Genomic DNA, 113315 nt, shown 5'->3' on the forward strand with positions numbered 1-113315 from the left:
CACCCCAAAAAAGTCAAATGTCCCAAAGACTAGTGTGGGAACTCGGCTTCCAGCTAACCGAGGGTTTGTGGATGACAACGCAAACCCATATACAAATTTTAAGCTAGATGGGTCCTGATCCTGAAGGCACTAGACGATACAGCAAATTGGGCCAGGATGACATTCAAACCAAGAAATTCAAGGTGCTTGGTTGTGAAGAAAGGGAAGGTTACAGACAGATTCAAACTGTGTATCCAAGGAGAAGAGATCCCGTTTCTAATAATTAAACCCCATAAAATGTATAGTGAAATGGTTTGACTCGTCGCTAAAGGACACAGCATGTTAGGACAGTTTGAAGCAGCAACTATGAGGGTCTACGGAGAATAGACAAATCAGGACTGCCTGGAAAGTTCAAGGTCTGGATATACCAACGCGGGTTACTTCCAAGACTGGTTTGGCCATTAATGCACCTGTATGAGATACCAGTCAGTCTGGTGGAGAAGCTAGAACAGGCAGTGATCAGGCATATGAAAGTGTGGTTAGGACTGCCACCATCCTTCACTATGATTGGACTGTATAGCAAGTCGACTCAGCTCCAGATGCCAGTCACCTCGCTTGTTGAAGAGTACAAGGTATCCAAGGCAAGACTTCTATTAACACAGAAAGACTCTGTGGATGAGAAGATTAGTAAAGCAGGGATAGAAGTCCGAACAGAGAGGAAGTGGTCTGCAAATCAAGCAGCTGAGCAAGCAGAAAGCAGTCTACAGCACAGGGACATAGTTGGCACCACCTGCAAGAGAAGAGAAGGATTTGGAGTCAGACAAATTTAAGTCTGCGTTGGGAAAGAGCGTACAACAGGGAAAGGCGTTCCATGGTTCAGGATGAAATCAGAAGATTAGAGGAGCAAACAAGGTCAGCAAAAGCCGTACAAATGGGCCAACAGGCAGATGGACAGTATGGAACTTGCCAGAGCGTGTGTTAACCTGGCAGGATTTATGGAGGTATGAGCCACTTCGGCTCTGTTTCCTGTTTCGTTCCGTCTATGGCCTATTGCCTTCTCCAACAAACCTGAACAGATGGAGGCTCACAGAAGACCCTAATTGGCAGTTGTGCGAGGAGAAGGGTACCCTGCACCACATCATGTCGACATGTCCAACAGCTCTTGCGCAAGGCCGATATAGATGGTGCCACGATCAGGTGCTCAGAGAATTGGCAGATGTGGCTGAACGGGACAGGAAGAAAAGCAGGCCAAGGAAGAAGAAAGGTCCATCCGTTTTGTCAAAGAAGGTGAGACCAAGAAACCCCAGCCTAATGAAACAAGCATCTTAAATGAGTCAAACAACAGGGAGTTGCGTGTAGACCTTGGCAAAAGGCTTGTTTTTCCAGAAATTGTACGCACAAATCTGAGACCAGACTTGGTACTGTGGTCAAAATCTCCTAAGCGGCTGATCCTGATGGAACTAACTGTGCCCTGGGAAGAGAGGACTGAAGAGGCACATGAGAGGAAAGGGGCAAAGTACCATGACCTGACAGAGGCATGTACTATACAGGGATGGAAAACTTGGGATTTTTTCAGTGGAGGTAGGATGTAGAGGGTTTCCTGCCCAATCAGTTTGGAGGATGCTCGGAACCTTGGGCATAAAAGGCAGAGCAAGGAAGTCAGCAGCCCAGGCTCTAAGACAGACAGCGGGAAAGGCGTCCAGTTTGCTCTGGGAAAAGGCATGGCAACCATTACAGACAAGCAGTGCCTGAACACCACTGCTGCCCCGCCATTCTTAGAGTGTTCCGGGATAAGGGGCAAAACACTCAGTAAGGAATGGGGACCCAGCTGATGATGTCTGTGATAAGCAGTACAGATACTGTATATCACTAACCAAGTATCTCTTTTCAAAAACATTCAGTTTTTCAAATTTCTATCATAAAATCCACGTGAAAGTTATATAAATGTATATACTTTGATTATATATACAATGTTTTTAATCGATGATAGTGAGTTGTAAAACTAGTAACTGTTTTAATTAACACAAACACTGATTAATTTTTACACGTTCAGCAGTTGGCCAGCGTACTTACACACCTGATAAAAAATTTGACAACTAAAACTAATTGCTGTGAAAGTCATTAACGAATCCTCTCTTTCAAACTGTTAATGGTGGACTGATATGTATATTTTAGTTTCAATATTTAGTTTATGGTTATCTTAAAACCTTTTTAAATACCATAAAAGCAGGTTAACTGATATTAACACTTAATTATTACAGCATGTATTTAAGCGCATGTTGAAGACATTCTTTAAGATACGACATTTAACAGCATCATCAGCAAACGGTAGTAAAACATTCTATTATGCCTTTAATAGAGATGTACCCTTAACCGTCTTTACACAATCAATGTGTCTATAGAGGGAAATTGTTGAGTGAATACCGTTTGTAAATCCTAATCCTACATGTCCATGTTATATTAATACAATGCAAAAATTATCTGTCTATGTTACATGTATCCGAAAAGCAATACACTTTACTATTTAAACTTACTTGTATCTTCAGTTTACTATCGCATGACAGCTTCGCGGAGACGCCTGAAATCAAACTTAGCGTTGCAAATTTCCGTTTTATCACCTTAGATTGTTTGTAACATTTGATTTTGTTGAAAAATTGCGCAAAAGCCCTGGAAGCCTTAAAATTCATGACTAAAATTTTGTCTTATTATGTTGAAATTGTTGTCATCTCCAAAGCGACACCAGTAAGCTTCTTTGCACAGATATTAAAATTTCTTGAAAATCACTATGATTAATAAGTAACTTTGTCTGCCGTTCAAAATAATAGAAACTATATCTATAAGTGCAAGACCATTTAGGGATGGGGCACGAGGTGAATCAAGAGTTAAATTAAAGGCCAATTTAGTCGTACCCAAACCAAAATGTACCCACATGATAAAGTCAAAACGTACCTGAAAATACCAAAATGTGCTAGTTTGGGTAAATATGCACCCCAAAAAAGTCAAATGTCCCAAAGACTAGTGTGGGAACTCGGCTTCCAGCTAACCGAGGGTTTGTGGATGACAACGCAAACCCATATACAAATTTTAAGCTAGATGGGTCCTGATCCTGAAGGCACTAGATAAAATCCACGTGAAAGTTATATCCCAGTAAACACCTGACGTCGTACCGACGTTAGTTAGACGTTGGATTTTGGTCGCGACGTCGGCAACCTGAATCCAACGTCTAACCAACGTCATAACCACGACGTCTAATAGACGTCAGACTTAGACGTCTAGGAGACGTTGGAATTAGGTTGGATAGAAAGTCTGTTTAAATGTTTTCATTTATGAAATTAACTGGTGTAATTTTGCTACTATAGTTTAAAGATAGTTATGCCTGAACATGCGCTTATAAATAATAGTTCATTAGCACAACAAATATTATTATTAATTATGTTACAAAATCGCATGAGATTGTCTATTTTCGGAAACGGATTTCTTTTTACCAATTTAAAACTGTTCAGGAAAAAATTGCATTCTATACACATGTATAAATTATTTTAAATTCACCTAAGGATCTTCTTCTACACATGTTGTTTATTAGTCATGCCTTCGCGAGATAAGCCTGCATCGGTTTACACAAGTCTTCCGGTAATTTAATTGATATTTGTGGGATAAGATAGAGCAAGTTTATAAATACTTTACACAAAGGGATCCGCAACGTGAGTAGCAGATTTTTGAAAGTTTTACTTAGTTTAATTGTTATTCTTTTTAATGTTACGTATTCTTTCAAAGATTGATGCATTATGTTTATTACTTTAAAAATCAATTGCGTTTAACATAAAACTTCATTACATTTTATGAGGTTATAGAGATTTCTTTTAGAATTTAAAATATAACATGTTTGTTTTGCACGTAGCAATTATGTTCTTTAGTAATAGCTCTAGCATACTTGTGTAAGTTTTCAAATTTTATGAAATGATGAAACTGTCAAATTTTATACATTTCAGATGGTAATTTTAGCGGAGTTGAAGAATCATGCAGACATGACTAAACTTGAAAGTTTCAATTACTGGATTACCTTTTTTGGATTTATGATATTAGACTTATGTCGCTTTCATGTGAAATAAAGATGATAAAATACATGTGTTGATTACTTGTTTGATTGCAAATTCTGTTGAAAATTTGGTCAGATTTTGGTTGGAAAGTGGTTAGATTTTGGTTGGAAAATGGTCGGATTGCGACGTCTAGCCAACGTCGGGATCCGACGTCTAAACGGTTTGCAAATCCAACCAAAATCCAACGTTAATCTGACGTCGGGGTCCGACGTCTATACGACGTCTAACCGACGTCAAGTGTCTACTGGGATAAATGTATATACTTTGATTATATATACAATGTTTTTAATCGATGATAGTGAGTTGTAAAACTAGTAACTGTTTTAATTAACACAAACACTGATTAATTTTTACACGTTCAGCAGTTGGCCAGCGTACTTACACACCTGATAAAAAATTTGACAACTAAAACTAATTGCTGTGAAAGTCATTAACGAATCCTCTCTTTCAAACTGTTAATGGTGGACTGATATGTATATTTTAGTTTCAATATTTAGTTTATGGTTATCTTAAAACCTTTTTAAATACCATAAAAGCAGGTTAACTGATATTAACACTTAATTATTACAGCATGTATTTAAGCGCATGTTGAAGACATTCTTTAAGATACGACATTTAACAGCATCATCAGCAAACGGTAGTAAAACATTCTATTATGCCTTTAATAGAGATGTACCCTTAACCGTCTTTACACAATCAATGTGTCTATAGAGGGAAATTGTTGAGTGAATACCGTTTGTAAATCCTAATCCTACATGTCCATGTTATATTAATACAATGCAAAAATTATCTGTCTATGTTACATGCTATACAGGATGACACAGACATGCATCTAATAAAACCCGCCGTAAATTAAAGCGTGAATCATAACTGAAGGGAACAATGACTCAGTCTGCGCTGGTCCACCTAAGACGGTGTCTTGCTCAATGTAAACGTTGCCGGCGGTGCCTATAGGCCAGGGCTTCGGAAATTTGCCGGTTTGTCGGTTTTGGACCGATTTTTTACTTTTCAGACCGATTCATAAAGTGAAAAAACAAAAAAAAATCGGTCCCGTAAAAATGGAGAAAAGTATAAATTTCTGTCTGATATCTCAATACACCATCTACTGCCAAGCAGGAAATTGTTGGTCGCACCCTCAGATAATCAATAAACGTGTCAAACAGTCTGACTGTTTTTCCGGAGCCCTGCTATAGGCAATAGCTCAGTACCGACGTATGGCCGTCTGGTGCGTAAACCGCCGCTTCTCAAGTGATTCAGGACAGTTTAGGAAGAAATGGGACGCCGTGTGTTCCTAACATGCTGCTTGCAGTGTCGTTTGCAATTTAAGTACGCGATCTCCCAGATTAGTGACTAGAATGTAATGATCTTGGCGAGATCTCGTCACTTTGCCTCAGGGTTGTCGGGGAAGATCAGCTACACTTCCGGTTGCATCGTATTTCATCTAAAGTTGCTGAATGGTCTTGAGGTGTCTGTTGAATTAAGATACATGTATTCGCAACCTGAGATGTTAATTAGACTCGCATTCATTCAAACGCTAAATACGTTATTTATTACTGAAACATCATATATAGATGAAAAGACATTTTATTTAATAAACAAACGCATTCATGAGCTTTTTATAAGCAAAACAGAAGCTGTTTGAAAAAATGATGTGTATAATGTTCGAATCCTTGCATTTTCGTTGGACAGAGTGAGTATAATTAATATTTCATTTATGTCTGGCATTAAATGACTTCATGAATGCATTGTCTACCAATTTATTTTGTAATTACTTTCAGTAAAATATGCTACAAAGAATTATGATCTACAAAGTTATTCAAAGGCCGATGACATAATCAAAGCACTGAGAGGACTGATGTGGGCAGCGGATGGTCATGGGCATGAACAGTTAGCTTAAGTTTGGTGATTCTGTTAAACTATTTTTGATTAATAAGCATTTTCAACCTTTTTTTTAACAAATCAAGGGGAAAACTCTGCCTTCACTCATTCAAGGGGGATAATATTTGGAGATTCTATCGTAGAACATGTAATGCCCCCTTGATGCATTCAGTAATTGTACATGGAACAGAAATTTTTTGGTCACTGTGCACTAGACATTTGACGTACTGACCTCAAATCAATAATTATCGGTAATTTACCAGTTATAAGTGACCTCTGTATCAAATGTGATCTTAGACCAAAGCATTCTCGAGTTATCTGGCAAAAAAGTTCTATTGTTCCGGGTCACTGTGACCTTGACCTTTGATCTACTGATCTCAAAATCAAGTCATGACAAACCTCCGGATCAACATTCATGATCCTAGGCTCCAACATATTTGAGTTATCATCCGGAAACCAACTGGTCTACAGACCGACCAAGAGTCATCATCAAACAATAATAATTACAATATACCCATCCTCATTCAAACTAAGATGTTTTTTTGAAAAGCCCATGTCTCCCCAAATGCATAGTAATAATAGGCAAGAAGCCCCATAGGGGATAGGAGCGAAAGTCAAAGAGACACTAATGGTTGGCTGCAATAGGGACCATCTACTTGGCATGTCCATAATCCTACGAAGTTTCAACATACTAGGTCGAGTGGTTCTCAAGTAAACAGTTTTCCATCTTCATGCCCCTGTGACCTTGACCTTTGATAGTGACCTACTCTGCATGTCCAATCATCCTATGAAATTTCAACATTCTGGGTCAAGTGATCCTCAAGTTATTGATCTGAAAGTTTTTTCATGTTCAGACCTCTGTGACCTTGACCTTATTTTAAGTGAACCCAAAAACGAGAAGGGACATCTACTATGTTATTCCTATCATGGTATGAAGTTTGAAGGTTCTGGGTCAAATGATTCTAAAGTTATTGGTCGGAAACTGTTTTCCATGTTCTGGTTCCTGTGACCTTAACCTTTGATCAAGTGATTGAAAACTCTATAGTGGTCATCCTTGCATCCTATGAAGTTTCAACATTCCTACTAATGAATTGTTGCTTTCATCTCGCTGAGCCCTGTTACTTCAAACATTAATTTTATTAGACTGAGAATTAATAAATTTTCTCTAACCTATACACGACAAAACTGGTAGACTGTGACAAAATCATATTGATGTATCTGGTGTGTACTATACAGTACTATTTACACGCAAAAACATTTTATTTTTATGTTAACGCAAATAAGTTATGGCGCAATTGTTCAGGCTTTCAACAGGAACAGCCACCGTGATGCCTCCGAGCAGGTCTTTATGCAAAAGTTTGATTGAACGAGAGCACTTATATAGTCCATATATGCATAGTTTGAATGGTTTCAAATGAAGAAGCCCAGGTGAGTACGAATTTTACCTCTGACCTATTGAACTCAGAAAATGATGGGAGTCGGCAACCTGGTGCAACATGCCTACCAAGTTTGAGGTTCCTGGGATAAAGCATTCTTCAGTAATCAACTAGCATGATTATAAATTCAGGAGATGCAGCAGAAGCTTCATATAGAACTCATTCAAATTCAAACAGATACTGCTTTTTTACATTAAAACCTGTTTTCTTTTTGTGTAAAAGAGTGATAAAATGCACAAGAGAAAATAATTTCTCTCACTAACGTTTTTACTGATACCCTTCATGTCTTATTCAACTACCAGCGTGAAGTTTTTTTGCTTTTTTTCTTGGTTTTAACGTCGCGCTGACACGATAGGTCATATGGCGACTTTCCAGCCTTAATGGTGGAGGAAGACCCCAGGTGCTCCTCCGTGCATTATTTCACCACGAGCAGGCACCTGGGTAGAACCACTGACCTTCCGTAAGCCAGCTGGATGGCTTCCTCACATGAAGAATTCAACGCCCCAGCGTGAAGTTAGCAGTAGAGCAGTTACAACAGTAACAGCAGTGATCATACTACTTTTGCTGTTTTAACAGCAGTGATCATACTACTGTTGCTGTTATAACAGCAGTGATCATACTACTTTTGCTGTTATAACAGCAGTGATCATACTACTGTTGCTGTTATAACGTTGCAGATGACTGTTGATGAAACGTACAGCAGTACTGTTATTTTTGTTTTGAAATAGCAACAGTAATACTGTTGTTTTCTTTGGCAGTTTGTTCCAATCAATGATTTGAGAACCACTTGACCCAGAATGTTTAAACTTCATAGGACGATTGGACATACAGATTTGATGACCCCTACTGATTTTGGGTCACTAGATCAAAAGTCAAGGTCACATGGGCCAGAACACGGAAACCCGTTTCCGATCAATTCCTTGACAGCCACTTTACCCAGAACGTTGAATCTTCATAAGATGACTGGATTTGCAGAGTAGATGACCCCTGTAGATTTTGGGGTCACTTGATCATAGGTCAAGGTCACATGGATCACAGCATGGAAAGCCATTTCCAGTCCACTTGACCCAGAACATGGAAACTTTATGGGGTGTTTGGAGTAGACGATCCCTATTGCATTTCAACCACTAAGCCAACCATCTTTGTCTCTGGTTTTCCCTCCCGTCTGCTATTGACTTCTTACCCATTACTACTATGCTTTTGGGGGTCATGCGCTTTTCTACAAAAGCATCTTCTAGTTCCACTCTATAAACAGATTGTTTCCCTTGTATAAAGAGTTCCCTTGTATAAAGAGGGCTTAGGGTGAGTCTCTACTTAACATAGATATTACCATTCATGATTCAACGAATCATGGTTATCAGTGATATAGTAATTTCCCATACTGAAAAGGTAAACACTTCATAAAGTTTTTTTCTTTATTTTCTATAAGAAATCTATCATTAAATACATGTTAACAGACTAAAAACTGGTTAATTCTTTAGTTCTAAAATATTCTAACAGTTAACATCTAGAAAATGGTTACATGGATTTTTAATAAATATCACTCACTGTACTAAAAGATTAATCTGATATACCTTTATTAAGGTTAATGACAGTTTACAACAAACTCTAACAACTTAAAACTATTTCACACTAGGTTCAAGGCCAAATTGCAAGTCTGTATGTTTACCCTAGATAGTTCCAACAAGAAACAAACACAAAGTTACATCAACAACAGTAACAAAAACACAGAATTTAGTGTCTATTAATCTGAGTAAGTCTTCCTTACAACTAGTACTTATATGTTAAAAAATTTAAATGATGACATTAGATCTTTAATGAATTAAAAAAATAAACACTCCTGGATATTTCAAGGGTTTAACAGAAAACTATCGTAACTCATATTAAATATAGAAAGAATTATGACCGTTTTGAACACAAATGGAGTTGCTCCTCGAGATATTTTGAGTATTGAAAGGTATTTTAAATGGATAATCAGCATGGCTAATACAACGAAACTAAAAAGTTTAAATAGAAACATACAGGTATTTTTGCTTAACTCGGTAAATGTGCAGATCAATATGAAAGAATTACTACTTCAAATAGCATCAAGTTCATTACTACTCTGTTAATGAAACCAGCATGATTTTTATCAAGATATTTCGGTGAAGATGTAAGAATGGGTATAATCAAGGCCTTCATGTGGTTTGTTGTCTTATTTACCACAGTTCTTCATTCAGATGCTTCAATATCAAACCACTTGAGCTAACGCTCTTGTGGTTCAATTCCTACACATCTGAACTCTGAACCATAATAAATCAGGAGACCAACCACTCGAAAGTTGACTATTTGTTAAATAAAACAATCTTAACAATATTTTTCATATCAATGCAAAATAAAAATACACAACAGATGTAAATAATTGTATACCGTAAGAAAACAATGTATTTAAAAGTGTGTTAGTAAAATCAATCAATAAATCAACAATTTAACACAAGATAAAAAATAGAAATACAAGAAAGATAAATATGTATAAAGAAGCAAAAACATGCACGTCAATAAATGTTTTATAATGTAAATAGTCATTATAAAAGAACAAAACAAACATCACAGACATGTGGTAATAGTATGTAACTTAGCAATATCAGCATTCAAAATAATGGTCTAGTTACCATAGAATTGCTTTTTAATCATAACTATGACAAAGTAATACAATGTGACTAAGTATAATCAGAAGGACAGTTGTACCGAAAACAAAAATACACGACTCTTATACAAAATGCTGGTTATACGTTTGTGCTATATACGTCTGATGAGTTTGGAAGTATACAAATGCAAAACCAGTACACAATGAAAAGTTATCTTCCTTGACTAAAAATTAAAAAAAGATAAATGTATTATATTTCTTACAGAAGAAATTTGTTTTAGTGGTTAAATATTCTTTTACATATTTGTTAATGTTCTTACAAGCTCTAATACTGCATGGATGCATAACACTTACTTGAAAATCATTATTATTTCATTGCTGATTTGTTTTTAAAAATGTATTTAAGTGATTTTAATGCAATATAGTTGAAACTCTCTATCTCGAGTTCAATCATCTCAAACTTTCGGCTATCCCGAAGACATTTTCAAGTCCTTACCTGAAAACATGCGTACAACTGCACAAAGTATCGTTTAAGTAGAATTTCATTTATCTCGAAGTAAGACGCCCAATACCTTGGAATTCGATATTCCAAGTTTTAACTGTAATAAGATTTGTTGTGTTTGCAGGAGCATGGTCATGCGCTTTCAAACTTACATGTACAGGTCGCAGTTTTTCAGTAATATACTGCTAAATGTTAACTTTAAATCTACAAAACACTTACGTTCATAGAAAGTGTCACAAAATCAAAATATGAAATATTTCTATAATATACCAAATTTTATCTATTATTTAAAGTACCAGTACATATTTCTATATTTATGATACATATTCAAAGCAGTTTAGAATACAGTCAAACTTTTTTTCGCTTGAATTCAAATGATTCAAACACTACTCTTCACTTAACTCATCATCTGGTCATGGCAAAATCACTGTAAAATGCATATTGTTTGACCCCATAATAATTAGAACATTAGAGGCTTGTCTTCAAATAAACAAGAGGACCATGATGGTCCTGAATCGCTCACCTATCCCCACATGACCCAGTTTTGAACTGAGTATGACGTTGTTATTTCTATTATTTGACATAGTGACCTAGTTTTTGAGCACATGTGACCTAGATATCATCAAGATAAAAATTCTGACCAATTTTCATGAAGATCCATTGAAAAATATGACTTGAGAGGTCACAAGGTTTTTCTAATATTTGACCTAATGACCTAGTTTTTGAAGGCACGTGACCCACTTTTGAAAATGACCTAGATATCATCAAGGTGAACATTCTCACCAATTTTCATGAAGATCTCATGAAAAATATGGCCTCTAGAGAGGTCACAAGGTTTTTCTATTTTTAGACCTACTGACCTAGTTTTTGACCGAACATGACCCAGTTTTGAACTTGACCTAGATATCATCAAGGTGAACATTCTCACTAATTTTCATGAAGATCCATTGAAAAATATGGCTTCTAGGGAGGTCACAAGGTTTTTCTTATTTTTAGACCTACTGACCTTGTTTTTGACCGCACGTGACCCAGTTTGGAATTTGACCTGGATATCATCAAGTTGAACATTCTCACCAATTTTCATGAAGATCCATCGAGAAATATGGCCTCTAGAGAGGTCACAAGGTTTTTCTATTTTTAGAACTACTGACCTAGTTTTTGACTGCACGTGACCCAGTTTCGAATTTTATCTAGATATCATCAAGGTGAACAATCTGACTAATTTTCATAAAGATCCCATAAAAAATATGGCCTCTAGAGAGGTCACAAAGTTTTTCTATTTTTAGACCTACTGACCTAGTTTTTGACCACATGTGACCCAGTTTCGAACTTGACCTAGACATCATCAAGGTGAACATTCTGACAAATTTTCATGAAGATCCATTGAGAAATATGGCCTCTAGAGAGGTCACAAGGTTTTTCTATTTTTAGACCTACTGACCTAGTTTTAGACCGCACGTGACCAAGTTTTGAATTTGACCTAGATATCATCAAGATGAACATTCTGACCAATTTTCATAAAGATCCCATGAAAAATATGGCCTCAAGAGAGGTCACAAGGTTTTTCTATTTTTAGACCTACTGACCTAGATTTTGACTGCACGTGACCCAGTTTCAAACTTGACCTAGATATCATCAAGGTGAACATTCTGACTAATTTTCATGATGATCCATTGAGAAATATGGCCTCTAGAGAGGTCACAAGGTTTTTCTATTTTTAGATCTACTGACCTAGTTTTTAACCCCACGTGACCCAGTTTCGAACTTGACCTAGATATCATCAAGATGAACATTCTGACCAACTTAAAGTTCCCATGAAAAATGTGACCTCTAGAGTGGTCACAAGCAAAAGTTTACGCACGCACGCACGCACGCACAGACGGATGGACTGACGGACGGACGACGGACGCCACGCGATCACAAAAGCTCACCTTGTCACTTTGTGACAGGTGAGCTAAAAATAATATATCATGATTTTTCAAAACAGAAAAAACGTATATACAGTAATAAAAGATCATACATAGGTACAATTTGTTGCACTGCACAACTGTGCTCACCTTTAATCTTACATTTTTCAAAATAATTTTAGCAAAAACTGACAGAGTAACAAGACTTCTTCACATTTTATTTATAAAATAAAGATTGACTCAAAACCCCATAGATAGCACAGTTTTCACTTTATAATGTACAAAGACAGATGAGCCGCACTATGAGAAAACCAACATAGTGCATTTGCAACCAATATGGATCCAAACCTAATGGTTTCTCTAATTGCAATAGGCTTTGAAAGCGAACAGCATGGATCCTGACCAGACTGCGCGGATGCGCAGGCTGGTCTAGATTCATGCTGGTCGCAAGTGCACTATCTTGGTTTTCTCATGGTGCGGCTCAGATATATTTTGGTCACTTTCGTTGAGTTTTGACATAAATCTGACAATCTAATTAAAATCTTATATTGCTTCACTTACATTTAAAGAAAATCATGCATTTTAGTTTGACTGAAATCTGGAAACAAATTCATCTTGGAGAGAAACACCCGTGGCTAAGCAATTAACAAATTTCAAGAATATTAAAACATAGCAACATGCTTAGCTCAGCACTTATCCTAGATTTCAGGAAACAAACAAAATACAGTCGACGCTGTATCAAGAGACCACCCAAGGGACTGCTAAAAAGTGGTCTTTTAATGGAACGGTCTCTTAATGAATTTCAGTCAGATGAAGAGAAAAGTTATTTTTTAATATTAATGTACTTTTCGTTTAGCCGATGTGGATGCCATGATGGCGAAAAACTGCATGTATGATTTCAAAATCTGTTTTAAGATCGTGAACGAAGTTAATTGCATTCAGTCAGGTGCAAAAGCTACTCGCCAAGAACAGAGGTGAAGAAATGCCCAGCAGGAATTAGGTACCCGGTTACTTAATAGATACTTTTGTCGAATATTTTACCTGTTGGGACTACATTTATGTGGTCGCTAGTCGTTAAATAAAAAAGTCGTTTAATAGAATGAATTTATGTACTGTAAACATTCGGGAGGGATTCTGACCGGTCGTTCAATAAACAAGAGCTGTCGGAGGACAGCAACGCTCGACTATTTAACAGCCTTGTCGCTTGAATGAATAAGAAAGTCGAAAAAGGGGCATAATTTAGTAAAAAAGTAAAATAGGGTTATGGAACCTGCATAGTGCTTATCAGCTCATGACAGTGAACTAGTGTGTGAAGTTTCAATCCTTTCCCATTAGTGGATACTGAGATACCAGCTTACATACAAAAACTTAACCAAAAATTTCTATGTTGAAAAAGGGGCATAATTTTGTAAAAAAGCAAAATAAAGTTATGGGACCTGCTTTGGGCTTGTCAGATCATGACAGTGAACAAGTGTGTGAAGTTTCAATCCATTCCCATTAGTGAGTACTGAGATACCAGCTTACATACAAAACCTTAACCAAAAAATTTTAAGTCAAAAAAGGGGCATAATTTTGTAAAAAAGCAAAATAGAGTTATGGAACCTGTGCAATGTAAGTCAGTTTATCACAGTAAATAAGTGTGTGAAGTTTCAATCCATTCCCACAAGTGGTTACTGAGATACCAGCTTACATACAAAACCTTAACCAAAAATTTCTAAGTCAAAAAAGGGGCATAATTTTGTAAAAAAGCAAAACAGAGTTATGGAACCTGTGTAATGTAAGTCAGTTTATCACAGTGAATAAGTGTGTGAAGTTTCAATCCATTCCCACAAGTGGTTGCTGAGATACCAGCTTACATACAAAAACTTAACCAAATCGGGACGCGGACACGGGCACCGACGCGGACGCGGACGCCGACGCATGGGCGAGTCCAATAGCTCTACTATTCTATGAATAGTCGAGCTAAAAATCGCTTAATAGGTGGTCGCAAGTACGATGTTGACTGTAATTAACTGCCAAACAATTAAAAACCTTCATTATCACTTTTTTCAGTCATACCCAGGAATGCTGAGGCTAAACATTTGTTTATCAGAATACCTGATTATTTTTAGAGTTGACTGTTTGTTGAACTGTACTGATAATTGAATAACAGTGTGCTGTCAATGTCTGGGCACATTTCTGATAGTTAATTACCACAAGAAAATTGCAGGCAGTTCACATACAAGTCTTTATCCTTGCTGGATAGTTCTGAACCATTTCAAACTTGCTCCAGCTTTTATAAAGTTTGTATTTTCAATGTCTCCTTTGATCTTTTCTTATAAGCCAGAATAAAAGTATAAACTAGAAAATGTTTTTGTAAAAAAGCGCATGTCTCCCCAAATGCAAAGTCCTATAGGCAAGAAGTCAATAGGGGTCAGGAGCGAAAGTCAAAGAGACACTGATGGTTGGCTGCAATAGGGATCATCTACTTGGCATGTCCAGTCATCCCGCTAAATTTCAACACTCTTGGCCTAGTGGTTCTCAAGTCACTGTTCAGGCTCCTGTGACCTTGACCTTTGATCAAGTGACCTCAAATTAAATAGGGGTCATCTAGTCTGCATGTCCAATCATCCTATTAAGTTTCAACATTGTAGGTCAAGTGGTTCTCAAGTTATTTCCAAAAAATGATTTTACATGAACAGGCCACTGTGACCTTGACCTTTAATTGACTGACCCCAAAATCAATAGGGGTCATCTACTTTGCATGTTCAATCATTCTGGGTCAAGTGGTTCTCAAGTTATTGATCAGGCCCCTGTGGCCTTGACCTTTAACAGAGTGATCCCAAAATCGTTAGGGGTCATCTACTCTGCATGACCAATCATCTATGAAGTTTCATCATTCTGGGTCAAGTGGTTCTCAAGTTACTGACCGGAAATGGTTTTCAATGTTCAGGCCCCTGTGACCTTGACTTTTGACAGAGTGACCCCAAAATCAATAGGGGTCATCTACTCTTCATGACCAATCATCCTATGAAGTTTCAACGTTCTGGGTCAAGTGGTTCTCTAGTTAATGATCGGAAATGGTTTTCAATGTTCAGGCCCCTGTGACCTTGACCTTTGACGGAGTGACCCCAAAATCAATTGACCAATCATCCTATGAAGTTTCAACGTTCTTGGTCAAGTGGTTCTCTAGTTATTGATCGGAAATGGTTTTCAATGTTCAGGCCCCTGTGACCTTGACCTTTGACAGAGTGACCCCAAAAACAATAGGGGTCGTCTACTCCAGCAGCCCTACAACCCTATAAAGTTTGAAGGTTCTAGGTCAAATGGTTCTCCAGTTATTGTTTGGAAATGAAGTGTGACGTACGGACGGACAGACAGGGCAAAAACAATATGTCTCCTGGGGGAGACATAAATATCACAAAGTACCGGTCAATGTTCAAATTACAGTCAAACTTTGTTAACTCAAACTCTTCGTGACCGACAAAATTGGTTCGAGTTATTGTAAAAAATTTAAAGGGTGGTGTTGGAGTTATCTGAGTATGAGTCAACAAGTTTAACTGTAATAACAAAATGTGCGAAATCTTTATTCAGTCAGTTCTGTCACCTGCTTTTACAATTATTAAGAAAAATACTAATACTATGAAACAATTAATATTCGTGTTGGACTAAAATTTCATTGATTTCATAGTTAAAGTCAACCCATGAAATTTAGTTCTATCAAACTACTAAAATTCCCATTTATTTTATATTCCAAACTTGAAGTCTATGAATTCATATCCCTACAAAATGATCATTATTTAAAACAAAGACACGAAATTTGATGATTTCATGGTTACTGCATTACGAAGGTAAGAATAAATCAAAACAAACAAAATATGATCTGGATTACCACTCATGTGCCAAGTCATGTAAAGGAAATGTTAGGAAGTTTCTCAATACATCTGAATTAGAAATCCATCAGGAGCAAATAACGGATTCGATTCTGACTTTCCTTGTATATAAGATATTCACTTTGCGAAAAGTGACTGTGGGACCAGCCCGGGTTTGGGATGGCTTTCCCCTGTGGTACAACTACCTTCTTACCATCAAAGGTCAAGGTTGTATTTTGTTTAGGATCTGAAAAAAAGAAAACTTATTTAGTATATACATTACATCAGAGAATAGGGATCTGATGACCTTAGATCGCTCACCTGTGTTTCACCACTGAAACAGGTACAGAGTACCTGTAATACTTGTACAAAGTATTTCAAGAAGTATTTTTGCCAAAACTGCTTTGAAAACTGGTCTGAACATGGACATGTAAAATATGTATAATCTTGGTGGATGGTCACCTGGGTAGAATTACTGACCTTCCATAAGCCAGCTGAATGGCTTCATCACATGAAGAATTTAATGCCAGAGTGAGGCTTGAACCCACATCAGAAGGGGCAAGTGATTTGAAGTCAGCAACCTTAACCACCTGACAACAGAGGTTTCATACGAGATGATGTTCGTAACAAGGTGTGGACAGACATGTGAGTGATCCCAAAAGCTCATCCCAAGCATTTTGTGCTCAAGTGATCTAACAAGAGGGAAACCCTGTATCACTCACTTGACTTTGTTCTTATCCCAGATAACCTAGTATCTAGTTTTACTTAGATTTCATTAAAATAAACATTGTAACCATGCTATATGTTAATCAATTAGGAAAATAAGCAAGTTTTACACTGATCTGACATACTGACCAAGTTTTTCACCCTAATCAAAAACATTTCTAACTTCACTTAGATTTTATAGACAAACATTCTGACAATATTTCATGAAAATGAACTATTAAGTGTGATATTAACCTAGTTTCAGACATGGATCTAAGTAATATTTTATAACAACCATGTGACAAATAATAAAAAAAGTTTCATGAACACCAGGAAGAACATGTGCCTTCGTGTGGGTTAACAAGGTTTTTCTATAATTTAACCTAGTGACCTAGTTTTTAATCTCAGATGAACTACTTTCAAGTCTGACACATTCTGACAAAGTTTTATAGAAAATGTGGCTATCAGTGTGTTAACAACATTTTTTCTATTTTTTTTTATGATTTATGACAAAGTGTAAAACAGATAATACAGTTTCAAACTCGTCTTAGATTTCATAAACTTTAAGACAAACATTCTGAGCAAGTTTCATTTATGTTGAACCATAATGGTTACCTTTCATGCTAAGTGTAAGGGATGCATGAAGATGGATACAGCTCTCCTTGAGCACTTTGTGCTCAGGTGAACTTGAAAAGCATATCATTTTAAAATTAGGTATGTGTTTCAGGACATGTTTACTCCAAAAATAACAATAATTGTATTCATAGAACAGGGATGCCCTCACATACTGGCACCATCCTCTTAATAGCAAAGTGTTTAGTACATGAATAAACAATCTTCACAAAAAGGATGTTCCACGGAAAGTTTGAAGTAAATTGTATTCAGGTAATGTTGTGCATCTGAGCAACTTAAAGTCTTTGAACCAATTCTTTCAAAAAGTGCATGAGGAGTTGAACACACCAAATTTCTTCACTATGGCCTATTTTGTGAAATTAAGAAAGGGCCATAATTCTAGAAAAAATTGCCACAGAAAACAAGAGCTGTCACTACTGGTGACAAATGCCCCCGAAGCATGCCCAAGAATGCTACAGTTGTCTGAGCAAATAAAACACACATCATTTTGTGACCTTGACCTTGACCCTAGAGACCAGAGTCATAAGGGTGACACTCCTTCTCAATATGGTTAACATCTGTGTCAAATTATTTTCAAATTTCAAATCCCTTAATAAATGGCAGAGTTATTGACCAGACGAGACAAACCTTTGACTTCTATGTGTTACCTTGACCTTGGAGCTAGGGGTCTATGTCTTGTGCACGGCATGTCATCTCAATATAGGAAACATCTATACCAAGGTATTTTAAAATCCCTTTATCGATAGCAGAGTTATAATCCAGACAAGAAACAGACCATGTTAACCTTTAACCTCTAAGTGTGACCTTGACCTAACAGCTACAGATCTGGATCTTAAGCAAGGCACATTGTGTCATTGTGGGGAACATTTATGCCAAGTTATTTCAAAATCCCTTCATCAATGTCAGAGTTATGGACCAGACACGAAACAGACCCTGTTAACCTTTGACCTCTAAGTGTGACCTTGACCTATGAGCTAGGGGTCTGGGTCTTGTGCAAGACATGTTGGCTCATTATGGTTAACATTTATGTCAAGTTATTTCAAAATCTCTTCATGGATGGCAGAGTTATGGACCGGACACGAAACAGACCCTGTTAAATCTTTAACCTCTAAGTGTGACCTTGACCTTGGAGCTAGGGGTCTGCGTCTTGTGAAAGACATGTTGTCCCATTATGGTGAACATTTTGCCAAGTTATTTCAAAAGTCCCTTTATGAATGACAGAGTTATAGCCCGGACACAAAGTTACATGGAAAGAAGGATGGACAGTGCGATTTTAAAATGCCCACCTTCTGGGGCATAAAATCCATTATCTATGGTTATCTTCATATCAATGTCCTTCATCTGTGAAACTTTAAAGCATATTCTTCCAATAGTGTTTGAGGAGTTGGACATAAAAGATATTTTCTATTTTTATACAGCAAAAGTATCAAACGGCCAGAACTGCAATAACAAGCAAGTCATGATGACTCTGGATCGCTCACCTGAGTAAAATGAGCTAGATGTTTCAAATGTCAAACTGACGATATAATATTAAGAAAGTCAGTAGGTCACATTCATGGTCAATGAAATTCAGTTTTACGATTTGTGTGCAAAACTGTATGTCATCAAAATTTCAAGGCTGTATCTTAAAAAACAAGAAAATAGGTCAGTAGGTCAAGGTCACAGTCAAGTGACATCATATTACTTGGGGTCATCAGGTAATTATAATTAAACAGTCTTTGAAATAGGATCAGATGATTTTTTACTAAGTGACCCCAAGGCGGGGCCTCTTTTAACCCCAGGGGCATAATTTGAACAATTTTGGTAGAGGACTACTAGACAATGCATCATACCACATATCAAAAGCCTAGGTCGTATGGTTTCAGACAAAAAGATTTTTAAAGCTTTTTCCTATTTAAGTCTATATAAAACCTGGGACCCCCAGGGCAGGGCCTCTTTTCCCCCAAGGGGTACAACTTTGGTTGAGGACCATAAGACAATGTTACAAACCAAAGATCAAAGGTCTAAGTGTTGTGGTTTCAGACAAGAAGATTTTTAAACTATTTTTCCTATATAAGTCTATGTAAACCATGTGACCCCTGGGGTGGGGCCACATTTGACCCTAGGGAGATAATTTGAACAATCTTGGTAGAGGACCACTAGATGATGCTACATACCAAATATCAAAGCCCTAGGCCATGTGGTTTTGTACAAGAAGATTTTCCAAGTTTTCCCTATATAAGTCTATATAATCCATTAGACCCCCTGGGCGGGGCCATATTTGACCCTAGTGGGATAATTTGAACAATTTTGGTAGAGGACCACTAGATGATGCTTCACACCAGATATCAAAGCCCTAGGCCCTGTGGTTTTGGACAAGAAGATTTTTAAAGTTTTTCCTTTCAGTTGCCATGGCAACCAGAGTTCTGCATGGAATTCAATTATTTGAATAATTTTGAAAGGGGGCCACCCAAGGATCATTCCTGTGAAGTTTGGTGTAATTCTGTCCAGTGGTTTTCAAGAAGATTTTTTTAGAAATTGCACGACGGACTACGCACGACGGACATCAAGTGGTCACAATAGCTCACCTTGTCACTTTGTGACAGGTGAGCTAAAAATGGTCACAGAAAAAGTTCCTTCCTATATGATCATCTACATATCAAGCTTGTTCATCCATGTAAGTTTGAAGAAAACCAGGCTAATAGTGTGGGACGAGTTTGACACACAAGATTTTGGGACATACAGATGGATGGACGGACATATGGACAGCAGCAACGCAATATGCCACCAAAAACTGGAAATTTTAAGTCCTGGTGAAAACTGTTTTCTTGATGTAAAACTATACACCATATGTGCTCACCTATGATAGTCTATTATTTCACCTGATAATGAGGTCTGGTATACAATATTTTACAACACATTCAATTGTGCAAAATTAACACAAATCCTTTCTATCTATAGCAATCAAAGTAAGGTAAGACAGGCAGACCATACAAGACATCAATTGCCTACCTGGCTCAGTATTTCCCTGTGCAATTACACAATCATGTCCTGCTGGGGCCGCTTTCAGGTGGCTCTGGTTGGTATCAACGTGTTTTTCCTTGCCCAATGCAACTTCATTCAGGAACATAATACCTGTCTTCCCTACTGTACCAACTAGAATATAAAAACATTTCATGTACTATCATGTCTGCAGACATGTATATCCTTCCTTGAAGGAGAAATATTCCACCGCTGTGAAGTTTCATAACAAGAAAGCCCTGAAGGCCCTGTATCTCTTGCCTAACAGTTCTTACCCTAAATAACCTAGTATCTAATCTGGCCTATATTTCACAGAGAAAAACATTATGACCATGTTATATGTAAATCAGGCAGGTAATTAACCCAGTTTTTCAATGATTTGACCAAGTGACATAATTTTTGACCTCAGGTACTCCACCTTTTAACTTGAACTAGATTTCATATAGACCAACAATATTTAAGATATTTAAAGTTTCAAATATATACATACAGGGAAACATGACCACACCCCAAGCATGCTATGTTTTATGAAAAATCAGAATAATTTGAATAATCTTGGTAGTAGGTCACACAAGGACCATTTGTGTGAAATTACATTAAAATCAGACTGACAGTTTCAGACCAACAGTTTCGTACAGTCCCGCCCGCTTAGCTCAGTAGGTAGAGCATTGGTCTATGGATCGCGGGATCGCGAGTTAGATCCTCGGGCGGAGCATATGTTCTGCGTGACTATTTGATAAACGACATTCTGTCTGAAATCATTGGTCCTCCACTTCTGATTCATGTGGGGAAGTTGGCAGTTACTTGCTGAGAACAGGTTTGTACTGGTACAGAATCCAGGAACACTGGTTAGGTTAACTGCCCGCCGTTACATGACTGAAATACTGTGGAAAAACAGCGTTAAACCCAAAAACAAACAAACAGTTTCATACAAGATTATTCCTAATAGTTTCCACTATATACAGGGAAAAGTGCCAACATCTTCTGGTGGCCCTGCTTTTTGGCAAATTATGATATCTGAACACTCTTGGTAAAGGATCATAAAAGGACCATTTGTGTGAAATTATTTTAAAATCTAGCCAGCAGGTTCACATAAGAAGGTTATTAAGGTTTCCACTAAATACATAATAAGGAAAAGTGACCATACCCCCTGGCTGCCATGTTCTTTGACGAAATTGAATAATTTGAACATGCTTGGCAAAAGAGTCACACAAGGACCATTTGTGCGAAATTATTTTAAAATGGAGCCAGCAAATTTATACAAAAAGATTTTTAAAGTTTCCACTATAAGTGATCAACCCCCTGACCACCATGTTTTTTGAAGAATCTGATTATTCTGAACAATCTTGGTAGAGAGTTACATCAGGACATAAGTGTGACATTATTTCCAATCAGACCAGGGGTTTAGGAGATTTTGTTTGAAAAAAATTCTATTTAGAGCTCTGGTGGCCCCTATGTGCAACCAAGCAAAGTGGTTTGAACAATTTTGGAAGAAGACCACCCAAGGAACATCTAAGCCAAGTTTCAACTTCCACCACACAGTTTCAGAGGAGATATTTGAATGGACAGGACAAAGTGATTCCTATATAACCCATCAAAGTTTGGTGTGGGTGTAATTATCAGAAGCAATATAACTCCAAGAACAAGAGCTGTCTAATGACAGCATGCTCAACTATTTGAAGCCGTCACATCTAATAAAAGCTTACAGAAATTTTTTTAATTGAAAAGGGGGCATAATTTTGTAAAATGAAAGTATGGAACCATGCTAAAATGGTTATTTCATGATGCCAAAGGCTTATGAATAGTTGAAAGCATTCAGTACAATAGTTCCTGAGAAACATGCTTACAGGTTAAACTTTCATCAAAATTTCTAAATTTCACAGTTTTGCTAAAATTAACCCACATCCGTGTGGTCATCTCATAATGCCAAAGGGCTAACATTTGGTCACATTAGCTTTTCTGAGAAACATGCTTACATGCAAACCTTTCTCAACAATTCTATGTTAAATACAGGCTGAGAAAAACTTCATTTGTCAATGCAAGAAATTGAGGCATGAATAGAAAATTAATTTGCTTTTATGAAGTAGAACATAGACGTAGGTGCAGGGTGAGGGGGGAAATTTTAAGAGTGGGGAGCCAGCATATGCTTTGCACCCCTCCCCCCGCCCCCCCCACACACACACAACTTTTTACCAAAACAAGAGCTGTCTCCATAGGATGACACATGCCCCCGATGGCACTTTGAATGAATAGTTATGGCCGATGTTAGAGTTTAGGACCTTTGACCTACGGAGCTGGGTCTTGCGCGCGACACGTCGACTTACTGTGTCACACATTCATGCGTAGTTATTTTAAAATCCATGCATGAATGACAAAGATATGGACCGGACACGCCCATCAATGCACTATCATGAAAAATGACCTTTAACGTCTAAGTGTGACCTTGACCTTTGAGCTACGGACCTGGGTCTTGCGCACGACACGTCGTCTTACTGTGGTACACATTCATGCCAAGTTATTTGAAAATCCATCCATCAATGACAAAGATATGGACCGGACACGCCCATCAATGCACTATCCTTTAATGTCTAAGTGTGACCTTGACCTTTGAGCTACGGACCTGGGTCTTGCGCGCGACACGTCGTCTTACTGTGGTACACATTCATGCCAAGTTATTTGAAAATCCATCCATCGATGACAAAGATATGGACCGGACACGCCCATCAATGCACCATCCTTTAATGTCTAAGTGTGACCTTGACCTTTGAGCTACGGACCTGGGTCTTGCGCGCGACATGTCGTCTTACTGTGGTACACATTCATGCCAAGTTATTTGAAAATCCATCCATCAATGACAAAGATATGGACCGGACACGCCCATCAATGCACTATCCTTTAATGTCTAAGTGTGACCTTGACCTTTGAGCTACGGACCTGGGTCTTGCACGCGACACGTCGTCTTACTGTGGTACACATTCAGGCCAAATTATTTGAAAATCCATCCATCGATGACAAAGATATGGACCGGACATGAAAATTGCGGACAGACTGACAGACCGACAGACTGACGGACCGACAGACGGACAGACGGTTCAAAAACTATATGCCTCCCTTCGGGGGCATAAAAACTAGTTGTCCAAACAAGAAGTTTCAGGGAAAATATGTTTAGGTTTGGCTAGCAGGCCCCCTACTTGGACCCCACCCCCAACTCTTTGAAATCACTCCTACCCCAATGTATTATAAATATATTATAAATATATTATAAATATATTATAAATATATGTATAACAAAATAGAGATATTAAAGGAAGATTAGAAAATGTCAAACCATATCCTGCAGACTTTGAATTTTCCGAGGCAAAGTAGATTCCAGATCCAACTCTGCCACCACTGTGAGGCATAATTCTCAAACCACTCTTTAAAATAGCTGCCACAACAGCCACATTGGTACCATGCCACAACAGTTTACGATTAGTGATCTTGTCATGGTCTTTAAACCTCCGATCCTGCAAATCAATAAAAGTCATTAGCCATTAAAGGGATGTAACAACAAAGGAGATGTAATTCGAATGAAGTAAGACTTATCTCCCTTACTAGTATCTACTTCAGCCTAAATCACCATTTTTGTAGGGATTTCAAATTTTAAAGATAAAGTACATGGGAATTAAAAGAGGCTCTAATTGGCTTAAGTGACTGACCTGAGGAGGACCACAACCTTTTGACCATTTGGTAAACTATTAAGCAGTTCATTAAAGGTTTTTGTACTATTCAATGCAACAAACCAAAAACCATAACCATCTGGACAAACTTGAGGATGCTACAGATAAAGTCTGATGAAGATCAATCAAGTTGTTCATGAGAAACAGTTGTTCAAACATTTTTCTACTTAAGCTCTGGCAGCCCCTACCAGCAGCCAGTCAAAATAAACAAAAGCTGTTTGTTAACACCTATGCCCCCAATGACGGGTTGTCCCATTTTCAGACCCATGAACACTTTGACCTTGACTTTTGACCTACTTAACCCAAAAGCTATAGGGGTCATCTACTTCATAAGCCCAATCATGCTACCAAGTTTAAAGGTTCTAGTTCAAGTGATTCTAAGGTTTTTGAGCAGAAACTGTTTTCAAGGTTCAGGCCGCTGTGACCTTTGACTAACTAACAACGAAAAAACAATAGGGGTCATATACTTCATAAGCCAAAACATGCTATCAAAATTGGAGGTTCTCAAGTTTTCATGCAGAACTTGTTTTCAATGTTTAGGTCACTGTGACCTTGACCTATTTACCAAAAAACAATAGGGGTCATCCACTTCATAAGCCAAATCATGCAATCCGGTTTGAAGGTTCTGGGTAGTGTTTTTTAATTTATTGAGCTGAAACCATTTTAAAGGTTCAGGCCCCTGTGACCTTTGACTTACTTACCCCAAAAATATTACGGATCACCAACTTCATAAGCCTAATCATGCTGTGAAGTTTGAAGGTTCTGGGTCAAGTGCTTCTGAAGTTATTATGCAGAAACTGTTTTCAAGGTTGAGGCCCCTATGACCTTGACCTTTGACTGATTGATCCCCTAAATTACAGAAGTCATCTACTTCATAAGCCCAATCATGCTACCAAGCTTGAAGGCTCCAGGTCAAGTAGTTCTCAAGTTATTGAGAAGGAACTGTTTGCTCTACCGACAGATGGACTGGCACATGCAAAGCAACATACCCCCACTTCTTTGAAGCAGGACATGAAAAGTCTACCAAAGGAAACTACAGACCAAGCTCAGCAAAGATCTTTCAAGCTGTTCATAAAAAAGAGGTCATGTAAAGGTTCTTGTATTGTCAGTTCTGGCAGCCCTTGTGCAAATGGCAAAGCAGAACTTCTTTTATCAAACTCGAGAGAGGTCCATGTAAGGATGCTACAGGCCAACGTTCATCACAATCCATCTAGCAGTTCATGACAAGTAGTTTACAGGCTTTTTCTATTTTCAGCTCTCATGGCCCTTTACAGGGCCCAAGCAAAGAAAGGCCATGTAGGAATGCTATAGACAAAGTTTCTAGAAGATCCATCCAGTGGTAGAAATACAGGTAACAGTTTTTGAGAAATTGACATTTTTGTGAATTTTCAAAGGCATCAAAAAAATCTAAAAAATGCTAATTTCTTCAAGGTCACTAGGGAGCCAGACTCACTATGAGGGTATTAAGTTAGTTTCTCAATCATCCTACAAGGTTTAAAAGAAATATATGTAATGGTGTTATTCCCAATTGTTGATGATGTCACCGCATCCAGATTTGGATCGCTTAGTCTCACTTCCACTAAAAGTGGGCGAGACAAAAACGGTTTCAGAGATGTTTTTTTAAGAAAAGTGTGGATGGACAGATGGAAGACAGACTGACAGATGACGAACGGTGAGTGATCACAACAGCTTACCCTTTGAACTTATTGCTCAGGTAAGCTGGAAAATTGTTCAAAGGTTTTTCTATTTTAAGCTCATGCAGCCCCTAAGGCTAAGTAAAACTATTTTAATAAATGAGGTCCATACATGGATACTTGAGGCCAAGTTTGGTGAAGATCCATCATGTGGTTCATGAGAAAAGGTTGTTCAAAGATTTTTCTATAAGCTACCTATAGGACAAGTTGAATTTCAATACATCAATGCAAACTGAAAATACTGAGAGGAAACCATTTTTTCTATCTTTAGCAACCTTCACCCTACTGACCTCATATGCAATCCCAGACTCTATCTCTATATATGCAAGCTACCTATATACCAAGTTTCATTGCAATCGGTGGAAAACCTGGTTAAAAACAAAAGAATTGTTAACATGATTACCTCCCCTATTCTGCTGACTTTCCAGATATCTTTTATTTTAGCAGTACGCCAGCCGCCTCCTGTATTCTTAGTGTACGTGTCTATTATCTGTAAAATATTTTTTTTAAATGTACATAAGAATAAAATATAAGAAAACATCTTATGGTAGCAAATATTTATAATGCAAACAAACAAGAGCTGTCCATAATACAGCCTATGCTTGACTATTCAAATCGTTGTCCCAGAAGCAGGAATATTACCATAAATGTTAAAATATCTACACAGTTTCAATCCAGTATCTGCATTTGTTTTAGAGAGAGTACTTTAACCAGAAGTTTTTAAGTTCAAAAGGGGATAAAAATTTGCAAACTACATGTCAGAGTTATGGGACTCAATGCTATCACTCTGTTCTTACACTGAAACAAACAAATATCCCTTAAATCTTACCTTAAACTCATTAGATTTTTTGTCCACTAATTCCAGGTCACAGTTAAGTAGAAAATATTCCACATCAATAGGGTTTGGAAGCAAATCTCCTTTCTACAATAGAAAAGCCAGTTCAACCTTTAGCCTCCTAAAGTTCTCAAATGGACTGGTCCATCATTCAAGTTGGGCTTTACCATTTATTATTTGAAGGGGTGTTGAAAATTTAATGACTGAACAGCAAATAGTGCAGACCATGATCAGCCTGCACAGACTTGAAGGCTGATCTTGGTCTGCACTGCTTACAACGGCAGAATCAATTGCCAACAGCAGGCTAAAGTGTTGCTAGTACTTCTGGTTATTTGGGATCCCAGAGGTCGAGTCCATACAAAACAATTTATAACAGCTTTTCTTTTAATCGCCAGCATGGTTTTTTGAGGGCATGAGAGGTGTTGCACTATTTTTACCTCTCCTATACAGACTAAGCCGAGTTTGTTGGATGGATATTCTTGTAGATCCAACTATCACAAAAGCAGTGTATAAATGCCATGTGACCCATAAACAAGAGGACCATGATGGTCCTGAATCGCTCACCTATCCCCACATGACCCAGTGTTGAACTGAGTATGACGTCGTTATTTCTATTATTTGACATAGTGACCTAGTTTTTGAGCACATGTGACCTAGATATCATCAAGATAAAAAATTCTGACCAATCTTCATGAAGATCCATTGAAAAATATGGCCTCTAGAGAGGTCACAAGGTTTTTCTATTATTTGACCTAATGACCTAGTTTTTGAAGGCACGTGACCCACTTTTAAACTTGACCTAAATATCATCAAGGTGAACATTCTCACCAATTTTCATGAAGATCTCGTGAAAAATATGGCCTCTAGAGAGGTCACAAGGTTTTTCTATTTTTCAACCTACTGACCTAGTTTTTGACCGCACATGACCCAGTTACGAAACTGACCTAGATATCATCAAGCTGAACATTCTGACAAATTTTCATGAAGATCCATTGAGAAATATGGCCTCTAGAGAGGTCACAAGGTTTTTCTATTTTTAGACCTACTGACCTAGTTTTTGACTGCACGTGACCCAGTTTCGAACTTGACCTAGATATCATCAAGGTAAATATTCTGACCAATATTCATGAAGATCTTGTGAAAAATATGGCCTCTAGAGAGGTCACAAGGTTTTTCTATTTTTAGATCTACTGACCTAGTTTTTAACCCACGTGATCCAGTTTCGAACTTGACCTAGATTTCATCAAGGTAAACATTCTGACCAATTTTCATGAAGATCCATTGAAAAATATGGCCTCTAGAGAGGTCAGAAGGTTTTTCTATTTTTAGACCTACTGACCTAGTATTGATGGCACATGACCCAGTTTCGAACTTGACCTAGATATCATCAAGATGAACATTCTGACCAATCTTCATAAGATCTTGTGAAATATATGGCCTCTAGAGAGGTCACAAGGTTTTTCTATTTTTAGACCTACTGACCTAGTTTTTGATGGCACGTGACCCAGTTTCGAACCTGACCTAGTTATCATCAAGGTGAACATTCTGACCAATTTTCATGAAGATCTTGTGAAATATATGGCCTCTAGAGAGGTCACAAGGTTTTTCTATTTTTAGACCTACTGACCTAGTTTTTGATGGCATGTGACCCAGTTTCGAACTTGACCTAGATATCATCAAGATGAACATTCTGACCAACTTTCATAAAGATCCCATAAAAAATGTGACCTCTAGAGATGTCACAAGCAAAAGTTTACGCACAGACGGACACACGCACGCACGCACGGACGACGGACGCTGCGCGATCACAAAACCTCACCTTGTCACTTTGTGACAGGTGAGCTAAACAGCTGTTCCATATATAGACACAGTACAATCACACAGCCGCTTTAAGGACCAAGCTGCCTTCAGTGGTAATACATTTTTGTTGTAGAAACAGCATAAAGATTTAAACTTTCCAAATTAAGGTAGTGCACCCATAACGACAGTCAACAACTTACGAGTGATTACATACTCCTGTTGGCATTTCAGCAGCATTTTTCCAACATAAATACTGTACACAGCTTTCTATAAAGGCCAGAGCATGCCAAAATCACATAAAAAGAATATGTAATTTACTGACTGTCATTACAGGTCCACTAACATAACTTACCTTGCTAAATTTCTATAATGAACTTGCCCATCTTTCAATCTGGACAGTACCATTAACGGTTAAAAGGGGTGCTTACCAAAAAAGATACTGACTGAATTGCGAACAGTGCAGATTATAATCAGACTGCATGGATGTGCAGGCTTATCATGATCTACCCTGGTCGCAAAGTCAGAATCAATCTTGTCTAGCATGGTAAGGGTTAAATATAAATCATAACAGATGCAGTAACTGCACTGACTTGCTTTCTTTCACGATAGATCTATTAGTATTAATTGTAATGTGATGTTTATGTAAGGCATGTTACCAGTGATTTTTCACTACTAGTCTGAATACAGTAAATCCTACCTCAGCTTCCATTTTCTTGTCTTTTTCCTTCTTCATACTTTGTGCAATCTCAATATCACCAAGAACCTGAAACATACAACACATTTAGTACCTGAAACTAATGACATGTTTATTTAACCTTTACCCTGCTAAATTTCTACAAGAAACGCGGCAATGCCACGAAACCAGGTTTTCAACACTTTTCATAAGAATAAACAAGAGTGCCAGAATGTCACAATATACGCCCGTCACAGCAAATTTCTTTACTCTAGCACCTGTATTTGCAGATGTAATTTTAATTTTGTGGTTGTTTAGTAATCATTGTAATTCTTTTGTTTTTCTAAGTCCACAAAAAAACTCCTTACCAGGTAGAGATACCTTAAAATACACCTAAAATTAGAAAGTAACATCTATGTTGTACCACAGAAAAGTGGTCTTGGTTTTTCCCTACGGTCAATTATAAAAAAGTTACAATATAAGTTATTTATAGTAACAACTAAGGGAAGTTAATCTTAAAAAAAAAAAAAAAAAAAAAAAATCCAAAAAAAAAATTGTAAGTCCACACAGAAATCCTTACCAGGTAGAGATTGGTCAAAATACACCTCAAAATTGGATGTAACATGCATGTTGTACTACAGAAAAGTGGTCTCGATTTTTCCCTACGTCTAGTAATGAAAAAGTTACAATATAAGCTATTTATAGTAACAACAAAGGGAAGTAATTCTAAAGAAGGGAACTGCGCAAGACACTTCGTCTCATGATGGTGTATAATTGTGCCAAGTTACATCAAAATCCCTCTATGCATGAAGAAGATATGCTCCGGACAAAGTTTTCATTCTTGTATCCTTTGACCTCTAAGTCTGACCTTGACCTTAGACCTAGGGACCTGGTTCTTGCGCATGACACTCCGTCTCATGATGGTGAACAATTGTGCCAACTTTCATCAAAATCCCTCCATGCATGTAGAAGATATGCTAACCCTAACCCTAACCTAACCCTATTTTTAGTAACAATGACCTTGACCTTGATCCCAGAAACCCCAAAATCAATCCCAAGCTATAACTTTATATAAGTTTTCTATACACCAAGTTTCATCATGATAGCTCATTCCTAAGTTAAGTTATTGACCGGAAACCCTATTTCTATTTTAAGTAACAGTGACCTTGACCTTGACCCCAGAAACCCCAAAATCAATCCCAGCCTTTGTCTTGATATAAGCTACATACATACCAAGTTTTATTCAAATATCTTTACCGAAACAAAAGTTATTGACCGGAAACCCTTTTTCTATTTTAAGTAACAGTGACCTTGACCTTGACCCCAGAAACCCCAAAATCAATCCCAGCCTTTGTCTTGATATAAGCTACATACATACCAAGTTTTATTCAAATATCTTTACCAAAACAAAAGTTATTGACCGGAAACACCAGTTTGACGCCGCCGCCGCCGCCCGCCCGCCCGACCGACATCTACCCCAATCTTATAACTCAGGTTTTCGTTGAAAACCTGGTTAAAAATGGACTGGTCCATCATTCAGTTTGGACAGTACCATTTATTATTCGAAGGTGTGTTCACTGAAAATTTACTGACTGATTAGCGAACAGTACAGACTATGATCAGCATGCATGGATGTGCAGGCTGATCTTGGTCTGCACTGGTTACAAAGGCAGAATCACTCGTGCCAGCAGGCTAAAAGTTAAACCATTTCAGTGAATATCCTACCTGTCTATTAGGTTAAGCACAGTTTTTATTATTAATTAAATTAATTTTTTTTCTTGATTTTTATATATTAATATTATGTAAAGTAATCAAATGACAACTTCTCCACATCTGTATTAGAGTATAAATTACCTGTTGTCTATAGCACAGAATTATCACATAATTTATTTTTAGCTCTCAGTAGCCCAACAAATATATGTTACACAGTCATGTTTTTGATGTGTTTTGAATTAAAACTTAAGAACCATCTTGTGCTCTCAGTTGTTTATAACATGAATGTTTATTCTTAGCAAGCACTTTTTGACATACTAGCATATTTTATTATTCGAGAACTTTCTGACTGAAACTTCCTTACATAGTTTATACTCTAAGCACTTTCTGCACAAAACTTTTTCCTCTTGAAACTTACTAACACATGTTTTGCTCTTAGCTCTTTCAAACTGGAATTCAAACATATTTTTGCTCTCTCACCTTCAGTAGAAACTTAATAATATACGTTTCGCTTTTAAGATCTTTGTGACTGACATTTTAACATATTTTAGTTGGAACTTACCAAAAGCATGTCCATCTTTGATCTCAGCATTTCCAGATCATTAATCACAGGGGGAATTCTACGTCCAAAATCATGGGGAATAACTGTGTAGAATTTTGATGAGAGCTCATTTAGCCCAGCTTTACTGTTTTTGTTCAGCACTTTTTCAATCTCGTCCAAGACCTCAAACCCTTTGGCAATTTGTCCTTTACTCAACTTTCCAAGTGGCATTTTCTTTACATCTGAAGCAAGTACACATGAAAAATGTTTAATTTTGCATTACTTTTATAATTTTTAGCAAAATCTGTCCACAAGATGGCGCTCTCCACTATTCAACAACTTCAAAGTCAAATAAGGGCCATACATATTTCATTACAATTCATCATAAAGTACAACTGATATCACTATGGCTGGCAACGTCAAAGCTAAAACCCAATTTTCTAAGTGAAATAAGCGCTACAATTTGAATTAATTTCAAGCCAGAGCTTCCCGTAACTTGGTAATAAATGGGCGTCGCATTAGAGGGATGTCATATGAAGTTTTAATCCAATATAATGTAGTTGTTACTGACATAAGCTTGTTACAATGTTATATGCAAAATTTCAAACTTTTTAAAAAAGAAATGAGCCGCACCATGAGAAAATCAACATAGTGGCTTTGCCACCAGCATGGATACAGACCAGCCTGTGCATCAGATATACAAAAATTTAGTAAATTTAATAGCTCATTTAATATCGTACCTAATTAGTCTATATATTGGCGACTAATAAAACACTAAACCGAACTTCTGGAGCAAATTGCGAAGTAGGCATAAAATTGGACTTGTTTACTTTTTTAATTATAAAGGATATGTTCTATATTATGCTCTTTATGATGTACCCCTAATGTTAACTTACACAGCAATATTGTGGGGATATGAATACATAGATTTCAACTTTTGAACATAAAATGAATGGGAATTTTACTAGTTCGTTGGGAATAAATTTCGTTGATTTACTCAACCATGAAATCCACAAAAATTAGTCCCCTTTGAATATTAATGATTTAATAGTAATGCATATTATTCAATGGCTTGAACTGATAATAACTCAACAAATTTTGACGGTCTCACCTAGTTCGAGTGAACAAAGTTCAACTGCATATATACATATACACACAGAGAAACAAACTTGAGGGGTGTTCCAAATCAGCTATATCTCTAACTGCATTTATTCTATGAACAGAAAGTCAACCAGTCGACTGGTTTCATTTTTCTAATTGATCTTTGGGAATGGCAATGCTAAAAGATTTTATAATGCTGAACTGCTGTAGAAGAGAATTAACCCAAAAGCATTTTCATTAACACATGTTGATGATTTGTCTCCCTTAACTAATGTTTAATCTGGATAAAAGGGAATATTAGTTTTCCAATAAATATAACTACAACATTAGTTATGAAAATAAAATGTGGTAAATATATAATATAGAAAGACTCTTGTTGCCTTTCTAATTTTGTATTAAATAGTAAATGTGGTTTTGTAGCAGAAAAACAAGTCAGTTGTATCTAACAGCTATGTTCAAAGCATATAAAAGGTGTACAAGTAGTCTTTGGACAAGTGTTATTAAAGGAAAGATGGAGTATGATGACAAGACCAGGTTTTTTCCCTACCATATTACTTTGCTTATTGGGATAACTATCTTCTCCAAATAACACTGCATGACTGCCCTATATTTTCTTAAATTTAATCATAAACATAGTTTGCTGTGCTTGATACTTTTCCATGTTGAAAAGCAATGACATCTGGTTTTTTCTAAACTTGATGATTTTTTCTTTATTTTGGTAAATGTTATATTTAGATGTTATATTTATTTTATTTATGACAGTTTGGCTAACACTGTTTCCTAAATAATATTTGTTTTAGAACACCCTGTTTATATAACATTATATTTACCTCTTATCCAATTCTTGACATTATGCTAGAATGTTTGTGAAATGTCAGTCACATAAATAAATGAACTATAGTTTCTGGCTTTGGTTACAAAAAGTATATAAATCATCTGGCATGAGTACCATTCTCTTTGATAAATAACTTGTTCCCAGAATTCATTGCTTGATTGTAAACTGAAACCACTGGATTTTGGAATCTTTAGTTATTTTAAAAGAATGTTTGTTTGTCAAAATTATCATTTAAGGATGTTCGATTAAATTTTTTCTAACGCTAAGAATTTTTTCATACTCTGTGAGCTTGAAAAACATTAGTTTTCAAGACAAACAAGAGAAGAAAAAACATAGGCCGCTGAACTTGTTTTAATTTTATAGGGCATTTTCTTCACCCACTGTTCAAGCATTTCTGAAATTAAGCGCAATGCCCAACTTTATGGTGCTGCAGAAACATGACATGGTATCCTACCCAGTCACATTATACTGACACCAGGCTGATAAGTCCTAGTACCATCCTCTTACTATTGAGCACCAAGAGAGGAAGCTACTAGTACCATGTATGACACAGCTAGGAAGAAAACCCATGACCTCATGCACACAAAGCAGATGGTCTACCACTACCGCTACAGAAGCAGTTAACAAGAGGACCATGATGGTCCTGAATCGCTCACCTCTTCCCATATGACCCAGTTTTGAGTATGACGTCATTTTTTTCTATTATTTGACATATTGACCTAGTTTTAGAGCTCATGTGACCAAGTTTTGAACTTGACCTAGATATTATCAAGATAAAAGTTCTGACCAATATTCATGAAGGTCAATTGAAAAATAGGGTCTCTAGAGAGGTCACAAGGTTATTCTATTATTTGACCTATTGACCTAGTTTTCGAAGGTACGTGACCCTGTTTTGAACTTTAACTAGATATCATCAAGGTGAGCATTCTCACTAAATTTCATGAAGTTCTCATGAAAAATATGGACTCTAGAGAGGTCACAACGTTTTTCTATTTTTATACCTACTGGCCTAGTTTTTGACTGCACGTGACCCAGTTTCGAAACTGACCTAGATATCATCAAGGTGAACATTCAGATCAATTTTCATGAAGATCCATTGAAAAACATGGCCTCTAGAGAGGTCAAAAGATTTTTCTAATTTTAGACCTACTGACCTAGTTTTTGACTGCAGTTGACCCAGTTTCAAACTTGATCTCGATATCATCAAGATGAACATTCTGACCAACTTTCATACAGATCCAATGAAAAGTATGGCCTCTAGAGAGGTCACAAGGTTTTTTTTATTATTTGACCTACTGACCTAGTTTTTTATGGTACGTGACCCAGTTTCGAACTTGACCTAGATATCATCAAGGTGAACATTCTGACCAATTTTCATGAAGATCCATTCAAGGGTATGGCCTCTAGAGAGGTCACAAAGTTTTTCTATTTCAAGACCTACTGACCTAGTTTTTGATCGCAGTTGACCCAGTTTCAAACTTGACCTATATATCATCAAGATAAACATTCAGACCAACTTTCATACAGATCCCATGAAAAATATGGCCTCTAGAGAGGTCACAACGTTTTTTCATTATTTGACCTACTGAACTAATTTTTGATGGCACGTGACCCACTTTCGAATTTGACCTAGATATCATTCATCAAGATGAACATTCTGACCAATTTTTATGGAGATCCATTCACAAGTATGGCCTCTAGAGAGGTCACAAGGTTTTTCTATTTTTAGACCTACTGACCTAGTTTTTGGCCGCACATGACCCTGTTTCGAACTTGACCTAGATATCATCAAGATGAACATTCTGACCAACTTTCATACAGATCCCATGAAAAATATGGCCTTTAGAGAGGTCGCAAGGTTTTTCTATTATTTGACCTACTGACCTAGTTTTTGATGGCACGTGACCCACTTTCGAACTTGACCTAGATATCATCAAGATGAACATTCAGACCAATTTTCATACAGATCCCATGAAAAATATGGCCTCTAGAGAGGTCACAAGGTTTTTCTATTATTTGACCTACTGACCTAGTTTTTGAAGGCACGTGACCCAGTTTCAAACTTGACCTAGATATCATCAAGTTTAACATTCTGACCAATTTTCATGTAGATCTCATGAAATATATGGCCTCTAGAGAGGTCACAAGGTTTTTCTATTTTGAGACCTACTGACCTAGTTTTTAACCGCACATGACCCAGTTTCGAACTTGACCTAGATATCATCAAGATGAACATTCAGACAAATTTTCATACTGATCCAATGAAAAATATGGCTTTTAGAGAGGTCACAAGGTTTTTCTATTTTTTGACCTACTGACCTAGTTTTTGACGGCACGTTACCCAGTTTCGAACTTGACCTAGTTATCATCAAGGTGAACGTTCTGACCAATTTTCATGAAGATCTCATGAAATATATGGCCTCTACAGAGGTCACAAGGTTTTTCTATTTTTAGACCTACTGACCTAGTTTTGGATGGTATGTGACCCAGTTTCGAACTTGACCTAGAAATCATCAAGGTGAACATTCTGATCAACTTTCATAAAGATCCCATGAAAAATGTGACCTCTAGAGTGGTCACAAGCAAAAGTTTACGGACGGACGGACGACGGACGCCACGCGATCACAAAAGCTCACCTTGTCACTATGTGACAGGTGAGCTAAAAAGCTTGTCAATACTACAAAAAGGGTACCTATATCAAACTTCTTCATGCAGTCTCTGAACATGTCATTATCAAAAAGCAGTTTCAGCAGTTTCTGTGTAGTCTCATCCAGTTTGCTCTCAGCTGTTTTCTTTCCAGATGCATCAAAGCTTGTTGTTGGTACCTACAACGATACATGAATAACAAAGGTTTGATGATCACCTTGGTGATGATAAGAATGATCAAACTTATGAGAAGATTATGAATTTTCGATGACCATAGGCTTGAGAGTCCATTTCTGGTTTCAAGGTCTCTGTCAGCTTCATTTTAGACGACATTCCCTCCCCAAAAACTGCTTGACTACATCTCATCATTTTAATTTTGAACTTTAACATCTGTAGGCTAAAACCTTCTCTAGTTTCTGACAGGAAATCACTTTCACTCGTGAGGTTGCTGTGAACTTGAACTTTAAACCCCCAAAAAATAAGGGTCAATAATTCCTGAATACAGGCAATCATTGAACTTTGACTATTGTAGGCTAAAGCTCTCTCCAGTAATTGATAAAAAACTTTTTCAGACACAAGTTCACTGTGACCAAGACCTCTGACCTACTGACCACCAAACCAATCAACTTATAATCACAGGCAGTCATCCTTCAAAGTCTGACTACAGAATGCCAAAGTGTTCTTTAGTTCCGGATCAAAAACCATGACAGACAAACATGATCTGAACATTGTATCAGTATTAAAATGAGAGATTCTGTATAGACTTATTTTTCTGTATTAAGAACTAGATCTTGTTATACCAGAACAAATACTGTAAAAGCACATATTTTGCAAATTTGAAATTTTGAGTGTGTTCGTGAGGTTAAATATTTGCAGAATTGTTAAAATGGTATCCTACTTTAATCTGAATTATACTAATAGTAAATATTAGGGATGGGAACGAATACTGAAATCAATATTCGAATATTCAATTTGCCATATTCGAATATATTCAGATATTCGGCTTGTTTTAATGGAAGCTTTAAATTCTTATTAAGTGACTGGCATATACACAATATATTCCGTTGTTTAAAACGTATTTCATCGGCCTAAAAAATGTTTGTCTCTGGTAACCCGACCCTGCCTAGGTAAACCCGTCGACTCTAGCGTTTTATTTTACGATTCTGCCAGTATAATCATGAACATATTTAACGAATCCAGTGTATCACCTTCAAAATACAAAAAAAAAGAAAACGTTCAAATCGGTTAAAATTTAGACCGTCACACTTTATCTAAAAACAAGAGGACCATGATGGTCCTGAATCGCTCACCTATCCCCACATGACCAAGTGTTGAACTGAGTATGACGTCCTTATTTCTATTATTTGACAAAGTGACCTAGTTTTTCAGCACATGTGACATAGATATCATCAAGATAAAAAATTCTGACCAATTTTCATGAAGATCCATTGAAAAATATGGCCTCTAGAGAGGTCACAAGGTTTTTCTATTATTTGACCTAATGACCTAGTTTTTGAAGGCACGTGACCCACTTTTAAACTTGACCTAGATATCATCAAGGTGAACATTCTCACCAATTTTCATGGAGATCTCGTGAAAAATATGGCCTCTAGAGAGGTCATAAGGTTTTTCTATTTTTCGACCTACTGACCTAGTTTTTGACGGCACATGACCCAGTTACGAACCTGACCTAGATATCATCAAGCTGAACAGTCTCACCAATTTTCATGAAGATCCATACAGAAATATGGCCTCTAGAGAGGTCACAAGGTTTTTCTATTTTTAGACCTACTGACCTAGTTTTTGACCGCACGTGACCCAGTTTCAAACCTGACGTAGATATCATCAAGATGAACCTTCTGACCAATATTCATGAAGATCTCATGAAAAATATGGCCTCCAGAGAGGTCACAAGGTTTTTCTATTTTTAGATCTACTGACCTAGTTTTTAACCCCACATGACCCAGTTTCGAACTTGATCTAGATATCATCAAGGTGAACATTCTGACCAATTTTCATGAAGATCTCATGAAAAATATGGCCTCTAGAGAGGTCACAAGGTTTTTCTATTTTTAGACCTACTGACCTAGTTTTTGACCCCACGTGACCCAGTTTCGAACTTGACCTAGATATCATCAAGGTGAACATTCTGACCAATTTTCATGAAGATCCATTGATAAATATGGCCTCTAGAGAGGTCACAAGGTTTTTCTATTTTTAGACCTACTGACCTAGTTTTTGACCGCACTTGACCCAGTTTCGAACTTGACCTAGATATCATCAAGGTGAACATTCTGACCAATTTTCATGAAGATCCATTGAGAAACATGGCCTCTAGAGAGGTCACAAGGTTTTTCTATTTTTAGACCTACTGACCTAGTTTTTGATCCCACATGACCCAGTATCGAACTTGACCTAGATATCATCAAGGTGAACATTCTGACCAATATTCATGAAGATCTCATGAAAAATATGGCCTCTAGAGAGGTCACAAGGTTTTTCTATTTTTAGACCTACTGACCTAGTTTTTGACCCCACGTGACCCAGTTTCGAACCTGACCTAGATATCATCAAGGTGAACATTCTGACCAATATTCATGAAGATCTCATGAAAAATATGGCCTCTAGAGAGGTCACAAGGGTTTTCTATTTTTAGACCTACTGACCTAGTTTTTGACCCCACGTGACCCAGTTTCGAACTTGACCTAGATATCATCAAGGTGAACATTCTGACCAATTTTCATGAAGATCTTGTGAAATATATGGCCTCTAGAGAGGTCACAAGGTTTTTCTATTTTTAGACCTACTGACCTAGTTTTTGATGGCACGTGACCCAGTTTCGAACTTGACCTAGATATCATCAAGGTGAACATTCTGACCAATTTTCATAAAGATCCCATGAAAAATGTGACCTCTAGAGTGGTCACAAGCAAAAGTTTACGGACGCACGGACGCACGCACGCACGCACGCACGGACGGACGGACGGACGACGGACGCCGCGCGATCACAAAAGCTCACCTTGTCACTTTGTGACAGGTGAGCTAAAAAGCACGTCACGTGTCGCGCTGTTGTATTACCGCCGCCATTTTGAAAATATTCAATCGACGTGTAAAAAGCTGATAAACTTAACGAGGGCAGACTTAAACCATCTTCATCATGATCGTATGCAATCATAAGTTATTTCTTCATTTTATTATAAAAACAAGAGCTGTCTCCATAGGATGACATATGCCCCCGATGGCACTTTGAATGAGTAGTTATGGCCGATGTTAGAGTTTAGGACCTTTGACCTACGGAGATGGGTCTTGCGCGCGACACGTCGTCTTACTGTGCCACACATTCATGCGTAGTTATTTTAAAATCCATGCATGAATGACAAAGATATGGACCGGACACGCCCATCAATGCACTATCATGAAAAATGACCTTTAACGTCTAAGTGTGACCTTGACCTTTGAGCTACGGACCTGGGTCTTGCGCGCGACACGTCGTCTTACTGTGGTACACATTCATGCCAAGTTATTTGAAAATCCATCCATGGTTGACAAAGATATGGACCGGACACGCCCATCAATGCACTATCCTTTAATGTCTAAGTGTGACCTTGACCTTTGAGCTAAGGACCTGGGTCTTGCGCGCGACACGTCGTCTTACTGTGGTACACATTCATGCCAAGCTATTTGAAAATCCATCCATCGATGACAAAGATATGGACCGGACACGAAAATTGCGGACAGACTGACAGACTGACAGACCGACAGACTGACAGACCGACAGACTGACAGACGGACAGACGGTTCAAAAACTATATGCCTCCCTTCGGGGGCATAAAAAATCTAAAATTTGTTACATAAAACAGGTGCCAATACAAAAAGAACAAAAGCTAAAAAGGCATCACACTTACGCCTGTTGCAAACTGTCAGTCCGTAACGATGACCCTAGCTGATTATGCATTGCATTTTTCTTGTTAATTGGACAATTTTTGACATGCACCACATTTACGCCTATTGCAAACTGTTAATCCCCGACCCTACCTATTATACATTGCAATTTTCTTGTTAATTGGACATCTTTTGACACGCGATAAACAAACACGTTTATTCGGCAGAATAGAATTAGCATGCAATCAGCAATACTTATTAAAAACAACCTATTTATTAATTTACGAATATTCGAGTTTGATTTTCATATTCGAATATTCGGCCGATTTTCGAATATTCGAACATTCGTTCCCATCCCTAGTAAATATTTATGCAAGGATTAATTTTCATGAGATGTAGGGCCTCGCAAATATGGCAAAAATTAACCCCTCATGAAAATTTCTGCTTTTACAGTATGGTAATTAACTTACTGGAGCATCTGTTTCATCCTCATCTGCCATCTCTATCAGCGTATATTTTCCTTTAACTGGAACGAACGACCCTCTGTTAGCCCAATTATTTTTGGTTTTATCCTTGAACTTCTTTTCAAAGTCCTTGACAGCACTAGCCAAATCAGTGGGACCTTTCATGGCAGTAGCTCCCTTTTCACCCTACAAAACCATAATATATATGAAAGAATTCATCAATTCAATTCTTTCTATTGAAAAAGTACCAGTATATTATAAAAATTCTGTTTCATTTTCTTTTGTACAGAATCACCATCTAAGAATTGTTTTAAAATAGTCAATCATATTTAAGTAATACAATGTAATTTTATTACATTTTTTCACTTTTCTTTTTTGTTGGATATTTATTTAAGGAACAAAAGGATCCAATACATACATTTAGATCCCTATCACAAGTTATATATGAAATTTAGTAATTACCACCACCTCATCCTCACTAAACGCACACTCATAGCTTAACAACGGATTGATGTCACCAAACTTAGATATTTTAATTTCACAGATGTACTTCAAGTAAGTTAATGTCACAGTCTAAAACTGTCTAAATGCCACAGTTTAAAACTGTCTCAATGCCACAGTCTAAACCTGTCTCAATGCCACAGTTAAACCTGTCTCAATGCCACAGTCTAAACCTGTTTCAATGCCACAGTCTAAACCTGTCTCAGTGCCATATTCTAAACCTGTCTCAATGCAACAGTCTAAATCTGTTTCAATGTCACAGTCTAAATCTGTCTCAATGCCACATTCTTAAACTATTTCCATGCCACAGTCTAAAACTTTGTTAATGCCACTGTCTAAGTTTCTCTCTCAATCTCTCATAAACTTACCACTCTGCCCCATCTGTTCCATGCATAGTATGAGCCTCCCTGTTGAATCACCTGAATCACATAGTACTTGTTGTTGTTGTGGCCAATGTTTGTCTGGTTCAACATACAATCATAGTCACCAACAACCTAAAACAAGTCCAACAAACATAAATACCACCTAAAACTTTTATTCATCAACCAGTATCATTCCGTTATAAAAAGCTACTCAAGGTATAAATTTATTCATGATAATTCTGCTGAATATTCTCAGTTTACTTGGAAGTTTTAAATCATCAATGGACAATAAGGGCCCAAAGTTTCACAGCTATACTTGATGCTTTTTACCAAGTCTGAACATGAGCTGTTTACAAGATGTTTTCTGTCTGTCAGCTCAGGCTGTCCCAAGGCAAAGTCCAACAGAATCATCTGAACAAACAAGACAAAGCTTCATTTAACCAATAATCATTCTAAATACGTAGTAAACTTCAACAAAATTAAAGTATGGAGATACCAGCTGCTCAATCTAAAGGTTTTATGTTCATGGTTTTGGCCAGGCAGGAGTAATACCTCCTCTGCCTTCTGCACACATTAACTAATATATTATCAATTAATACCAGCTAGATATGAACTAATATCAGCAAAGAGTAATTAAACAAACCTGTGCAAAAAGGCTTGTTAATGGACAATAAGAGTCAATTTTATGAGATTTCTTCCCTCCTGTCTTTTTATCTTCAGCTTTTAATGCAGCTGCTGCATCTTTCATATTCTGTGGAGTTGCAGGGGCTGGTTCCTCCTTCTTGGCCTTCTTACCGCCCTTGGCAGCCCCGCCAGTAGCTTTACGCTTTGGTGGCATCTGAATAATAAAAACAATAAACATGCCATTGCTTATTCTATCAAAAACAACAGTAGTAAATCTGATTCAGTCTGCATGTCTTCTTGAATTTCTTCCTTTTTAATTAAGATTTCTTACATATACCCCCAAGAGCTGTCACAGAAGACAGCATGCTCGACTTTTTCGGTGATAGGGCACAACTGTGGAAGCTGGAGCTGTCACTCAAGTGTTTAATGACGCCAATATGGATTGGACAATAGCTTAATACTGTGTCAAATGTTTTACGTAATAACAGAGATAGAGATAAAGTGTATTAAAATATTAAATGAGTATAAAAGGGACATAATTCATGGAAAATTTCTGCAAGAGTAATAAACCATGTGTCATATCATGTGACTCATATGTGGAATAACTATTTTGAGACCAATTCAAATAAATTTAGTGATAACTGAGATACAGCAAAAGTGCATCACAACTTGAACCTGAAATTCTAATTAACCCTTAGCCTGCTGCAGACGAATTTAACAGCCTTTGCAAACAGCTTGGAACCAGATCAGACGCCGATTAAATCGGCGTCTGATCAGGTTCCAAACTGTTTGCTACTCTGACAATATTTCTTCCAATTTTGGAGCAAATTGAATGAACTTTACAATTTTAGCAGACGACATTTCCAGCAGACGACAATTTATCTAGCATGCTAAAGGTTAAGTAAAAAGAAGACATAACTCATAACATAATAGTGCCAGCATTATGGATTTGAGTCATATGGTGTAAGTGATAGTGTGAAATGCCAATTTTAGCTTTTAATCAAATCCATTTAGTAACAACTGATATATGGCGAAAAGACATCAAAATTAAACTGAAATTCTAGAAAAAAGAGGGCATTATTCATGAAATATTTGTGCAAGAGTTATGCCCCTTGTGTCATATGATATGTGTGATGACGTGGAACTACTATCTTAAGTTTGAATCAAATCCATTTGGTAATAACAAATTTAGATAAGAGTGAAAATGTATCAAAACTTTAACATGAACTTTTAAGTAAAAAGGGGCCTAATTTATAAAATATTGATGCCAGAGTTATGGCCATTGTGTCAAATGATGTGGGAACTGATGTGGAACAACCTTTTTACGTTTGAACCAAATCCATTCAGTAATAACAGATATAGAGTGATAAAGCACCAAAACTTTAGCCTGAAATCTTAAGTAAAAAGGGGGATAATTGATGAAATACTGGTGCAAGAGTTACAGCTCTTGTGTAATATGATATGCATGATGATGACGAGGAACAACTATTTAAAGTCTGAATCAAATCCTTTCTGTAATAACAGATATATAGTGAAAATGCATCAAAATTAACCGTAAATTCTAAGTAAAAAGGGACATAATTCATGAAAAATTGGTGCCAGAGTTGTGGAACTTATGTCATATGAATGATATGATGTGGGTGATAATGTGGAACAAGTACTTTAAGTCTGAATCAAATCCGTTTAGTAATAACTGAGACAGAGTGAAAGTGCACTTGTGTCATATGATGTGGGTGATGATGAAGAATAACTATTTTAAGTTTGAAATTAATCTATCAAGTAATTACAGAGATAAAGAGAAAGTGCTTTAGAACTTTACCCAAGGTGCAGAGGCAGAAGGATGCCAACACCGGGTTGAGTAGGACAGCTCTCAATACTTTGTACAGTCAGGGGTGTAACTGTTTTAAGTTATGTAACCTATTTCAGTTACTTTTTCAAGCATTTTATAACCTGTATTAGTTATAAAATATAGTTAACTCAGGTAAGTTGATAAAAAAGTCTTTTTGCTGTTTTCAGAAAGTGACCTTAATAGTGAAATTAGTAGCAAACTGTGGTTAATCAAATTCTCTTTTAGTCTGATCATGACCCGATAAGCATAATGGGATGTTAAGAGTTTTATAGCTTTAAGGTAGTTCTGCACATCTGATAAACCGGAAGTGATGGCATAACGTCATTTATCCGGAAAACGTAGAATAAAGCCTGAATTCGGCGTACGGAAATGAAAATAATTTTATGATTTAATTGAAACCAGTGAGTAAATTTATTACAATGACACTGTTACTATATTTCTAAAGTCAAAATATGATATTAAAACATATGACACATTAAAGAAATATAAAAAATGTCTTAAAATTAGCGTGAAATGTCCGGTTTACCTTGATCTTGGTCAAATACCTCAAAAGTAAGCATGCGGACCTATACATTTTATTTCACCAAATTATGGGTCATATGTTTATTTACAACTGTGAGAAGTTTCATCAAAATCTACATTGTAGAAAAATTTCTGTTCGCGAAAATGTTATGAAAGTTATGATTTTCCCATTGACTCCTATTATGAAATATTGCTTGAGGTCCATATTTTTCAAATCAGTCTAGCAAATAATCAAGCACACAACCCTATCTTTTTTATTTGCTGAATTTTCTAGGTATATTCTGAAGTTTTGAAAAATCAGAGTTTAATCAAATTCTACATAGTAGAAAAAATTTCGATCAAAACATGCAGAAATACCTTAAAACTCTTGCATAAACCTTTTTCAGCCTTGCGTAAAAATTTTTACTGCATAGCTGGAAAGATTAAAGGTCAAGGATTCAGGAAATAATTAGTCACAATGCATTCAAAATAGGAATTGGCACAGGAGGGCTTTTTAATACTTCATGATAACTGAAACAAGTTATGAAAGAAAAAGCAATAACTCAAATGGTTTATAAACTGCGATAACTTGAAACAGTTACACCCCTGACTGTTGTATAGTTAGCTAAAAATGCAGTGCCAAGTGGTAATCAATAGATCCAATCTTTTTATCATCTGCAATAAAAATTTGGTTCATTTAGATAACAGGGCTTGGAAACTGTCCTATTATATGTAGACAGGAAGTAAACTTTTATGCTTAAATGTTATTTACGGTCAGATTATGAGACACTAAGACTCCTTTAACGTCCTTTCCAACATGTAACTAGGCTTCCACAAGGGACACTCATGCTACCTGCAACTGATAATTAAACTACAAAATTTCTTTGCTGGACTGGAGGAAGATGAATGGGAAGATGCCTATTCTCACAATAGCATTGAATTTTCAGACAACCCACAATGGCTCAAGCTGCAAAAAGGTCAACAACAGTCAAGGCTTCTTACTGCATAACTTTGCCAGATGTTCAAATACTTCAAAAGCAGATTGTTATGCAAGCCAAGTAATTAAGACCCATCCTTGAATGAGGATCAGCCACATGGATCATCAACACTAGCAGAAACACATAAAAGCTGGAAATGGTACATGATTTGTCAAGGGTGACAGCAGCTCAAGCAAAATGATCAACAACTTAGGATGGGAATTAAGCACTGCAACAGAGGAAATAGAGTTCTGACAACTGAACAGTAATCATTCATGACCTTGTGGAAATCCCAACAGTTACTAATCTCCATCCATCTGCACTTTCCACAGTAGGCTGTACTTGATTTCCAGTTCTTTCCAGCAGGCATCAAACTTGGAAATCAACTCCAAGAGCATGTCACCATAGCCCAGGCTTTGGACACCTTTAAACTGTCAGGGCTGACTAACCTATCTGCTTTAACATCTACACCATTTAACAACTGTTCATGACTTACTCCTCCGTCAGACAATCAGCATGTTTCACAGAGTATTCTGAATTTCTGTGATAGACATAGATCTGTTCACCTCACAATGCCATTTTATTGGAATAAACACTCATTTGCAACAATCTTTCATCATGTCATAGATGCCCTGCAAATTACACTGAATAGCTGTCTCCAACCCCATAAAATTATTAATAATGCAAGTCATTTGCTTACTGTATAGTAAAATATGTAGCCTTACAGTATATACTGCAGTTAGGTCTAAATATATGAACATATAATCAGGGTTGACAACATAAACCTGATACAAGAACGGATACATGTACTAAGTTATCAAGAGCGAAAATAATCAAGTACGAATCTTCACACTTAATTCGACACTTAATTATGCAGCATATAGCTGCATGACAACATAGGTGCATTGTTCGATAATGCTACTTAACTACAAAACAGTACAAAATTAGCAATGTAAAGGGCTACCTTTGCGTATAATTCCGATCGTTTTGCTAGATTTGCCTACCAAGCAACTTACAGGCGTTTTATTTACCTTGCACGACAAGTAGGGGCTCGTCCGTCAGTAGCCAATCAAATTGTGGGGTTCGTAAAGGGATAGTGTATATACATACGACAGAATAATATAGGCATGTGTCCCCTAAAATTATATTCTTATCATCCTTGGGGTGATATGGGTGGAATCATTTTATTTGTGGATATATAGCAGTAATCAAGGTTGAAAGTCAGTAATTCAAATCCTTCTTAACAAGAAACAGAAAGAAATTTACACACAATTACATATTACATGGTCAAATCCTAGAAGCGGTCTCCAGTGCAAAGTATGTAGGTGTTGACATAGCAAATGATCTCTCCTGGAATACACATGTAGATAGAATCACAAACAATGCAAACAAATCACTTGGTTTCCTACGCAGAAACCTTCCGGTCAAATACCAAACTATTAAAGAAACCTCCTTTAAAACTCTAGTTAGACCACACTTAGAGTATGCCTCTACGGACCGGTATGGTCACCACACACACACAGAAACATACACAAGATAGAAATGGTACAAACAAGAGCAGTCAGGTGGGTAAAGGGTCAATATTCAAACTATGATAGTGTAACAAACATGTTAAATGATCTTAGTTGGCAGACACTCAAGGACAGACGGACGATTGCTAGACTTTTCATGTTCCACAAAATCGCTCATGGTCATGTAGCTATTCCAATCCCTCCGTATCTAGTACAGCCATTGAGACGAACTCGTCATATGTACGACCATTCTCTCAGGCAGATCCATACAAAAATAATGTTTTCAATTTCTCATTCTTTCCATAAACCGTTACCATATAGAATCAACTGCCACACCTGATCGTTAATCAGCCTGACCCTGAACGTTTCAGACAGGCTGTTAACGCATCGCACTACTACTAAATGACCACAACCTGTTTTTATCCTGATTTTATTCTTGTTAATACAGCTTTATCTTACAGTATATTCCTTTGACGTCTTATTGTCATTCTTTTAACGTTTATTCTGGCACAGACGCGCACCTGCTAGTTATACCCGAAATGGGCGTCAAGCAGTAATAGATACATGCATACATTCTTTGTTTCACTTTAAAACGACAACTTCAGATCGTCTTTACGTATCTTTATAGAATACCACCTTTCCCTACACCTACTTTTCAAGAAAGTTCTATCATAAATTAACAAAAAAATGAAGGAAAATAGGGGGTGAATAGTTCCTAGTGAAATGCCAGTCAGTTGTGGTCTGCTACCCTAAAAATGGTGCATATTTGCTCTTGTCCGCATAATGAAATCCTTCTTTCAGTTGGAGTATAAACATGAAAACCGTCTCATTTTATGCAGAATATAGGGATAATGCATGTTTTTTCGTGTTATAACATCTGCAGAATCCCGAGGGATTCGTTGGTGCCCGAGCCCGGTAGTGCGAGAATACCAACGATTCTCGAGGGATTCTGAAGAATGAACATGCGCTAATGCTATTCTAGCATAAAACGCATAAAAAACTAAAATGGAATTATAGGTGCATCATAAAAGGCAAAGCTCCCTTGAAAAATCACCAGTGTCGCATAAAAAATAAAGAAGTGGTGTTATTGCAATGGCAGCAAATATCTTGAATTATGGATCTGTTTTAGGAAGTTTATGTTCTATTATTACAATAAACTATATTAATGATAACCCATAATTTCTGAAAGCAATACATGATGTATAAACCTGTTATGTTCTAGACTGCATTAAAATTAAATCTCGACATTTGAACACTTGACAAATATTCTAAACAAAATAAAGTACGGTGTAGCTATATATCTGCACCAAGATGGAGAGAAAAACGTGTTTGGATAATTTCTTTTATTCGTATTGAAACATACAGTATCAATAATTCTACATAATTTACTATCATAGTTCTAAACCAGTCACTAATAATAAATGCTTCAAATTTAAAAGCTTGGCCTGTGAATTTTTTAACCTAACAGAATCTATATAACAGGCCTATATCCTAATTAAAAAAACTGTGTCTCTTTTCGGACTAAATGAAGACCTAATGTATTAATATTTTATGTTCCAATTCCAACATTTATATAAATCAGAATTTACGTAATGGGATCATAGACAATGCCCATTGTAATTCTTTTTAATGTCATAATTGTCAAATTACGTTCTTTTTGGAAAAAATTGTGTCTCTTTTCGGACTAAATGAAGATCTAATGTATTAATATTTTATGTTCCAATTCCAACATTTATTTAAATCAGAATTTACGTAATGGGATCATAGACAATGCCTATTGTAATTCTTTTTATGTCATTAATGTCAAATTACGTTCTTTTTGGAAGGAAGAATTGGGCCAAATTTCTACCAAAAATTCTGCTACGGTATAGACGTCTGGTATGGGAGAATGACGAACATCCATTTACATGCACAACGTTTGTTTTAAATTCAAAGACAAACCTCTTTTTTTTTTTAATTACTGATTAGAATTTTACTCAGACAAAAAGACTGTTCGCCGAAATTCTCGAAAACCCTTGTTTAAGTTACTGAAATGCTAAAAAGCAAGGGCTTTTTAAGGTTAATCTTTTAGCTCCATTTTAATGTTTATTCTCATTTGTATAGCCAACAGTTTTTTACAAGTGTAAAACTCTGGCCAGTGATTCTTAAGAACGTGGATGCAATATATGTGAAAGGGGAGAAGAGCAATGTGTGCTTTTCCGAAATTCAACGCCTGTTAATTTGGACCCAAAACTTTTTTAAAGTTATATCTACTGTGCAGGCAGTACATTGGAACCTGACATTAAAACAAAACATTTGTTAAAAGTTCATATGAATGGTTTTTGTTACAATATTTGAAAAATTCATGATAAATACAATAAAAAATAAAACTAGTGAAATTAAAAAAAAAAAGAAAAAAAAAAGAGTTTAGTGCTGTTAGGGATCAAACTCCCAACTTTTACATAGGATCGAGGAAATGGCAAATTCATCATGCTTGGTTACGCAATGAGTGCAGTTCCCTAAACAAACACTTACACAGGAAAAACATTTCTCCCTCACCTCTCTGTCATTGTGACCTTATAGAAAGTAACCATCATTTCTCAGAGCTTTGTTTCCAAAAAATCTCTAACCTATGTACAGTCACGCTCTATATATACGTTGTTGCATGGTGATCCAAATCTTAGTGAAAACACTAACAATGAAATATTTCTCGCTGTTCAAAATTTCATAAGGGACAGTAGACGCTTTCCATGAGACAACATATTAGTTCGCTTCCAGCATTCGTTAATCCAAATCAAATGTAATCGTCTCCCTATTCCTTCTTTTGAAAATTCATTTGATCGTTGGTAAAATCATATTTCAAACATTAAATACTTAACCGTCAGATGCATTAGTATTTTAACTTCAGTCGGGAGAAAATTAAACATCTATAAGCTAGGCTTTCGGTCGTATCCCTTTTCAAATCGATTGTATCATTGTTAATGTAAATATCTCTGTTGTAATCAAGTCAATTTGTGTTTAAACTAAACCACGGACGCAAATGTTCGACCGAATTACTGACCTTATTCAGAAATAACAGACGACAATACCACAGAAATTGCCGATTGTCACTGTTCACTGTACCAGCGCACCATTGCATAAGCTAAACTATTTCAAACAAAGAGTGACATTCTCACATACAAGACGTTGACCGTGTTTCTCGATCTGTTTCGTAGACCTAGGGGATGCTACAAACCTCTAATGGGTGAGAATGAGAAGTATTTAAAATCTACTTTTATTTCTTTTTTAATAAAACAATATATACTGACTAAGATTAAAATAATTTCAATTTAAAAGGAAGAACAGGAACTAGCCGATGTATTACAAAAATGTCATTTTTTTCTTATATATAAATTGTCAATTTGAAGGTTTTGACCGTTTTTTAAATTTCACATGTTGCTTTTCATCTTTGATCAAATCAAATAAGAAATATCCCAACATATGAAATGAAAAATTGTTATTTGAAACTTCTAATTCCCCTAGATATTTTAAAAATTATCTTCCGTAAGTTATAAATGTGTATTTATGAAATTCATTACACATTTAGAAAAATGTGCTGCCAATCATTCACTGTTCAACAAAATTAATTGTGTTGTGGTATCATTTTACTACCTCAACCAACTTTTTAAATGGAGTGATAGTCATGTGATTAAGGTATCAGCCGCTCATCCCGGGTGTCGTGCGTTCAAGCCTCACTGGGGTCACGGTCACGCCTTCTCATTCGTTACAGACCACAAAAATCACGTAAACAGCAAAATGACTTCTATTTCTTATAATATCATAGAAACAAACTGGGTTATATATTATTATATGACCATGTATCATCTACACCTCTGCGTCCTCTTCAATGTTATCTGCGCGTTTTAAAATAATAAAAACAACACGCTCAAGCATAGTTTGTGACCTTTTTTAAAAAAAAAAAAAAGTGGGTAGAGGTCTTATAATTAATAAAATTTTAGATCGTTGCATTACAGGACTTTGATAAATTTTGTGATATAATTTTAGAATTGTGGGAAATATCATGAATATATTATTTGTACATGTAAAATGAAATCTATTGTCAAACGAATTGAATTCCCTTCGTTGGCCTTAAAGATAATGTCTTAAATCTTAAATGTGAAAATGTAAGTATAAAAGTTCTTTTACACAACAACAAAAATGCAATAAACAGTTATAACTGAGTTATGCTTCTCTTCTGTCCGCCCCTTCAATTCATTAAATCCCCTTCAATAGATATGCCATTCTTTTAAATGTTAAAAAATATGAAAAATTAAGTACAATTAGAAGGGGAGATGATCTGAGTTATGGGACCTGTTTGCTCAACTTCCTCATGAACCTGTAGATTTATGTAAAATCCAAATAAAAAACTTCCATTGGTTTCAGTGCTACTTAAGGAAAACTCTGGTCAGTGATTCTTAAGAACTTAGACGCAATATATTTGAACGGGGAGAAGAGCAATGTGTGCTTTTCCAAAATGCAACGCATGTTAAACAGTCATTGGTCAAAACAAAGCATACAGTTCACATGAAACTTGACTTAAAATGTACATTATGATTCAAAATTGTAAGAAGATGAGTAGGTTTTACTAAAAGAAATAGCACCTTAAGGACAGTTTTGTTTCATAGCTATTTAACGAAAACAATGATTTTGCCAATGCAAATATTAAAAGTCAAAAAACGGGGAGTAATTTTGTCAAGTCAAAAGAAAACAAAGAGTTCCACATGGTGTGAGATGCATAGGTTTTGTTAAGAGTATTAGCACTTTAAGGGCATTTCCAAAGTGCAAAAAATGGAAGTAATTTTGGCCAAAATTGAAATTCAGAATTATGAGACCTGGTAAATGGAATAGTTATGGAAGTTGACATGTTAACTTTAAAGTTTGTGTGAAGTTTCCTTCACATGCATGAATAGGTTTTAGAAATATTAAATGTCATTTTTTTGTCATTTTCAAAGAGAAAATTAAGGGGAAATACTTTTGTGAAAACAAAAGTCAGAGTAATTGGAACTGATATCTGAACTTGAACTTGACTAATGATTCTTTCATCCTCTTTTGAAGTTCCAATGTTATACTTCCATTAGATTCAGAGATGTTCAAAGAAAATATTAATTTTGTCACATTTCTAAAATGAGAATATGTTGTTGTTGTTGTTTCTTTTGTTCAAATATAGGACAGAGTTATGGAATTTGGTGTATAAACTTACATAATGATTTCATTGGTTTCATAATGAAATTTCAGTCAAATACATGTGTACATAACTAGATTTCAGAAATATCAAAAGAAATGTAAATGATGGAAAAAGGGCAGACATTTTTGTCAAAACAAAAGTCAGAGTTATGGGACCTGGTTTTGGAACTTGTCTTATGTTCCTACAAATATATTTTTAGTTCCAACATGCTATCTGTACTGGTTCTGAAATGGGACAGGAATGGATGGAAGGGAATAGACGCACTTGAAAAGATGATTCCTGTATATCAAACTCCTCACCCACGCACCTCAAACATAGTTGTGTGGGAATTTAAAAATATATATATCTATTTAAATGCCTAAAACTGTACAAGTATTGTTTTGCTTTTTAAAACGGTACATTTTTGCTTAGAAATGTCCATTTTATGTCTTTAGAATTATATTAAAGTGACGTGGTATCAGGGTTATTATATCTTTATATATACTGAACAGCAAAAGAAACTATCCTCGGGGTATATACTCTATTTATTAACACTGTAATAATAAAACCACAATATTTCCTAAAACAAATTAAAAAGCAATTCATTCAAATTAATTCCTCCAAATTTCATTAGAATTGATCACGTGTTAACGTCACTGTGATAATTTAAATGTAACAACCGTCAAACACAAAAATCCCAAAATTTCTATAGAATTTAACACATAAATGTAACAGTTTTCCATGTAACACATTTCATGTGTCTGTCTGTACGCTGTTCTCTAATACGGGGTATGTCCACCATTTGCTCTGATGAGTGATTGGATACGTCGACGCATGGAATTTACGTAACGTAGTATAATCTGTGCGGGAATGTTTGTCCATTCCTGGAGCACCGCTTGCTGCAACGCAGGAATCGTTTGAGGATGATGGTTGCGTCTAACTCTACATTTCAGTTCATCCCAGATATGTTCAATCGGCGACATATCAGGAGAACATGCGGGCCAATCCATTAGGTTAACGTTTTGTCCTTGTAGGTACTGTCGTGTTAGACGCGCAGTATGTTGTCTTGCATTGTCTTGTTGAAAGGTAAGGCTTGGCTCATTACGGCTGATAAAAGGAATCAGCGCCGGTGCTAGTACATCGTCCCTGTAACGATGTGCCGTCAAATTGCCGTTGATGACGACAAGTGGCGTTTTTTGACCACCACAAATGCCGCCCCAAACCATCACGCTTCCTCCACCAAAACGGTCCGTCTCTTCAACACAAGTGTCAGCAAAGCGTTCTCCTATTCTTCTGAACACTCTGGTTCTCCCATCAGCCTGACGCAACCGGATACGTGTCTCGTCCCTGAATATCACCATATTCCAGTCGGCACGCCTTCACCGTTGATGACGTTGGGCCCATGCCAAACGTGCTCTTCGATGTCTCTGAGTTAACACTGGGCGACGGTATGGTCGTCTCGGACGGAAACCATACATACGAAGCCTCCTGCGTATGGAATCTGCGCTAACCTGCCTGCCTGTGTTGCAGCCGTGACGGTGGCTGGTTGGAATCGGTTTCTCAGAGACGTCACCCTGATGAAATTGTCGTCAGCCTGCGTCGTCATACGTGGGCTATCTCAGCGTGGTCTGTCAGAGGTACTGCCAGTATGTTGGAAGCGTCTGCGTAATGAATTTATGGTAGCTTTAGTACAACCAAACAATCTGGCTATATCTTCTGAGCGTCTGTCGTATTGCATCATCGCAATTGCGCGCTCGCGCTGAATTTGATTCAGTCGTGTCATGTTACCAAAAATATTTCTTTTCTTTTATGCTGTTTCTTTTCCCCCGCTTTCTCTCTCTCGGACAGTCCTGTGTGCATACTATCAAGAACAAACTGCATGGTTCTGAACTGCCTTTTTATCTTAAAAATAAGTATCCCTCCATGTCAGACATCTCTACCAGGTACAACATTCTATATGAACTACAAAATAGTTTCAGAGAGCGTTGCTAATGTGAAACGCAACTCCTTTGATTGGTTGATGATCTAGCCAGAAGCCAGAAGTCTTGTTGGTGACCAGCAGTCAGAGCTTTTTCTCCTTGACTTTAACAAGACTTTTGACAAAGTTAGTCACACTAAACTACTTTACAAATTTTATGAGCATGGTACTAATCTTGACTGGGTTCGTTCCTTCTTAATAGGCAGAACTCATATGGTTGTTCTCGAGGGCGAGAGCTGTTTTGAAGTTCTTGTAACATCTGGTGTGCCCCAGGACTGTGTTCTAATGGCTCTCCTCTTTCTTCTACATATTTATGATTTATCTGATCATATTAAATCCCAGGTCCGAATCTTTGCTGATGAAAGGGCACAACAAGCTCTTTACACTCTACAGAAATGGGAAAATAGAAATGCACTACTTGTAACCCAAATAAATGCCAGGTTCTTAACATTTCACGGAATAAAAATTACATATTGTATGGCATGATCCTTGAAACGGTAACATATTAACAACAACAAATGTAGGTACATGCTAAATGCAATCAGTAATTTTGATTTACGCGTTAGAATAGTAAATTTTGATAACCACGTACCGTGATGTTCTGTCGGAAACATTTAAGTGCCGTTTCCCTGTTACGGGTTTAGTGCTTGTAACATTGGACCTCTATTCACAATTACTGATTGCATTTTATAGCATGTACTTACATTTACGCACATTTTCTGTAATTCAATACAATACAATAAAATAAATCATCCTTTGTTAAATTGTCTTATGAACTGCTAGCTTGCAAATATAAAACGTCAGAACTAAAATCGGTTCTGCTATCGAAATGTTTTGTGACGACTTTCCTTGTACATTGGAATGGTATCATAAAAGTAACTCTAACGCAGTACAGAGTGACCCGAATAGAGACCAAATTGTTTTAAAGTTCCCCGTAAGATACTGAAATCGGCTTAAACAATAAAAATAGGCAATTAAAGGTTCTTGCACTTGTGCTATGAAGTCGTAAGTAAGAATTAATAATTCTAACGCCTTGGCTTTCATAAGTTTGATCGAACGTGAACTGTCTTTTACAAAAATCGCACGAAAAGTGGAATTGAGCAGGACATGAACTATTTATCTCCGTGTAAGGCGTTCAATAACATTTTTAAGGCGCCAGGTAGAGACTTAGGGTAAATTGTCGGGAGGAGATAAATAGCATAGTCACAGAATGCACGCATGCAATGTTTGCAAAGTAAAAGAAAAGCTCACATACTTGGCAAAATATCCGCCCTAGGGTAGATTTGTCAACAGAATACGCCATATTTACCCAATAGGCACAATTTTCTCACTTAAACCACCGAAAGACACCATTTACGTCCTACCGCCTGAATATGGTCGCCCTTCGCTAAACTCAATATCAGTAAAATAAAAATGATACAAAGAATAGCAATTAGATCGATTCATAGTTCTGCACGTTAGATAAACCGAAAGTGATGGCGTAACGTCATCTGGAAAACGTGAAATAAAGCCTTGATTCGGCGTACGGAAATGAAAATCATTTTATGAATTAATAACAACCTATATGAGTAAATTTATTACAATGGCACTGTTACTATCTTTCTAAAGTTAAAATATGATAGTAAAACATCTGACACGTTAAAAATTCAAAATAATGTCTTAAAATTAGCATGAAAAGTGCGGTTCACTTTTATCATGTTCAAATATCTCAAAATTAAGCACACGGACCTATACATTTTACTTCACCACACTATAGGCCATATGTTTATTTCCAACTGTGGGAAGTTTCATTAAATTCTGCATTGTAGGAAAAATTATATTCGCGAAAACATTATGAAAGTTATGATTTTCCCATAGACTTCCATTATGTAAAATTGCGTGAGTTCTGATTTTTTCAAATCAGTCTAGCAAAAAATCAAGCACACGACCCTATCTTTTTTATTTGCTGAATTTTCTAGGTATATTCTGAAGTTTTGAAAAATCAGAGTTTAATCAAATTCTACATTGTAGAAAAAATTTCGATCCAAACGTGCAGTACTACCTAACTACAGTACTGTTTTCAGTCTCTCATTTTCATTTTGACATCTTTTTCTTGCACTGACTGCGCGTCCGTTAATAATATCCGAAAGGGGAGTATATTAGTAGTCTGAAGCCAGAAATCCGCTCTTATCCCATACAGAGCCTCTAATGTTTCGCAATCGTTTAAACGCTTTGTTACTAAATTAAGAATTGATGTCATTCGGCCTTATCGCAAAAGGTCACAACAAACAACGTAAACTGATGACGTTTTACGCATTAAAGGGTGCTGTAGATCACAGATGTCGGAAATTTCCTAATTTCAGACTTTAAAACTGTCGTAACACTCTCAATATGTTCAATATGATGGGCGATACACACTCGAGATCATTTGTGAACTTGCAGCCTAAAAAGACAGCAATAAGTCAAGACTATAGAGTGACAGGAAGTGTTTTAGGTTTAGGAATAAACGGAAAAGTTGTGGAGTGTTTTTCTCATAAAACTGGAGAAAAATTTGCCTTGAAGGTTAAAAACTTTGTGTCTATATAACAAGATTAAGTTGTTAGATATTTCTGACATTATGTCGTATATCACGTGCTTTTGTCTGACATTACTCTCACACATGAACACTTGTTCTTATATTATATATTAATATATTATTGCCAAGTTGAATTCATCATTATTTGTAGGAATTCCTTCTTTGTATCATTTTAGCAGAAGCTTTTCATTAAAAGATACGCAAAAAGTGTAACAAAAGAAACAGGAGTTCACTGTACATGTGCCGATATACTGTATTGTCCAAAGTAAAATTTAGCAGTACAGTAATTTATTTAATTAATATGAGTCACATACATGTGACAGATAATTATTGGTAGTTTAGTATCAGATTGGTTTCAACTCCAGTTTAAATACTCATATCATAAAAGTTTTTTTTTGAAATAATGAATTTTGCAACCAGAGTTGTTGTCTTCCCAGAAAGGCAATGACTGTGTGCCTGTGAGTGGTTTTGACATTATCAGAAGATAGATACTTAGACAGAAAGGACAGTAATCCAAATATGATAGTCCCATAGAATGAGTAACATATGTACCATATATAAGACACATTAAGAATTATAATTGGAACTTATTTATTTACATTTAAATATTATTCATTGGCAGGAGTCAGTTGTATGTACCTAAGAACCACTAGCTATATTTTCATGAAAGTTGCTTATACTTTGAGCTTGACTATTCGAAGACTTTATATAATGATATAAGTAGAGGCTAGAGCTATCCTACTCTCTACGGCATCATTGTCACACCTTGGTTATGTTTTTTGTACCAGTCCACATTTTGACAAAACCTTTTTAGATAAAGCTATGAAACTTTTAATTTGTACCAACACACTGTCTAGTTTTAGGCAAGAGTACATAACTCCATAAAGGAAACTTTTATCACTTGTTTATTATAACAATCGCTATCTGTAGGCAAGAGTATATAACTCCGTCAACTATTTTGGCTGAATAATGGCCCTTTTTGGTCTTGGAAATTGGTACAAGTTTCGTGTCCATATTTTGTCAAAACTATTTGACATGTGTCTTTGAACATTTGTTTATCATCATGATTTCCATCTGTAGGCAAGAGTACATAACTCTGGAATCATGGTCCTTTTTGGACTGAGAAATTGGTTCAGTTTTTGTCACTATTTGTCATGTGGCTTTGAAACTTTGAACTCTTGCTTATCATCATGATTTCCATCTGTAGACAAGAGTACATAACTGTGTCAACTACTTTGGCAGAATTATGGCCCTTTGTGGACTTGGAAATTGGCTCAGCTTTCATACAAGTCAGCATTTTGTCAAAACTGTCTGACATACATATGTGTCTTTGAAACTTTGAACATTTGTTTATTGTCATGATCTCCATCTGTAGACTTGGAAATCAGTTAAATTTTTCATACCAGTTCATATTTTGCCTAACCTGTTTGTCATATGGCTTTGAAACTTTGACCACTTGTATACCATCATAGTCTACATACATAGGCAAGACTGCATAAGTAGGACTTTAAGTCAGTTTTGGCCCTTTTTATACGCCCAAAGGGACGTATTATGTTATAACCCTTTGAAGGATTTCAAAGAAACTTGACACAAATGTTCACCACACCGAGATGACGTGCAGAGCGCATGTTTTGGATGTCTAAATGAAATCTAGGTCAAAGTTTGAATATGGGTCAAAAACTAGGTCATCTGGTCAAATCAAAGAAAAACCTTGCATATGTGATAGAGGCTGTATTTTTCAATTGATCTTAATGAAATTTGGTCAGAATGATTGCCTTGATGAAATGTAGGCCAGATTTAAAAATGGGTCATCTTGGGTCAAAAACTAGGTCACAAGGTCAAATCAAAGAAAAACCTTGTATGTACACGCAATAGGGGCTGCATTTTACACTGGATTTTCATAAAATTTAGTTAGAATGGTTGCCTTGATGAAATCTAGGTCATTTTCGAATATGGGTAATCTGGTATAAAAAACTAGGTCGCTAGGTCAAATCAAAGAAAAAACTTGTGTATGCAATAGAGACTGCATTTTACACACAATTTTTATTGAATTTGATCATAATGTTTGTCTGGATGAAATGTAGGTCAAGTTCGAATATGGGTCATCTTGGGTCAAAGACTGGGTCACCCAGTCAAATCAAAATCGCATTTATAGGATGTTCATTAAATTTGATCAAGAGCGACCTAGGACCATTTGGTCCCATTGTTGATTCTATCTTCATAAAACTTAATACGATGTAGCAGGAATAATGCCTGGTACACATTTTAACAGTTTATCACAATATATTTTCTGTAAATGGAGAAAATAAATTATGTTAATAAGAATGATATGAAAAAAATAGCTTGTAAAATGTAAAAAATAAAAAAATACACAAGAGACAGATACAACATGTACTTAATTTAGTGGCTTTTTTTTTTAAGTTTAGGAGAAAAAATGTATACTGAGAAATTTCACTGTATTTATTAACAATGTTACAATAAGGAAAGTAAAAAGCACTACAATGAAAAATCATATTGTGTCTTATGATTCTGCTTATCTTCGTAATAAACTACTTCTAAAAAGTTTCAGTTGCACAATCATATTGTTTAAAAATGAAACAGTACTTGTATGTAAGTTCTTAATATGTTTAAGGATTTGTGCAATTAAATATTCTTTAAATAAAAGTGAAAAGTTTAACAACAAGAAATATTATTGTGGTCATTAACATTGGATGCAGCTGATTGGATGATTGCCTTTGCTCAGAAGATAAAACCAGTTGTTTTGGGAGCTAGTAGGTCAAAGTTTCACAGTAACCTTAAAACGGAAAAGGTTTCTGCGCAGTAACACTTTGGTTCACATTGGTCAAACTTCATAGTGGTCAGTAGATTACCCCTGTTGTTTACGGGCCTGTAGGTCAAAGGTCAACGTTTTTGGCCTTGAAACTGAAAATAGTTTCTGCTAAATAACTAAAGAACGCAGTAGTCAAACTTTTTAGAATGATTGCCTTTAGATGACCCAAATTGATTTTGGGACAGTATGTCAAAGGTCAAGGTCTTAGAAATCATGAGACTGAAAACTGTTTCCATTTGATAATTAAATTATGTTTTGGTCTACAGTTGTCAAACTTCATAAGATGATTACCTGTGGCCAGTAGATGACCCCTGCTGTTTGGATCAGTAGGACAAACATCAAGGTCACAGTGACCTTGAGACTGAAAACTTAAGAACAATGGCATACAGATGTCAAACATAATAAGGTGATTTCCTGTGGTCTACAGATAACCCCTATTGCTTTTGGGGATCAGTAGGTTAAAGGTCATGGTCAAAATGACATTAAGACAGAAAACAGTTTCAGCTAAAACATTTAGCCTACAATTGTCAAACTATGTAGAATGATTGCCTGTGGTAAGCACATGACCCTTATTGTTTTTTGTCAGTATATCAGTGTCACTGTGACACCATAAGACTGAAAAGCTTTCTGATCAATTTTCGAACTTGATAAGATAGTTGCCTTTTGTCAGTAGATGACCCTTTTTGTTTTGGGGTCAGTAGGTCAAATATTAATGTCACAGAGACCTTGAAACTGAAAATGGTCTTCATTCAATAACAAAGAATTTTTCGGCCAGCAGTTGTCAGACTTCATAGGATGGTTGCCTGTGATCGGACCGTTACCCCTATTTGGGACAGTAGATCAAAGTTCTGTGACCCAAGGACTGAAAATCGTTTCTGTTCAGTAACTTAAAAGCCCTTTTGCCTACTGCTTTTAGTCTTCATAGGAATTAGGAGGATAGCCTATTGTCAGTAGATGACCCATATTACTTTGGGTATCATTAAGATAAAAGTCAAGGTCAAAGTGGTCTTGGTAACCACTCAGTAACTAAAGAGCACTTTTATCTACGATTGTCAAACGTCATGGGATGATTGCATGTGGTCAGAAGATGACTCCTTTTGTCTTTGGGGTCAGTGTAATATGAGCCGCGTCATGAGAAAACCAACATAGTGCGTTTGCAACCAGCATGGATCCAGACCAGCCTGCGCATCCGCACAGTCTGGTCAGGATCCATGCTGTTTGCTTTCAAATACTATTGCAATTAGAGAAACCATTAGCAAACAGCATGGATACTGACCATGGGATGATTGCATGTTGTCAGAAGATGACTCCATTTGTCTTTGGGGGTTAGTGTAATATGAGCTGCGTCATGAGAAAACCAACATAGTGCATTTGCGACCAGCATGGATCCAGACCAGCCTGCGTATCCGCACAGTCTGGTCAGGATCCATGTTGTTCGCTTTCAAATACTATTGCAATTAGAGAAACCATTAGCGAACAGCATGGATCCTGACCAGACTGTGCGGATGCGCCGGCTGGTCTGGATCCATGCTGGTCGCAAACGCACTATGTTGGTTTTCTCATGACGCGGCTCATATTAAAGGTCTCAGTGACCTCAAGACTGACTTCAGTTTCAGCTCAAAAAGTAAAAAATGCTTTGGCCTTTAGTTGTCAATTGATAGCTTGTAGTTTCTGGTTGGTACATTGCCCATACAGTGTTGGGGGTTCAGTAGGTCAAGGGCATAGTGAGTTTGGACTGAAAATGGAGTATGCCATCATGGGGGGGCATATGGCTTGTCTGTATTGTTTCTTTTTCACAAGAACATGATTGATGTATGATATAACAAGCATAGCCCTTCTTCTGTAGTAAATTATTATTAATAAACCACTTTAATTGCAATAATATTTCTATTGGTACAGGTGCTTCGAGATGTGCCAAAAGCTAGGAGAGAAATTGATCTACATTGGAGAGCTTCCGGATGCAAACATATCGTGAAAATTATTGATGTTTATGAAAACCAATATGGAGGTCAGAAATGTCTTCTTGTTGTCATGGAATGGTAAGATGTTAATCAGTAATTTCATTGTCTCATTTATGTAGAATAGTGATACTGTGACGTCGTTTATACTTGTAGGCCAATTTTATGGTTTTTATGGTCGAGTTAATCCACACAATTAAATCTGAAAAATCAAGATTCATTATATTTTGTAAATCTGCATTTATTTCAACTTCAGAAGTGGAAAATTAATATCACCCATGAAATAGAAATAGCCGTCCAGAGGAAACCTGAAACTTTCATACATGTCAGATTTCACAGTATATTTCATGAAGTGTACAGTGTTTCTGTTTGTGTATAAATTCTTGATTGTGTAATGTCTAACTGCGTTATATCTGAATTTTGGAACACCTGATGAAAGCTGCCTTTTGTCAATATTAAAGGCCAAAACCATAGTGTTGAGTTTTATACTGAATAATGAAATTCCTGGGAGGTTGTTCTAAATAGGGATTCAGTGTTTATATATCCAAGTGAATGATAATATTATTTTACAGTTAACTTGAAAGAATTGCATTTACCCCCAACCTCCACCCCAAAAATGAGAGTAAAGGTTACAGCTGGTAGTATACTACACTTGATTTACATCTTGAAATAAGAGACCACAGAGTTCTGTTGATATAAACAGATATTGCAAATCTGGAGCAAAGTTTTGCAGTGTTTTGAGATGTTTGTGTTTCTAAATCTTGGAAAACAGATGTTAAAGGTGTAATTAAAACTTAGGCAACACTTTAATGAGTTGCTGTATTATGTAAGTTTATATCAATTTAATTAAGTAAAGACCTTGCTTGTAGGGCTTTTGAGGCAAATAAAGGTAGCTTATCGAAATTCTTTTACATGTTCAAAACTGTAGTGCTGCTGTACGAAAAAAAAAACTTCTATAAGCTTATCAACTTTCAGTGGTCCAGATCAGTGCACATCCATACTGTTACTGTTTGTTTATCCCCACAGGGATACTGTTTGTAATTTTGTTTATCCCTACAACATACTATTTGTTTATCCCCATAGCCATACTGTTTGTTTATCCCTACAACCATACTGTTTGTTTATCCCCACAGGCATACTGTTTGTTTATCTCCACAACCATACTGTTTGTAACTTGTTTATCCTCACAGCCAAACTGTTTGTTTATCCCCATAGCCATACTGTTTGTTTATCCCCACAGGCATACTGTTTGTTTATCTCCACAACCATACTGTTTGTAACTTCGTTTATCCTCACAGCTAAGCTGTTTGTTTATCCCCACAGCTATACTGTTTGTTTATCCCCACAACCATATTGTTTGTAACTTTGTTTATCCTCATAGCCAAACAGTTTGTTTATCCCCAAAGCTATACTGTTTGTTTATCCCCACAGCCATACTGTTTGTTTATCCCCACAGCCATACTGTTTGTTTATCCCCACAACCATACTGTTTGTTTATCCCCACAACCATACTGTTTGTAACTTTGTTGAGTCGGCTAAAGGCTGAAAGCCTTTTGACGAGTCCTTGCTGTTCAGGGATTCTCTAAATGGACCGAATAACACGTGAAGGGATGTAGTTCCATTAGATTTCTCAAACTTCAAACAGTTCACTGCATGAATGAAGTTAAGTTGTGTCAATTCCCTTTGCTATGACCAATATACGATGTAATCTGTCATATTTATGATTTGTAATTGTGCAATACTCGAATGTAACTCATTAACAGTCTAAGGAATCTTGACAAGAAACTGCTCAGCTCTGAGCAGTAACACCTCAGCAGGAATACAGTTATAATTACTCTACAGACCCTTTGATCTAATATACCATGACAGTCAGCTGGTGGTCAGCAATCTGAGGGATAGAGTAGGGCTGATAAAAATTACAAGCACACAGCAGAAGCTAAACAATATTAAAGAAGACCTATGGGCATAATTTATACATCAGTTTAGCAATAATTATCTCATGGTTGCTTTTGTATATACAGTTATTGCTAATAAATGATTTTGCTGCTTAAAAATAGGGTGTCAAAATTAAAGTATAATTTTAAATTATCATTATAAATTCTGTTACATTTTAATTTTGGGTTTTTTTTTCAATGTAAAATACAGGTAAACATTGCTAACAATCAAATGCCCTAAATAGTTATAGTTTTAAATTATAATATGCAGAGTCTCTTTAACAAAATATATATTGATAATAATTAGTAACATTTTATGAAAAGGAAACAAAATATGAGCCGCGCCATGAAAAAACCAACATAGTGGCTTTGCGATCAGCTTGGATCCAGACCAGTCTGACATTTGAATAGGCATAATAAGAAGGATGTACATGTCTTATAATGTCTTACTACATGTATAACGTCAGATGGGGAAAAAGTAAAAAAAAGTAACAATGATAATTTAAAGTATGTTTTAAATTTAGGCAACACAAAATACATTTTTTTTCTATATTCAACTGTAGAATATTAATGATCATGATTTCTTAAATTTTTTATTTGAATCTTTTGAAGTTTTAACTCTTACTATGTACCTTGTGTTAAGTTTCTGCAATATAAACTTGCCCATCTTTCAATTTTGACAGCACCATTTATATTATTTGAAAACTTACTAACTGAATTGCAAACAGTGTAGATCATGATCTTGTTCTGCAATGGTCGCAGAGGCAAATACAACTGCCACTGCAATTGCCGCTAGCATAATATTTAGAGTTAAAATTAAGTACATAGTTTTGAACTTTTGACCTTGCTTGAACAATAATATAATTACAAGCTTTCTTCACAATCGAGCTAAAATACATTAATAAAACCTAACAATTACATGCATACAATTTATACATGTATAAATATGTAATATGTAATATGTTAATTACATACATACCCACGTAGAAGCCATTTCAACAAGGAGGGCGGGGTCCTATTATCATGGGGATCAGGGAGGACACAAATGTGAGTCTGGAAGTATGGGTTCAAACTTATAATAAAATTATATATATCCACAGATGAAATTAGTATAAGAAGTTTAGATCCCGAGCGTACATCATATCAACACTAAACTTGGTGGAGGTGGGGGCAAACTACACACTCCCCCAAGCCCTGGTCTGATGCCCTACTCCCTTCCCTCTGTCTAGTATGTCCAATAAATGATACATTTACTATATTTGCACATAAATTGTAGTGTCAGTGTAACATGCACTTCCATAATCAATTTACATAATATTTGATAGACTTAGTGGTTAATTCAGAGGTTGCTTCCGTCTGAGACCTTTTTTGTGTGGTGCTCTCATGAATGCTGTGTTTTTATGCTTTTTAGACATACTTGAAAGCTCACTGACATTTAAAATGTGCATCTAGACTGAAGTCGTACACATCACCATTTTAATTTTTCTTCAGACAAAGGGTTTCAAGTTTTGATCCAGAAAAAAAAAAGAAAGTTAATGTGTTACATATTTTTAGATTACAATTTACCAAGATGTTCAACATTATATCAGCCTCCAGTGTTGGGTCATAATTCACTGTGGTCAGTTAGCTTGTCAGTGATAATGGGACAACATGCTGGGCAGCAAACCACAGATATTTTCTGTATCTGACCAAGATTCCTTAGACTGTTAAGCATAAATGTGCATTTTAAGAATTGCGCAGGCTTACAAAGCTTGGGTAACATCCAGCGAAAGACAAAAAATAGTTTCACAGGGCTCCAGATAAGATGCGTATTAGCGTAAATTACGTATAGAAATAATGCAAATACGCATGTCTAATACTTTCTAAGCGTATAAAAACGTATATAAAATTACAGAAACGCACACAATGCTTTTTTGAAAACAAAATCTGAATCGTCTGGATGCGTTAGGTAACATAGCCGATCAGCCTTAATTCTCCTACATTGAACGTAAACACGCATCGTATGATTTCTATAAACTTTGCGTTGGTTGAATTTTGCAGTCAGTAAACGGATAAATTATCGGAAGAAGAAGCTCTTACTGGTTTGTTTAGTTACTACTGATATTAAAAATGATTTTAATTCTTATTTTTCGAGAAATAAACAAATCGGCGAAACATTAAATTGTATTTTCTTGTAGTTTTTGAAATCGAAAGTAGATCGTCTATGTTTGGCTGCTTTCACGAAACGAAACAACTTTTTTATGAAAAGATTTAAATAAGAGGTAATTTAACCGTAAACTTAAATGTCAGATACTGCCAATTGCTGCTAAATGTCTTCGTATCATCACAATATGTAAAATATATTGTTGGAACTTGAGAAAAGTGTAATCGTATCCGGATATAATATTTTGGGTAAATATCGAGCTGTGTTATGAAATTTTTAAGGGTGGGCGATATACCGCGGTAGACCGGTTATTGCGATGTTTTTTCTGACGATACGATATTGCGATATGATTTTCGAATACCGGTTATTTTATAACATTAAGTAACACTAACATAAACCAAGAAGATTCACAAAAAAAAAATTCCTTTTTTTGCCAGCACGATTCAACTTACATGTTTTCATTTTTCTCCTTTCATTTCCGGTGCAGGTGGCAGACTGGTTTACAGCTATTTTACGGACCAAATTCCACATAATGAAACCAATTAGAAAATTTAGATAAATATAATTTCGTATTTTTCAGCGACTCATTAGTAATTTTCTATCAACTAGAATTTATTATTCTTACAACAGCTATACCATTTTCCTCATTTATAATCGGTGAATTGAGCAACCTGTGTTATATGATTGTATCCGTAAATTGAATGTAGTGCCCCACAATAAAGTAAATAATATTTTGACGCAGTCTTCTTTCGCTTTTGAATATCCGGTAATCGGCGTCATAGCATGATAGCAACTGAAGAGTAAATTGACAATACTCCCCATAATCTAGTCAAAACTTTTATTTTTTTGTTTACTGGTATTTTTATTTATTGAGAAGGTCGAGCAAACACTCGTGTTGTTGATACTAGTCATTTTACTCATTTTTAATTGAATAAATTTGAAAAAACATTATGATTCGTCATGTTTTTGTTCATTAAATAACTGGTACAATATATCGCAGTATATTGCAATATCCACATACAATATTGCAATATATCACAATACCAATTTTCGTGGCAATACCCATCTCTAGAAATTTTAAGAAAAAAACTAAAAACAAACTGAAACTGGTAGACTATACTGTCAGTACATCAATCATTAGCCGACTCAGGCCCTTCAGGCCTTTGATTTATCCTCATAGCCAAACAGTTTGTTTATCCCCACAGCTATACTGTTTGTTTATCCCAACAGCTATACTGTTTGTTTATCCCCACAGCCATACTGTTTGTTTATCCCCACAGGCATACTGTTTGTTTATTAGCTCTCCTGAGTTTTTGTGATCGCTCAATGTCCGGCGTCTGTCTGTCTGTCAACATTTAGCTTGTGTATGTGATAGAGGCTGTATTTTTCAATTGATCTTCATGAAATTTGTTCAGAATGATTGCCTTGATGAAATCTAGGCCGAGTTTGAAAATGGGTCATTTGGGATCAAAAACTAGGTCACTAGGTCGAATCAAAAGAAAAACCTTGTGTATGCGATAGATGCTGTACTTTTCAATTGATCTTCATGAAATTTGGTCAGAATGATGGCCTTGATGAAATCAAGGTCAGGTTCAAACATGGGTCATCTGGGGTCAAAAACTAGGTCACTAGGTCGAATCCAAGAAAAACCTTGTGTATGCGATAAAGGCTGTATTTCTCAATTGATCTTCATGGAATTTAGTCAGAATGATTGCCTTGATGAAATCTAGGCCAAGTTTGAATATGGATCGTCTGGGGTCAAAAGTAGGTCACAAGGTCCAGTCAAAGAAAGACATTGTGTATGTGATAGAAGCTGTATTTTTCAATTGATCTTCATGATAATTAGTCAGAATGATTTCCTTGATGAAATCTAGGTTGAGTTCGAATATTAGTCATCTGGGGTCAAAAACTAGGTTATTAGATCAAATCAAAGAAAAACATTGTGTATGCGATAGAAGCTGTATTTTTCAATTGATTATAATAGGATTTGGTCAGAATTATTTCCTTGGTGAAATCTAGGCTGAGTTTGAATATCGGTCATCTGGGGTCAAAAAATAGGTCACTAGGTCAAATCAAATAAAAACATTGTTAATGCAATAGAGGCTGTATTTTTCAATTGAAATTCATGAAAGTTGGTCAGAATAATTGCCTTGATGAAGTCTAGGTCGAGTTTGAATTGGGGTCATCTGGGGTTATAAAGTAGGTCACTAAGTCAAATCAAAGAAAAACCTTGTGTATGTGATAGAGGCTGGATTTTTTAATTGATCTTCATGAAATTTGGTCAGAATAATTGCCTTGATGAAATCTAGGCCATGTTTGAATATGGGTCATCTGGGTTAAAAAAAACTAGGTCACGAGGTAATATCAAAGAAAATTTTTGTTGAAACTCAACAGACCACATTTTTGGTCCAATCCTAATGAAAATTGGCCAGAATATTTGTTCCCATGAAATCACTAGGGCAAACATGTTTACACTGTTATGGTATGTTTCTCAGGTGAGCAACCTAGGGCCATCTTGGCCCTCTTCTTAATTTCAGCAAATTATAAGCAACCAGTATGGATCCAGGTCAGACTGCATGGATGTACAAGCTGATCTGGAACCATACTTGTCATAAAGCCCTAAAGTTAATTTTTCGCACACAGGTGTTCTTATACTTGCAGCCAGCCATCTTAAACTTTCACAACATCTGCAAATTTACTAAGCTCATTTTGTAAATGTTTTTGAATGGGTCTTACTAATGTTTACCAAGTTCCATTTGTGATTTTTAGCTCACCTGTCACATAGTGACAAGGTGAGCTTTTGTGATCACCCTTCGTCCGTCGTGTGTGCGTCCGTGCGTCAACAATTTCTTGTCTGCACGATAGTGGTTTCATTTATGATTTTATTTTAACCAAACTTACACACAACTTGTATCACCATAATATCTTGGATCCTTTCTTGAACTGGCGAGATCCCATTATGGGTTCCAGAGTTATGGCCCCTGAAAGGGCCAAAATCAGCTATTTTGACCTTGTCTGCACAATAGCAGCTTTATTTATGATTTGATTTTTACTAAACTGGCACACAACTTGTATCACCATAAGATCTTGGTTCCTTTCTTGAACTGGCCCGATTCAATTATGGGTTCAAGAGTTATGGCTCCTGAAAGGACCAGAATTAGCTATTTTGCCCTTGTCTGCACAATAGCAGCTTCATTTATGATTTGAATTTAATCAAACTTGCACAAAACTTGTGTTGCCATAAGATCTCAGTTCCTTTGTTGAACCAGCCAGATCCAATAATGGGTTCCAGAGTTATGGCCCCTGAAAGGGCCAAAATTAGCTATTTTGACCTTGTCTGCACAATAGCAACTTCATTTATGGTTTGATTTTTAAACCAAACTTGCACACAACTTGTATCACCACAAGATCTTGGTTCCTTTCTTAAACTGGACAGATTCCATCATGCGTTCCAGAGTTATGGCCCCTTAAATGTCCAAAATTGGCTATTTTGGCTTTTGCAGCCATATAGAGACTTCATTTATGGTTTTATTTGATACAAACTTCCAAAATATCTTCAACAACAATAAATCTTGGATTCCATGACAAATCAGATCCATTCGTAGTTTCCAGAGTTATTTTATATCTGATTACCTCTCCTGATTGTAGTCAAAATGGATTTATATCAGTAAGTACTTACAGGACTTATTCGAAATTTCATTATTGTCATTAGTTGGACTGAGCCAATCAGGGTAGACAACTATGGACTGATTTTATGTCAAATTACCTCCCTTTATTTTTGAAATTAAAATGGGTATATCTCCGTAACTAATGAAGATACTGATCTGAAATTTCATTTATGTTAACAGATTTATTTGGCAGATCCTTCTTTTGTTAACTTACAATAATTTTCTTTTGAATTACTTCCCTTTTACGTTACTATAAATAGCCTATTTTTAGTAACTTTTTTATTATTGGCCGTAGGGAAAAACCGAGACCACTTTTCTGTGGTACAACAATGATGGTACCTCCAATTTTTAGCTCACCTGTCACATAGTGACAAGGTGAGCTTTTGTGATCACCCTTTGTCTGTCGTCCGTCTGTGCGTGTGTCCGTCCGTCAACAATTTCTTGTCTGCACGATAGTGGTTTCATTTATGATTTTATTTTAACCAAACTTGCACACAACTTGTATCACCATAATATCTCAGTTCCTTTCTTGAACTGGCCAGATTCCAATATGGGTTCCAGAGTTATGGCCCATGAAAGGGCCAAAATTAGCTATTTTGACCTTGTCTGCACAATAGCAGCTTTATTTATGATTTGATTTTTACTAAACTGGCACACAACTTGTATCACCATAAGATCTTGGTTCCTTTCTTGAACTGGCCAGATTCCATAATGGGTTCCAGTGTTATGGCCCCTGAAAGGGCCAGAATTAGCTATTTTGGCCTTGTCTTCACAATAGCAGCTTCATTTATGATTTTATTTTAACCAAACTTGCACACAACTTGTATCACTATAAGATCTTGGTTCCTTTGTTGAACTGGCGAGATCCCATTATGGGTTCCAGAGTTATGGCCCCTGAAAGGGCCAAAATTAGCTATTTTGACCTTGTCTGCACAATAGCAGCTTTATTTGTGATTTGATTTTTACCAAACTGGCACACAACTTGTATCACCATAAGATCTTGGTTCCTTTCTTGAACTAGCCAGATTCCTTTATGGGTTCCAGAGTTATGGCCCCTGAAAAGGCCAGAATTAGCTATTTTGACCTTGTCTGCACAATAGTAGCTTCATTTATGATTTTATTTTAACCAAACTTGCACACAACTTGTATCACTATAAGATCTTGGTTCATTTCTTTAACTGGCGAGATTCCTTTATGGGTTCCAGAGTTACGGCCCCTGAAAGGGCCAAAATTAGCTATTTTGACCTTGTCTGCACAATAGCAGCTTCATTTATGATTTGATTTTAACCAGACTTACACACAGCTTGTATCACCACAAGATCTTGGTTCCTTTCTTGAACTGGCCAGATTCCGTTATGGGTTCCAGAGTTATGGCCCCCTCAAGGTCCAAAATTGGTTATTTTGGCTTTTGCAGCCATATAGAGACTTCATTTATGGTTTGATTTGATACAAACTTCTTAAATATCTTCAACAACAATAAATCTTGGATTCCATGACAAATCAGATCCAATCGTAGGTTCCAGAGCTATTTTTTATCAGATTACCTCCCCTGATTATAATCAAAATGGATTTATATCAGTAAGTACTTATAGGACTTATTCGAAATTTCATTATTGTCATTTGTTGGACTGAGCCAATCAGGGTAGATAACTATGGACTGATTTTATGTCAAATTACCTCCCTTTATTTCAAATTAAAATGGGTATATCTCCATAACTAATGAAGATACTGATCTGAAATTTCATTTATGTCAACAGATTTATTTGGCTGATTCTTCTTTTGTTCACTTACAATAATTTTCATTTTAATTACTTCCCTTTTGCATTACTATAAATAGCTTATTTTTAGTAACTTTTTTATTACTGGCCATAGGGAAAAACCGAGACCACTTTTCTGTGGTACAACATGGATGGTACCTCCAATTTTTAGGTGTATTTTGACATATCTGTACCTTTTAAAAAAATTTTTTCTTTTTGGTTAAATTTCTTCCCTTTGTTGTTCCTGTCCTTTGGACTTAGATATTTTTTCTGAGGACCTTCTTGTCCTCAAGTGCAATGATAACAGGTGAGCGATATAGGGCCATCATGGACCTCTTGTTTCATGTAAGTTAGGTGATGAGTATCGATGCAGAGGTTGTGAGTTGAGTCCAAGAGTTTCAACAAATTTTACCTACATTTGTCAGTTATGTAGTAGAATACTTTTGGAAAACAGGTTTCTTACTTGTATATAGTTTAAAATAGAAACAATAAAAGGCCTGCAAATCTTCTAGTTTACCAGTCGAGTGTTATTTATTAATGCTGCAGAAACTTTAAAGGCAGTAAATTGTTTGTTTTTGACAGTATGGAAGCCAATGAACTGTTTATTTTTTCCATACCTCATGTTTTTATTTCTATGTAAATGAGATGTTGAACCAACATTTGTAGTCCTGTTTGGCGCCATATAATCTGTAATGTGTTGGTGCGCCGTAAAACCCAAATAAATAAATAAATAAATTGGCTCAACTGAGCAGAAAGTGCTCAAGGTGACCTATTTGCCTCCATCTGTCATCAATAATTTGACTGTTAACACTGTAAAGGTCACAATTTTAGCCCAGTCTTAATGAATCTTGGTCAGAATATTACCCTTAATAAAATTTTGAACATGTTCATTACTGGGTCATCTGGGGTCATAGACTAGGTCAATTTATAGGAATACCTTGTTAACACTATAGGGGCCACATTTTTTTACCTCACCTTTATAAGACTTTGTCAGAATATTTATCTCTTTGAAATCTGGGACAAGTTCCAAATTGTTTTACATAGGTTCAAAAATAAGGACACTTGTTCAAATCATAAAAAATCATGTTAACACTCTTAAGGCCATATTTTCTGTTTCTTCTTAAACATTTCTCAGAATGCTTGCCTCTATGAAGTCCAGTTAAAGTTTAAAACTGGGTTACCAGAGAACAAAAACTAGTACACTACATTGTAACTTAAATCGAAGAAAATGGTTGTTAAAATTCTAGAGACCTTATTTTCTGTTTGATTTTCTTGAAACATTGTTAGAATGTTTGTCTCAAAATAATCTACGTCAAGTTCAAACTGGATTTCCTGCAGTCAAAAGCTAGGTCATTAGATCAAATCATATAAAAACATTGTTAACACTCTAGAGGCCACATTTTCTATTTGATCTTTGTAAACCTCCATCAGAATGTTTGTCTCTTCAAATATAAGTCCGGTTCAAACTGGGTTACCTGAGGTCTTAAACTAGGTCATTAAGCCTAATCATAGAAACCTTGTTAACACTCCAAAGGCCTCATTTTCTGCTTGATTCATAAGTTTTTGTCAGAATGTTTGTTTCTATGAAATCTAGGTCAATTTGGAAACTAGATTATCTTGGTCAGAAATTAGGTCACTAGGTCAAATCATAGAAAGACATTGTTAACACTCAAAATCCCATATTTTCTATCTGTTCTTCATGAGACTTTGTCAGAATGTTTGTCTGTTTAAAGTCTGTGTTAAATTTTAACGGGGTCACTTGAGGAAAATCTATCATTAGGTCAAATCATAGAAAAACTTTGTAACATTTTAGGGGCTATTTTTTCGACTTGATGATCATAATTCTGTTAGAATGTTTTTCTGTTTGAAATCTAGTTCAAGTTGAAAAGTGGGATACCTGACGTCAAAAACTATGTCACTAGGTCAGTTCATTTGAAAAAATTGGTTAATCTGCCTGATTTTCATAAAACTTGGTCAGAATATTTGACTCTTTTAAATCCAGTCCAATTTTGGTACTACATGTAGATAAAGTGGGGTAAGAACTAGGTCAAGTGAACGATACAGAGCGTTCAGGGCCCTCTTGTTTTGTATTTTAAGAGCGTGGAATGCAGTGAACTGTTTATTCATAAATGTATTTTGACAGTGGTACTGGTAAATTTTATTTATATATTTCCAATAGTATGGAAGGTGGTGAACTGTTAGTTAACTATTCATGCGTGTATTTTGACAGTATAGGAGGTGGTGAACTGTTTGTTAACTGTTCATGTGTGTATTTTGACAGTATGGAAGGTGGTGAACTGTTTGTTAGCTGTTCATGTGTGTATTTTGACAGTATGGGAGGTGGTGAACTGTTTGTTAGCTGTTCATGCATGTATTTTGACAGTATGGGAGGTGGTGAACTGTTTGTTAGCTGTTCATGCTTGTATTTTGACAGTATGGAAGGTGGTGAGCTGTTAGTTACCTGTTCATACGTATATTTTGACAGTATGGAAGGTGGTGAGCTGTTTGTTACCTGTTCATGCGTGTATTTTGACAGTATGGGAGGTGGTGAGCTGTTTGTTACCTGTTCATACATATATTTTGACAGTGTGGGAGGTGGTGAGCTGTTTGTTAGCTGTTCATGCATGTATTTTGACAGTATGGGAGGTGGTGAGCTGTTTGTTAGCTGTTCATGCATGTATTTTGACAGTATGGGAGGTGGTGAACTGTTTGTTAGCTGTTCATGCTTGTATTTTGACAGTATGGGAGGCGGTGAACCGTTTGTTACCTGTTCATGCATGTATTTTGACAGTATGGTAGGCGGTGAGCCGTTTGTTACCTGTTCATGCGTGTATTTTGACAGTTTGTTACCTGTTCATGCGTGTATTTTGACAGTATGGGAGGTGGTGAGCCGTTTGTTACCTGTTCATGCATGTATTTTGACAGTTTGTTACCTGTTCATACATATATTTTGACAGTGTGGGAGGTGGTGAGCTGTTTGTTAGCTGTTCATGCATGTATTTTGACAGTATGGGAGGTGGTGAGCTGTTTGTTAGCTGTTCATGCATGTATTTTGACAGTATGGGAGGTGGTGAACTGTTTGTTAGCTGTTCATGCTTGTATTTTGACAGTATGGGAGGCGGTGAACCGTTTGTTACCTGTTCATGCATGTATTTTGACAGTATGGTAGGCGGTGAGCCGTTTGTTACCTGTTCATGCGTGTATTTTGACAGTTTGTTACCTGTTCATGCGTGTATTTTGACAGTATGGGAGGTGGTGAGCCGTTTGTTACCTGTTCATGCATGTATTTTGACAGTATGGTAGGCGGTGAGCCGTTTGTTACCTGTTCATGCGTGTATTTTGACAGTTTGTTACCTGTTCATGCGTGTATTTTGACAGTATGGGAGGTGGTGAGCCGTTTGTTACCTGTTCATGCATGTATTTTGACAGTATGGGAGGTGGTGAGCCGTTTGTTACCTGTTCATGCGTGTATTTTGACAGTTTGTTACCTGTTCATGCGTGTATTTTGACAGTATGGGAGGTGGTGAGCCGTTTGTTACCTGTTCATGCTGTATTTTGACAGTATGGAGGTGGTGAACTGTTTTGTTGTGTTCATGCGTGTATTTTGACAGTTTGTTACCTGTTCATGCTGTATTTTGACAGTATGGTAGGTGGTGAGCGTTTGTTACCTGTTCATGCATGTATTTTGACAGTATGGTAGGCGGTGAGCCGTTTGTTAGCTGTTCATGCGTGTATTTTGACAGTATGGTAGGTGGTGAGCCGTTTGTTACCTGTTCATGCATGTATTTTGACAGTATGGTAGGTGGTGAACTGTTTGTTACCTGTTCATACGTATATTTTGACAGTATGGTAGGTGGTGAGCCGTTTGTTAGCTGTTCATGCGTGTATTTTGACAGTATGGTAGGTGGTGAGCCGTTTGTTACCTGTTCATACGTATATTTGACAGTATGTAGTGTGTGAGAAGTGTTTTGTTACCTGTTCATACGTATATTTTGACAGTATGGTAGGTGGTGAGCCGTTTGTTAGCTGTTCATGCGTGTATTTTGACAGTTGGTGGTGTGACCGTTGTTACTGTTCATGCATGTATTTTGACAGTATGGTAGGTGGTGACCGTTTGTTACCTGTTCATACGTATATTTTGACAGTATGGTAGGGTGACGTTGTTACTGTTCAGCTGTATTTTGAAGTTTGTTACCTGTTCATGCGTGTATTTTGACAGTATGGTAGGTGGTGAGCCGTTTGTTACCTGTTCATACGTATATTTTGACAGTATGGTAGGTGGTGAGCCGTTTGTTACCTGTTCATGCGTGTATTTTGACAGTATGGGAGGTGGTGAGCCGTTTGTTACCTGTTCATGCATGTATTTTGACAGTATGGTAGGTGGTGAACCGTTTGTTACCTGTTCATACGTATATTTTGACAGTATGGTAGGTGGTGAGCCGTTTGTTACCTGTTCATACGTATATTTTGACAGTATGGTAGGTGGTGAACTGTTTGTTACCTGTTCATACGTATATTTTGACAGTATGGTAGGTGGTGAACGTTTGTTACCTGTTCATACGTATATTTTGACAGTATGGTAGGTGGTGAGCCGTTTGTTACTGTTCATACGTTATTTTGACAGTATGGTAGGTGGTGAACGTTTGTTACCTGTTCATACGTATTTTGACAGTATGGTAGGTGGTGAGCCGTTTGTTACCTGTTCATACGTATATTTTGACAGTATGGTAGGTGGTGAGCCGTTTGTTACCTGTTCATACGTATATTTTGACAGTATGGTAGGTGGTGAACCGTTTGTTACCTGTTCATACGTATATTTTGACAGTATGGTAGGTGGTGAACTGTTTGTTACCTGTTCATACGTATATTTTGACAGTATGGTAGGTGGTGAGCCGTTTGTTACCTGTTCATACGTATATTTTGACAGTATGGTAGGTGGTGAGCCGTTTGTTACCTGTTCATACGTAATTTTGACAGTATGGAGGTGGTGACCGTTTGTTACCTGTTCATAACGTTATTTTGACAGTATGGAGGTGGTGAACCGTTTGTTACCTGTTCATACGTATTTTGACAGTATGGAGGTGGTGAACCGTTTGTTACCTGTTCATGACTGTATTTGACAGTATGGAGGTGGTGAACCGTTTGTTACCTGTTCATGCATGTATTTTGACAGTATGGTAGGTGGTGAGCCGTTTGTTACCTGTTCATGCATGTATTTTGACAGTATGGTAGGTGGTGAACCGTTTGTTACCTGTTCATGCATGTATTTTGACAGTATGGGAGGTGGTGAACGGTTTGTTAGCTGTTCATGCTTGTATTTTGACAGTATGGAAGGTGGTGAGCTGTTTGTTACCTGTTCATACGTATATTTTGACAGTATGGCAGGTGGTGAACTGTTAGTGTATTTTCACAGAACATAAGGTGGTTATCTGTGTATTTATGTATTTTAACAGTGGTTTATTTGTGTATTTTAACAGTGGTTTATTTGTGTATTTTAACAGTGGTTTATTTATGTATTTTGACAGTATGGAAGGTGGTGAACTGTTCAGTAGAATACAAGAACGGGCAGACTCAGCATTCACAGAAAGAGGTAAGACCTTGAACATTCTGATTGTGTTAACTGAACTTAACTCACATTTTTGCTTAAATCAAAATCAGTAAAATTATTGTAGTTTGTAATTGTACATAAAATCTCACTCTAAAACAAGCATGAGGACTCTTAAAAAAAGACTGCAGGTTTAGTTTCTTTAGTATTAATTGCAGTTTTCATCAATCAGTTGTTTACAGTAGGCTTGTGATATGAATTGTTAGAATCACTGATACCTTACTGCAGTTGTTGTATAAAGATTTTGAGTGATCTCTTTAGTAAATAAAGGTTTAAACATCAGAGATTGTCACTGTCACTAGTGTCAGTGGTTTTGAAGTAAGATTTTCACTACTGAGTACTTGAAAAAATCTGATACAATTCAGTGATACTTTATTCTAATCTTTTGAATGATTGAAATAAAAAAGCACTGCAGTTACCTCCAGGTTGGGTTAAATTACTATTACTGAAATACTTTCCTGATATAGAAGTTGCCAGGTAAATATTCACATTAAAATGTGGAAACATACTTGGGGATTTTTTCACAGATTTATTGTTATTTGAGATTCTGGTCAAAAATTAAAATTGATATATTGCGGGTATATTATACATGTCACGTCATGATGTGGAGCTAGAATCATTCTTGGTTCATGGTAAAAGCAAAACCAACTTAAACCTGCTGATATCAGATTTGAACTAGTTCACTGACTCATTAGCCAGCATGATTTAATAATTACATTCAAGAAATTTTGTTAAGAAAAACTGCCTGGAACTCACTGTGTTAGTTTTTATGTTCAATTGCAAAAAAAAAGGTTTTAAATTTCCAATTAATTTGTTGATTTCACGGATTAACAAAATCAACAAATCCGTGATGATGAAGATAAGTCCCCCATGCATGTTAATGATTCTGCAGTAATCTGCTTTAAAAGCATCAAACTTCCGGGCATAGTAATAATGTTTGATTTTTTAAAATCCATTTCAGAGGCAGCAGCAGTTATTAGTGACATAGTTAAAGCAATACACTATCTACATTCCATGAATATAGCACACAGGGACTTGAAGGTATGTCAGTCTTTAAATTTGTGAGATAAGCTTAAGGTCATCATCATGATTTGTTGTGCTATGAGATATATTGGGGAAATACTTAACCAAGGGAGTATGTCTGGTTGCAACAAATTGTTGCCAAGTGATGTTATAGACAGCTACATAGCTAATGAGTCAAGATTTCCAGGTTATATTTCTGAACTTGTAAGGGTGGAGTTGGTGACAGTTTTATGTTTCCAATTACATCTCCTTTGAAAACATGAACGGTTTTCAGAAGACTTAACATTTATGGAGCCTACTTAACATTTATGGAGCCTTTAAACTGAATCGAAAGTTTCAAACACAGAAGCAGTTGGAGTTTACCAAAGATAGTGTTGAATAGGTAATGCTTGGTTGTCGTATCAACTGGCAGTGAGAAGATGAGGGATTTATCTAAGCTTTGATAACTTGTCACGTAATCTATAAACGCACATCCAGACTTGACTACAGATGATATCATTCTTGATTAAACAGCTAGTGGATTATTATTTGGCTACTGGATTATGTGTACATATTTGATCACTGTTGAGTACTGTAAAAGCACATATTTTCGCTTTGTCAAAATTTTGCAAATTTGAAATTTTGAGTATATGTTCACGAGGTTTAATATTCGCGAAATTGTTAAAATGGAATAACATTAGAATTTGAATTACCGACATCCTGCGAATATAAAAATTTGCAGATTTCTGAAACCTAGAGGTAGCCTGCAGACTTCTATTGTAAAAAAAAACTGTCTTTGCATTCGATCTTTCAGCCAGAGAATTTATTGTACTCTACAAAAGGCCCAGATGGAATAATAAAGTTAACAGATTTCGGTTTCGCCAAAGAACTTTTAGCATATAAATCCCTACAGACTCCGTGTTATACTCCATATTATGTTGGTAAGTCAGTGTGATCATTTACAGTTGAACTTTAAATCGCTTGAACTCTGATATTTTGAACACCAACCTTTGCTTGAATTCATTGCCAGGTTCTAGAAAAGTCTCTCTGTGTATATTTTTCACTGGTTAGAACTGCTGATAACTGTAACAAATTTTGCTGGTCAGGATGTGTTCGAGTGAACTAAGTTTGACTGTAATGCAAAAATCTAAATCTAGAATTTCAGCTTCTCAAGGGACAAGTCTGTTTATGTACAGTTTAACAAATGAAAAGTTAAAATGCTATAAGTTACTTTAATATGTTAGGAAATGGCTCAGATTAACTGTAATTTTCTGCAGAAACAGCTATGAGCAGCCTTGGCACGAATCTACTTTCTTCCTGTAAAAAATATCATGTCTTTGAATGTTATTTATTTATTGAGCTACTATTAGAAAGACTATCTGTATTTTGATTTTAGGTTAAAAGCTTTGACATTTTCTGATTCAATACTTTCGAAAGATGGGTTTTACAGTTATTAAGGGATTTGTATGTATTTTGTTTTACCTTTCAGCACCAGAAGTTTTGGGTCCAGAAAAATATGATAAATCATGTGACATGTGGTCTTTAGGTGTTATTATGTATATATTGTAAGTATTTTAAAGTTTGGTATCTTATTTACATGACAGGCCATAATCCATTATTGGAGTACGGGAAGTGCATGTGAGCTGTCAATGTCATTTATTTAAATTTATGCATGATGCCACTTAATATTTTAAGTAGGTGAATGGCATGTAAAGTAATTGTTTAGTGTGAAAAGAGTGTATTTTTCTTCCTTTCTGTTTGCTTAATTGTTAAACAATTTAGAGAAGTTTAAGCTAAAATCTCAACTTTTTGAAAGCATAACTTTATTGAAATCACAGGTGCATTTTTATGCCCCCGGCATCTACTGATGTGGGAGGCATATAGTGATTGTCCTGTTCGTCCGTCCGTCCGTACGAGGTTAACCAAATGGGACCGTTTCATCTAGCATCAATACCCCTTACTAGAATGACTTGATACTAATGCAGATGTAACCTGTGACCATTCCTTATCTTCAGACATCACCTGACCTCAGTTTGACCTTGAACTTGACCTCGTTTTGGACTTAGGTTGCTTTATATCGACAAGGATGCCACTAGGGGCATCAAGCGTTTATTGAACACAGCTTCTTGTTTTTTCTGGAGTTCAAAGTTACAGGCCCATTTGACTTGGGGTTTTTTTTTGTCACAAAAAGAGAAAGCTTTTTTTTTGGCTGAAGCAGTAAATCAGTTCTGTGCAGTCCAAATACAAAGTACGTTAGAAGCAGGTTTAAAAGTTTACTGGTATTATTTATGTAACACTGTTTCTGTGATATTACTGTTAAGGTACTAAGGCAATAGATTATCACTGTGGTACATTTTCTGTACAAAGCAGAGAAAACCTTTTAAAAGGTCATACTGCATTTGTTTACAATCTGGCTGCCACATTTTTTGTTATTGACAAAAAATATATTAATTTCTTGTTAAAACCTATTTCCGACAAAGATTTACTATATATTTGTCAAATGTTTGATTACTGATAGTAGAAAGTAATACAGAATCCATTGTTTTTATTACCTCCCTTCATGGCTGTAACTTTATAAGTTCATGCACAGTACTGCAAGCAGTACTTTTCCAACTATTTAGTTACGCATTACTATCTATTTTGATAGCTGCTTTATCTATTTTTAACATGAAATTAAAGGCCTGTTGGAATTTTAAAGATTATATAATATTTCAATGTCAGTGCTTACAGCGCTTTTCAGATTTATATTGGTTCTAGGAAAAGTAAGTGTATTGCATATAATTTTTCTGTAAACAGCCAGGAACTCGGCATTTCTACTGGTTTTCTGTAAATGTTAGGGGTAAATTAAAAAATATTTGTATTTGATTTCAGATTGTGTGGTTATCCACCATTTTACAGTAATCATGGGGCAGCTATATCACCAGGAATGAAAAAAAGAATTAGAAACGGACAATATGAATTTCCAAATCCAGAATGGAGTAGGGTCTCCAAGGAAGGTAAGTCCATTTAGATTTATGTCTCCCACACTATTGTGGTGGGAGACATATTGATTTACTCCTGTATGTGTGTGTGTCTGTCACAAATCTTGTTTGCGCTCTAAGTCAAACATTTCTCATCCGATCTTCACCAAACCTGAACAAAATGTGTTTGCCAATAAGTCCTCGGCCAACTTCGATAACTAGCCAAATCGGCCCAGGCACTTCAGAATTATGGCCCTTGAATTACCGAAAATCGCATGCCAGTATCCACACTCTTTAAGTCATTGGTGCATGGTTGACTCAGATACATAACTGTTCAGATGATTAGGCAGTTGTGGGAGACATGCGCTTTTCTCAAAAGCAGCTCTAGTTATTCTGTGTTTTCACAGTACAGGCTGATCTTGGTCTGCGATGGTCGCAAAGGCAGAATCACTTGCCACCAGTAGGCTAACGGTATGTACATTACTCCTTACATATATTGAAACATAGTTGTGTTCTTTGACTAGTCTGTGGGGCCTCCGTGGCCGAGTGGTTAGAGTCGTTGACTTCAAACCATTTGCCCCTCATCGATGTGGGTTCGAAACCTCATTTGGGGCGTAGAATTCTTCACGTGAGGAAGCCATCCAGCTGGCGTACGGAAGGTCGGTGGTTCTACCCAGGTTTCCTCGCTCGTGATGAAATATGCACAGAGGGGCACCTGGGATCTTCCTCCACCAAGCTGGAAAGTCGCCATATGACCTAAAATTGTGTTGGTGCGACAATAAACCCAACAATAAAAATTGACTAGTCTGTATTCAGCACATGTTTACTGGGCTAATAAGTCAAAAATTTAACAATGAAATTATGAAAATTAATATCTGTTCTCATGTGATAAAACACTTGTACAATAAATTGGGATTAAATTTTGTACACTGATGGGACCACCAAATTAACAAAAGTAATCCCCCACTTGCATTTATGATGGATGACATCTCTGTGTATATATGTTTGTTTCAGTTTGAGAAAACTGTTATGATTATTAAACAATGCTAATTTTGTATTGTAAACTTTCTATCGAATATTTTCTGTTTGTTTTTGCAGCAAAAGATTTAATCAAGGGATTATTGAAGACGGTTCCAGAGGAAAGATTTTCCATCGAACAGGTCATGAGGAATAAATGGATTTCAGTAAGTCACATCATAAATACATATATTTTTGGTAAACAAATATGAAATCAGTCTAAACTTATTAAAGTACTGTTTCAAAACTGACCATGTTTCAAGCTTGAAACTTATAATGTGTCTATAAATAGCTTTATTGATGCTTTATAATACAGGCAGGTCTTTACCAGTAAGATTTGAACCTATTACAACATATACGTACAGCTGGCCACTTTATCATTACCTATGCGTATTACACAGTTATGTCTTTGTTACCATTCAGACTAAGAAAATGGGAGTTTTAAACTGTATTCTTTTATCATTAGATCTGAAGGAGAAATTAACCTATGGGTCAAAGAAACCCTGAGTTGATAACTGAAAAAAGTTAATATATAGTATATGAAAGGTAATAATATTTTGATCAGCAACAATTAATTTTTGATAAATAGGCAATAAAATCAGGGGCCTCCGTGGCTAAGTGTTTAATAAGCCAGCTGGATGGCTTCTTTATATGTAGAATTCTACATCCAAGAGCAAGGTTTCAAAATCTACATCAGTGAGCTATTTGATAACAGACATTGTGTCAGAAATCATTCGCCCTCCATCTCAGAATAATGTGGGGAAGTTGACTGTTAGAGAACAGGTTTGTTCTGGTAAAGAATCCAGGAACACTGGTTATGTTAACTGCACGTCATTACATAACTGAAATACTGTTGAAAAACAGTGTTAACCTCTCTCGCGCCCCCCCTACATCCCCTTCCCTCCCCACCCCCCCAAAAAAAAAAAATTGTGCTAGTGACTAAATTTAAAAAAAAAATGAAAACAAGGAGAAAGAATGTAAACTTTTATGATTACAGGACCATCAAGTTGTACCACAGACTCCATTAATGTCAGCTCAGGTGTTACGAGAAGAGGAAGAAACTTGGATGGATGTGCAGGTTAGTTGTTCGAGGGAGTGATGAACATGCTACATAAGTCCATTTATCTTTACAAAGTGTACATCACGATAGCAGTTAAAACATACTGAACAGTTGACAATGAATATTAGAAATGATAATCATACTTCTGCGTTATTGCACCCCCGACAACAAAGTTGTAAGGGGGGATATACTGGTTTCAGGTTGTCTGTCTGTCTGTCTGTCCGTCTGTCCGTAGACGCAATCTTGTGCGCTCCATCTCTCCTTATCCCCTTGACAGAATTTAATGAAACTTCACACAAGTGATCAGTACCAACAATAGTTGTGCATGGGGCATGTTAGGTTCTTTTAGAAAAAAAATTTGCAGAGTTATGGGACTTTGTTTTTTTGTTACTATACTATATACATAGACACAATCTTGTGCGCACCATCTCTCCTGATCCCCTTGACACAATTTAATGAAACTTCACACAAGTGATCAGTACCAACAGTAGTTGTGCATGGGGCATGTTAGGTTCTTTTAGAAAAAAAATTTGCAGAGTAATGGGACTTTGTTTTTTTGTTACTATACTATATACATAGACACAATCTTGTGCGCACCATCTCTCCTGATCCCCTTGACACAATTTAATGAAACTTCACACAAGTGATCAGTTACAACAGTAGTTGTGCATGGGGCATGTTAGGTTCTTTCAGAAAAAAAATTTGCAGAGTTATGGGACTTTGTTTTTTTGTTACTGTACTATATACATAGACACAATCTTGTGCGCACCATCTCTCCTCATCCCCTTGACACAATTTAATGAAACTTCACACAAGTGATCAGTATCGACAGTAGTTGTGCATGGGGCATGTTAGGTTCTTTCAGCGACAAAAATTGCAGAGTTATGGGACTTTGTTTCTTGTTAACATACTATGTACATACAGTCTGCATATGCAATCTTGTGCATGCCTAATCTACCAAACCCTTACACACAATTTAATGAAACTTCACACAAGTGATCAGTACCAACCCTAGTTGTGCATGGTGCATGTTACATTCTTTTAGATAAATATTCTGCATAGTTATGGGACTGTTTTTTGTTACTTCACTGTATACATACAGTCTATATACATACAGTCCACGTAATTATGCAATCTTGTGTGCGTCAAATTGCAGTGTACTGTGTCAGTGCATGCGGGGGGTACATTCATCACCTTTAGTGATAGCTCTAGTTTAATAAATATCGGAAAACAAATATGTGATTTAAAATCATTTTATGAATATCAAAAATAATAAGTCAGTGTTTTTCAGTGACTATCAGAAAACATAAGTTTGATATTTTAGGAGTATGCTAAAAAAGCATCTTAAGTCTCTTTACTGCACATTTTATGGCAATCGCAGAGACGCTGTCTTATATTTTGCAGAATACTAGTTTTTAAAGCTCATCTAAGATAATGTTTGTTTAGTGATGCATCTGGACTGCTGTTAATGGCTGCTAGAGCTTGAATCAGAAAAACCTTTGTAAGTCAATTTCTTTGGAAATTGCTTGGTAGATGTTCACAAATCCTGGTCAACAGCATCTTTGTATAAACTTGAACATTGTTGTGTCATGCGAGCGACTTTCAAAATATCTAGCGATAATGGTTCATGCAAATATTTTGCTGATGTCTTGTTGAATTGTTAGTTGTATACCATGGATGTGTAGTTATGGTTCTATATCAATTGCTTTTGTTTTGTTTTCACAGGAGGAGATGACAAATGCTCTAGCAACAATGAGAGTGGACTATGATCAAATAAATATCAAAAATTTGGACGAATCGGAGAACCCAATTTTGAAGAAACGTAGGAAGAAAACAGGTGCCCCAATGCCACCCCCTCTCTTAGAAGAATCCTCAATGGAAACAAAATGATGCAATACTGAGCAGCTTAGTATAAACTGTAAAAACTGCACACACATTTGAAATGAAACCATATACAGGGACGAGTTTTGTTTTTCTGAAAGCCAGAATATATTGTGGGATAAGAATATGTCAAAAACGTTTTAATTATGAAAAGACACGCGAGAGATAATCGTACTGACAGACAGCCATGTCGTGTGACACCTAGATATGTACACAATCCAGTATGATTCCAAGATCATAATGTATAAACTGATCACACTTCATACACAAGTGATATTTCATTGTCATTGTTTGACTTATCAGCTGCGACAGCAGTATTGTTTGAGCAATTTTTGTTTTCTTGAAATATGAGAATTTGTAGGCTTTAAATAATAATTGTTTATTTGTATACTCTGTTAAATCATGGTATTTTTGTAAAATGTATCTTTGTTAATGTCATTTTTATGCAGTTGTTTTATATACGTTATAAGCCCAACTTTTTAAAATTGTTACTTGTATTGAAATATTTGACTTAAAAAATAATTGCTCTTTCTCAAAAGGAAGCTATCCAACCCTACTGATGATTAAAATTTAATAAAAAGGTGCGAGTAGTGATGCTAAGAAGATATTCCTGCAGTTGAAAAGGCAAAAGTTATGCTTAACTTTAAATGTATAATTTATATTCATATTAAGTTGCTCTTCCAATTAAATGTTCTGTTTTATTCTGTCTCTTCATAAATGAAAATTATGCTAAGTGTATTCAGTTATGTTTATGCCCGCCTTTGAAGGAAGGGGGAGGGTATATCATTGTTCATGTCAGTTGGTAGACGATTGGATTCAGTCAGTAAACTTAAGACAACCTTTTGGCCTATATTGGTCAAATTTTATAGGATAATTACCGTATGTCAGTAGATTAACTGTTTTGTTTTGGGGGTCAAAGGTCTAGTTGAAATTAGTAGTATTATCACTTGTGGTCAGTAGATGACAGGTACTGTTTTAGGGGTAAGTTTGGCAAAGTTGAAGGTCACAGTGACATAGAGACTAAAATCGGTTTCCAGTCAATAAATGGAGATTGCTTAGTCCTACAACTTTCAAACTTAAAAGGATGTTTGCCTTTTGTCCAAAGATGACACTTACCAGTCTTGGAGCCAGTAGGTCAATGGTCAAGGCCCCAATTACCTGGAGACTAGTAGTTTCTGTTCAAAAGCTTGTGAACGTCTTAGGTCTACTGTCACCAAACTATAGCATTATTGCCCATGGTCAATAGATGTCACCTTGAGATTGAAAACAGTTCCTGATCAATAACTGGAGAAATTTTTGCCTAGGACTGTAAACTTTGAAGGGTGAATGCCTGTAGTGCGTAGAAAATCCTTATTGATTAAGAGGTCATAATGTCGAAGTTCAAGGTCAAGTGGCCATTAAAATAAAAAATATTTCTTATCTGCACCTATGCATGATAGACTATAGTCAGTAGATGACTCCTGTTTTTGGTGTCAGGAGGTGAGAATGATGTTGTGACTGAAATGTTTTAGGATGTACAACTTTAGAACACTTTGGTGTATGCCCATCAGACTTTATTGCCTTCTTGTCTTTAAATAGAAGTTGACCCATCTATTGTTTTATGGGTCATTATGTCAAAGGTCAAGGTCGTAGTGTAATTAAGACTGAAAGTTACACACCTTTCCCTTTGACAGTCAGTGGTGAGGTTGCATGATCATCTGTGGTGACTATATGATATGTGAACACTGGGATTTGCAGTATCTGTTTGATTCCAGCACGTATGAAAGTTTTGCTCCAATACCTTATATTTTTTATTTCGATGTAATTGAGGATTTTTAGAGCTGTTTTATGCCATATTACCGATACTGTGTTGATGCACAGTAAGACAAGAATCAGCCATGATGAGGGGAAGAGGGGGGCATATGTGTTTTACAAACAGCTCTTGTATTCATTATATCTTTCATTCACATGTTGCAGTTCTGATGTGAAATATAACTTTTCTCTATTTTTTAACTTTTGAAATTGTTACAGTTTTTATATATATTTTAGCTCGTACTACTATGAAATGAAGACTTTGTCCAGAGATAAAATAATAAGGAGATAAATGAATTTTAATATGAGATGCTGCTTTTGTTTTTGCTTTCTGTTCTGTTTGCAAATACTGCTTATTACATACTGGCTCCTAAAACAAGGGTCAAGGAACAGAACTGTGTCATAGCATCTTGAAACCATTCTGAAATACGTCCTGCCAGTCAGTTGGACATTAGCTTTTTAAATATGATTAGGGACTGTTTGACTTGCTACCTACAAAACATTTTGCTTTGCTCAGTTAATTCTCAAAGCTCATGCGATGATAATTAAGTACTGAATTTTACTCTTAATATGACAATTCAGTCTTGAGTTTTACTCCAGTGCACCCATGAAATGACTGTTCAGTGTCAATTGTCACTCAATATTAATTGTAACTTTACTCCTCCCTCGAGATGACAACTCGTGTGTTAAATTTTACTCCTACTTTTGAGATGACAAATCAGTGAGAATTGTTATTCCAACTCTCAGGTTGATGTATTGTTAATAGTTACTCTTACCCTGGAGACGACAATTCAGTGTTAATTGTTCCTCCTACCCTTGAGAACCACCGAAGTAGCCTAGTGGTAGAGCACACGCTTCGAGCGTGGAAGATTTCAGCTTTGCATAATACCAGAGAAATGGTAAATGGTACTAATAGCTTCCTTCCTCAGCGCTCAGAATGTAGAGGATAGTTCTAGCAATGGTCAGTCGTCAGTAAAATGTGACTGGGTGAGGTATCATGTAGCGTGCCGAAGACGTGATATTCCAGTGAGACAGCACTATAAAGTTGGGCAGTGCCGACTCTGCTACAAGTAGACGCCATTGTTTTATAACTGAAAAAAACAACTTGAAAAGTGCCTGTCCTTAACACATGCACACACACTCTCAAGACAACTATTCAATGTTATTGCAGTGACAATTTAGTGTTGACTGTTACTTTTATCCTTCATCTTGATATGAGAGTTCAGTGTTAATTGTTACTTTTACCCTTGATAAGACAAACTGTTTAGTATTTAACTATTTTAAGCCCTGGAAATGACAGTTCAGTGTGAATTGTTACTCCTACCCTTGATATGACAATTTAGTGTTTATTGTTACTCCAGCTCTTGAAATGACAATTCAGTTTTAATTGTTTCTTTTACGTTTGGAATGACAGTTCAGTGTTAATTGATACTCCAGTCCCTGAAATGACAATTCAGTATTTAATTGTTACTCCCTGAAATGACAAATCCGTGCTAATGTTACACAAGCACTCGAAATGACAGTTCAGTGTTAATTGTTACACCTGCCTTTGAAATAACAGTGTTAATTGTTACTTTTACCCCTGAAATGACAGTTAAGTGTTAATAGTTAATCCTACCCTTGAAATGACAGTTCAGTGTTAATTGATACTCTTACGCCTGAAATGACAGTCCGTGTAAATTGTTAATCCTACTCCTGAAATGACAGTTCAGTGATAATTGATACTGTTACCGTACTCCTGAAATGACAGTTCAGTGACAATAATTAATCCTACATTTGAGATAACAATTCAGTGTTAATTATTTCAATTTATTTGTCTTTGAAGATAGGAGAGGAGTTTATTAGCTCACCTGAGCCAAAAAATGGTGAGCTTTTGTGACCGGTCAATGTCCGTCGTGCGGTGTCAGTCGTCCGTTGTGTGTCCCGTCAACATTTTCTAAAAACATCTTGAAAACCACTGGGCAGAATTACACCAAACTTCACAGGAATGATCCTTGGGTGGTCCCCTTTCAAAATTGTTCAAAGAATTTCATTCCATGCAGAACTCTGGTTGCCATGGCAACCAAAAGGAAAACCTTGTAAGAATCTTCTTGTCCAAAACTGCAAGGCATAGAGCCTTGATATTTGGCATGTGACATCATCTAATGGTCCTCTGAGAAGATTGTTCAAATTGTGCCCCTGGGATGAAAAGAGGCCCCGCCCCAGGGGTCCCAAGTTTTACATAGACTTATGTAGAAAAAACTTTAAAAATCTTCTTGTCTGAAACTACAAGACCGAGGACTTTGATATTTTGTATGTAGCATTGCCTTGTGGTCCTCTATGAAGATTGTTCAAATTGTGTCCCTGGGGTGAAAAGAGGCTCTGCCCCGGGGGTCCCAAGTTTTACATAGACTTGTATTGGAGAAAAAATCTTGTCTAAAACTGAAAGGCCTAGGCTTTTGATATTTGGTATGTAGCATTGCCTAGTGGACCTCTAACAGAATTGTTCAAATTATGCCCCTGGGGTAAAAAGAGGCTCCACCCTGGGGGTCACTTGTTATATAAGTTATATAGGAAAAAATACTTAAAAAATTATCAGATCATATTTCCTAGACTGTTTAATTATATTTACCTGATGTACCCAAGTTATTACAGGACACGTTACTGTGACCTTGACCTGCTGACCCACTTTCTTGTTTTTTAAGATACAGCCTTGAAATTTGGATGACATGTACAGTTTTGCATACCGATCTTAAAACTGACTTTCAGTGACCATGAATTTGACCTACTGACCTACTTTCTAGTATTTTAGCATTAGTTTGCCATTTGAAACATGTGGCTCGTATTACTCAGGTGAGCGATTCAGGGCTTTTGATATTTGGTATGTTGCATTGCCTTGTGGTTCTCTACCATAATTGTTCAAATTATGCCCCTTGGGTGAAAAGAGGCCCTGCCCTGGGGGTAACAAGTTTTACATAGACTTATTTAGGATTTTTTTTTAAAAAATCTTCTTGTCTGAAAGTTCAAGGCTTAAGCCTTTGATATTTGGTATGTAGCATTGCTTAGTGGTTCTCAAAGAAGATTGTTCAAGTTATGCCCCTAGGGTGAAAAGAGGCCCTGCCCCAGGGGTCACTTGTATATGAGTTATATAGGAAAATATACTTAAAAAAATTATCTGATCATATTTCCTAGACTGTTAAATTATAATTACCTGATGACCCCAAGTAACTAGGGGTCACTTGACCGTGACCTTGACCTAATGACCTACGTTTTTGTTTTTTAAGATACAGCCTTGAAATTTGGATGACATATACAGTTTTGCACACCGATCTTAACAGCATAGAAATAGGACCACGTCAGTAACATACTTTAAAGATTTCAATACTCATCTTTAATGTTCTTATTGTGACCTACTGACCTACTTTCTTGTTTTTGAAGTTACAGTAAAATGATTTGGACCACATGTATAATGTTTGATACAGATTTCAATTCTCATCTTGAATAGTCTTTATCCTGACCTACAGACCTACTTTCTTGTTTTTGAAGATACAGCATGGAAATTTAGACCACATGTAGAACTTTTGATACAGATTTCAATACTCATCTTAAATATTATTAATCCTGATCTACTGACCTACTTTCTTGTTTTTGAAGCTACAGCAAGGAGATTTAGACCACCTGTAAAAAAAATTAACAGATTTCAGTACTTATCTTGAAGAATCTTTACCATGATCTTCTCACCTAGTTTTTTTGTTTGTTTTTGAAGCTTTAGCAAAGAAATTTGTTCAAGCAAGCAGTTAAACTCAGGTGAGCGTTATTGGGGCCATCATGGCACTCTTGCTAAGATGTGTCAGTGAGACATTGTGATCGCTCAATGCCCGGCGTCTGTCTGTCAACATTTAGATTGTGTATGCGATAGAGGCTGTATTTTTTAATTGATCATGAAATTTGGTCAGAATGATTGCCTTGATGAATTCTAGGTCGAGTTCAAATATGGGTCATCTGGGGTCAAAAACTAGGTCAAATCAAAGACAAAACTTGTGTATGCGATAGAGGCTGTATTTTTCAATTGATCTTCATGAAATTTAGTCAGAATGATTGCCTTGATGAAATCTAGGTTGAGCTGGAATATGGGTCATCTGGGCTCAAAAACTAGGTCATTAGGACAAATCAAAGAAAAACCTTGTGTATGCCATAGAGGCTGTATTTTTCAATTGATCTTCATGAAATTTGGTCAGAATGATTGCCTTGATAAAATCTAGGTCGAGTTTGAATATGGGTCATCTGGGCTCAAAAAATAGGACACTAGGTCAAATCAAAGAAAAACCTTGTGTATGCAATAGAAGCTGTATTTTTCATTTCATCTTCATGAAATTTGGTCAGAATGATTGCCTTGATAAAATCTAGGTCAAATTTGAATATGGGTCATCTGGGGTCAAAAAGTACGTCACTAGGTCAAATCAAAGAAAAACCTTGTGTATGCAATAGAGGCTGTATTTTTCAATTGATCTTCATGAAGTTTGGTCAGAATAATTGCCTTGATGAAATCTAGGTCAAGTTCGAATATGGGTCATCTAGGGTCAAAAAGTAGGTCACTAGGTCAAATCAAAGAAACACCTTGTGTATGGGATAGAGGCTGTATTTTTCAACTGATCTTCATGTAATTCGGCCAGAATGATTGCCCTGATCAAATCTAAGTCGAGTTTGAATATGGGTCATCTGGGTCAAAAAGTAGGTCACTAGATCAAATCAAAGAAAAACATTGTGTATGCGATAGAAGCTGTATTTTTCAATTGATCTTCATGGAATTTGGTCAGAATGATTGCCTTGATGAAATCTAGGTCGATTTTGAATATGGTTTGTCTGGGGTCAAAAAGTAGGTCACTAGGTCAACTCAAAGAAAAACCTTGTGTATGCGATAGAAGCTGTAGTTTTCAATTGATCTTCATAAAATTTGGTCAGAATGATTGCCTTGATGGAATCTAGGTCGAGTTCAAATATTGGATATCTGGGGTCCAAAAGTAGGTCACTAGGTCAAATCAAAGAAAAACCTTGTGTATGCAATTGAGGCAGTATTTTTCAATTGATCTTCATGAAATTTAGTCAGAATCATTGCCTTGATAAAATCTAGGTCAATTTGGAATATGGTTCATCTGGGGTCAAAAAGTAGGTCACTAGGACAAATCAAAGAAAAACCTTGTGTATGGGATAGAGGCTGTATTTTTCAATTGATCTTCATGAAATTTGGTCAGAATGATTGCATTGATGAAATCTAGGTCAAGTTTGTATATGGGTCATCTGGGGTCAAAAAGTAGGTCACTAGGATAAATCAAAGAAAAACCTTGTGTATGGGATAGAGGCTGTATTTTTCAATTGATCTTCATCAAATATGGTCAGAATGATTGCCTTGATGAAATGTAGGTCAAGTTTGAATATGGGTCATCTGGGTTCAAATAACTAGGTCACTAGGTCATATCAAAGAAAATACTTGTTTAAACTCAAGAGACCACATTTTTGGTCCAATCCTAATGAAAATTGGCCGGAATATTTGTTTCCATGAAATTACTAGGTCAAACATGTTTACACTGTTATGGTGTGTTTCTCAGGTGAGCGACCTAGGGCCATCTTGGCCCTCTTATTTGACTTTCATATGTAACTGAGGATAACAATTACAGAGCTGTTTCAATATTGCTGGAAAAAGCGATGTTCCTAATATAGTAGTAATATGCAGGAGGAACCCACCGATTTTATATCACACATGGTATATTTTTAATGTGTGTTGATTAAAAATGTATAAGACAATAAAGAAGCTGTTAAAAAAAAAATCCCTACCTTCCTAGCTACCTAGCTATTGGTATGGGTCACGGGTGGGGAAACAAAAATATTTTTACAGTTAGCCCAAGCATATTTTATGGTATATATAAACTCAATTCATTTAAAGATGAGACAGAAATATTTATTAGCCTATAAGAAAAACATGAAAATCACACACCATATCAAAATGTTTACAACTTTATGATGACAGTAACAAGTGACACTTGACACTTAAACCACAAAAAGAATTGTGAGTATATGAATGTTTTGGAATTACATGTTATATTACTTCCTGACTGGATGCATCCTCTTAAGCATAGCAAAATGTAATACAGGAAGATAATATGAACAAATTAAGTAGAACCAATGTAGAAATTGTACATTGAATCTAAGTAGAAAAGTACAGCTGAACACTACACAAAATAGAATAATGTATATTTTAAATGTACATATAAGAGATTACGTAGTGTATATTGAACCTATGTTTAAATGTGCAGTTGTACTGGCTAAATAGAATCAATGTATATGTACATTGAACAGATTATGTAGAATCTGTGTAAAAATATACATTGAATAGATCTAGTGGAATCAATGTTGAAATGTGCATTGAATATGTGTAAATTTTACAGTTGAACAGATAAGTGGAATCAATGTAGAAATGTACAATTAACAGATTATGTAGAATCTTTGTAGAAATATACATTGGGCAGGTTGAATGGAATTAATGTTGAAATGAACAAGTAGAATTTATGAAGAAATGTACATTTAACAAATTAACTAGAATGTATGTAGTAATGTACATCAAACAGATTTAGTAGAATCAATGTATTGATAAACACTGAACAATTCAAGTAGAATTTATGTAGGAATATACACTGAACATATGCTGAAGAATCAATGTACATTGGACAGATTAAGTAGAATCTATGTAGAAATGTGCATTGAATCAACGCAGAAATTTACAGTCAAACAGACTAAGTTGAATTGATGTAGAAATACACATTTGACAGATTATGTAGATTCACTGTAGAAAAATACATTGGCCAGGTTAAGTGTAATCAGTGTAGAAATGTACATTGATCAGATGAAGTAGAAATGTACATTTAGTAGATAAAGTAAAATCTATGTTGTACATTGAACAGATTAAATACCACAGTTCGTTATTTGTAAAAACTTCAAGTATAATTTTCTTTATCACATTTTGACGTTGTGGGAGTGAAATAAAGCCATTACATAAATTTGATAATACACTAGTGTAATAAAGCTTTGACGTCGACGTTGTTTAAAGTTTTGGAGACGCTGGTTAAATTGACTTGTTATAATACTTTAAGAAAGTAGAATTTTTTGTGTTTCGACTGGAAAAGCTAACGTGATAAAAATGATATTACATTTGTGACTTTCCACATTGAATTTATTAAACTCGTAGAATATAATTGAGTAGAGCCTCACATTTTATTATTTTATTAAACTCGTTTAATAAATTCAATATGAAAAGACACTCATGTAATATCCTCTATTTAAACAAAATAGTTAGTCAAATAAAAGATCAGTTTTTCAGCAATGATATTTGCAGGCTGGCACATATCAAACGGTATATGTACAACAAATAGCACAAACTTACGCTGCCAAAATGGCTTAAGTATAGTGGATTTGCACAGATATAAACTTTGAAAACACTAAAAACGATACTTCTGTTGACGTCTTATTAATCTGTATGTGTATTCTAAATATGGTTATCATTATGTATATATGTATGGTATGACACAGTATCACAATATAAGAAATTATGTAGCTAAAATGATTATGCTGCAAATTCTCTCAATTTAGTACAGACCATATGTATATTGTCTTAAAAACTGTGTCGTCATTTGTCATCCTGTTTCTTAACAAAAACCATAAAGATGATGAAACCTGCCGATGTCCAGGACACAAGCCAGCTGAGGATGTCACATGCAATAGAGGCGTGCAGGTCATAGTCATCCTTACGCACCCTAGCAAGATACACCGCCAGTCCGAACATCGAGAAAAATCCTGAAATGTTTGAAGATGCATCTTAAAATTTAAGCAACACTTAGACAGAATTTTTTACCTTATGTGCAGCCCTTCACGTACTCAATCTGGTATGATGATGTGCACCATACAAACAAACAACAAGAATAAATCACAAAGGTATTGGTTGGATTTCAAGCAAATTTGTTAAAATAAACAGAAACAGGACAGTTGCAAATAGTGCCGAACAGATTTGGTGTAACTGTCTCCTATTTGGGCCATTTTAGTTGTTCTGATAAATTTTCCTGTATCAGTATATGCTTGGCAGTATTCTGCACTGAAATTGCAAAGATATTGATCGAAGCAACACAACTTAGCGGCTACACGATGAATGAAATTAAATGACATTAAATTTTAAGCTCAGCTGAGCACGATGTGCTCAGGATGAGCTGGTGTGGTCGCTCACAGTATGTCATCCATTTTTCTGTCAATCGTCAGAAAATGGGCCATTTATGTCCATCTGCACTTCATCGAACAACAACACCTCTGTACTGTTTGATGGAAGTTGATATAAAACTTGATCTTAATATTCCTTGCATGGTCCTCTACCAAAATTGGTTAATTCAATTCCATGCAGAATTCTGGTTACCATGACAACCAAAAGAAAAATAACTAACAATCTCCTCCGCTCATATTTGAGCGATATAGGGCCACCATGGCTCTCTTATTTTGCAAATTTATTTAATTTCATATTGTCAAATGAATAAAAATAAATCCGACATAAAGCTGAAAAAAATCTCTACTTTGTTTCCTTGTGAAAACAGGCTTGCAGTAACGTTTTATTTGAAAATGGAAATCCATAATAACGGTCAGCGTTTACCTGATGCGATTCCAAATCCTGCCGCGGCATAGTGCAAAAGATATTTTTTCTTAAACCTAAACACAGCAAGAACTGTGAAAACAATCGCCGCTATCTCTAGAATCAGCGCCAGGATCACCATAGCACGTGTAGCACGGATGTCTGCTGCACCACTTCCTGTCGCTGAAATCAAAATACTTTTCGATTATTGAAAGACAGTTTAATTACTTAAGGATCTCGGAAGTCTACAGTCGGGCGATGTAAACATTCTAGGAAATGAATCTGTCCGTCCCAAACCGCGCCTCTTCAAACAGGAGAAACTACTTTAATCACTTAGCGGTCTGCGAAAGAATTCCCTGTAGTTTAATATTAACTAAACAAAACCGTACAGAAACAGTACATGAACTTCACGCATCCGGCCCGCAATTGCAACGAAACATGTATTAGTAATTGTTATTTTTTTACAAGGGATTTCTAGGGGGAAAAAACATTCAAACAACAGGGTGTACAAATCGACCCCTGTTTTGAAAATCGTATTTTTATATTTTAGTGTACAAAACCAGACATGGTTTTCCGTTTTAAGTCAGATAAAATAAATCACATGTATCAAGTTTGAGGTTTTAACTATATTTGAAAAGGAAACAAATTAAGAAAATGTTGTCCACAAACTACATACGAGTTTGTTTCTATAAGGAAGATATGCTTTTTATTTATATATTCTTCCGCTTCCAGTTCAAATAGTCCAGTAAAATGGTGTAAAAATACTTCAGAAAATGGGAAAAGCACAAAACTTGGTACATAACTACTTTAGGGCAAAACACTAAAAATGAGCATGAGACCCACTCCAAAAAATCGAATATGGCCGAAACATCCAAGATGGCCGCCATGCATGTATATATTTTCAGAAATACCTAATATTATCTATAAAACTTCTATAGACACTTACAGTCATCAGTACAATTAGCTAAAATCACCTGTTTGAATAAATTCAAACATATTATATTAACAAAAATACCTCTATTCCAACAAAAATGAAAAAAAGTTGTCTCCCTTGGATGAAATTTGCTATTAAGCAGAAGAAAAGTCAGAATGCATTTATGTGAGTCAAAATAAAGTATATAATGCTAACTGGCATATCAAGAATGTTTAAAATGGCAACAGTCCTGTGCAGAACTTTACAACAATTGTAAATTATTATAATACATTCGAACTTCGTTAACTGGAACCCGTCAGGACCGACAAAATATTTTCTAGTTATCGGTAGTTTGAGTGATCGAAGAATATATTATAAAAGAATTTGGTTGGGACCTGACAATAGGTTCAAGTGAAGGATGGTGTTCAAATTATCAGAGTTTGAGTGAACGAAGTTTGTCTGTAGTGTGTATTAGTGGATAAATGACATGTGTTTCACTTTGTCATTAGTTTTCACGACTCAAAATTTGTTAGTGTTGCTGTATTCATTTCAATTTATTTACACTAAGAGAACTTATGCCACTTAATTCATTCATTAACTATGTTAGTGCGATAGACCATGTGAACATCCCTGGCCTGTCAGACCATCATGGTTTCTTTGGGAAAAAGTCACTGCCGTTTGATCAGCATAATCAAATTTACATTTGCATGTTCCTAAAATGTTCTGTTTTTGTCAAATTGTAGCACATTGTGCCATAACAATAGTTTTATAGTTTAATGTCATAAGTATATAATGTACAGTCACTATAAAAAATGCCCTAATCACTCTCAGACGAAGATCATGAAGATCACACTGCGTCCTGAAAATTCTGACGACGTGGGGACGGGGGTCAAACTCGAAAAATGTGCAGTTTTAAAGTTCATACTGCGCCCTTACAACATCCTTGCCAGGTTCTCATGGCGTCTAACATATTCACGCTAATTTTCTTACCACACGCATCATCACGTCCAATGCATTCTTACTACTCTTAGTACGACCAGTCAGATTGCACTTCTCGCTTACCATGCTTTAACCATGCGCTTATCACCTTCTCACTGCGTTCGTCCGCTACATATAAAAACTATGCCACGTGCCTCTTTTTCATTCCTTCTGCAAGTTATATTGTGTCTGCATCTACACTCAACAATAATCAAATACAATATACGAAAAGCCCTCCCTTCCCCACCAAAGAAATCAGAGCAGTCTTATAGAGAGGCCGTGGTGGAAAAAGCAAAGGCAGCATGAAGGGTATACGAAGGTCCAGAAGTCCAATACAAGCTGCTTGTGCTGCCGAGTCTGTGATTATGTGGTAATTTTTGATGATGTGCGATCATACCCATTGCTGGTTGAAAATAAAGTGATGTGGAAGTGGATCCAGTTTTCATACTCAATTCTTAGAATCTGAAACAAACACGGTGAGAAGCTGCTGCAAACGTGACATAGACATGTTAAACACCAAAAGAACATATTGATAACCTAATGCGGTATTCTACAACGTGACATGTACGTAGCATGGTCATAGCACACAAGCGTAGATAAGTCGTAGTGAGAACTCCATTGACGTAGTAAGAACGCAATGACAACCCAGTGACAGCGCAATGAGCACGCCATGCAGTCTTTCCCGTCCGCACCACGCTTGTACTATGTCCTACTAGGTTTTAGTTACATCATAAATTATTACTACGTCCTTATTAAGTTCTTCCTGCTTCCTGATTCGACCACGTCCTCATTACTTTTGTTTTGAACATGTCCAAAGTTCGACCGTGTCCTCCACACTCGTGGGGACCATAATTATCATGTTCTTATCGGTGTCTACTGTATCCCTTCTACATTGTACAAGTTCTTACTTCGTCCTGTCAGTTTTTAGGACATAGTGGGAACGTGGCTGAGTGTGATGGGGGTATAAATTATGAGCTGAATGTATCATTTCTACACAAAAAAATGTGCTCTAATATCTATTTCTGGACATTTTTACTGAAATTAAAATATATTATATAATACATATTAAATGTGAGTACTTGAGGATTTATCTAAAGAGCACATGTATTCGAAACACAATTTTAATACCAATTTACTAGTTTTAAGACAACAACTAATATCTATTTACCATTTGTAAGGTTATGCCATTACCCGTTAAGCAGTCCAATGTATGAATAACACCGTCTTGTCAAGCAAATCTAACCAGTACAGCTCACGCTTATTGGTGAATCAAGCTTTTAAATGCATTTTCTACACCTTCCTACAAACAAACTGTTCATATAATATTTCTGTGATATAGATGGAGGCTTTCGATGCTCTACTTTACAACAAAACATGTCAAGTAACTGATCAACCATCTGTTCACACAAAGATTAGGGCTATAGTGTGCATTCCTGCATCGTCTGCACATATGGGGGTCAGGTGTTCTATCACTTTCCTAAAATTCCAAGTCAAGATGAATAAGGCTGACCAGAGGTATCTTTGATAAATTGGAACCTTTCTGGTAGTTTTTGCCTCAAGTAACTGAGTCTCGTACCAATAGCTCCTCAAGTGCATTTGCAACCTAGTTAAAGGCTGCCGAGGAAGATGTAACTTGTCAAAAGTGCTGAAATGCTCTGCACTGCCTTATGCAGATTAACTAAAGTTGTCGGCAATCTTGTGCTTGTGTGTACTGACACGAGTATCTGACATGTACCTTATTTCAGATTTCAGCTCACTGTGCATAGTAATATATTTCACAGAATAGTTACTAAGTGTTGTCCGTGAAAGCAACTTTAATATTTTCAGCCTTACTTTTCTTTGTTACACAGTTAGCATTACATAATCAATGATTATGTTATCAATTCATTATGCAGATATTGTGACTTCGGGTGCATAATAAGGAACATTGTTTCATTTGATCCTACTAGCCCGTCGCTATAATCTATTCTTGCATTTCGAAGTCCCAAACCGAAAGGGGTAGTTGTCATACTTGATTCATAGGAACTACAATTCTATATAGAAACTAAGTTGATTGACCTTCACATTCTCCATATTACCTACCATCTATAAGCAAGGTTTCATAAAGAAGTCTTTTGAATTTTCACTTTTGAAGTTATTGAAGAATCCGCTATTTGCGAATGATGGACGGACATACAGACAGACAAAATGATGTACAAAAGGAGAAAATAAGATAACAAGCATGTTTTCAATTTTTCCTCCTATCTATGTACAATTTCTCAAGAAACAATCTCTCCTAGTTTTGAAGAAATGTAGGATGACACTTTTTGTCATATTCATGCACTATTTGTTGCCACAGCAACAACATTTGTTGCCATAGGAACAAATTTAAATGACATTGGCATTCTCCAAATTGCCATCTATCCATGTACCACGTATCATGAAAAAATCTGCTGTAGTTATCCCACTTTACATGGCTGACATATTGACACGCATATGGGGGCAACCCATAAACCCTCTCTGGCTAAACACTGGTGGGGGAATAACAACAATGTTTCAACATACTGCTGTGGAGGGAATGCAAGTAAAATAATATAAATTACATATAGTAAAACAAAACATCCTTTAAAATATGAAAAAAACACAATAATAATATTAAACTGAGTTTGAAAGGCTAGAATTTAGCCGTTACCATGGAAACAGAAAGAAATTAGCATCATTTGAATTGTTATTTTTGCACTTGATGCAAATTTAGGATTTATTTTATCATATACATTTATATTTGGTGCATTTTTGGGATGAAAGTAAATAGAATGACCTTTCATTACAATCTTGTAAGGTAAATATTGAGTTTGGCGGCCATTTTGGAAAATGGCAGCCGTATCAACCATCTTGACAGATATCAAATGGGTCCCATGAAAAAAATGTTTTTTATGCTTTAATAAAGAGCTGTGCCAATTTTGGTGCTTTTCCCATTTTCTGAAGTATTTTGGCATTTTCTGTTACGAATTGATCGGACTAAAATGGTTATCTGGCATAAATCCATTGTTTTTCTTGGTAACTCTGAATACATTTTTACCCCAACACTGAAATTCCTTACTGATTTTTTTAAAGTTTGTGTAACTTCAAATTGATTACCTGTATTTACCGGATCTCCACACACGTCTGTGAGCGTTGAAGTATCAGGTATATAGTTTATACAGTATCTCCATAACCCGTAATTTGAAACTGTCTGTTGGCTTCCTAATGTTGTGTCGTAGTACTCCCAGTACGGAAGTCCTAATGCCAAGCACGTGCAAATCAGGGCGAATGCAAGCGTAACCAAAGCGGCATACCCGAGTAAATTCGTACTAAACAGGATTGGTTGCTTCATGACAAAAAATATTCGCTATTCCGCTTTAAAGTCAGCAAGTTTATTTCATTATTTCCATCGCGTAAATGTCTTTTTTTTATGTCATGACATTATAAATTAACATAATTTAATTAAATATCATTAAACTTTAAAAACTGATTTCTCTTCTAGCTTATTTTCAACACGAGTTTTCGGATAATCCTTTGTTATCTTTCTTAAATGTGATTTATGTTAATGAAGTTTTTAATATTCTAATGACTAGGACATTTTTATAACACTTTCAAACACATAAATCTAAAATATTTTTGAAGCTTCGCTGTTAGTTACGAGGCCATATATTGATTACGCTGATCACGCCCCCATTATAGGAAATAATTAGCGCATGTGAAAATATGGCATTTCTTTTATTTCAACTCTTACACCGTGACTGAAAAAAAAAACCGAATTGGTATCGTCTGTTTCTCTCGTTTATAAGTTGTTTTACCTTTTTGTTACATGTTTTACCTTTATTCGCCTAGAAAGACCTGCATGAAAAATTAAACCTTGTGCGAAGGTCTATCTGTGCACGTGAACGGGTCTGCTATAACTTCTACAAGACCTGTCCATGTTGAACGATAGAACTGAGCACGTGCACAACATTTTTTTCTGAAACAAAGGAGTCATTTGTTAGCAAAGAAATCGAGTAAGTCTGTAAATTACATCTTGTATAAACAGAACAAAAGCAGACAATTGATCTAGTATAATTTCTTTTACTTCAGAATATAGATACATAATGCTTATTGCAAGCTAAAATTCCAAAATATTGTAAATCTGAACGTTATCCTAGTATTTCATGTGGAGTATTGAATAGTGATATATTAGATCAATTCGTGTCCCTTTTGACTTACAGGTTTATTGATTAACAAATCTTTCTTACACCAAGGATGCAAATTGATTACTTTCCCTTTTGGTTGTTACTTAATGTATTCTTTTAACACAGTAGCGGATCCAGATTTTGCTTTGGAAGAGTGCCGAGTTTCTAGGGGTCGAGGGGTATGCAGCTCGGACATTTTTTTGGCAAATATTTGAAATGGTGCAGTCTGACCTACATTTAATAATATATCATTGAGCATGACTACAGGGTGGCCGACCCACGTGACTTTTCGGTATGGTACACACGGGGAAGATCGTAGATTCATGTAACATTTTTTGGTAATTTTCCTTATTATATATTTGGTTGATTTTAATGAAATGAAAAGCGTCGAAGACAGGAAAATGAGTGCTTTCATTGGCACAAAACGTCTGTCAGACTTTATTAATCACGCCTTCAAACACTTCGCCCAAATTCCAGTATGCACGTTATCTACACATTTGTTTCGTATAAAAAACAACAGTTGGGTGGAGTGTTTGAGGAAAGTATCAAGAATGTCAGGCAGGCGCTTTGTGACGAGAAAAACGCTCATTTCCCCGTCTTCGACGCTTTGTCCTATACATTTGCTATACAGAATAAATAGAAAAGTGTACCTTGTATACGCAACAAAAAACCAAGTTTTCTTAATTTACCACAGCCTGGCACGAGCTTCTTATTGGTGGACAGTGGACGCGGGTCTAAAGAACTTTTTTTCAAGTGTGATGAAGTAATACAAATAAATAGAACACTCATTTGTAAACTATTATTTATGAGAAAGTCCACTGTTGTCAGCCAATTTTATTTAAAACAAGAGCTGTCACAGGAGATAGTATTTCAATGCTGGATAGTGAAATTGGGCGCATATGAAGAAGCCAGAGCTGTCACTGGAGTGTTTAATGGCTCCAATGTGGATGATGATATTGAACAATAGTTCAAGTATGAGCCAAATATATTTAGTTATAACAGAGACCGAGTAAAAGTATATCAAAACATTAACTAAATGTTAAAAAGGGACTATTTCTGCACGAGTAATGCATCATGTGGCCTATACAAAAGATTTCCTTGTATCAAATATGACCTTGACTGTTCATAAAGACAGGCATTTTGACCAGATTTCATGGGGATCAGGTAGATTGAGTTTTCAGTTTTGGCAAGGATTTTCAATTTAACCTAATGACATAATATTCTGACCCCCAGATCCAAACTCATTTTGTATTGATGCAACCATTCTGACCAGATCCATCATTTTTGCCGAACCTCTTAAATGGTGGAAGATGGACACTGGACCATCTGTTAATACTTTTTTTTTTGTTCAGACGAGTTAAAAGACAGCTATAAAATATACCCCAGCAACTAATTTCTGATGTTTTACAGTGTGACACTTAGAGTAATACTAATAAAATAGCAAGTGAAATAGAGACTTATCTCATATTGAATAACATGTATCTACCAAAATTTTGGGCAAAAATGATCCATAATTAAAGATAGGTGGATTTTATTGGGGAAACAAAGACCTGTTTCAAAAGATCTCCAATACTTACTGAAATGAAACATCTAATGCAGTCATAGTTTTTTCCCTTTTCCTGTAGAAACAGATTCATTCTGGCTAGATTTGATAAATACTGGTTCAAGAACACTTTTGTTCAACCCCATTTAACTTCCACATAAACACCTCTGGCTCGTTTCTTTTTCAGAACCACTGTTCGGCTAGGTTTGACAACATTATGTGCACAAGAACTGTGCTGAAGATAGGAACAAAGAAATTGTGTTTGCTGTTGGTGAAAGGAACAAAGAATGATCTGTAACCTGGTAAGCTCAAATTAGAACAAAAAAACCTTAGTAGCCCCTGCGGAAGAGGGAATAAGGTCAAAATCCCCATGCCAAATTTGACAAAAAGGTAGACAAAATCCCCACTTTCATTTGTGTTGAATTATATCCAAATTGTCACTTTATTCTGATAAAAATCAATAATTATCATTGTAAAAATGTAAATTTTTCACTTCTGCTCATCTTCATTGAATTCTAATTTTTATTCAACAAAATCAAAGGGAGGATTTTGTCTGCCTTGGTAAAACTGAGCACGGGGTGGGGAATTTGTCCTACATTTATGGAAGACTGAGTTTTCTCCAACACTCTTGACCGCGCCAGAAACTGGAGCCTCACTAAATGATCTAAAAGAAACAAATTACTCAAAATCTTAGTGTTTTATTTTCATTAAATAAATATATTTACAGACTATAGTATAATTATCATACAAGTCAGAAATGTAATCTTAGTAAAATATGAACTGATGTTAAACAAATGAGAAACTAGAAAATGCTTTTGTAAAAAAGCGCATGTCTCCCCCAATGCAAAGTCCTATAGGCACGAAGTCAATAGGGGTCAGGAGCGAAAGTCAAAGAGACACTGATGGTTGGCTGCAATAGGTATCATCTACTTAATTGGCATGTCCAGTCATCCCGCTAAATTTCAACACTAGTGGCATAGTGGTTCTCAAGTCACTGTTCAGGCTCCTGTGACCTTGACCTTTGATCAAGTGACCTCAAAATAAATAGGGGTAATCTACTCTGCATGTCCAATCATCCTATTAAGTTTCAACATTGTAGGTCAAGTGGTTCTCAAGTTATTTCCAAAAAATGATTTTACATGAACAGGCCACTGTGTCCTTGACCTTTATTAGACTGACCCCAAAATCAATAGGGGTCATCTACTCTGCATGTTCAATCATCCTATGAAGTTTCAACATTCTGGGTCAAGTGGTTCTCAAGTTATTGATCGGAACTGGTTATCAATGTTCAGGCCCCTGTGACCTTGACCTTTAACGGAGTGACCCCAAAAACAATAAGGGTCATTTACTCTGCATGAACAATCATCCTATGAAGTTTCAACATTCTGGGTCGAGAGGTTCTCAAGTTATTGATTGGAAATGGTTTTCCATGTTCAGGCCCCTGTGGCCTTGACCTTTAAAAGAGTGACCCTAAAATCGTTAGGGTTCATCTACTCTGCATGACCAATCATCCTATGAAGTTTCATCATTCTGGGTCAAGTGGTTCTCAAGTTACTGACCGGAAATGGTTTTCAATGTTCTGGCCCGTGACCTTGACCTTTTACAGAGTGACCCCAAAATCGTTAGGGGTCATCTACTCTTTATGACCAATTATCCTATTAAGTTTCAACATTCTGAGTCAAGTGGTTCTCAAGTTACTGACCGGAAATGTTCAGGCCCCTGTGACCTTGACCTTTAATCGAGTGACCCCAAAATTGATAGGGGTCATCTACTTTGCATGTACGATCATCCTATGAAGTTTCAACATTCTGGGTCAAGTGGTTCTCTAGTTATTGATCAGAAATGGTTTTCAATGTTCAGGCCCCTGTGACCTTGACCTTTGACAGAGTGACCCCAAAAACAATAGGGGTCATCTACTCTTTCTGACCAATCATCCTATGAAGTTTCAACATTCTGGGTCAAGTGGTTCTCAAGTTATTGATCGGAAATGGTTTTCAATGTTCAGGCCCCTGTGACCTTGACCTTTGATGGAGTGACCCCAAAAACAATAGGGGTCAACTACTCTTCATGACCAATCATCCTATGAAGTTTCAACATTCTGGGTCAAGTGGTTCTCTAGTTATTAATCGGAAATGGTTTTCAATGTTCAGGCCCCAGTGACCTTGACCTTTGATGGAGTGACCCCAAAAACAATAGGGGTCATCTACTCCAGCAGCCCTACAACCCTATGAAGTTTGAAGGTTCTAGGTCAAATGGTTCTCCAGTTATTGCTAGGAAATGAAGTGTGACGTACGGATGGACGGACGGAAGGACGGACGGACAGACAGGACAAAAACAATATGTCTCCTGGGGGAGACATAATAACATCATATCTATCATCTATGGACTTTTTTTATCAGAAGAAAAATAAGAGACAAAAAATTCTGTTATACAGACTATCTCTCTCAACTATGATAGGTTGGAGTGCCAAAATGTTAAATGCTACATGTCATATATTTAATGCTAAATTTCAAATGCTAAATGTCAAATAGTTAATGGTTTTTGTCAAATGATGAATGATAAAACAACATCATTTTTTTAGTTTATGAGTTGATGATCTGTATCTCTTAAACTAATGAATGAAACTTTTTTTGAAAACATAAAATGTTCTACAAGTCTGTTTAAGATGTCTAAGATGTTAAGATGTTTAGAAAAATAGATTTTGGTGGAGACAAAGTTATATAACAAAGGTCAACGACTAATTTAAAGGATGCATTCACACACTAAGCTCTTCATTTGAATATTAACATTTAGCAATAAGCATAAATTTGGCATTTAATTTTTTCATTTCACAATTAGCATTTACTGTTTGACAGTCAATACTTGACTTTAAGTATGTGGCAAATAGCATTTTGCACAAACTATTTGGAAATTAGCATGGCAACCCAGCCATACATAGCATACAGATCATAAAGTTTTTGTTTACATATTTGTAGAAAGTAAAATCTCAAGTGTTAAAAACCAACAGACACCTTAACTAGTAAGCATACAACATATAACACCAGTAAAATTACCCACAAAACAATGGTATCAAAAATGACATCATTTACAAGATGTTTTACTACATGTACATCATTATAATGTTTTACAACATGAGGCATCTTAATGAAACTCTATCAATGATATACCCATAATGGATGATGTATATATACAAGATCCAAGTAAGACAAAAACAACCGAGATACTGTAGGTCTGGTAAAATCTGTCTGTTGTTATTAGTAACTTAGTAATCCAATATTCTACAGCCTGGTTTGCACTTTCAATGATCTCAAGTCTTGCTGCCTTATACAGTTTTTGAGGTCAGTGGTATAGAAAGGCATAAGCACGCTGAGGCAACAGCCTCACATACCAGGGCAACAGCCTCATATACCGCGGCAACAGCCTCACATACTGGGGCAACAGCCTCACATACTGGACAACAGCCTCACATACTGGCCAACAGCCCCAATACTAAGGCAACAGCCTCTTATTCCGAGGCAACAGCCTCACATACTGGGGCAACAGCCTCACATTCCGAGGCAACAGCCTCACATACCGGACAACAGCCTCATATACCGGGGCAACAGCCTCACATACGGAGGCAACAGCCTCACATACGGAGGCAACAGCTTTACATACGGAGGCAACAGCTTTACATACGGAGGCAACAGCTTTACATACGGAGGCAACAGCCTCACATACCGAGGCAACAGTCTCACATACCAGCAAACAGCCCCAATACTTAGGCAACAGCCTAACATACCGGGCAACAGCCTCACATACTGAGGCAACAGCCTCATATATCGGGCAAAAGCCACAATACTAGGGCAAAGAGCCTCGCATACCAAGGCAACAGCCTCACATACCATGGCAACAACCTCACATATCGAGGAAACAGCCTCAGTGATTTTCTGAGAAAAATCTGAAATAGGAAAACGTAATATTTTGCAGAAGCACACCTCAGACCCACTGTAAGGCTCTGCCACTGACTTTTCTGTGTCCAGCTACATCATAAAGATCTGAACTTAATGATCTATGAATACAAAATAAATAACCCAGACAAATATTACACGCTCAACAGTATGCATTTGAAGAATAATGTTATGACACAATGTACAGAATATGACAGTAATTTTAAACTTTCATTTCTTTTCTGCAAACTGACCACAACTTTATTTCATAATATTGATAATACAAATGTACCAGAAACACAATAACTAAATACAACTGTACACAGTGCGTAATGCATACTATGTTTTGTCCTGACACAAATTACTAAGTCTAAACAGATGAAAATATCAATCTTGGCCTCTTAAGTTAAATTGTTATAGGAAATATATCACATTTCAACCGTATTTTAATTTTTATATAAAGGTATACTGAGATACAAAACTTGTTGAAATGAAAATATTTGTGTTGCATCTCATATGACTCCTACTTTTCTTTGTATTTTCATTTAGCACTGACAATGTTCTTCAAGAAAATATAGAGTACTGGTTTTTAATAAAACCTATTCCAATGAGTACTACAATCTTGGGAGTTTGCTTAATATAGATACAGAATATAAAAGACTGGCTATTTATTATGTTGATGCCACAACCCATTGACTCGAGTTTCACATCACTTTTATTTTGTGCTTTTAATCGCTAATAGAACTAATAGACATATTTGCATTATTTTTAATTGCTGACATGTAACTTGTTAAATCATGCGTGTTTCAAACTTTCAAGTCGAACTGTTTGTGAATATTAATAGAGCTGTCACAGGAGAAAGCGTGCTCAACTATTTTGATGCTGGATAGATAAATTGGGCATATCTAAGGAAGGTGGAGCTATCACTGGAGCAATGTGGATAATGATACCGGCCAATAATTTAAGTCTGTGTCAAAAGTATTAAGTAGTAATAGAGGTGTATTTAGTAATTACAGACATACAACCGTTTTAAGTTTGAGTCAAATCCATTTAGTAACAACCAAGATGTGGTGAAAAAGCATCAAAATTAAACTGAATATATAAGTAAAAGGGACATAATTCATGAAATATTTGTGCCAGAGTTATGAACCTTGCGTCATGTGATGAGGATAATGATGTCGAAGAACTATTTTAAGCCTGAATCAAATCCATTAAGTTATAACAATGATGTTGTGAAAGTGAATCAAAATTAACTCGAAACTAGAGCTGCTTTTGAGAAAAGCGCATGTCTCCCACAACTGCCTAATCATCTGAACAGTAGTATATGAGTCAACCATGCACCAAGACCTCAACTGCATAATCATCTGAATAGTAGTATATGAGTCATTTATGCACCAAGACCTGAGCGATTTTCGGTAATTCAAGGGCCATAATTTCGAAGTGCCTTGGCCGATTTGGCTAGTTATCGAACTTGACTGAGGACTTATTGGCAAAAACATTTTGTTCAAGTTTGGTGAAGATCGGATGAGAAATCTTCGACTTAAGAGTGCAGACAAGATTTGTGACAGACACACAGACAGACAGGAGTAAATCAATATGTCTCCCACCACACAGTGGTGTGGGAGACATAATTCTAAGTAAAGAGGGGGCATAATTCATTAAATTTGGTGCAAGCATTATTGCCCTTGTGTCATATCATGTTGATGATGATGTGGAACAACCATTTTAAGTTTAAATCAAATCTATTAGAGATAGAGTGCATCAAAACTTTAACTGAAATTTTAAGTAAAATCTATTTGAGATTGAGTGCATCAAAACTTTAACTGAAATTTTAAGTAAAAAGGTGTGTGTGTGTTAGGGTAGGATAAATCATGAAATACTGATGCAAGAGTTATGACACTTGTGATGTGGTTGTTGATGTGATGTAAGTTCTAATCCATTCTGTACTTCTGTAAACAGCGACAAAGTGAAAATGCATCAAAATTAACGTAAAACTGTAAGTAATAAGGAGCATAAAATGCTGCATAATTCATGAAAACTTAGTGCCTGGTTATGAACCCTGTGTCATATGATGTGTGTGAGAGTGAAAGAGCACCAAAAATTTAACCTGAAATTCTAAGTAAGAGGGGGTGGGGGTAATTCATGAACTATTGGTGCAACAATTATGGCCATTATGTCATATGATGTGGGTGATGATGAGTAACCATTTAAGTTTGAAGCAAATCCATCCAGTAAAAACAGAAATGAAGTGAATGTGCATCAACACTTTAAGGTTTGGATGCAGAACAGACGCAGACGCCGGGTAGAGTAGGAACAGGTAACAGCTCTCCATATACTTTGTATAGCTAATCTACAGTATTGCAAGACACACTCTGCCTTTCATCATAATGTTTACTGTAGCAAACTTTTCTACATTTGCTTGCAATGGTGTAAAGTTGTATAGAATGTATATTTTTAACAAATATCATTTACATGGAAAATACTAAGACCTAAATGAACTCTGGTAAAAAAGCTTACATAGCAAAGAAGTGTATAAAAGAGTATGCATATTATGCGGACCAGAATTCAAAGTTATGTTGAAGCATTAAAGACCCTGGTCTCAAAAATATGTACAGACCATAGAACCAGCTTCAAGGTCAGTGTAATATACATGTCTTTTAGACCCCTTATTACATTTATTAATAGTCATCCAATGACAGCATGAAAATATGAACAAGCACACTTGTAGTCCAGATCACAGGTAAAGCCTTTATCGGCACACAGTTACTTCAGAAAAAGCACATATACAGCCATTAAAGTACAGGTCAATGCCACTGGTATATGTAACCTGGTCCCTATCACTGATGCTGAAATGGAAAGAAAAAGGAAAGTTACATTTCATAGCAAAGGTTCCATAACTGTTAACAACAGTACTATGCTCTCTTTCATTAGATTTTTTCTTCATTTTTTGGTATTAATTTAAATTAATCTTCATCAAATATATCTAACCGGACTAAATATATGAACTGTGATGAAGAAATGGAATTATTTACATCGACTGGCATCCAGCACAGGAAAAATACAGAAAAAGCAATGAAAAAAAAAATGAACACAAGATACTGAATTCATATTTTGCATAAATGAACAAAAATAATCAATACTTAAGATCTTATTAAATTGGATAAGATACAAGAATGTGATATTGACTTTAAGTTTATTACAAGGTCCCAAGAACTGTCAGCCTAAGGCTCACATTCTAGCTATGATCAGCACAGCAGAATTAATATTCTGGCTTCTGTTCTATTACTGTGAAATCATTAATATTCATGGGGGACTAATTTTCGTGTCAATCCACAAAATTTAATCCCAAGCAACAAGTAAAATTCCCATTCATTTTATGTTCAAAAGTTGAAATCCACAAATTCATATCCCCACGAAATCACCGTTTTGACCAAAACCATGAAATTTCATGCCCACAAAATTAAATGATTTTACAGTATATTCTATCTGCATGTGTTGTGTGTTGGAATGATGACAAAATGCATACTGAAAAATAAAACAAATAACACCTTTATAGAATACACCAAGAAAGCCTTTCTTTTCCGACAGGAACCACTGCTTCAACCGTGGAACACGTCTCATGTATGCACAGGTACAAATTACCAGCATGCTGAATATCAGCACACCATCAAATGAATAAGCTGGAAATAGAGTAATAAGAGAATTACATGAGCAAGCTTAAAAACTTAAAAAGCCATTAAATTTCCTACTGTAAATCATTCTGACTGTTGATCATTACTGCATCAAATCAATCATACATGCCATAATTTTTCAGGACATTTCAAGATTCTGAGTTAAAATTTCCGGGACTTTTACCATTTGCCCAGGACATACACCATGACATTGGTATTCCGCTGTTTCATGCATAAATATCATAAAATTACATACAGTTTACATTGTCACTCATTTGTAACTATAAGCATAATTTGCTGCAAATGTCGTCTAGCTTTCTAAGGGAGGTAAATACGGGTAATACACATCTACAGTTCGGCATGTAAATTGATTGCCTTCCCAAGATAAACAGAATTAGGAGACTTACTATATAAGAAGAATTAACCTGGTCATTGTGATTTAGAATCTAGCTAATAGTGATATCATCGATCTGTGATGCTAGTGCAAGTTTCTACAACTTATCTTTTACTACTCACATTAACTGCTTCCTGGGTTAAATGTTAACAAGGCAGTCTGAAAGACAGCTAAATCCACTGCCACTGTTATGGATGGTGAAAGGGTAAACCTTTGACCCAGAGCTGTGATCTTGACCTTGAACTGACATGGCTGACTCATGAAATATGCACATCATCTTGATGAGGTGATTATTTGACCCAAATTTCATGAAAATCCTTCAAGGGGTTTAGAAGATACAGAGCTAAAACCTCTGACCTTGAGTTGTGATCTTGACCTTGAGTTGACATGGCTGACTCATGAGTTCTTGATGAAGTGATCATGAGACCCACGTTTGATGAAAATCCTTGAAGGGTTTTAGGAGATACAGAGTGGACACAAAATTGAAGGCTCAAACCTTAGACCCTAAGGTGTGACCTTGACCTTAAGCCTGCATGGCTGACTCATGAGTTCTGCACATCATTTTGATGAATTGATCACTTGACCCAGGTTTCATATGAATCTTTCAAGGGGATTAGGAGATACAGAGCTGACACAAAATGGGAGACTCAAACTTTTCACCCTGAGTTGTGACCCTGACCTTGACCCAACTGGCTGACTCATAAGTTCTCCACATCCTCTTGATGAGGTGATCATTTGACCCAAGTTTCATGGAAATCCTTCAAGGGGTTTAGGAGATACAAAGCGGACACAAAATGGAAGGCTCAAACCTTTGACCCTAAGTTGTGACCTTAACCTTGAGTCAGTATGGCTGACTCATGAGTTCTGCACATTGTCTTGATGAGATGATCATTTGACCAAAGTTTTATATAAAATTCCTTCAAGGGGTTTAGGAGATACAGAGCGGACATAAAATGGAAGGCTCAAACTTTTGACCTTGAGCCGACATGGGTGACTCATGAGTTCTGCACATCGTCTTGATGAGGTGATCATTTGACCCAAGTTTCATCGTTCAAGGGGTTAAGGAGATATGGAGCGGACACGAAAGTGTTACGGACAGACGGAAGGACGGACAGAGACCATTCCTATAACGCCCCACCACTCGTGGCAGGGGATTAAAAAGAAACAAGAAGGACATTATGGCCCTATATCGCTCACCTGTTATCACTGCACTTAAGAACAAGAAGTTGAAGAAATTTAATCAAAAAGAAAAAAAAAAATCTTACAAGGTACAGATAGGTACCATCCATGTTGTACCACAGAAAAGTGGTCTCGGTTTTTCCCTACAGCCAATAATTAAAAAGTTACTAAATAAGCTATTTATAGTAACATTAAAGGAAAGTAATTAAAAACAAGGAGCTGCGTTCAATAAACACTTGATGCCCCTGGTGGCATCCTTGTCGATACAAAGCAACCCAAGTCCAAAACGAGGTCAAGGTCAAACTGAAGTCAGGTGATGTTTGAAGATGAGGAATGGTCACAGGTTACATCTGTATTAGTATCAATTCATCCTTGTAAGCGGTATTGATGCTAGACGAAACGGTCCCATTTGGTTAACCAATAGATGGCCCATATAAAGCAACCTAAGTCCAAAATGAGGTCAAGGTCAAACTGAGGTCAGGTGATGTCAGAAGATGAGGAATGGTCACAGGTTACATCTGCATTAGTATCAAGTCATTCTAGTTAGGGGTATTGATGCTGGACGAAACAGTCCCATTTGGTTAACCTCGTATCGATGGATGAACGGATGGACAGGACAATCACTATATGCCTCCCGCATCAGTAGATGCCGGGGGCATAAAAAATTTATTGTAAGTGAACAAAAGAAGGATCTGCCAAATAAAAACAAGAGCACTGTAATGCAATGCAAATGCAGAGCTCTATACACACAAAACAAAGTCATATGACCTTTGACCCCTAAATGTGACCTTGACCTTGAAGTGAGCCATCCAAAACATGCGCTCTGCATGTCGTTTCGATGAGGTGAACATTTGTGTCAGGTTTCTTTGAAATCCTTCAAGGGGTTCAAGAGTTACAGAGCGGAAGGGAAACTGCTAACCAACAGACAGACAGCGAGGCGATAACATAATATGTCCCTTCAGGCGTATAAAAAGGAATCGAGATCTTATGGTGATACAAGTTGTGTGCAAGTTTGGTTAAAATCAAATCATAAATGAAGCTGTATTGTGCAGACAAGGTCAAAATAGCTAATTTTAGCCCTTTCAGGGGCCACAACTCTGAACCCATTAAGGGATCTGACTGGTTCAAGAATGAAACCAAGATCTTATGGTGACACAAGTTTTGTGCAAGTTTGATTAAATTCAAATCATAAAAGAAGCTGCTATTGTGCAGGAAAGGTCAAAATAGCTAATTCTGGCTCTATCAGGGGCCAAAACTCTGGAACCCGTAAAGGAATCTGGCGAGTTCAACAAAGGAACAAAGATTTGGTGGTGATACAAGTTGTGTGCAAGTTTGGTTAAAATCAAACCATAAAGGAAACTGCTATTGTGCAGAAAAAGTACAAAATAGCTCATTTTGGCCCTTTCAGGGGCCATAACTCTGGAACCCATTATGGGATCTGGCCAGTTCAAGAAAGGAACCGAGATCTTATGGTGACACAAGTTTTGTGCAAGTTTGATTAAATTCAAGTCATAAATGAAGCTGCTATTGTCAGACAATGTCAAAATAGCTAATTTTGGCTATTTCAGGGGCCATCACTCTGGAACCCATAACGGAATCTGGCCAGTTCAAGAAAGGAACCAAGATCTTATGGTGATACAAGTTGTGTGCAAGTTTGGTTAAAATAGAATCATAAATGAAGCTGCTATTGTGCAGACAAGGTCAAAATAGCTAATTCTGGC

At 36.3% G+C, this 113315-nt stretch overlaps 3 protein-coding genes across 5 annotated transcripts; 1 reads left to right on the plus strand and 2 right to left on the minus strand.

Annotated features, from left to right (window-relative positions):
* Positions 1-8791: 8791 nt before the first annotated feature.
* Positions 8792-56062, minus strand: LOC123529434 (protein mono-ADP-ribosyltransferase PARP3-like). Of its 2 annotated transcripts, none has more exons than XM_045309763.2 (12): positions 56044-56062; positions 42024-42218; positions 41387-41512; positions 40524-40703; positions 36218-36350; positions 31611-31831; positions 29360-29425; positions 26857-26949; positions 26431-26517; positions 23943-24120; positions 20606-20749; positions 8792-16523 (listed from the first exon to the last, which is right to left on the minus strand). In XM_045309763.2, the coding sequence occupies exons 2-12, from the start codon at positions 42216-42218 to the stop codon at positions 16354-16356; spliced, it is 1593 nt and encodes a 530-aa protein (XP_045165698.2). In that variant the 5' UTR covers positions 56044-56062; the 3' UTR covers positions 8792-16353. The 2 variants fall into 2 exon arrangements, with proteins under 2 accessions (XP_045165698.2, XP_045165699.2); XM_045309764.2 differs by lacking the exon at positions 56044-56062 and adding an exon at positions 46296-46391.
* Positions 56063-56257: 195 nt separating this feature from the next.
* Positions 56258-86470, plus strand: LOC123529433 (MAP kinase-activated protein kinase 2-like). 2 transcript variants are annotated; one of them, XM_045309762.2, is made up of 10 exons: positions 56279-56543; positions 61286-61425; positions 76372-76436; positions 77413-77492; positions 78268-78394; positions 78943-79018; positions 80325-80449; positions 81512-81597; positions 82428-82508; positions 84216-86470. In XM_045309762.2, exons 1-10 carry the CDS (start codon positions 56373-56375, stop codon positions 84378-84380), a joined length of 1116 nt encoding a protein of 371 aa, XP_045165697.1. In that variant the 5' UTR covers positions 56279-56372; the 3' UTR covers positions 84381-86470. The 2 variants fall into 2 exon arrangements, with proteins under 2 accessions (XP_053377289.1, XP_045165697.1); XM_053521314.1 differs by lacking the exons at positions 76372-76436; positions 77413-77492; positions 78268-78394; ... (3 more) ...; positions 82428-82508; positions 84216-86470 and adding an exon at positions 73026-73815 and having other exon boundaries at positions 56258-56543.
* Positions 86471-92075: 5605 nt separating this feature from the next.
* On the minus strand, positions 92076-100356 carry LOC123528761 (uncharacterized). Its single transcript, XM_045308732.2, has 3 exons — positions 99812-100356; positions 94825-94986; positions 92076-93986 (listed from the first exon to the last, which is right to left on the minus strand). The coding sequence occupies exons 1-3, from the start codon at positions 100044-100046 to the stop codon at positions 93820-93822; spliced, it is 564 nt and encodes a 187-aa protein (XP_045164667.1). The 5' UTR covers positions 100047-100356; the 3' UTR covers positions 92076-93819.
* Between the last annotated feature and the right edge of the window lie 12959 nt (positions 100357-113315).

This window comes from Mercenaria mercenaria, chromosome 13 (genome assembly GCF_021730395.1).
Source record: "Mercenaria mercenaria strain notata chromosome 13, MADL_Memer_1, whole genome shotgun sequence".
In the NCBI taxonomy this organism is placed as follows: Eukaryota; Metazoa; Mollusca; class Bivalvia; order Venerida; family Veneridae; genus Mercenaria; species Mercenaria mercenaria.

Coding starts and splice junctions, on each gene's coding strand:
- LOC123529434 (XM_045309763.2), bottom strand. CDS start 42,218: ATGCCACCAAAGCGTAAAGCTACTGGCGGGGCTGCCAAGGGCGGTAAG. Junction 36,351..40,523: donor AGGATGAAACAGATGCTCCA/GTAAGTTAATTA, acceptor GTATCGTTGTAG/GTACCAACAACAAGCTTTGA. Junction 26,518..26,856: donor AAAAATCTAATGAGTTTAAG/GTAAGATTTAAG, acceptor AATATTTTACAG/ATAATAGACACGTACACTAA.
- LOC123529433 (XM_045309762.2), top strand. CDS start 56,373: ATGTTCAATATGATGGGCGATACACACTCGAGATCATTTGTGAACTTG. Junction 80,450..81,511: donor GAGTAGGGTCTCCAAGGAAG/GTAAGTCCATTT, acceptor TTGTTTTTGCAG/CAAAAGATTTAATCAAGGGA. Junction 82,509..84,215: donor AAACTTGGATGGATGTGCAG/GTTAGTTGTTCG, acceptor TTGTTTTCACAG/GAGGAGATGACAAATGCTCT.
- LOC123528761 (XM_045308732.2), bottom strand. CDS start 100,046: ATGAAGCAACCAATCCTGTTTAGTACGAATTTACTCGGGTATGCCGCT. Junction 94,987..99,811: donor TGGAGATCCGGTAAATACAG/GTAATCAATTTG, acceptor TTTTGATTTCAG/CGACAGGAAGTGGTGCAGCA. Junction 93,987..94,824: donor AGGATTTGGAATCGCATCAG/GTAAACGCTGAC, acceptor CAAACATTTCAG/GATTTTTCTCGATGTTCGGA.